This window comes from Arvicola amphibius, chromosome 12, assembly GCF_903992535.2.
Source record: "Arvicola amphibius chromosome 12, mArvAmp1.2, whole genome shotgun sequence".
NCBI classification, from domain to species: domain Eukaryota; kingdom Metazoa; phylum Chordata; class Mammalia; order Rodentia; family Cricetidae; genus Arvicola; species Arvicola amphibius.
Window position 1 is genome coordinate 67550021 of NC_052058.2, and position 112520 is coordinate 67662540.

A 112520-nucleotide genomic window follows, 5' to 3' on the forward strand; every position below is an offset into this window, starting at 1 on the left:
TTAAAAGGGTACAAAGGATGTGTGCATCTCTGAGAGCATCTCTCTCCATAGACTGGATCCTGGATTGTCATGTCTTCAAAGGGACCATAACTTTTACTTTGCTAAAATGTCCTCCACACCCTCCTTATAGGGACCTTAACATTGAGTTCCTGTGTGACTTAAATGGCTCTAGCCTGCTAGTCAGACACTAGGCTGTTATGTTGGGACAGGAAATGGGGCAAAGTCCAAAGATGGCATTTGCTTTGTTTATATTAAGCTTGATTGCTGTGTTGCACCGTGTACTTTCTAATTCATTTTTGCTTCTGTTGTCTCCCACCCCTTCCAGATGCTTCCCCACATTGTGGACAGAGGTTTTTCAATCAGAGTTTTTCCTCCAAGTCATTATGCATTCTGTTTATCTCCCATGGAGGACTTACCACAGTTAGTGGTTCTCTGCTGTCTCCATGTTGCTCCTCTCTGCCTTGTGTAGTTCTGTGCAGACAAGACTGCTCCTGTCTCATCGTATCCCACTGGCAGCAAGAGCCTGCATAAAGTAGGGGCTTGACACTTGGTGCTAATGAACGGAATGAACAACCATTCTCAGGCGGATGTGGGTCAGGTGATCCGTGAGGCACAGGTCCTCTGTGCCTGGGCAATAGGTGAACCTTTTCCAGAGCCTGTGTTCTCTGTTCTGGAAAAGAGAAAAGAGGATGAGGAAGGCCAGGGATGAGTCCGAAGTCAACCACGGTCTGTCCTTGCCATCACCAGTGCTCCTGTATAATGCTTTTACTCTGTGGTGATCCCGCAGCTGAGGAGTTTGTGTCCAGGCTGAGCGGCAGTCTGTGCATCCTTCCACACCAGACTCACTTCCTGCCTGAGCACAGTTGGTTCAGGCCCTTCCAACAAAATGCCATAGACTGTACAGCCTGGACAACAGACATTGGGAGGTGGGATGTCTGAGGTCTGAGCGCTGGCATGACATAGACTGTGTGGCCTACTACAGGGGACTTCCTGTGTTTTAGACTGTATCTCTTTCCCTTCCACTGTGTCTCATACTTTCTTCTTATGAAGACACCAACCTCATCACGGGTGCTCCACCCTCATTGACCTCTTTGAACCCAGTCGTCTCCCAGAAGTCCCGTCTTCTGATACCATCACCTTGGCAATAATGGCTTCAGTATATGAAGTTCAAAATGGGAGATAAAAAATACTTAGCCCATAGCTGGGACTCTCAAAAGAGCAGGCCTGGCTGGGCGATGGTGGTGCACACCTTTAATCCCAGCACTCGTGAGGCAGAGGCAGGCGGATCTCTGTGAGTTCGAGACCAGCCTGGTCTACAGAGCAAGTCCCAGGACAGTCAAGGCTACACAGAGAAACCCTGTCTCAAAAAACCAAAGAGAGAGAGATAGAGGATGAGAGGAGGAGAGAGAGAGAGAGATGGAGGAGAGAGAGAGAGAGAGGAGATGAGAGAGGGGGAGAGAGTCAGGGGCCCGGGGCAAAGCGGAACTGAATCAGAACCTTTCTGATCCTCAGCCAAAGGTGAGAAGGGGAAGAGGAACCAGGGAACGAGCAGGAAGCTGGAGAATTCCACTGGCCAGGAGGGTTCCCTGAGCTCAGAGGATTTGCCAGGCTGGCTGAGAAAGGGAGGCTCTCAGCTGGACCCCATTAGCAGGACTTGTTTTCATTCCAGTTTCTCTGCCGCCTGCGGCTGGGGAAAAGCAGGGCATCACCTTGGTGCTGAGTCACCCCACTCAGTGATGGGAAACTTACATAACAAGACAGATTCTGTGGGTTTGCACATGGGGCTCAGGCTACAGGACCAGGAAGGAAAGAGGTGAGGCTGGGATCACTGGAAGGGAATGACAGGTGGTGGCCGTAGGGTCCCGGGAGCAAAGTCTGTTTATGCCAGGAAGTCACTGTGGGCCCAGGAGACTGGGGAGGCTCACAACATGGCAGCGTGTCTAGAAATTATAGACACTGATGAAAGAGAACAACTTAAAGCTTGCTTTAAGTCGGGGCTTCACATCTTGATGCTTCATATCTGTGTGTCCAAGGTTTTGAGGAACGCTACACTCAGGGGGCATATGAGGAAGGACTGAGACCACCATGAACTCCTGAACGAAGGATGTCTACAAGGTATTGTCGCCTTCACTGGCTGGTTTTGTGTCAACTTGACACAAACTAGAGCCGTCAGAGAGGAAGGAGCCTCAACTGAGAAAATGCCTCCTTGAGATCCAGCTGTAAGGCATTTTCTCATCTACTGGATCAATAAGAGAGGGCCCAGCCCCAAGGTGGGTGGCCGCCATCCCCTGGGTAGTGGTCTTGGGTTCTATAAGAAAGCAGGCGAACAAACTGTAGGAGGCAAAGCAGCAAGCCAGTAAGCAGCACTCCTCCCAGGCCCTCATGCATCAGTTCCTGCCTTCAGGACCCTGCCTCCTGTTTGAGTTTCCCAGTCCTGACTCCTTTCCCATACGTGAACAGCATATGAAACATGTGAGCTTTTTGGGTCCTCGGTGTTTAGCTTGCAGCCATAGAAATCTGAGACTCCGCCATCTAAGAGACCGCACTGCAGTGAGTGACACACAGGATGTTTGCAAGGGGAACTGTCTCTGTGGGTGAGAAAAATGCAAGCGTTGGCTGCCTCTACGTCCCTGCTAAGCTCCTCCCTCTGCGATGAAACAAGGAGTGAGCGGGAAATCAGCTGTTCCTAGGTTGCTGCAAAGGGGGAATTCCCTTTGTGGAAACCCGTTCTCGGAGCGTTTTAGTGGCCGCCAAGGGGCTGGTGCCCAAAGAAAAAGTTGTTTGCAGATAGCCTGAGCTCTTCTTTCCTACCAACTTGAACAGTGTTTCAGCGTATTTTCCCCCCATCAATCTCCACTTTCATGGCATCTTGGTACAGAGTGACAGCATGCTGCGTTGGTTCTGCCCTGTGCAGAGAGAGAAAGAATGACTGTCAAGGGAAGAAGAAGGGAAACAGAGCCCTCACCTGCCTTGGTTTATCTCCTATTTGCCTTCTCTGAGACTCAGTTTCCCTTCTCTGAGAAATAGGATAATCAGCCAACCCCATCCTCAATTTTGCAATGATTTTTTTTTTTTTTTTTTTTTTTTTTTTTTTGGTTTTTTTTCGAGACAGGGTTTCTCTGTGGCTTTGGAGCCTGTCCTGGAACTAGCTCTTGTTAGACCAGGCTGGTCTCGAACTCACAGAGATCCGCCTGTCTCTGCCTCCCGAGTGCTGGGATAATTAAAGGCGGGCGGCCACCACCGCCCGGCTCAATTTGTCAATGAAAAGACTAGAAATAGTGCAAAGCAGAGGAAGGCTTTATTCAATGTGGCCATGTAGGAAGAAGAATAAGCAGAGAGGTTTGGCAACCCCAACCTCCTCTCAGGGTACTGACATGAGGTCTGGGTTTCTTTAAACAGAGGGCAAGAGGTATGCATAGGCAAGCAGTCCTGTCAAGTGTGGCCCTGATCATTGCTAACCCATCCTGTCTGGAATATAGTCTGTCCTACAAGGTGTTCTAACAAGCTGCCAGTTCTCTGGCTTCAGGCGGCTCCCTTCTCCAGATGAGCTCTTCTAGAGAAATTCCACATCCTCATAGTCCATGCTTCAACATTAGATGCTAGGGAGGAGGGGTGGGCACAAGTGTCCAGCGTTATCTTTGCTTCTGCCAGGACAGTTACTGTTCTAGGACAGTTGTTCCTAGACTCAGGGGGTCTGGTGAAAGCTGAAAGAGGTTGAAGGATTTGTTACTCTCAAGCCCTCGGCAAACATCTTCAACTTAGCGGTAATCTTTCTGTATGACTTTGCTCTGTTTTTTTGCCTGTTGTTTTGCAGTTATTAATCTGCTTTATGTGTCTTTGTGTATCAGTGTGCACATGCATGCCACGCACACGTATGGAGGTCAGGGCACAATTTTTGGAAGAGGGTTCTGCTCTTTCACCATAGGGTTCTGGGATCGTATTCAGTCAGGTCTACAGGCTTGGTAGTCCACCTTACCCACTGAGCCATCCTTGTTGATCCTGTTTTGGGTTTGGCTGAGAAGTTCTCTCCAAATAGCCCAGATCAGGCTGGAATGCATGATTCTCCTGCCTCAGCCTCCAATATGCTGAAATGGACAAAGATGCACTCAAATGTAAGGGAGGGGGGATTGTTTCTGCAGGTGTCACAACAGGCAAGACTAAACTCAAAGTTATATTTCTTCCAAGAACATGGGTTCTAGAGACAGGCTACCTGTACTAACTTAAGGGACTAGGAAAGGACCTGGCTTGGTCTCAGGCATACAGGTATTGGCACATACAGAGGAAATCTGGGCTATTTATTAGCTACCTCTGGTCCTGGGTTGTGGGAGTTTAGGGGAGCCCCTTGGCTATACAGATAATGTAAGGGCAATTTAGGACTATTAGCCACCCTCTGATCCTGGTTGTGGGAGTGGGAGTTAGGGGAGCCCCTGGCTATACAGATAATGTAAGGGTCATTTAGACTATTAGCCACTTCTGGTTCCTAGTTGTAGGAATGTGATATCGCCTAGCCCTTCAGATAATACAGATCACCAGGGCTGTTAATCACTCTCAGTTCCCAGTCTTCTGGACAGAGAAAAACAGGTTATACGTCCTTTCTCTGAGAGGGCAATCCTGCCTGCAACATTCCTGGTTTCCCTGGAGAGCTGTGGGTGCAAGGACCTTCACCTTTCAATATTTAGGCTTTGGGTTTTTTTGTTTTGCTTTTATTGTTGTTGTTGTTTTATGTTGGTAATTATACTTGGACAACTCTGAAAAAGAAAAAGTAGCAGAAAGTAAAAAGGGAAATATTGTCTCTTGTCAGGCTATAGAAGAGTGAGATGAAAGTTTCGGTGTTGTTTTATTAGTACTTCATGGGCGGCGCGCGCGCGCGCGCGCACACACACACACACACACACACACACGACACACACACACACACCCAGTGTAAAGATGTTGGTCGGGCTAGAGAGATTGCTCAATGGTTAAGAGCATTGGATGCTCTCCTCTGGAAGACTTGAATCCCAGCCACCCACAGCCAGCTCACAACCATCTGTACTCCCGCTCCAGAAGATCTGGATCTGGTTTGCATGGGCATCAAACACACGTATTGGGGCATGATTTTTCTCAAGTAAAAAAATCAAAAAGCTATTGGCAGCTCTCCAGAGAAAAAGGAATAAGAGCATGCTCACTAGCATGCTCACTGAATAGTGACCCAAAGATGACTCTCCAGAAGACTGAAAGTTGACTCTGTCTAGTGTGAGTTTAGAGGTGAAACAACAACTGTTCCACTCCTCCAAGCTCCAGGTTCACTGGATGGCTGACCTTCCTACGCATTAACAGGAGGGTCTGTCCAGACAGGCAGCTGAGCTCTGTTGTACAAGGTGCCGAAGAGCCCAGACTCAGTACCCCAAAGGGAGCAAAGCAGACCACAGGCAATACTTCCTTCACCAGCCGCCCCCTACTTCCCCTTCTCTAGGAATGATCTAGAAACTACAGGGGAATTCTAGTGAATTCTTCTTACATATATTTATGCCTTGGAGCCCAGCCCAGGCCCAGGAAAGAGTTATAAGACCTGATCCAAAATTCTAGCTGATCCAAATAAGAGTAGGAGCCTCTATCATAGAAAAACCATTCTAAAGTTGGGAGGACCCCTCCTCCTCCGGTTCTCTCTCGTGCTCAGTGGCTCACATGTGACTGATAGGAATCCGCTGTAGCCAAGTGATTGAGATGTGTGGGAATAACCATCCCACCACGGAGGAAATACCTCCATCACCAACAGAGCCGTCAGCCTGAGCTTATTCTTAAGCAAGACTGGAATCTCTGTTTGCCAGAGACTGAGCTTCCAGCACTAGAGCTGTGGTTTGACTGCTTCTGCTGAGTACCAGGGCTTTTTTGAATCCTTCTCCTAGTGCTAGTTAAAAAATATATGCAGTGGCCAGTGAGACGCATGGTAGACATATTACCACCCAAAGCCTGGTGACCTGAGTTCAAGCTACAGGACCTGCCTGGAGGGCGGGAGCCAGGTTCTCTAGGATGTCCTCCGACTCCCACATATCCACATATGCACATGGCAAGGGCATGCCTCATGCTCTGCACCCACAAGCACACTAAATGAACGAATGAAACTGTAATATTCTCAACTTTGATAAGCACGTTAAAAAGGCCAAGAAGGCCGTTGTCCAAGCAACTCCATGAATCCAACACGATCTGGCTTATATTATCTAAAGGATAGACTGCAGGTCCAGGCTGAGAAATGGGATGCAAGACAGGAAGTCAAGACTGAGAATAAAGCTGGACATCGAATGTAGCCTGAAAAGCCAAGTTGGGTAAGACTCCTGAACTCACACAGGCAGGACCCAAGATGTCTGCACTACACTGAGTAGGACCCCGGCATTATCACCCACTGGCACCTCTAAGTGGGAGCCCTATCTGGAAGTGTAATCTTTGCGAATTTAATTAGTTCCAGATGCGTTCATCGTGGCTCACTAGACCCCTACATCCAATGTGACCATGTGCCTTATGAGAAGGGCATGTGGACTAGGCATGGTGGCACACCACTTTTAACCTTTAATCCCAGGGTTCAGGAAGCAGGAAGGCCAGGCAGAGCATCTGTGACGCCTAGGTCAGTCTGGTTTATATAATGTGTTCCAGGTAAATCAGTAGTTACACATCTTCAAAAAATTTTGTTTAAGCCATAATAGACACACATAAACCCAGGGAAATGCTACCCAGCATTGGAGAGAGCACCCTGAGCTTCAGAAGAGCATCTACAAACCAAGTGGATTCCAAGAAACTAGGGAGAAACCTGGAGAAAAACCATGGAACAGATGGCTCTCGCGAGCTTCCAGAAGGAACTAATCTCAACAACACCTTGGTTTCAGACTTCTAATCCCCTAACTGTGAGAATGTTTGAAATAACCCGTCGTGCGGCACTCCCTTACAGCAGCCCTGGGAAGCCATCTGAAACCTCTGACGATGCCCTCATCGTGTTAAATCCGAAGGCACCAGGCTCCCCCTGAATGCTTGGTGACCTAGAGCCGGAAGATCTGAAGGCATCCTTGCCACATAGTGAGTTTGAGGCCAACCTGGGCTCCGTGAAACCTTATGTCTACACGAACAGAAAGATGGGCAAACAAACAAAAATTGTTCTCAAATAAGTATAATTTAAATTTTTAAAAAATATTCACTCATGGGCTGTGTGCGCAAGTGTACAGTCAGGACAACCTACAGGCATCAGCTCCCTCCTACTATGTGGGCTGGGGGATCAACTGAACTCAAGCTGTCAAGCTTAGTAGCAACTGCCTGGACTCTCTGAGCTACCTTGCTGACCTGAAAGGCTTAATGTTTTGAAAGGTGTTAAATACAAGTAAAGCATTTGTCTAGAATGTGAGGGCCGGTGGTTTCAGTCCCTCGGTTAATGCACACAATATACACAACTCCTCAGGAAAAGAAAGCAAGCATTGGGGCAGAGTCGATCGAGGAGGGCTGCAGATCCCCGTTTCCTCTCCTTCCGTGATGGCACGTAAGCACATGATTGAAGGGTTACCTTTAAAAAACGATGACGGTCTCCTCTTTTGCCAGAACACAAAACCCATGAAGATGGGAATATGCAAGTCTTCTTTGTTGCCATGTATCTCATGCAGACAGAATGGGATCTGAGCGACCGTAGCTGCTGAGTAACTGCATGAATGAGTGAATGCAGCAGCTAAGACAGCCCCTGGAAGTCCGTCAGTATGTCACTGTGTCCGTCTTCCCTGATCAGGCCTCTCCCATGCTATGGACTGGCAAACTTCTTGCTAAACGAGTACACCACCCGGCACTGTTGTCATGAGCCTCCCTGATTCCCAGAAAGTAGCAAGTGTCAGAGACACTTTTTCTAGGCCTCAGAGTTCGTGCCCCGAGCCATAAATAGCACCTGCCGTGTGCCTCCTAGCATCTCGGTGCATCTCCTCCTCATCCCCTAAAACTGAAAAGAAGAGCCCAAGAGCTGAAAACAGAGGCAACCTCAGGCCTTGGCAAAGGACTGATAGTGGGGTGAAGACAAGATGGGAGGCTGGGCTCCCCACCAATGTGCTGGGCTTTAAGGGAGCCCTGTTTGCTGCGTCCCCATCTCCAGCTCCCTTCCTGACTGTAGTTTGTTTGATTCCCAGCTTAGCCCCGGGGAACTGATGACCCTCTACCTGTCTTCTAGCAGCTAGAATCTAGCTGCTCTATCACAGACCATGAGGTCAGGATTGAGCACGCAAGTGTTGGGTTCCTCAGGAATAGGGTCCCTTCCTTACTTCCCTCAGGGCCCTGCACGGAGCATCGTCTCCTGAATTCTAGTTCACTTTGAAGAGTGTTCCCTGAGTTCACATGCCTATAGGACCACTGTCCAAACAGAACCCTGTGAGCCTGTTGCTGAGGCTGAGGAAACAGATAAAAGGCAAAAGTTCAGAACCTTTCCTGCTTTACACTTAGAATCTTCAGCTCTTTTCTTCAGTTCCTTTTTTAAAAAATGATTTATTTTTTGAAATTATAATTATATCATTGCCCCCTTCCCTTTCCTCTCTCTAAACAGCAATTCTCAATCTGTGGTCTTGATCCCTTTGGGGGGGTCAAATGACCGTTTCACAGGGATTGCCTAAGACCATCAAAAAACACAGATATTTATTTATTTTATACTTCATAACAGTAGCAAACTTACAGTTACAAAGTAGCAACGAAAATAATGTTATGGTTGGGGTCACCACAACATGAGGAACTGTATTAAAAGGTTGCAACATTAGGAAGATTGAGAACCACTGCTCTAAACCCTTCCATGTATCCTCCTTGTTCTTTTTCAAACTCGTGGTCTCTTTTTTCATTAATTGTTGTTACATACATACATGTGCATATGCATATGCTTAGAATATTATTTTAAGGTGTATTGCATTTGTTTATGCTGTGGAACATTCATTTAATGATGCAAAAAAATGTATTATATTCTTTTATGTTGCATTTGTTTAACTCTGTAAAGCTGTGATTTTTTGCTTGTCTAAAACATCTGTTGGTCTAATAAAGAGCTGAACGGCCAATAGCAGAACAGGAGAAAGATAGGTGGGGCTGGCAGAGAGAATAAATAGGAGAAAAGAAGGAGAGGAGGACATCAGGGGGCAGTCATCCAGTTAGCTACACAGCAAGCCATGGAGAAGTAAAGAAAAATATACAAAATAGAGAAAGCCCAGAGGCAACAGATAGATGGGATAATTTAAGAAAAGCTGGGTTGAAATAAGCCAAACTGAGATCCAGCATTTATAAGAAAATATCTGTGTATGATATTTTGACATACATACCTCTAAATACATAAATGTAACTGCTCCGTCTGTATTATATTACTTGCATGTATGTTTTCAGGGCTGACCATTTGGTACTGGATGAAAATTTGGTGTGCTTCTTTCTGGGGAAGACAATTTCTCCCACTCTCAGCATTCCTTAATTGACTGTAGCTCTTTGTGTAGGTCTGAGGTCTCAAGGGCTTTCCCCCATCCATGGTAGCATGTCTATTGTCGTCCTTGTTCCACTCATGTTTAGGAATTCATGTTGGTGAGCCTTATGGGTGTTACTTCTGACATTCCTAGGAGCCAGCAAACTCCCCATCCTCTGTGAGGATCTTTGTCTACCACGATGATCCCTGAACCTTGGGTATGGGACTTGGAGATGCATCCATTGGAGCTAGGTACCACAGCTCTGCATTTTGATTTGTTGTGGTTTTCTGTCATGTGTTTTCTATCGGTTGCAAAGAAAAGCATTCCTGAGATGGAATAAGGACTACTATAACCACAGCAAGCAAGATTAGCTCTTACTTGAAGGGTCTTAGATAGCCCTGTATTGGTGGATCCTCCCCACTATTTCCAAACCACCATGAGAAGCATGTCTCCCTCCACCCACTAGTCTTTGTACTAGAGACTGAACCTAGGACCATGCTCATGTAAGACAAATGCTCTACTACTAAATTACATTCCCAGCTGATTTCCCTCCCTTTTTTAAATTTTTTGAGACATGGTTGCTCTGTGTAACAGTACTAACCATCCTGGAACTCGTTTTGTAGACCAGGCTGGTCTCAAACTTACAGAGATCTGCCTACCTCTGCTAGGATTAAAAGTGTGTGCCACCACCACCTAATATTTTGCCTCCCTTCTTATTTTCAGGTGGTGAATGGGTATTCTTTGAGCAGTCAAAATGAGTGGGCACCATGTCTATCAACTAAGAGTCAAGGATCCCCAAACTTACTTTCAGGATATCTAGATGTCTAGAGTTTTCCTATACTTGGGCTAAATATTTAGTGCCTTCCCCCAACACCAGCCATCAGCATCCCCAGTCTAGCTGAAAAAGGAATACTATATAGGCCTGGTGATGTAGTTGGCTCTTGCCTAGCATGTACATACAAAACCTTGTTTTGATCCTTAGCAAAGCATAAATAGACATGGAGGTTCACACCTATAATTCCAACACTTGGGAAGCAGAGGTAAAGGGTTGGAAGTTCATCTTTAGTTATATACTGAATTTAAGGATATCTAGGATATAGGAGATCCTGCCATGAAAAAGAGAGGAAAGAAAGAGAGAGAGAAGGGAGGGAGGGAAATAAGGAGATGGGGGAAAGGAAAAGAAGAAATACAAAGAAAGGAATAAAGAAAAAGGAGGGAAAGAAGATGGGAAGAGGAAGAGAAGGGGTGGAAGAGATAGAGCAAAAGCAAAGAGCTAGCTGTGGTAGCTATGATATTTCTAGATGGTCTGTTGGAGCAGGGCCTGCTTGTTTATTCCTGCTACCCAGCTAGCTTACACCTGAAATAATCACACAGAAACTGTATTAATTAAATATTAATTAGATTACTGCTTAGCCCATTAGTTCTAACTTCTTATTGGCTAACTCTTACATCTTAATTTAACCCATTTTTAGTAATCTGTGTATCGCCATGTGGCAGTGGCTTACCGGCAAAGATTCAACATGTCTGACTCTGGCAGCTCCATGGTGTCTCTCTCCAACTCCGCCTTTCTTTCTCCCAGCATTCAGTTCCATCTTCCCCACCAACCTAAGCTCTGCCCTATCAACAGGCCAAAGCGGTTTCTTTATTCATTAATGGTAATTACAGCACATAGAGGGGATTCCCACATCAGTGGGCCACTGAAGCAAACACCATTTTTTTAGATGAGGGAACTGAGCTCAGTGAGGTTGAGTAATTATGTAAGGTTATCCAGTTTGGAAAAGGTATCCTCGGTTTTTACTACTTCAAGAAGCCTTTTTCCATCAGGGAGACTCCTCATCTCTGAGCTTCTGACAGGCTATGAATCAAGTCCTCAAATTAAATCATGCATCACTGTTTCCCCAGGAGAACTCCAGTTGCACCTTCCATGTCCATGTGACTTTTAATAGTGCCACATTCTTAAAATCATCCGAGAAAAAGTTGCTCAAGGGCCAGCTCAGAAAACCTGCTTATGGTTTTGATGCCGTCCAGGCTGTTTCCACCCCAGATGTCCCTGCTAGTTTGTCTCAGATGTTCCCTTCCAAATTGTGCCTTTCCTTGCACAAACGCCAGAGCCATGAGCACAGGACAGGAGGAAATGAGATTGGACAGTGCCAGAGGGTTCTTCCTACCCCAGATGACTCTTGTAGTAGGTCTCTGCTTTGCTGTAAACTAACCCAGAGCATCCTTCCAACTCTAGCAGTTCATGAACTCTGTGGCAGAGGAGAAATCTAGGAGCCAACCAACACCAGGGTTCCAGTGCCCTGTTAGGAAAGAAAGTGACAATGGCTAATGCTTTTTTTTTTTCATCTGTTTGGGTTTTATTGTACTGTATTATTTGCATTTTAATAAATAAAGCTTACCCAAAGATCAGTAGACAAAGCAGCCATACTAGTCAACTATACAGGCCAGGAAGTGATGGCACCCACCTTTAATTCCAGAAATGGGGAGACAGAGGTGGAAGGATCTCTGTGAGGTCAAGGCCACCCTGGGTTACACAAGACTAAATCTGTCTAAAAGAAAAATAGAGCTCACACAAAGGTGATCCCAGCATTTGGCATCACATGCTTTTAATCCCAGCACTACGGAGGTGGAGACATGAGCTGTATGGCTGGACAGAGAGAGGAACATAAGAAGGACTCTCAGTAGAATGTGGAGCCCTCAGGATACATAGAGATAGGATGATGTGGGATTCCCCGCTCTATGCTGTGAATATGTTTTATTATCTTTAGTTAATAAAGAAGCTGCTTTGGCCTGTGGCAGGGCAGAATAGAGCTAGGCAGGAAAACTAAACTGAATTCTGGGAGAAAGAAGACAAAGTCAGAGAAATGCCATGTAGCTGCCAAAAGAAACAGATGCCAGAGAACCTTACCAGTAAACCACAAGCCTTGTGGTAATACACAAAATAATGGAAATGGGTTAACTTAAGATATAAGAGCTAGCAAGCAATACATTTAAGTGATTAGCCAAGCAGTGTTCTAATTAAATAGTTTCTGTGTGATTGTTTTTGTGTCTGGGCAGCCAGCCAGGAACAAACAAGCAGCCTTTGCCTACAATAGGATTTCACCCATTTTTGGTCTGAGGTAGAGGTAAGAGTTAGTGACTGGCTGCTTTGCTTGTTTGATCTTTAGGTTGAACTCCAATATCTGTCTCTGGGATTTTTTTTTATTTGTGCTACAGGGTATAATTTAATTTGATTTAATTTTGTTAAGGCAGGGTCTCGTGAAGCCCAGTATGCCTCTAAGTAAGCAGCCAAAGCTGGCCTCCTGATCCTCCTGCCTCTGCCACCATGTGCCATATGCACCATCATGTCTTGCTATGACTGAAGCTTTTGTTTTATCTTGAAGTGTCCCCATGACTCTCCTGTATGTTGTAGTATAATTACACATTGGGGGGAAATATTTGAACTCAGAACACCAAGATGATATTTTAGTTTTCTTACTAGTTGTGTGAGTTTAGGTAAGGTTCTCAACCTATGTGAGCTTCCACTTTGTAGTTCTTGTTAGAAGTACATTTAAGAACGGAAATACTCGGCCGGGCGGTGGTGGCGCACGCCTTTAATCCCAGCACTCGGGAGGCAGAGGCAGGTGGATCTCTGTGAGTTCAAGGACAGCCTGGTCTACAAGAGCTAGTTCCAGGACAGGCTCTAAAAAAGCTGCAGAGAAACCCTGTATCGAAAAACCAAAAAAGAAAATAGAAAAAATAAAAAAAAAAAAAAGCTACAGAGAAACCCTGTCTCAAAAAATAAATAAATAAATAAATAAATAAATAAATAAATAAATAATAAAAAAAGAACAGAAACACTCACTCAGGAGCACTTAATGCTCTTGCAGAGTTCATTTCCCAGAATCCATGTCAGGTGGCACACACACACATTTAAAAGAATGCCTTGTTTAGGAACTAGGGATGAGCAGGCCTGTAAGCACAAAAACCGTGTTCTAGGTTGACACACTTCAGTTAACAAGAACAGTTAGCCAGAAGCAGAACTACAGAAGCCAGAAATCAAGGTTAGTACATTTAGACTTTCCCAGGACTCTGCAGCCTGATGGATTAGGCCTCTGCTTTAGTTCTGGCAAGTGAGCTTTATGACCTGAATGGTACTTTCATCATGGAGTCAATTGTGCTGAGATCTAGGGGCCTGTTACCACATCAGATTCACAACCACCTGTAACTCCAGCCCAAGGGATTCAACACACCAGTACACACACACACACACCACTAAAAAATAAACAAATCTCAAAAAAAAAGATTAAACCTCTCTTTTCTGATTAGTGAAATTATTATCTGGAATCAGATATGTCCAACCTTTAAAAAAATAGACAGAAGCCAGGGGGTGGTGGCGTACGCCTTTAATCCCAGCACTTGGGAGGCAGAGGCAGGCAGATCTCTGTGAGTTCGAGGCCAACCTGGGCTACAAGAGCTAGTTCCGGGACAGTCTCCAAATGCTACAGAAGAAACCCTGTCTCGAAAAAACAAACAAACAAAAAAAAAAGACAGGGCCTCACTATGTCACCTTAGCTAGTGTGGAACTCCCTATGTAGCTGGCCTTAAACTCAGAGATCTGCCTGCCTCTGCCTCCTGAGTGCTGGGGTTAAAGGTGGCACCACCCCCACCAGGGAATGTTCAACCTTGTCACATAGCAGCTTGTCACATTGTCGCATACAAAGCTCATGCTCAGAAACAACACGGTTGAGTTACAAAAGAAATTACAAAATTCTTAAGATGTTTTACTGAAATTTACTATTTTTCCTGGGCTCAATTCATGGCTATCATTGGCTGAATATATCCAAATATGGCCCACACTGCAAGTTGGACAAACCTGATAGATGCATACACACATAAAGCTATTCCCCATTATTAAAAATAATATAACCATGGAAATAACTTAATCACCCACCCACAGAACACTGGCCAAATAAATTATGATTCCAAACATGGTAGTGACTACCTGTAGTCTTAGTATTTGGAAGATAGAAGCAGGAGGATCAGGAGTTCAAGGCCAACCTAGGCTATGTGAGGCAATGTCTCAAAAGACAAACTAACCACTAGGCATGGTGGTGCACACCTTAATTCCAGCGCTCAGAAGGTAGGGACCAGCAGATCTCTATGAGTTCAAGCCTAGTCTAGTCTAAATAGCAGGCTCCAGGCCAGTCAGGGTTGCATAGTGAGAGCCTCTCTAAAAAACAAAAAAACAACAATCAACAGACACAAACAAAATAACACACAAATTAATGTGGTACATGTCTTTGCATAAGAAAATGTGTGACCGTTGGAAATGAGAGCTGAGTGTGGCGATAAAAGCCTGGGATCCCGCCTTTGGGAGGCTGAAGCCAAAGCCCACAAGTCTGAAACCAGCCTGGATACATGTACAAGGAAAGAAACAACTCAGACATGACATCCACCCCGGGGCTGTGGCATGCATGCACCACACACAAGCATAAATAAATAAGCAAATAAATGAATAAACACTTCAAACTAAAGCAACAAAAATAATGAAGAAAAATTAGTCATGCCTAGTGGTGCATGCCTGTAACCCCACTGACAGGACGATAATAGGGTGATCAGAGCTCAAGGTCAACCCTGGCTGCTCCTGGAGTTCAAGTTCTGATCAGGCTACATGAGACTTTCCGATCAACAAATAAGAAATGGGGATCGGCAGTGGGACTCAGTGAAAAGTCATCAAATGTGTAAACTGGTTCTTATAAGTAAAGCAATTCAAAGCTGGTTCAGGTAGTTCCCTGGGGCCTCGTAGAGGAGTCAGGATCAGAAAAAAATGAGAGCTGGGTAGTGGTGGTGCATGCCTTTAATCCCAGCACTGGGAGGCAGACTCAAACAGCTCTGTGTGAGTTCAAGGCCAGCCTGGTCTACAGAGGGAGTTCCAGGACAGGTTCCAAAGCTACACAGAGAAACTCTGTCTTGAAAAACAAAACAAAACAAAAAGTGAGAGGAAAGAATGGGCACAAGACTTTGCAGGGTCTACCTGCCTTAATGTTCAATTGCTGTGAAGAGACACCATGACCACAGCAACTCTTATGAAGAAAAGCATCTAGCCGGGCGGTGGTGGCGGCGCACGCCTTTAATCCCACACTCGGGAGGCAGAGGCAGGCAGATCTCTGAGTTCGAGGCCAGCCTGGTCTACAAGATCTAGTTCCAGGACAGGCTCTAGAAACTACAGGGAAACCCTGTCTCGAAAAAACCAAAAAAAAAAAAAAAAAAAAAAAAAAAAAGAAAAGAAAAAGAAAGAAAGAAAAGAAAAGAAAAAAGAAAAAAAAAGAAAAGCATCTAACTGGGGCTGGTTTATGGTTTCAGAGGGTTAGTCTATTATCATTTTTACAGGGAGCATGGTGGCATGCAGGCAGACATGGTGCTGAAGAAGTAGCTGAGAGTTCTACATCCAGATCTTCAGGCAGCAGGAAGAGAGCAAACCACACGGCCTGGCTTGGACTTCTGAAATTCCAAAGCTCACTCCCAGTGACATACTTACTATTCCAACAGGCCACACCTCCTAATCTCTTGGTGCGGCTAAGCATTCAAATATATGAGCCAATGGGGGCCATTCTTATTCAACTTCCACACTACCTACTTCTAATTTTCATTCTAATTTATTTAATTTAGTTTTTGAGACAGGCTCTCATATAGGCCAGGCTGGCTTCAAGTTTTCTATATAGCTGAGGATGATCACGAATGAACTTCAGATTCTGCAGCCTCTGCATCCCATAGGCTGGGATTACAGGTGTGTGCCCGCACTTTGGCTCTTGGTTTTGAGGGAGTTGTCCTATGTATTTGTTTATGAAACAGGATATTAATAATGGCACAGACTGAAACTCTACCTTTGTCCTGTGTGGAAGGTTTAAACAAGTATATGCTCCTGTGATCTAGATAATTAATGAACCTCTCTCTACGCTGACCTACATGACCATGACCCACGGTCATTGACATTCTCAGTGTTTCCCTAATGATTAGAGATGGTAAGCCTTTCTCTCATGTCTTGTTGGCTAGTAAATACATTTTTATATTGTATTATACTCATTCATTTAGTATGTGTGTGAGTTCACATAGATGCATATTCTATGTTTCATGTAACATGGAGGCCCAAGGACAGCCTGCAGGAGTCTCTTCTCCCCTTCTACCACCTGGGTCCAGGGAATTGAACGTGGGCCATCAGAACACTTTATAATCATCACAAACATAAAACTAAGCCAGATATTGTGGTTTAGACCTGTAATCCCGAGCACTTGAGAAGCAAAGGCAGGAGGATTGCTGTGAGATTCAGGCCAGCCTGAGCTATAGTATGAGACTTTGCCTCAGAAATGTCCAAATAAAAAGTAGCATGTCCTAGGTGGGAGGGGAGACGACTCCTTGTTCACGTGCCTACCCTGGGAACAAACTGTCGCTCTCCTTACATCCCAACCTTGAAAAGAACTTAAGCTGCTTTCACAGAAATTATCTCATTTATCTCCACACAAACACAGAACAATCAAACGAGGGCGGTGGGGGTGGAGGCAGGAATCTGAGCTCTTTATAGGGTTGGCACAGATTTGTTCTCTCTGGTCCTAAGGGTGGCGAAGGCACCCAGTACAAGGGTTAGGAGGAGAGCGCATTAGAGATAACAACAGAGGGAATTTCCAAAATCAGGAAATGGTGTTCGATGGGCCGGGTGGTGCAGGCCTGGAATCCTCGCTGTTAGGGAGGCTCACAGGCAGGAGGATCACAAGATCCGTTCCTTCGTGGGCTGTGGAGCGAGTTCACAACTCACCCGGCCAACTTAGTGAGCCCCTACCTCAAAAAGGAAAGAGAGGCCTGGGCAGCAGAGCATGGTGTCACATACGGTAATTCCAGCGCTTGGGAGGTGAAGGCAGAGTTTAAGGCTAGCCTCAGTTACCTGAGATTCTGTCTTGTTTGTTTGGTTGGTTGTTTTTTGAAACAGGGTTTCCCTGTGTAGCCTTGGCTGTTCTTAATTTTTTTTGTTTGTTTGTTTGTTTTCTGTTTTTCGAGACAGGGTTTCTCTGTGGCTTTGGAGCCTGTCCTGGAACTAGCTCTGTAGACCAGAGCTGGTCTCGAACTCACAGAGATCCGCCTGCCTGCCTCTGCCTCCCGAGTGCTGGGATTAAAGGTGTGCGCCACCATCGCCCGGCATAAACTTTTTTTTTCCCACAAGACGGTGTGGGAGAGACACCAGACACAGACACACGCAACACACAAGGGACACGGAACCGCTCCGTGACAGAATCACACACATCACGGACCTCACTCGCTCACGCCGACCAACATCGCGCTTGCCTTACACGCTGAGCCACTGCCCAGCTCGCTGCCTTGGCTGTTCTTAAACTCATTTGGTAGACCATGCTGGCTTTGAACTCAGAGATTTGCGTGCCTCCAAGTTCTGGAATTAAAGGCACGTACTACCACACCCAGCTAGAGATTATGTCTCAAAAAATAAAAATGAAAAATTAATTAATTAATTAATTAATTAATTTTAAAAAATGAATGACTGGGCTTGGTGGTGCATATCTTTAATTTCAGTACTCAGGAAGCAGAGACAGGAAGGACTCTGATTTTGACACTAGCCTAATCTGCATAGCAAGTTCCAACCCAAGCAGAGCTGCAAAAGGAGAGTTTGAAAAAAATCAAACCAATGTGGGTGTGGTGGTGCACAGCTGTAATTCCAGCACTGGTAGGTGGGGGTGGGGGTGGGGTCAGGAATTCAAGAGAAAAATGTAATCAAAGCCAGCCCCAGTGTTGAAGACCTGAAGTCTCAGCTACTCAGGAGCCTGGGGCAGAAGGATGCAAAGTTCATGGTCAGCCAGAGAATTCAAGCCCAGCTCGGATAACGTAGTAAGACCCTTTCAAAGTAAAAAGTAGAAAGGGAGGAGCTGAGAGACTGCTCAGTAGGTGAGAACACTGGCTGTTCTTCCATAGGGTTCGGTTCCCAGTCCCCTCATAGCAGCTCACAGCATCTGTACCTGCAGCTCCAGGGCATCTTTGTCTCTGGCCTTCAAGGGCACTGGCAGTCACTTACACATGCCATGTACGCATACCCACATGCACACACACACACATACACATATTTTAAAATTTTATTTATTTAATGTATACAAGTGTTTTGTCTGCATTTATGTCTGTATGTACCCTATACATACCTGGCACTGAGAGGGTGCTGGGTTTCCTGAGACTGTGGTTATAGATGGTTGTGAGCTGCCATGTGGGTGGTGGGAACTGAACCTGTGTCCTCTGGGGAAAAAAAAGTCAATGCTCTTAAGCACTGAGCCATCTCTCTAGCCCTACCTACACATAATTTTTAAAAATAATCTTTTTAAAATCAGCCAGGTGTGGTGGTGCATACCTTTAACATTAGCACTCCAGAGACAGAGGCAGACTGGCCTCTGAGTTTGAGGCCAGCCTGGTCTACAGAGCTAGAACTAGTTTCAGGATATCCATGGCCACACAGAGAAACCCTGTCTCAACAAAACAAGAAAAAGTTTTAATGTGTATATTTAATGTGATAAAGGGCTTGCCTAGCACCTGCAAGGTTCTGGATTCCAGTCCCTGTACGTATGAAAAAAAGAAAGACCAAGCTCATTTGAAGAAGGAATTCCAAATGACATTTTTAATACTTCATATGTTCTACACGTGTGTGCATATGGTATATAAAATATGTAAGGGAAGACCTGAGGGAAGAGAACAAACTGCTAAGGATTTTAACTTCCTGGGATGGTAAAGGATACGATTGTTAAAAGGGACCTTAGCCTCCTCTGTTATGTTTTAAATTTTTACAAGGCAAGTAGGTTTGCATATGACTGACAGTTAAAAATGGTTGCTTTCAATGTTTAAGTGCCACCAGGAGGAGAAGAGGTGGCATCCTTGCCCAGGGAGCTCCTGACTTTTCACAGATGTGCTCAAATATAGTTCAGTATGATCTGTGCAGCAACTGAACGTTTTTAATTACATCTATCATCTATCTATGTAACCGTCTCCTGTTCCTTCAAGAGACAAGTCCCACCCCACCCCCACATACTGAGACGGGCTTCCAGTCTGAGCTCTTCCCTTTCTGTCTTTCCATTTCTCCCCCAAAGAGGTAATTACGCCATGGCTCACCTCTTTCTCTCTCTCTTTCTCTTTCTCTCTCTCTTTCTCTTTCTCTTTCTCTTTCTCTTTCTCTCTCTCTCTCTGTCTCTCTCTCTCTTCCCTCCCCCTCTCTGCTCTTGCCCCATTTCCCCTTTCCCTTACCCCTCCATAACCCACTAAATAAATACCCACTTCCTCTGCATGGTGGTACCCATCCATCTCCATCTCTCACCCACCATGCAGCTCCCTGCCTGGGATTGGTTACCTTTCTGTGGTCTCGTGCCCACTGCCCACTGCTGCCTCTAGCTAGCTAGCTAGCTAGCTATCTACCTATGTGTATGCACATACCATTTTGTGTACGTGGAAATCAGAGAACAACTCTTGAGAGCTGGTTTCTTCTACCACCTCTAGGACCCTAGAGATCAAACTAGATCATTAAACTTGCTAGCAAGTATCTTTTACCAATGAGCTATGTTGCTGGCCTCAGCAATTTCATACTTTATCAACATTGGTTGAGGTTTTGCTTCTGTTTTTTCTGAGACAGGGTCTCTCTGTCACCGGACTGTCCTGGAACTCTCTACATAGGCGAATCTGGCCTCAGACTCACAGAGATACATCCACTTGCCTCTGTCTCCTGAGTGCTGGAATTAAAGACACATGCCACTGTGGCCTGGCTTGAGTTTTTACTATGTTCCATGGGGTATATATTTAAACTATTTAATTTCTTACCCTAAACCCTAGGAAGCAGAAATAACAATCACCCTTTGTAGGTAAGAAAATCCCAGGCCCTGAGTGACTCGTCTGTGTCTGTAGGTGTGGCATCGTAGATTTGAATGTTCATGTCTCTGACTCCAAAGTTTAGATTCTTGTGTTTAGGACTAAGCTGTGGCTTCACATATGCTAGAGAAGTCCCCTGCCAGTCAGTGTGGACTCTTTAACTGCTATGCTGTACCATGTAATAGATTTGTATCAACAGTCAGGACTTAGAAATGTTTGTGTACTTCACTGGGGATGCTCTGAGAAGTCTCTTTATGTGTAGAATGGGAAACTACCTTGAACAGAGCATGCAAACGCACCTTGGCTGAAGTACTGCCATTTTAACTTCAACTCCATTTTAGCTGTAGGAGTGAAATAAAGTTCAGGTTCCCAAGCCATAGGGGAGCTGAGATCTTTCTAATGGTTGACCATCTACTTACGTCAACCATAGAGATAGTTATTATGCACCTTTAGTTCTTTAGAAACATTACGGCTGTTCCTAACATCAGAAGAACAAACTGTGTTTGATCCGCCCCTTGGGAAGATCTTGCAGAATGAACCACCCCTGTCTCACACGCTTCCCCTTGCAAGGCAGGCAGTAATCCTGTCCCTTCAGACAGGAGAAAATCCAAGTTAGGCGGTGGTGGCACACACCATTAATCCAGCACTTGGGAGGCAGAAGCAGGCAGATGGATCTCTGTGAGTTCGAGACCAGCCTGGTCTACAAGAGCTAGTTCCAGGACTGGCTCCAAAGCTACAGAGAAACCCTGTCTTGAAACCCCCCCCCCAAAAAAGAGGATCTCTGCCTATTTCTATCTGTTCTTTCTTCTCTCTCTCTCTCTTCTCCTCTCTCTCTCTCCTCTCTCTCTCCCTCTCTCTCCGTCCTCGTTCATTCTCTCTATTCTTCTCTCTCTCTGTCTTTCTCTCTGCTAGCTTTATACTATACTCCTGTCCCCAGAGGTCAGTCTTCCTTTTCCATTCCCTTTCTCTTGATAAAACTTTCCACGTAAGCTCTTCTGCATGCCTATCTGCACGGTTTTCTCAACCTCTGTGTTTTGAACCCAGCGGTCAAGGAAGGCCATCTCTCTCCACAGGAATCATCACAAATGAATCTGATTGGTTGGACTAAGAGACTTGCACTGTATGTCAGTTGACAGTGATGGAACACACAAAGAAAGCACTTATCTTTGATTTCTGATTGGTGGGAATGTAACTGTAACTTGGCAACAAATGTTTGTTTATGAATTTATAGCTTATAAACCCCACTTCTGTCCCTGCGCAAAGCTGTCAGGAGAAACAGGCTCCTGAGTCCTTGTTCCTGCAGCCCTGATGGATCAGTGACCCGCTTATGTGGTGACTTAATAAATCTTTGGAACCCATAAGTTGTCATCTCTCTCCTTCCTTGTGGCACATAACGGGTTATATGGAACAACCTACAATGTAATTAATCTTCTGTTTCGTTTTCAGAGAGACAACCCTGACTTGTCTCCAAGTGGCAGAATCAAAGGTGAGACTTCTTGACCATCTCCTTCACAGGTAGCCAGGTGACAAGTTCCTGTTCAATGAACTTCTAGGGACGGCCCCCTTAAAGGGACAAGTAGCAGACTGGTTTTAAGTGAACTTGAGCCCCTGTCCTTCACTGTGATCCCTATGGTGGTGCCTAGAATCAGGAAGATGCCAGAAAATGTCAAAGTCTTTATTTTTATTTTCTGAGACAGAGTTTCTCTGTGAAACAGTCCTGGATATCCTGGAAGTCACTCAGTAGACCAGGCTGACCTTGAACTCAGAGATCCAGCTGCCTCTACCTCCTGAGTGCTGGGATTAAAGGTGTGCAGCCACCACTCCTAGGGCGAAGCTTCACTAAGAATGCTGGAGCAAACAAACAAGCAAGCAAACAAAAATTTGGCACATAAATGGCATCTGGATGCTATTGCTACCCTCCAGTTGATTCTGATGGGGGGGGGGTAGGAATCTGTTTTCTTAAGGCCAAGGTCAGATTCCAGGCATTTGGAGTTTAAGGAGCACCTTGGGGCTGGGCTATATAGCCTCACAGTTAGGCAAGAACAGAAGGGCCTTCTCCTCTAGCTAACTTTGAACAGAAAAAGAGTCTGCTAATTCACACCAAGTATCCCTAGGATCTCCATCTCAGAGCATGTATTAGTCCACATGACCCACAATACAGCTACAGCCTCTAACACCACAGGAAAGTATAGAATAGAGCTGGAGGGGAGGGTCTATGGGATTTTCAGATCTTCCTAAATTATAATATAGGGGAGCTAAGTGTGATGCCACACACATGTATCCCTGGTACTCAGGAGGCAGAGGCTGGAGCAGCAGGGATCGCAAGTCTACCTTGGCTATCAAGCAAATTCCAGGTCAGTTTATGTGAGACTAGTCTCAAAAAACAACAACAACAAACAAAACCCACCACCAGCAACAACAAAAACCCCGCAGAGCTGAGAGCTGCAGAGAGGGAGCTTGCGGTTGGGTAAGCATGGGTAATTTAACTCCAGTGTTTCGGGGCTATATATGCCAGTCTACTTATAGCACTGGCAATGGTGGGGTTGGCATAGGGAAGGGAGGGAATGCGCTCTTCACAGCTGTTTATTGAGCCTGCCTTGGCAGCTTCCCTGCACATTTGTTAACAGGCAAGCCCATTGGGCTTAGGCTCAGCTAGCTTTCTTACACAGTCCAGGATCACCTGCCTAGGACCACAGGATCCCTGCCCTGCATCAACTGAGCAATCACGAGACTCATGCCTATCAATACACCTACAGGGTCAATCGGAGGCAGTTCTTCCATTGAGGTTCCCTCTCCCAGGTGACTTTGTGTGTCAAAAAGTTTACAATTAAAAACTAACCAGGACAAAAGTCTAAGTGGGAGTGGTGGACAAAGTTAGAAGGAGAACCTACAAGAGTCATGAGCAACAGTTAAAGGTTAAAGGGGAAGAGCATTTGGGGAAGTGAGCCAGCCACATTGAGAGGGCAGGGAGGATTGGGATGAGTCGGCTTCCCAGATAGCTGTGTTTGTCCACCCTTTCTTTCTTCCTTTTTTTGTTTATGTCGGGGGGGGGTGGGAGTGTTTCTGAGACAGGGTTTCACTCTATAGCCCTGGTTGTCCTAGAACTCACTCTGTAGACCAGCCTGGCCTCGAACTCACAGAGATCCACCAGCTTCTGAAAGTGCTGGGATTAAAGGCGTGCACCAACACTACCTGGGCATCCACCTTTCCCGAAATCCTGCGGTGAACAGAGGGTAAATACACTAACAGTTTAACAATGGTGACATTAGGAGAAAAGGAAGGCGGGGCTTGTCTAAATGAAAGCAGCCTGTTTGACACCAGTTTACTGGGAATTTGGTGTTTGTGGCAGGCCACACCCTGTTCCTCTGCTGCTCCACCTTAAAGGTAGATGTTCTTGCTTCTCTTTTAGAGTCCATTCATCTTTTTTTATTTTATTTTATGGTCCCCCAAAAGATATGAACTTCAGTTGGATACCCTTTAAAAAGCTAAAGCCACCACAGAAAGGGGAAGATGTACACAAAGTCCTACTCCTAACCAAGAAGCGATATACAATTGCTGCCTGCGGGGACAGGAACAATCTATGTTCCCCAGTAGAGCGGCACTGGGTATATCAGCCACACTCCAGGAGTAGCGGTTTAGCTAGCACAAAACACCTCTCTGCTTTTGTGTGCTTTTTATTTTGTCTTGTTTTATTTATTTATTTTTTGAGTTAATAGTTGTTATTTGTTTGGATTTTTTGAGTGGGGCATTTTAGAGGAGTTGCGGCATGGGAAAATATGATAAATACATATAATATGATAAAAAATTAAAAACTTCTTAGTTAAAGAAAATGACTTAATAAAATATCATGTAATTTGTTTGTTTTAAACATTGATATTTGAAATAAAAAGTGACTTCAACAAACAGGAAAAAAAAAGCTGAAACATGTATAATGTCCAAAGACATAAACTCATAAGGGTAGATGCCAAGTGACCAGATTTCTGTGACCGTTTAAATTATACAAACCGACTGGGCTTCAATCTCCAGCAACTCGGAATAAATTAAATAAATATCATTGTACAGGCAACACTGTATAGCCAGACCTCTATAGAAACTTGAGTGTTTTTCCAATAAGAGGCCGGAAGCCTAGAACTTGAATGATGGAAAGAACTTGCATAGTAAGTTTTTTTGGATCACCAGTCCCCAAATCACTACAGAGACTCATAATAATTATGAAAGCTCAGCCTTAACTTAGACTTGTTTCTAACTAACTCTTATAACTATTTAATCCATTCTATTAATCTGCATGCTTCCATGTGGTTCATAGCTTTTACCTCTCTTCCTGCATATCCGGACTTCCTCTGCATCCAGCTGGAGACCTCACGTTTTTCTTCCCTAAGATTTTCTTTGTCCCCCAAAGTCCCGCTTAACTTCTTACTGCCTAACTATTGAACTTTCAATTCTTTATTAAACCACAGTGACACATCTTCACAAAGTGTAAAGGAATACTCCTCAACAAACTTGGGCCGTCCAATTCAACCCTCTTAAGTTTTATAAAACCGAAGGTCAGAGAGGAAGTGAGTGGCCAAAGACCCAGAGCTGGTGTGGAGTTGTAAAAGCAAACACAGGGTGTGTACACCAGAGCTGTACATGCCACGTCATAAGCTCCTAGGATGCACGTTCTCTAATAGGCTAAGAAATTCCCATAACTCGGGGCAGAACTGAGACTTGATGGTGAATAATCTGGCTTCAGAGCTTTGCTTGGGCACCTAATTACGATTTTTAATAATCCCTCTGTAGCTTTTTCTCCACTGTCAAGCAGCAGCAGGAGGGAGGAGTTCACAAGAGGGTGGAGTTAGCAAGAGAGGGTGGAGTTAGCAGAGAGGGTGGAGTTAGCAGAAGGTTAGCAAGGGGGTGGAGTTAGCAGGAGCTGTGCTTTCAGCTTTCTGCCAGACTCTGCCTCTTACACAGAGTTGCAGGAACAGGATAAAACCGGCTGTGAGTGACTCAAGTCAGGCTAGCGCCCAACCCTCCTTCAGAGATTCACTCACTGCAGAATCCAGGAAGACCATTACTTCTGCCTTAGGCCATGGTTTTGTATGCAAAAGCCACAAAATCTAGGTGATAGCAGCTGGTGGTAGGGAGGCCTCCAGCATTTGACTTGAAGCTAGGCTTACACAGCAAGCACACTTTGCCAGTGCTCTTTAATTTGCTTCGAATTATCCTTATTTAAAAGGAGTGGCAGCACACATCTTTTATCCAAACACTTAGGAGACAGGCCCTCTGAGTTCCAGGCCAGCCTGGTCTACAGGGTGAGTGCCAGGACAGCCAGGGTTATGTATAGAGGCCCTGTCTCAAAACCAAACCAGAAATCTTACCAGATGTGACAACCAGCATCTTGACAGGGCCTTTGGGGGAGATGAACTATCTTTGTCATTTGGTCCAGTTTGAGGGGTGTAGACAGCTCAGCTGGGGGGGGGGGGGGGGCTTTCCTCGCCTATGTTTGATCTTCAGGACTTGGGGGAAGAGAAGACTTTCTTTTCCCATAAAACTTCCTATTAAGAGCCAGGCGGTGGTAGAACACACCTTTAATCCCAGCACTTGGGAGGCACAGGCAGGTGAATCCCTGTGAGTTTGAGGCCAGCCTGGTCTACAGGAGCTAGTCCAAGACGCTAGGACTGTTACACAGGGAAACCCTCTCTTGAAAAACAAAACAAAACAAAAACAAAAAAATGCATTTTAAACCAGGTGTGGTGGCACACACCTTTAATCATAGCATTCAGGAGGCAGAGGCAGGTGGATCTCTGTAAGTTCCAGGCCAGCCTGGTGTATATAGGTAGTTCAAAGACACTAAGACCCTGTCTGGAAAAGAGAGGAGAGATTAATTTAAGTATTTCATTATAAAATAATGTTTTCAAACTTTAGAAAGTGATAAAATAAATTGTAGTTCTAGAATTTAATTTTAACATTTACTTTACTTTTTTTCTAGCTTTACCATACTTTTCTTTGTCTTAACTTTAGTGAGAGGTCCACTAAGCACACACACACACACACACACACACACACACACACACACATTTCTGGAGCTGGAAAGATGGCTCAGCCGCTGTCTTAGTCACTGTTCTATTGCTGTGAAGAGACAGCATGACCAAGGCATCTCTATAAATGAAAACATTTCACTGGGAGAAGACTTACAGTTTTTAGGGGTTAGTACATAATCATCAATGACAGGGAGCAGCCGACATGGAACTGGAATAGTAACTGAGAAGCACCCATCCACAGGCAAGCAGGTAGAATGGGAAACAGACCCTGTTGCAGAATTGGAAATCTCAAAACCCACCCCAGTAACACACCTCCAACAAGGACCACCCTGTTCCAAAAAGGTCAAAACTCTTAATTCTTCCCAAACACATTCCAGCACTAACCCCCCAATCATTGTGAGCCCATGTGTGGGCCCAGTCTCATTCAAAACCAGCACACTCTACTCTCGGGCTCCCATATACAAGCCATATCATTTGCAAAAGGCAGTCAGTATAACTTCAAAAGTCCCCATAGTTTTTTCAGTCTCAAGACTGTTTAAAAGTCCAAAATCTCTTCTGAGACTCAAGACAATCTCTAACTGTAACGATCTGTAGAACAAAAATCAAGTTACATACTTCCAACAGGCAATGGCATGGAATACCAATCAGTATTCTAAAAGGGGGAAGGGACAGAGTTAGGAAATACTGGACCTAATCCAGACCAAACCCAGCAGGGCAAACTTCAATCCTGTATCTCTATGTCTGATGGAAAGGACTTAGATGACCCCCCCCTCACCCAGCTTTGTTGACTGCAACACACTTCTCTCTCTCAGTCTGGTTCCCATGCCTAGTCTGCAGCTCTCCTTGCAGGTATCCCGCATCTCTGGCATCTCTAATAGTTTAGGTCCCTAACACAATCCAGGCTTCACCTTCACAGCTTGACATAGTGGCTCTCTGGCCCTCCTTGCAGAGACACCCCGGACACAGCCTGGCCATGGTGCTTTCCTTAACCGTGGAGGAAGATTCCACAACCCTTTTTCTTGGTGTCCTTCTTGACTTTCAATCCATCCAGAACCATGTAGCCAAAATTGCCAAGTTCTTCTGCTTGCTGGGGTTATTCTCATTCAAACCACTACCATCTAAGAACACTCTCTGCTCTTCCAAAAGACCTGAATATGTTTCCCAGCACTCACATGGTAGCTCACAACCATCTGTAAAACTCCAGTTCTAGGGGAACCAACAAGCCTTATCTGGCTTCACAGATATCAATATATATCCAAGCAGAGTATACACACATATAATCAAAACAAATCTATTTTTACTAGGGTTTGACATTTATGAAGTCTAGTCTACATAACAAATTCTAGGACAGCCAGAGCTACACAATGAGACCCCACCCTCAAAACAAATAAATGAATAAAAATAAAGTGGGGGTTGGAAAGATAACTCCTCAGTTAAGAGTAAGTTGTGCTCTTTCAGAGGATCCAAGTCTATTATAATTACCCACATTGGGCAGCTTACAACTGCCTGGAATCCAGTTCCAGGGATTTTGACATTCTTTTCTAGTCTCCAGAGGTACCCAAACACACATGGCATACATTCACGCAGATACACACACACAAAGATGAATAAAATAAAAGCAAAGCAAATCTTTAATTAAAAAGTAATGACTAAATTTTAAAAATTAAAAAAAAAATCAACTATACACTTTTAATCCCAGCACTTGGAGGCAGAGACAGGTGGATCTCTATGAGTTCAAGGACAAACCAGGACTGTTAAACAGAGAAACCCCTGTCTCAAAAAAAAAGAAAACAAAACAAAACAGAAAACAACAAATTTAACCAACATTTTTGTTTTTGTTGTTTTATTTATTTTTATTTTTTTCGAGACAAGGTTTCTCTGTAGCTTTTGGAGCCTGTCCTGAAACTAACTCTTGTAGACTAGGCTGGCCTCGAACTCACAGAGATCTGCCTGCCTCTGCCTCCCTAGTGCTGGGATTAAAATCGTGTCACCACCGCCCGGCCCTTTTTTGGTTTTTCAAGATAGGGTCTCTCTGTGTATCTCTAGCTGTCCTGGAACTAGCTCTGCTATACCACCAGGCTGGCCTTGATCTCACAGAGATCCGCCTGCCTCTGCCTCTGGAGTGTTGTTAACCAACCTTCTAACTACAAAATCCAAGCACAGTAGTGCACATCTGTAATCCTAGTATTCAAAGATGGAAGCAGGAAAAGAGTTTGTGCCTGGGTCTATACAGCAATGTGGGTGGCAGCAGGGGGAAGGGTAGTGAGGGGGAGGGACAGAATTTACATTTGGTCAGTTTTTTATTTAAATCACAGAATAGAATTTTAAGTGTGAATACTCGATGTATTCTTGGTTCTCTGAGAAGAGAAAATGAAATTGGTGCATGGAAATATACATATACATTTCTGACAAGAGAAAAGGGACACTTGTATTAAGAAACTGACAAGGGCTAGCTCTATGGTTCAGTAGTAGAGGTATTTGACAGCATGTGTGATGGTTTGAGCCCCATAAAAGAAAGCTGGGGGCGGGGGATGGGAGAAAAGAATGGGCTCGTGTATGTGTGGAGGCTGTGTGGATCCAGGCTCTGATGGGTAAACCACTTGGGCTGCAGACTCTGGGAAGAGGAGTGGTCATCTGGGTCTGAAGGTGGTCAGGTGACAGCATCCCTTCTCACTGTGAAGGTCAGGGTTTGGTTTGAGTTTTGTGTTTGTTATTTTTTTCGGGGGGGTTGGGGTTGGGGGAAGTTGTAATGGTCTGTCCTGTCCCTTTAAGAGACAAGCCTTATCAGTATTTGCATCCAGCTTTGGAGAAACCATCTGCAGTGTCGGGGGTTCCAGCTCGCTGAGGCATTTCCTGGCTGTTGTAGTGTATATAAGACGTGATTTTATTGTGTGGGGGGAAGCACATTGTCTGTGGGGCTTTTGTCACTGTTGCTGTTTCCAGTCTGCAGTACATGGAACTGAGCCTGGAGCCTTGGACAGAACTCTACTACTAAACTGTGTCTTTTCTTTACTGTGCAACTGGGAGTTGAAGGCAAGCCCTCTCCCACTGGATTATATCCCTAGCCACACACCTCCTTGTTTATTTTGTTTTGTTTTGGTGTTTTTGCTAGAATTTGCTTTGTAGCCAAAGATGACTTTGAATTTTGGATTCTCCTGTCTTCTCCTTGCATGATGAAATTACAGGTGTGTACCACCTTACCTTAGTTCAGGTGATGAGAGAGAGACACATAATATTCCCAGCCCTAACCATTTGCTCTTTTCTAAATTCTGTTTGGAGACAATCCTGCTACATTGCAGAGGCTGGCCTCCAACTCTCTTAATCATTTTGCCTCAGCCTCCCGGGTGACTGGGATTCCAGACACACACCGCTGTGTTTGGCTAAACACTGGATTTATTTAGAGTATTTGATACTGGTTCAGTGTGTCAAAGTGAGAACATGGTGAGGGTTACAGAACCCTGGATTTCCCAGGGATGCTAGCTAGCATTTGGGAGTAAGAGCAGAAGGTCTGAAGACCAAGGTCATTTTCAGATATGTAGCGTTTAAGGGCATTCTGCACTACATAAAACCATGCCCAAAGTAAACAGAATGCCAGCCCTTCTTCTGAGGGTATCCCTGAGTTTGCAGGATCCTGACAAGGAAATGGGCTCCTGACAGTGCCTCAGAAGGAAATGATAAAACAATTCTTTCAGATTCACGTCTTCTGGAATGCCTGTCTGCCAGCCCAAAGCTGCTTCTCTGACAAGTCTCCGTGACCCTTAGGAAAGGGCTCAAGACATCAGCAGGAAACCAAAGCTCTAGCTACACTGGACCAAAGGGAGGAGGGGGCCTGGAATCCCAAACTGCTATTTCTGTCTTCCCCAAGATTGCTGGCAGGCAGGCATCTCCAGCAGGAGAAATCTGCAGCGACCAGGAGCCAGGAGATCATATGGGTCTGACAAATAGAGAGCCCCACCCCTGCCCCACCTCCCGACACACCCCCAGGAACCTCTGTTGTAGGCCATCTTCGTCATCACCGGCCTAAGATAGAGGCTTCTGGAGCAGCTACAGGAAGATCAGTTGACTTAAAATAGCTGTTACTGAAGCGATGACTTTCCTGGCTGGAGGAAAGAAACCCAAGTCATGAAAGATGAGGTGCCGTGGGGCTCTACCCACCTCTGGAGTAGGGGAGCAGAGGACAGAAAAGGAGACTAACAAGATTTGTCAGACATCTGCTATGTTCCTGACACAGTACTTTGGCACGGCCACAGAGTGGCCTTACTTAGTCCTGAGTGAGGACTGCAGGTTGACATAGCCACTTCAGAGGTGATGAAACTGAAATCTCAGAGAGATTAATTAATGAAGTGACCTACCCCAAAGGTAACAGGATCAGATGCTCTTCCCTACCCCCGAGTGTCCCAGAATCTCAACGCTATTTTCTGAGACAGTCATAAATCCGTGATTTTAGAATCTCCCCCACTATAGAGAGAGATACAAACAATTCTTTTCCAGCCTCGTCTCCAGGTTCTCTCCTCAGAATGTCATGGCTATCAGTAATCATTATTTTACTTTTCGTTTTCTGGTGATTTAAGACAGGAGTTCGTGTAGCCCAGGCTCATCTGGAACTTCCTACATAGCTGGAAATGGCCTTAAACTGCTGATCCTCACTTCCCCAGTGTTGGGATTAGAAGCCTGTGTCTTGGTTTTTTGTTTTGTTTTGTCTACTTGACACACCTTAGAGTTATCTTGGAAAAGCAGCCCCAACTGAGAAAGGCTTCCATCAGACTGGCCTGTAGACAGGTCTGTAGGGCTTTTCTTAATCACATGGTTGTGGGAGGGTCCAACTCACTGATGGTTTTGGGAGGGTCCAGCTCACTGATGAGTGTGAGGCTATCCCCGGGCAGGTGGTCCTGATGGTATCAGAAAGGAGGTTGAGTCATGGTGGACAAATTAGTAGGCAGCATTACTCCATGGTCTCTGCTTTAGCTTCTGCCCCTGGGTTCCTGCCCTGACTTCCCTTCTCTTCATACAGAGCACGACTCTAAGCTGAAATAAACCATTTCCCCTGGAAGTCGCTTTTGGTTGTAGTGTTTGTCACAGCACTAGAAACCTAACAACAGCATGTGCTACTGTGTGCAGGTGTTGTGGTAACTGTACATCTCCCAGGGATAATCTATGAATAAAAGCATCCATTATGTGATTGATATCTGTACACGAGTGTGCATAGATATCTATATATTTGTATACTACAGAATATATTTATGTATAAATAGATGTTGTAACATGTCTAAATTCTTCCGTATGTAAATAAATACATGCCTATGCACCCTACCCCCACAGTTGCTCCCTTATTCAAAGTCTCAGTCAGTTCAGGGTGATGACCTACATCTGAAAAAAAACTCTAAGTGAAAAACCCCTGGCTGCGAAGGTAGACCAGAGGTAGGGTGCTTGCTTAGCATGAGCGAAGCCCAAGGTTTGGCCCTCTCCATCCAAAGACAAACAACTCCTAAGCTTTAAATCGTACACAAGGCATTCTGAGTAGTAAGAATAGCCCTCCTCCTCCGCCCTGCCTGGGTTGTGAATCATCCTTTGTTCAGTATTTACGCTGGCAATGCGAAGCAGAAGCAGCGACTGAGTAGCAGCCTCTGTCTTCAGATCACAGTGCTTGTGCTAAGTACCTGCGTTAATTACCCCGTCTTCCTTAGCGAGGGCAGGAGTGGTGGCTGGTAATTTGGATATATATAAGAGAAGCCTCAGACCTACGTGGCAAGATAAAAGTTCTCAAATAACTAATGACAAAGAAAAAAAAATACCAAGCACTGAAAATACTAAAAGGCATGGCTAAAAACAAGTCGCCTGGCTGTAAAATAGGACCGACAAAAGAATTGTGTGCTCTTCTTACTATGAGGCCTCAAGCCGTGAGCGTTCAGCCAGAGCAGGGAAGGCCATTACGAAAGGCAGCCTGGCCTAGGGGCTCACACCTGAAAGGCCCAGTTTTGACAGCGGACAGGGAGAGGGCCTCTGGTTTGAGTCCAGGGTGTGTGTGGGGGGTGAGTTTTATTTGCCAAGGATTTATTTTTAATTCTGGGGAGCGGGTGTTGTGTTCTTTTAAAAATGAACACAGAAGTCCCAGAGCAGTGGCCCGAGTGATGGTGGCCGGCCATGTGGCGGCAAGCAGCAGGCTCTGGGAGCAGCCAGTCCCAGGCAGAGATGGCTGCCAGTCCCGAGCAGTGGCTGGTCCCAGGCAGGGAGACACATGGCGGGCGGGCAGAAGACAGAGACATGGTGAGGTAGAATATTTATTCAAGGGGGTTATGAAGGGAGAAGGGAGAGGGGGGGGGAAGCAGAAAAGTGGGGAGAGAGGCAAAAGAGAAGCTGCCTCTCCAAGAGGAAGATGGAAAAGAGAGCAAGCTCAGGCTGGAAGCTGAAGATCAACCCGTCTCAGCGGATGGGGGAGGGAGTGGGCGTGGCTTGTCTCTTAAAGGGACAGGGACCCAAACCATAACAGCAGGTATGTGCACCTTCTGCACAAGCTAGAAGGAGTGGGTTCCCTGGAGCTAGAGTTACATACAGGTGGTTGTGAGCTGTCCCAGGTGGGTGCTAGGAACTGAATTTAGGGCTTCCTGCAAGAGCAGTGTGTGCGCTTAACCACTGAAACATCTTCTGCGTCCCTGAGCAATTAGTTGTATGAGACCTTATCAAGAGAGAGGAAAACAGAGACAAAGACAGAAACACAGAGAATGAATACACCTGTGTATGATTAAGAAAAAATGTGGTATTTATGGCATTCGTTCCTATCTGAATTTTCTTTTTCCTTTTCCCTCCCTCCCTCCCTCCCTCCCTTCCTTCCTTCCTTCCTTCCTTCCTTCCTTCCATCTCCCTCTCTCCCCCCCCCCCTCTTTCCCCCTCCCCCCTTCCTCCCTCCCTCCCTCCCCCTCTCTTTCTCCCTTTGGAGTTTCTCTGTGTAGCTGGTCCCAGAACTCACTTTGTAGGTTATTCTGGCCTCGAACTCACAGAAATCCTCCTACCTCAGCCTCCCAAGTGATAGGGTTAAAGGCGTGTGCTACCGAAACTGGCTCCTATCTGAAATTCTGAGAACCCTCCAGCTTCTCGGGATGTACCCTCTTTAGATAAGAGGCTCCTTAGCTGAACTGTCATTGCTCTCTAATAAGTTTATCTGTATTAGCAATCAAGAGTGGCCTTGTCCTTAACCTGGAGTGTCCCTGGACTCTAAGGACAGGTTCCGTCAGCTGGGGAGCAGATTCTACCTGGGAGTTCCTAGGCTGTCTAGCCCTGCCAGAGCTGGAACCAAATAGCTACCTGGGAAGGTGACAAGTGGCTTCTGCTGCAGGGGGCCCACCTCTCAAAAGCTGCTGCTGATCTGGCCTGCTCACTGCTCTCTCTGCTCCTGCCCCTTGAGTAAATCCTACAATCCTTCCCTTAGGAGGGTCCATTGTCTTCCTATCTTACCCGGCAAAACATGTCTACACCCTTTCTGCCTTGAAAAACTTCTTAGACACCCCTTCCCTAGTTCCTTCCCATTGTTTCCTTGTTTGTGCTTTCTCTAGGGATGGTTGGAGAGAGGTTTTGCAGTCTCCAGCATCCACCTAGCCACCTTAACTGCTAGCAGGGTTGAGGGTATGGGGCTGCTGATGTCTTTCTGGGGCCATCTTTAGTAAACTTGGTGGTGACACCAAGAACAGAATCTTGGCCAGGGTACAATGCACTGTGTGTGTGGTAATAACCCAATCATTACCAAACAGGCTGATGAAGGGGACACCGTGATAGCCTGGCCCTGTTTTCACTTTGTTATTTTTTGTTTGTTTCTCTTCTCCTTTTTTTCCCTCTCTTCTCCTTTTCCCCCCCATTTTTTGTTTTTGAGATAGGGTTTGCTTGTCTCTTATAACCCTGGCTGTTCTGAAACTCCCTCTGTAGACCAAATTGGCCTCAAATCCAGAGATAGGCCTGCCTCTGCCTTCTGAGTGTACCACCACCACTTCGTTTCATTTGTTTCTTTTTTATCTGGGTAACTTTAAACATTCACCTATTTACATATGCATTGTCTGTATGTGTCCTCCAAGGTCAGCAGAGAGCCTCAGATGGATTTCCAGTCAGTCTGAGAATGTGGGCAAACTGAAGGAAGGATGGTTGGAGGAGTAGGGAGCATTATTAACCACGGAGCCACCTCTCTAACTCCTTTATTTTGAAAGATCAATTTATTTTTATTTTATGTGCATGAGTGTTTTGCCTGCTTGTACGTTTGGGTACCACAGAGCGTCTAGTGCCCATGGATGACAAAAGAGGGTGCAGGATCGCCTGTAACCGAAGCTTTAGAAGGTCGCAAGCCATCATGTGGGTGAACAAATGTGTCCTTAGCTATGCTACACAGCCCACCACCAATAGACCAAAGGAACTCTTGCCCGTAAGTCTGGTCCAGAGAACCAGCGTGCTGAGTGGGCTTGCAGGAGCATGGGAAGCAGGACAGTGTCCCAGTAGTTGTCCAGATGGAACTCTGATAAGGGCTAATGGTTGTTATGCCAGGAGGACAGCATTCCACAACACCAGGCCTGTTTATGTCCTGCCAGAACCAGGCGTGATGTATTCTATCAGCCGGCCACTGCCTCCTATAAGGACAGTCATTGGAACAGACCCTGGGGAGATACCTGCAGGCTGCTGGCATGTGGTTCAGTCCTTCAGAGTGAGAGTTGGAAGATGACCAAATGTCTAGATAATACAGAGAGAGTGCTTTTCAGGATAATATGTGCTGTCCCTCGGGACCAAGAGCTATGAGCAGGCAGCAGATATTAAATAATCTCACCCATTTCCACGCTCACCTCTTTCCCCCCTCCCTTCTTACTCCCCTTCCTCATTTTCTCTCCACTTTCGTGACCATCCTCTTTCTCCCTTTCCCTCCTGATGTGACCTCTAGGTTGGCTCAGAGCCACTGTTCAAGATGTTTATGTAACATGGCTTATAAAAGCAAAATAACCTGCGGCCCGTCCTGCCAGGTTGTGAAGCCCAGTGCAGGGAGGGAGTGTGGGGCTTCTGTGGGGGTTGCTGAGGCTGGAGAGAGGACTTACAGGTTCTGCCTGTACTAGTCTCTCCCTCCCTCCCCCCTCCTTTTCCGTCCCCCCTTCCTCTCCTCCCTCCCTCCCCTTCTCTTCTTCCTCCCCCTTCCTCTCCTTCCTCTTCCTCCTTTCTTCCCTCCCTCCCCTTCCTTTCCTTCTCCCCCCCCCCTCCTTCCTTCACTTCTTCTCTGTCTCTCTCCCTCTCCCCAGGGTTTCAAGTATCCCAGGCTGGCCAGCTCACTTCTGATCCTCAGGTTTCCATCCCTGCCAAGTGCTGAAACCACAAGTGTGTGACACCAAACCTGATTTATGATGCAGTGCTGGGGATCAAACCCAGGGCCAAAGCAGTTCTAGGCCCAGTTCTCAGTCTCTTTTAAAAGGCACTCTGCCAGATCCGCAGAGAGGGAGCCTATCAGAGATAGGAGATGGTGGAGGTAAAGAGAAGCTGGGGACTCAGTAAGACAAGAACTTGGTAGAACCTTGGGCTCAGGCCGTCCGTCACAACCTGTGGAGTTCTCCTACCAACTTTGCGTGACTCACATAGTTCAGTAGCACCTAGAAGTTTCATGTGTACCCCTGCGTGTTTATATGTATGTTTTGTGTGTACCCCGTGTGTGTGTGTGTTTATATGTATGTTTAACTTTCTGTGTGCTAGGCAAGCACTTCACCACGAAGCTTTCCTTGTGGTGGTTGTTCTCTGAGCAAAAGGGCAGAACCTCAGAAATATTTACAGATTCCCAGGAGGGATTTTCAGTAACCTTGTCCCCTGGGGGATGTCCATGGCTCCTAGATCCTGGTTATTCAAACAGAAATATCTGCTTAAATAAACCCCAGTAAGAGTCACTCCTGAGAACATGTTAGTAAAACCACCACAACAAAATTTTTTGCAGCTTCTGGGTATATATATTTAATTATTTCTGTTGAGGATTTAACTGTCTTCTCTGAGGACCAGGAGAAAGACTGACCCATAGAGTCACTTGGTCCAGGGTACCAAAGGAATTAATGTGTATGTTTTTATAATTAAAAGGAAGTATTTTTTTGCATTTTTTGAGACAAGGTGAAACACCTCATCTGTCTACTTTTTGTTTGTTTGTTTTTTTGAGATAAGAATTTGCTCTGTGGGACATTCTGGAAATTGCTATAGAGCACAAGCTGGTGTCAAGCTTGCAGCAAACATCTTGTTTCGCTTCCTGGGTTCTGGATTATAGACATGAGCCCTGGCCCTCAGTCAATCCAAATATTTTAATAGGGGTAAACACTGATGACAGCTATTATCAAAGGAGTCTTCGAAGCTAGCTCCCGCAGGAAGGCGCAGTTGGGGGGTTGAGATCGGGCTAACTGGTGCAGACAGTGCGACTGGATTGTAAAGTACAAGGACCTAGTCTGCCAATCCTCTTCAGTGCACACATACTTTGGAGGGTTTGTGTGCCTGTGGATAGTGTCTCTTTATTCTTCCCCACTCCACGTGTGGTAAGAAGCTTCTAGTGGGCCCTCCTGCTGTCTGAGGGTGGAAAGGTAGACAGGAGTAATCGACATTCTCTGTGTAGACACGGACCTGGAAATGCTGTGTCTGTGTGTGGTGCTGGGGTCTGACAGAGTCTCGCAAGCACTCTATGACTGAGCAACATCGGAAGCCCTGAACTGGATATCCTTGATGCCATTCTCCGACAGACAAGACGGTATAATTAAATGAATTATGGGATTAAGGAATTAAAGACATCAAAAGAAACCAGACACCTTAAATAAAAGACTTTCTCTCCGGGTAACATTTTAACCTGGATTGTAGTCTCAGGGCCAATCTGCCTGTTGTAAATGGAAAGATAAGTTCACAAATTCTTTGATAGGCCTTCTGAATGAAAATGAGGCCATGGCTCACCGAGGTCTGGTTGAATAGAAGGGTTTTAACTGTAGATACGAGGGAGAGTTCAGACAGAGGCTTTTGGAAGGGTCCAGACTGAACCAGACCATGAGAGGAGAGATGGGGCATTGTGGGGAGGTGAGAGAGGAGGTGGAGAGAGAGGAGAGGAGAGGAGAGGAGAGGAGAGGAGAGGAGAGGAGAGGAGAGGAGAGGAGAGAGAGCAAGTGGACCGAGAGAGGAACTGAAGACCAAGGGAGTGAGTGCATGGCCAAAATGGAAGGTTTATGTAGGAAAGAAACTGGGGGAAGAGAATCCCAGCCTCTGGGCTAGAGAGGTTTAGGGTAGGGGTGGGGAGGGAAGTTCTGGGAGAAGCCATAGGTACTGAGTGAGATTTGTCCCAGGTTTCTTTGGGACCTGACACCTTCCATCTCAAGGTAGAGTTTTTCTTTCCGCTTCAGTGAACTGAATTTAGCCTTTCATCTTCTCTCTGATCACCAGTCTGGACAGAAACTTATCAGGGGATAGTACCATGGAGGGGCCCCTGTAGCAAGGAACTGAACCCGGTCTACCTACAGAGAGTGCATGCCCCACCCCAGATAACCTGCGGCCTCTTAGGAGACCCCAAGGCAGAGCCACTGAGCAAAGTACTTGCACCTTCCCAGTCCTCAGAAGCCTTTGCTGTAGTAAGCTCTTGGCATAGCTTGTTATGCAGTGATGGAGAACACATAATGATTCAATCAATGATGTAGATTCCTTGGGGATGGAAGGTGCCGGGCTAGCTCTCAAGCTAAGTGGAGATTTTTAGAGATAGCACTAGTACATAGAGGCAGAGTTCTCAGAGAAAAATGGACCCTACCCCCCGAAAGAAGTGGGTTAAAGTGCCCATGGTCACTCCTTTTCTGGCTAATGAAAGATACTGGCTCTTCCTCCCCACACCCCTGCCCCCAAAGAAATACAGTCTTAAGCCAGGCGGTGGTGGTGCAAGCCTTTAATCTTCACTCGGGAGGCAGAGGCAGGCAGATCTCTGTGAGTTCGAGGCCAGCCTGGTCTACAAGAGCTAATTCCAGGACAGGCTCCAAAGCCACAAAGAAACCCTGCCTCAAAAAAACAAAACAAAACAAAACAAAAAAATCAGTCTTATAAATTGGAAAAACACTCTTACCCTCCAAAACACAAATTTGACTCAACTGTTTTGTTTTTGTTTTTTCCCATGGGGGTGTGATGGCTCATGGAATGGAATTGTAAATCTAGAAGGAATTTGTACAGGCTTATCACAGTCGAATTCCAGAGGATGTTATCAGTTCCTGTGGAAGTTAATCATTTAATAGATCACTAGCCACGCTTGGAATCAGGGAAAAGAAAAGTGATTCTGGACAAGTTACCTGACATTAAGTGTGACAGCTCACACATAAGTCACTAATACCTGAGACTAAAGTTAACTCCCTCCCCCGCCCCCATGCACCCCTACCCTGCTTAGTAGATATACTTCCAAGAGTCCTGGCAATAACTTTCCTCTGACAATTTGTGTTCAAGTTACTAAAGATTTTCTTGGCTAAGTAGTTGGCCCCGAGTGTATTTATAGAAATGTTAATAGGTTGGTAGTTTCTAGACCTTAAATTTGCTTAGAAATGAGCTTGCTTGGGAAGGCGAGTTGTTTTACAAGGGAACTCTGATTGGATACTCCTACTGAATTGTGTCCTTAAAGTTAGCTCCTAATTGGATCACAAGTTCCTTCTCAGAAACGAGTTGTGTTGACTTCTATGTAAAATTCCCTCCCTTCCCCAACAAATTGCACTACTTTTTATAGTATTATTTGAGTAGTTACCAAAACAGCCCACACGATCATTCGAAGATTAGCTTGTTGGCTGGGCGGTGGTGGCACACACCTTTAATCCCAGCCCATGGGAGGCACCGGCAAGTGGATCTCTGTGAGTTCGAAGCCAGCCTGATCTAATAGAGCTAGTTCAGGACAGGCTCCAAAGCTACAGAGAAACCCTGTCTTGAAAAACAAAACAAAAACAAAAACAAAAGAAAAAAGAAAAAAGATTAGCTTGTATACATAGCAGAAAGTTCCAGAGCCCCCACACTGCTTGGTAGTCCCAATGAAACGTGCACACCCTAAGAACAGACCTAGGAGGAAGAGGAAGTAGAGAAGAGGAAGAGAGAGAAGCACCCTTCATTCGCCACCCCCACCCCTCAGTCACAAGCTTGTATCACAACATCAGCTGGCACTCATTTGTGCCCTAGTTTGCTCTCACATTCATCTGCTTGGTTCATGTAGCCCAGGCTGACGTAGCGGAAGATGGACTTGACTCTGCCCCTCTGTCTACATCCTGAGTGTCAGAATCGGGCATTTCACAGCGCTTAATTTCTTTTTAATGTGCTGTCCAGGGCCTCTTGCACGCTAGAGAAGTGTTATACCACATTTGTTTAACTCTGTGAAGCTCTGGTTCTTTGCCTGTCTGAAACACCTGATGGTCGAATAAAGAGCTGAACTGCCAATAGAGAGGCAGGAGCAAGGACAGGCAGGGCTGGCAGGCAGAGAGAATAAACAGGAGAAACCTGGGGAAAGGAGGAGGAAGGAGCAAGGAGAGAACAAGGGGAGGAGGACAACTAGGGGCCAGCCACAGCCAGCCTCGGAGTAAGAGTAAAAAGTAAGATCTACAGAAGTAAGACAGGAAAACGTCCAGAGGCAAAACGTAGTCAGGATAATTTAAGAAAAACTGGCTAGAAACAAGGTAAGGTAAGAATAAGTCTCCATGTGTATTTATTTGGCAGCTGGGTGGCAGGCCTCCCCGCAAAAACAAAAGAGCAAAACCAGCTAACAACAGGGTTAAATCCCCATCCCCATCCCCCCTCCCCCCGCCCCGGTTACTTATTAAATCTTCCACAGTATCTTGACTGCCTCTTTGGTTTAGCATCCGTAAGGCAGAGTGAGGGAGCCACAGGGAGGAGTTACCCTAAACTCTAACTGGAGAGCAGAGGCAGGGAGCCCTCAACAGTTAGATACAGTGTTGAGTGTCCACTGAGTTCAGGCACTGGATCTGCCTCAGCAAGCTGAGACATTGCAATCCCCAAACAACCCAAAGAATTTGCTGGGTGACAAGGCTCCCAGAAGAGCAAATCATAGAATGACAATAGGAAGTAGAACACTTCTGTCATGTGGGAGGAGCCACCATTCTCTTCCTTAGTGGGGAGCCACACTGCAGACAGGTCTGTTGATTGGACGTGAGGGAGGAGTTCAGAGCCTTGCTACAAGAATGATTAGAATGTTGTGCATGGTAATACAGTCTGTATATTCCCAGCACTCGGGAGGCCAAGGCAGGAGGATTACTACAGATTTGAGTTCAGCCTGGGTGATATAGCAAAATCTCAAAATAATTTTTTTGTTTGTTTGTTTTTTGAGACAGGGTTTCTCTGTAGCTTTGGAGCCTGTTTTGGAACTAGCTCTTGTAGACCAGTTTGGCCTTGAACTCACAGAGATCTACCAGCCTCTGCCTCCCGAGTGCTGGGATTAAAGGTGTGTGCCACCACCACCCGGCATAAAATAAATTTTAAAAATTCAGTTTGTCTTTCCAGTTTTTCAACTCAGCCAGTTTCTGAAAGATAAATTCCCAAGCCCATTGCCTCCTTTTAAAGACGTTGTCTTGGCCGGGCGGTGGTGGCGCACGCCTTTAATCCCAGCACTTGGGAGGCAGAGGCAGGCGGATCTCTGAGTTTGAGGCCAGCCTGGTCTACAAGAGCTAGCTCCAGGACAGGCTCTAGAAACTACAGGGAAACCCTGTCTCGAAAAACCAAAAAAAAAGAAAAAGAAAAAAAAAAAAAAGAAAAAGACATTGTCTTGCCGGGAGGTGGTAGTGCACACCTTTAATCACTCCGGGAGGCAGAGACAGGCTTATCTTTGTGAGCTCAAGGCCAGCCTGGTCTACAGAGCTAGTTCCAGGACAGGCTCCAAAACCCGAGAAACCCTGTCTCAAAAAAACCAAAAATAAAAATAAAAAGATGCTGTCTCTTGGCAGGAGGGCTCCTAGACAGGATCAGTACCGGATATATAATGTGTGTACATGTATGCTCTTACAAACTTGATGCTGTGCATATACTTCTGCATATGTGGACTGTGAGTTATCTTTATTCTTCACATATTTTCAGTACTTATACTTTTATGGCTGGTAATTAAGCCAAGGCTATAAAGTATAGGGGCTCTATCTGCTCACTTTGTTTACAGTAGCAATTTACTTCAAGACTTTGGGGGTTATATGAGGATCGCCTCTTTGTATTAGTTATAACCCTTAAAGTAGCATGGAGCTCACAATTTCATTCCAGCCAGAATGAAGAGCAGGCAGGCATTCTTTCTCTCCACACATGCTTACCCAGGCTGCATCGGGGTCATGACGTTCGAAGTGAAAAATAACATGTTCAATTCTTTATCCAGCCCTTGGACAACCAGGGCCTCATAGATTTGACAACCATCCAGGAGAGTTGTATGTAGGCTTAAAGCTCACAAAACTGACCCTTAAACAGAAATTACAAGAAGCAGTGCATGCCACGTGACTGGTCTGGGGACACTGGTGAGCTAGGAAAGCAAGTCCCTGTGTACATGATGTTTGCAATGGAAAAGTCCTGAGCAAAGCATCTGTTTTCTCCGGGTTAGCATGTTATTCTCTAGACTTTGCACCGTGCTGGAACGGGGGCAAGCGGCAGCTGGACTTGTGACACTTTGGGTGAGCTATTTGGAGCGCCAGCACCAAGCATCAGTTCAGATTCCTCATCCATCCGCGAGTGCTCCATCCTACCTAGACGGAAAGTCCTGACTTTCACATGGTAAGGAACTGCTGAAAACCCTGGTAACCTGACATGCCTTTCAGCCCTTACTAACTGACAGGATACTAATACATGGTTTGGTTTTTTTAATTTTTTTGCTTTTGTTTTCCGAGAGTGAATGTCTCAGGTAGCCCAGGCTGGCCTCAAGCTGGCTATGTAGTGGAGACTGACCCTAAAATGAACTTGTGATCCTCATCTGTTTCTGCTGGGCTTACAGGCATACACCACCATACCTGATTTCCATGGCTGCCTACTTGCTAGCAAGCATTCACCAGCTTGGCTCCAGCTCTGGCTTGGGAATTCAGGATTAGAGTTTGTGAAGCATTTTGATCCAACATCTCACAGTACTGAGAGAACTGGGGCCTCACACACTCCATGGAGCCAGAGCCATAGTCTGTCTCTTTAAAGGATGAAGGCTTGGCAAACATTGTTTAATATAGCCCCTCATTCTGTTTAATCTATCACCGATAAAGTTATCATGTAACTGAACCTGTTAAATGAGAAAAAAAAAAACAACCAAAAAACAAAAAACCTTAGAAATACAAGGGGATTGGACTATGACCTGGATGTCAAACCTAAGTCTAGCGTTCAGGGTGGAGGAAGGAAATCCTGATCCTATGAAGTTGGAATTCCTTTCCAAGTCATCTTGAGGACTGGTTACAATCAAACACGTCCTTCAGTCCACCTGGGGAGTGACCCAGTAAAGGGGAGCTGCAGATGGGATGGGGGAAGCAGAGGGAAGGGCTGTTACTTTTACCATGAAGATCAGGAAAATGCTACGGCAGAGAGGGTACTTAAAAAATTATGTGTGTGTTAGCACGCATATGTATGCAGCGTTTTACATGCCCAGCACCCAGGAAACCCTGAGAATGGGTACCAAATCTCCTGGGATTGGAGTTGAGTGGTGAGCTGTCTGATCTCTGAACTGGGTTCCCCACAAGAGCATCGGGTGCCTTTACCTGATGCGTCATCTCTCCAGCATCAGGGCACTCAATCATGCCAGGCTAACAGGTGGCAAACTGGGGCCATGCTCAGCAAAGGACTAGATTGTTATCTACTTTGTAACATGAACGAGAGAACATTTGTCTGAGAAAACAGTCAGTTTAGGAACCATTACAGCAGGCCTCTAACTCCTACGTTGTAGTATGTACCACCCTTAAATGAATACTGCCCATGACAGTAACAGTACAACTCAGTATTAGCCTGGCACAGTGTGGTGGACTTGGAAGAAAACTGGCAAATCTGAGACTAGCCTGGTCTACAAGAGCTCCAGGCCAGCCAGGCATACACAGCTGAGACCCTCAAAACCCAAACACACCAAGCTAATATGGACACACAGTGGAGCTCATATGCTAGCAGCCAGCCACCTTTTCCTATCTGGGCATGTGCCGAGCACCATGGTGAAGAGAGCTCCTTTTATTTTTAGCCTAGTGAGGAAAAGTGCTTAAATAGCAACAGGGCAGACAGTCTGAGGGATTAGCCGGGCTTGGTGCCACACTGTGGGGACAGGATCAAGGCTTTCTGACCCCTGGATTAATGAGTTCCAAACTGGAACCTTCAGAGGTGTAAACACGGGAGGTTGGAATCGAGGCTCAGTGGTACACATCTGTAGTCTCGGCTGCTCAAGGCTTGGAGCCCAGGATTTTCAAACCAGGCTGGGGACCTTGAGTCTCCATCTTACAGCAAAGCGGGACAAAATGTCAGAGAACTGCAAGTTCATTAGGCTAGTGATTGCCCAGTTAAAATCTAGGAAGAGCCTATATACCGTGAGCACACCAGCCTGCAGCAAGTTTACTGTGTAGGTGGCTCATGGCAGCTGGATCCAGGAAGTTCCCAACAACTGGGGCAGTAAGACAGTTTACTACACTTTTAAATAATCTGATAAAACTGGGACTGTCACCAAGCCCTGGTTCATGGACCAGGAAATCCTAGCATATCCAACCTGCAGGGTCACGTTGAGCTACGGACAGTTGTGCAAATGGCCAGGCCCAACACAGCCGTGTTTAAAATGTTCCTTAGGTTTTTGTGCAGCTTGCTTGCATTGATTCTGAAGCCTGTATTCTGCAGGTGACAACACTGTTTTCAAATGTAAAACGATGAAAACAGGGAACTAGGGATTGCCAAGACTAAATCTATATAAACCCTAGTTAAAAGCAGAATTGCAAGTCAGAAGCCAGCCTGGTCTACTATAGTGAGCTCCAGGTCAGCAATGGATATGCACTAAAATCCTGTCGCAAAAAAAACAAACAAACAAAAAAAACAACCAAAACTAAGAACTCTCACTTTACCCCAGATTATAGGTACAAGAAAAAAAGAAACTGGTCAACGTACAACTCCATTTTAAAAACTAAAAAGCAGATAAGCAAGCTTACTTTGCCTGTAAACAAGACAGAACCACCTCCTCCTCTTTCAGCAGGAAAGGAAGGACCAAAATATTGCACGCTGGTTTTTTTTTTTTCTTCCCCAACCACAAAGAAACAAGTCAGAGGAAATCTTATAAACGTTAGGTTGATTTATAAGTACTGCTCTGGCAGCAACAGCCTGTTTACAATGAGGAGTTATCTAACTGAACATACTGTACATGGCAATTAGAAGTCGTCACGGCAAGAGAAAACCACAGGCAGCCTGCTGCGGACGGCACACAAGCAACCAGAGCACAGCAGGGCAAGCTGGGGTGGAGGTGGGGTATGTTTATTATAAAAGGAAAAAACAAAACTCCGTAGGACTCCTAAGGAGGGAAGGAATATTCTGCTGGGAGACAGTAGGATACAACATGACAAATGTTTTAACTCCAGGCCTGGCCTCAGTTCCTCCCAGAACAAAGTGGCAGGAGACACTGGCACAAACAGGCAGTTCTGCAAAGTTAGAAACCCTACCCTACAGAGTTGATTAGAAGCTGAATTTGTTTTGCTTTACAAAATTTAATATATCAAAAGGCCTGCTTTAGTGACATGCTAGTCCCACCAAGAAATAATATCCCCCCCCCCCCCGTCAGTAACAATGTTCAAGTTGACCAGCCAACTCATACCTCTAACTCGTGTGTGGATACATAGGCATCTTAGCCTAAGCATGGGATCAGGTGGTGGCAAACACTGGCATCCCACCTGCTACCTGTCCAGCATCTGCTCCTGCAGAGCGGGCAGGGAAACCCTACATAGTCATGAAGAAGCTCAGCCCCCGATAACCAATATTCCTGTACTTCATCCCCATCCCTGCTCAAGAGATCCTTACTTCTAACCAAGCTCTTCACTTAAACTTGGCAAACCCAGGGATGAGGGTGGTTTTCTCAATTAGAAAAACACATATATCCACACATCCATATATATAACTTTTTTGTTTTTACATTTAAATATAAAAATACTACTTTGCTCTTTGTTATAAATGGAGGACCAAGAACTAAGAACCTTTTCTTCTGTTACAGCAGGGCTGTCCATCAGGCGACACACTGAGCTGTCTTCATGGAGGGCATAAACTCCCCCAAGGAAGGGAAACATGGTACAAGGGAGTAACTTCCAACTGCTCCTCACCTAACTTCCACTGGGAACAGAATGTCGGTTTTACCTGAAGAACTAACAGCTCTCTACCAACAGGGAATCGCCAATCCAAGCAGTGGACCCGTGCTTTCAACTATCCTGAAGGAAAATTCCTCCTCTCACAAATATACCCGCTGTGACAGCTATGCCTACTGGACATGCATCCTGATGAGATGAAGCAGTGGTTACCTTCCCTTCCCCTCCCCCCTCCCCCACTAAAAAGCTAGATAGAAAAAAAAATATGAGGGTTGGGTGTGTAGAGATTAAGAACTTGACCCCTCTATTCTGACCAATGAAAGCAAGATTAACTGGGCACGAGGAATAAAAAGACCTTGATATTCCATCCTTTGAGTTACAGTGGGGACAGAGCCGGGACAGGAAAGAGTTGGAGTGGGGTGATTAGGAAGGGCTCAGGATCACTCAAAGCCTAGTCCACTTAGTTCTTGTATTGGAACGGCTCATCGCCAGTCTCGTTGAGAAGGCAAGTGCGGACGATGGCCTCTGTCACAGCAAAGGGGTCACAATTGGCAGAAGGGCGACGGTCTTCAAAGTAGCCCCTCTTCTCCTGGCCGACAGTCCGGGGAATGCGGATGCTGGCACTGCGGTTGGCAACGCCAGCAGAAAAGTCGTTGATGTTGGAGGTTTCGTGGAATCCAGTCAGGCGCCGGGCATTGTCCAGGCCCCCCTTGGGATCGTAGGCGCGAATGTGGTACTGGTGCCGCTTGCTTAGTTTCTCAATGGCCTCCTCAATGTACCTAGTGGAAGAGGTAAAGATGAGGGTCTTGACTCTCACTAGAAACCTGACCTTCAAGGGCAGGGGTAGATATGAATCCCGAAAGAAATCAAGAAATACTCCCATGCAGGCTGCGTCTGCCTTGTGACTGAGTCTTGGTGTCTCAGGCCAGCCCTTAACATGCAGTACAAATCGTCTGCTGGATGGGAAGACCGCCATCACCTGCCTCTTCCCACCGGTAAGAATTAAGTTACCCACTTGCTTGTACTCAAGACTTTCAAATGCCTGAACCCACATGACAACTTTTCCATGTCATAGCTGTAATTCTATTCCTAGAGGAGTGTCACTTCTCCAACAGGTACAACGACAGACATACGACAAATAGGGAGAGCGACTCATACAGCCGTGTGAGAACCCAACTTTCCCAACCCTAACACAAAGCTCCTCCACTCCATGGGAATAAAGACAGCTCCAGAGGAAGGCACTCACTTCAGACCGTTCTCCTCCCGCATGGCCTTGGTGCTAAAGTTGGTATGGCAGCCGGCACCGTTCCAGTTCCCAGGAATGGGCTTGGGATCAAAGGTTGCTATCACCCCGAAGTCTTCACATACACGATGCAAGATGAAACGGGCCACCCAGAGATGATCTCCCATCCGGATTCCTTCACAGGGTCCTATTTGGAATTCCCACTAGAAAGAAAGCGTTGACCTTTAGAATAAGCCTGCGCAAGCTCTGAGCTTGTTCTACCACCTCTACCCTGAACCACTCTTAAGTTACCCTTGCTAGCCAAAGTTGCCACGTGCCAAGTCTTCATAGGGGAGAAAAGTGACAGAATAGTGTGCCATTTACCTGGGCAGGCATGACCTCGGCATTTGTTCCTGTAATTTTGACTCCAGCATACAAGCAGGCCCGGTAGTGAGCCTCCACGATGTCCCTGCCATAGGCTTTGTCTGCTCCCACACCACAGTAGTATGGACCTGAAGGAGAATAAAGACCCATACTCAGGGAAGAGTCAAGAGAATCCATAAACTCCCAAAGCCAGAAAATTCGAAGGTGCTAACCCTTGTTTCCAGAGTCACTTAGTCCTGCCTTCACCTGCAGAGGGGAGAAAGGCATTTCCTCTGCCATAGCCTCGGCAGAGCCGCTGCCCACTTGGAATTGTTTCTCACATTCTGTGCGTACACGCATGTGCAGTCTCGTCAGAGGATAAACTGAGGGGGTCATCCCTTGCCGTCTATCTAACCATAGTGAGTCTCAGGGATAAGACATGGGCTGTCAAACCTGGTGGCAAGCACCGTTACCCACTGAGGCATCTCCCCACTCTCCCGTCACTTTAGATTCTAACTACCCCTGGATGTGAGGGATGCAAGAGCAGTCTACCGTTAGTTTCCACAGCCCGTCTCCGTTTTCTGATTCGGGACTCGCTCCTGTCTCTGGAGAAGGGGTTTTTCCTGGACGTAAGAACTTAGGGGAGGAAGCTTTTCTTTCACCCAGGGGAACTTACCTTGGGGCCCAGGGAAGCCATTGGAAGGCCAGCCAAAAGGGTGTCCATCTGTTCCCATGAGAGTATATTCCTGTTCCATTCCAAACCAGGGGTGCTGGTTGCTCACCATGTCCATTATCCGTTTACAGGTGTGTCTTAGATTGGTCTCTAGAATAAAGCATTAGCGTGCTGTAAGGAGTAGTGCCCTTGTAACTCCTCACACAACTGAAGTTATCACAGGCTGGACTGACCCAGGCCCAGCCACTGTGTGCTATCACCAAGGGAGATGGAAGAAGTGGTAATTGTAAATTTGCAGGAAAAGGCTGAGACTCTTTATAATTAAAGTCAGCTATGAAATCTCATGGGAATGGAGCGAGAGCAAAAACAAGAGTTCGCCCTATCTGCATGCTGGCCACGTTCCAAGCACCACACGCCAGACACTAACACCCTCTGTTCACAAGACAGCTGCTTCTAGTTGTCAAATGGATTCCCTGGTTTCTCAGGCACTTAAGGCCAGATCTGTCATTTTATTGAGAATAATTTGTCCATTAGGCTTCCATTCCAGGTGAGTTTAAGTGCTCAGTTACACAGTATTGTCTGGTACAAAAAGAGAAAGACAGAGAGAGGTGAGTAACTGGAAACCATTCCCAAGCTAGAAAAATGTTAACCATTTAAGCGAGTCTGCAGGGAGTATTCCATTTTCACAGATGAGACCACGAAGCCCCAGAGGGTGTCGGGTGACACGCCCAGGTTAAAGGCAAGCGGCAGAGCCAGGAACCTCATGGCTACCACGCTCAGGGTGCACGCCCTTTACCAAGAATATTTCCTTTCAAAACAGAGGCCCTGAAGGTGCAGAGTAACCAAGGCAGTGCTGGAAGAGACTTTACAGAAGTAAAGTCTTTTTAAGAAATGATGTGAAAACTGAGCAGGGACAGCATGGCACAAACAAAATCCACGAGTGCAGGTGGAGTAAGCCTCGCGGGAAGACAACTTATCCGGGAACCCCAGTGCCCACAGTCATGGGTAGATAGCATCAATGTGCTGTCTGAGAACAGTACTCTAAATGATGTGCACGTAATCATTCATTTGATCTTGCAAATGGCTTTGAGATGGACTTTATCTTAAAAAGGATCAGCAGCTGCCACACAACCCTGGCAACCTGAGTTCCACCTCCAGAACCCAGATACAGGCAGGAGAGAACCAATTCCACGAGTTGTCAGTTGACTCCCACAACACACCCAGCACAGTGTGCCCTCCCCCCGAGCACAAAACCACGCACAATTCAGCAAAAACAGAAACACAGGGGAAAAGTATGTCAAGGGCACTGGCAATAAATAGCAGATCTGATATTTAAACCAAAACTCTTCCAAACTATTAAGTGTGGAATACAGGTTCTTAAATTTAAATATTCACGCAGGTCAATACTCACTGGGGACACCTATCAGCTAACGGATGGAAGAGGAGTTCCTACCGTTTATGCAGCCAATACAAGGGACCATGAAAGGGTGGACCACACTTTTTTTCAGCAGGAGAGTTCAGGGTAGGATGGACATCCAATTAGCCCTAGATTCTTAAAATACTTTCTAAAGGGCGGTCCCTGCCCTTTCAGAAATCACAAGACCGGACTAGGACAGCCACCCCCACCCCATACACACCTGCAGGCTTCCGGTTATACTTGAAAACTTCACAGAACACCAACTTGTTGGGCTCTTTGCGGAAGGGGTCCCGAAACATGGCGACTGGCCTGAGATACATGTCACTGTTGGAGCCCTCAGACTGAAAGGTGCTAGAGCCATCGAAATTCCACTCGGGTAATTCTGGGCCAAATAAAGAGGAGAAATTAATTTTTAAGGAGACATATTCATTTTTTATATGTATGGGTATTTTGCTTGCACGTATATCTGTGCAGGTGTGTGTGCGCCTGGAGCCTGCAGAAGTCAGAAGAGGGACAGGGGACAGGAACACACACACACACACACACACACACAACATTCATACACAAAGTATGTTTCTTTAGCGTACACACAAATGCATCCTCATTAGGGACAAACTGCCGCCTCTGCCCACCTATCCCTGTGTTCCTCCTTATCTGAGATTCCCAAGGGCAGCGCATCACCAGACCCTCCTGAATTCCTCTCCTCTCTCTAAGTCTACAGTGCACCAGGTATATGATACCACTTGCAGGGAGCGAGGCACTAAAGACACAGGACAAAAGCTGACTCCTTCACTAGGCCGCTTCATCTCCCTTCTCTCACCCCTCCCTGGGCTCGACTGTTGCAGCTCAGGCTGTGCTCTTACAGACAAGGCAAAGGTTGGGTCCCTACCACTCTTCCTTTTGCTACTGTTTTAATGGCCGGTGTGTCTCTCCAGTTCTTGAAGGCAGAGACCAAATTCTGTTAGTGCCAGGTACAAGATACATGCTGTCACCTAGTCACTAAGACAGCACCATCTCTAGAAGAACTCATCCTACAGTAGGTAGAAGGTGACAGCTGCCCAGCCCCTTCCCTGAAAAACAAAGTACTGGAACTTGCTTTGTAGACCAGGCTGGCCTTGAATTCACACAGGCCCACCTGCCTCTACATCCTGAGTGCTGTGATTAAAGGCGTGCACCACCACCACCAGGCCATTTAAAAGTTTTTAAAACACCCCCAACTAAAAACAAACGGCCAGGCCAAGAAAAACTACTTTGGAGTATGTGCTTTGCATCCGGATTCCACTGGATCAATACTATACACAGCACTCTAAAAGGGTCTATAACACTGGTTCTCAACCTGGGGCTCACAACCCTTTGAGAGTCGTCTAAACCTTTTCACAGGGGTCTCTTAAGACCATCTGAAACCACAGTCATTTATGTTATGATTCATAACAATAGCGAAATTACAGTTAAGAACTTAGCAATGGTTGGGGGGGTCACCAGAACACGAGGAATTATATTAAAATGTCGAGGTATTTATTAGAAAGGTTGAGAACCACAGCTCTATAAACTAGACAGCATATCCCAGTTATGACGGTTCCTTCACACTAGGTTCCTGGGTTTGGCCAGGTTAGCGGTACCCCAACCTCCCACCCCCTACAAACATGACCCAATATTTTCCTTCAGTGTACCAGCACACAAGCGATTTCCAGCTAAATAAAGGCCTCCACTGTTGCTATGACTCCAGACTGCTCAGCAGCTTACAGGTAACTGATTGAGGTCTCAAGAGCCCTGCTTTTGAAAGGCTTTGCAAACAAAAACAGAAGGAAGGCCAACTCTCAGGCTGCTCGTCCACCTGCTCGTCCACCTGCAGGTGCGCGTTCTGCTCTGGCCCGCGCTTACCTTCCACACACTTGGGCTCGCAGTCCAGGGTGCGGGTCTTGCAGCGCAGCCCTTCGCCGGTCCCATCAACCCAGATATACATGGCTTGGACTTTCTCACCCTGGGGCAGGGACATGTACATTTGCTTGATGCTTTTGTTCAGGTGAGAACTTGCTGAGGTGGCCATGGTGGAAGGTGTTCTGGGGAGACAAAGAGCATTTTATTAACATCTACCCTGAAGGGGTCTCCCGCAGGAATGGCTGAAGAGGCACAAGAATCAGAGCGTGTGGTTGATCTCTCCTTGGGAAAGTCTACACACCAAAGGATGCAGTGTTCACTCTGCTTTCAAAAATTAAAATTTATAATTAGACAAAGATCATCCCCCTCAGGGTTGGCTAGTTAAGGGATCTTAATATCCCTCGACTTTGAGAAAGGTGACCGGAGGGGACACTAAGATGACAAAAAGTTCATTAATAGAATGTCTTATTCCACTTAATAGCTTCCTGAATGCTAGGATCAAATAAAGGTGTGCTGCCCCTATGCCTTGACTCCATAGTTAGATTTAAAGATGAAACAAGGGGACTAAGATTTATTTAAAAGGCTAACATTCCTGGGAGGAAATCAACAGAAGATCCGTACTATTTGTCATCATCAGGGTGGTAAAGAGGAAAGCCATAGTCCAAGGACCACACTGCTGGTTTTACTTTTCTTTTTTTGGAGACAGGGAGTCTCTACCTTGCCCTGGCTGTCCTGGTACTATGTAGACCAGGGGTCTGCCTCCCTAGCTCTGGGATTAAAGGGGTGTTCTTCCACAACCATATTTGAAGATTTCACTAGATAGTATTTTCTAGTAAGTAGAAATTTCCCACTTCAAATGACAACGATGTGGGGATAAGGCTAACAGGGCCACAGAAGTGGGGGTAAATCTGCTCTAAGAATCTGAAGCTACAAAACCAGCTTCAACACAAGAGGAAATGTCCCTCCTCCCTAATCGCCCAGGATGGCTGGAAAGGGAACATATTGTTCTCCAATGACTTGGGCAACTTTCTGAAGTACAGTGGCAAAGTTTCTACGGGCAACTGTCCATGTTTGCCCAAGTGAAAACAACTGCTTCTCTCTCCAAAAGCCTCACCCTTCCCCTGGGGAACAGAAGAAGCTCCGTGGTCAAGTCCTATACAGAACTAAAACCTCTGCCTACACCCACCACCCTTAGAGACCAGGATTGCGATTCTACATGGCCTTGGGTTACACATCCAGCATTAATCAAATGTTAGGTGAACCTGGCTTCCTCCTCCAGTCCTCCTTCCTCGAGACCAGCTGGGTGCCAGCTACCTAGTGTATGTTGTACCAACTGGCGCCAAGTTCACATGGAATGGGTTCTGAAGCTCTGAGTAGTTTCTGCTGTCGCCAGATGTACCGGGGTCCTTCTCCCTGCCCTTTTACTCACCCCAGCCACAGAGTATTAAATGTACTGTTGGGGTTGCCCTCTCTAGCTCTCCTCTTTTTAGAGCTGTGTTCGTGCCTCTCCTCCGACTCGGTATCTCGCTGGTCCAAGCAACGGAGCTTTCTGGGCGAGGGCGATGGAGTGGGGGACCCAGAGCGTTCGGAGGGGGAGGTGTAGGAATAAGTAGGGTGGTGGGATTTAACCCGCGATCTCTCCCCGGAGTTCACAGAGTAGGCAACGAAACCAAAGCAATTGGCAGGGGACTCTGAGGACCGAGAATCTCCATCTTCTTCCTCTTCTACCGAGGGTTTCCTTAAGGATTTGCGGTTGGGGGAGGATCCCCGCTTCCCGCCCCCGGAGAAGTTGGGGTAATCCACTTTGAGAGCAGCCCTTTCCCACTGAAATGTCCGGAAAGTCGGCGCCCCGACCCTCGGGCCCGCGTTGACCTCAAGGCCTCTCCCAAGGGGCCATACCCCGAGAGGGCAGAGGCCGGGTGGAGAGAATGGGGCGACCGCGGGAGGCACCGCGCGCCGCTGCTGTCACCGCGCGCCGCTGCTGCCTCCGCCCGGCCCGATCTCTCCACAACGGAGCCCTCCGGCCACACCAGGGTCCTGGCTTTCCATTGTTCGGTCATACTGTAAAGCCGCCAGGACCCCCGCGTTGGGGAAGCCGGCAAGCGGCGCTACCACTCGAGACCACCGGCCTCAATCAGACCACCCACAGCGCGACGACGCCCCCCCCCCCCCCCAAAACGCGCCGCCCAGGAAGAGAGGATCGAGGCGCCAGAGCCCACCTAAGGCGTGAGTGCACTCCCGCAGGGACCACCCGGTCTCACGATCCGGAGCCTCCGCCAACCCCGGGACGCCCGCCTCCAGGGGCGGCGCCTCAGGCTGCAAGTGGAAAGCAGATCAAAACAACCCGCGACCCCGCCCTTCCCGGAGCCTGGCCCGGAGCTCGCCCCACAACAGCCCAGCAGAACCCGTCTGTCTGCACGCTACAAGCACGCGGGAAACACGAGCGCAGCATCCCGGGCCCCGTAGCTGCGGACTGGAGATGGGTGATAGAGTGCGGGCACTACAGCCCGGGCCACCGTGCAATGCACCCTCCGTGCGCTTACCTTAGTGGTGGCCGGCGGGATGATGAATGGGGTGGACAGGCCACGAGAGCGAGGCGATGAGAGCGGAGAGGAGACAGGTGTGGGGCTCAGAGGGTGCGCTCTACTCCCATTCTCGGCTCCGTAGGGACGCAGCCCGCTCAGTACTTTTTATTGGCGGCTCGGGCCCGCCCCCCGGCGCCCTGATTGGCTGGCGTCGGCCAGGAAACCCGCGCCCATCAGCTGCTGTGCGCCGGGGGATCGAGGCCATTGGCCGAGTAGCTTTGCGGGAATCGCGGGGTGGAGCGAGCGAGCCAGAGGAGAAAGAAAGAGAAAGGGAGTGGGGGGAGGGGAAACAGCAGCGATCGAGGAGGGCTGGGGGCCGAAGGTGCTGGAATCTTTTGCAGGCACCATTCTTTAGCGACCTCTGGACCCTCCGACCCGGGCTAAGGCTTTCTCAGAGTCACTCGGGCCTTGGCTCTTGCTGCCTAACGGTGCAAAGATTTTCGAAGAGAGTTGCTGGTGAAAATCCAGAAACGAATTTTTACCCTTTGTTGTGCGATAGCTGGGGGAGGTGGGTACGGGAGCTGGACCCTGATCAGGCCTGGAGAGAGACACGGTTCCAAAGCCCAGACGAGTCTATCCTCGTGGCTTGCTGAATGGGTTTGGGGAAGTGGTCAGAACTGTGATTTCATGGTTTAAATACGAGTGTGATGTTCCTATAATTCCATGGAGAGGATTCTGGAGATCCATAGACAGGAGACCTGTTTGATCGTCGCCTCGTTCCTACCATTGGCAAGTCTTAGCCTTTCAACGTCCGGGTTCCTAGGATCTGCGAAGTAAAGCAGATGGAAGGACTTTCAGAGCTGTTTACCAGACTTGAAGTTAGGGTGCACACTGTTCGCTGAAGGAAAGCTGTTCTTCCCAGGAGCCCTTTGAAAACTGTGATTCACCAAACATTTAAGGTTCCCTAAAGAAATATTAGCTGGCCGGTAGTGGCGCTGGTGGCAGAGGCCAGGACAACCAGGGTTACAAAGAGAAACCCTGCTTTGTTTTAAGACAGAAAAAACGAGTGTCTTTTCCCTCTTTTAACCCTGCCGTGATGGCTGAGATAATGTGTGGATACTGTAAAATGTTGATACTGATTATGTGCACAGAAACTACCTGTAAGAATAGGCATGGCCCAATACTGTTGTTAGTACTATGTCCTGAGCAGTCTGTTTCTAGTGCGTGAAATCCACCCGGGCTTTATTAATCTTTCTGGAGCCTGGGTATTTGAGATGCAGATTTCCTGCTTAAATACCAGAAGTCCATGCCCTCGGTGCCTTTTGGAAGAGAAAGGGAAGAAGTTTGTTCTGGTTATGTTTTGCGCCACAAATATGAAAAAGTAACGCTGCCTGTGACCACACACACATAACTTGGCTTCTTGGGTCAACCTCCGTCTATTTCCTTTAAGAGTGTCTAACACTGTGGCACACAGAAACAGCATTCATCTCAGTTTTGGGCTGGAAAGGCACCTTGCAAATTCCGGGGCGTGCTCAGTGCCGTGTGAAGGAGCTTCAGATCAGACAAACCCAGGACCAGATCTGAACCTCAGTTCCCAGACACCTTGTTTAATAGCCAACTCACTTAACCACACCAAGCCTCAGTTTTAGCATATATAGCAGGGGTTACAGAGGGACCAGGAACATGAGGAGTGCTTAGAAAACACCATTTTATAGGTCAGTATAATGTGAAGAGATTGGACCATTCCTTTCTCCATAAATACTGTGTGCATGTGTGTGGAGCCCAGAGGCGGGTGTCTTCCTCTACCACCTCCACTTTTTTTTTTTTTTTTTTTGAACAGGGTCTTTCACAGACTTAGCTAGACTTGCTAGCCAACAAATCCCAGTCTCTTTCTGTACGTACCTCCTCAGAGCTGGAATTAGTTACCTGCCATTGCACCTGACTGGTTACATGGCTGCTGGGGATTGAACTCGGGTCCTCCACCCGTTAAGCCATCTCACTCAACACCCCTGCATGACCGCTCCTGCAATGCAACTTGCTGTCTCCGTGCCATGTGGCCCCTTGCTTTAATAAAGGACGTTGTTAGATTTAGTCCCAGCTACAAAGTCAGCTGTCTTTCTGTCACTTTCTTTTAACTCTTCGGCTTAGGTGGTTGGAAAAGGGATCAGGCAAAGGGAGAGGTGATGTTCTCATTTTAGCAAATGGTGAACCCGAGATACCAGGTGCCAAAGTATAAACCAGCGCCTTCAGCACTCTTCAGCGATGCCCAAAGTGGGCACAGCGAACATAACAGAAAGTGCAACGTTCAGAGCAAATGTGTTGTTTTCCTTAGGTTTCCTGCAGTTCTGCCGTGTGAGTGCCCACTGCCCTTGCTAGGCGTATGAACCGCCTTTGCTGCTTACCCACTTTCATTGTCCCCAATAGTGTCAGACCGAGGGTTCAATAAACATGTATCGACCACACAGAAATGTCAGCGGCAGCATCAAGAGAGCATGTGCCCTGCTTCCAAGAATAGAAGTGGATTTGCTTTGATCTTTCATGTGACCAGGGCCATCTCACGTGACTACCCACTTTCAGGGGGTAAACAAGAGGCTTTGCCCCCTTGGTCAGCCCCACATATGTCTAAACCAACCAAAGTAGAACCCAGACAAGCCCAAGGACCAGCCTGAGGAACTTTGAGTGTACTGTGGGAGAAAAAAGCAGAACAGAGTCCCTCAATCAGTTTGCCCTCAGAAAAGCGACCTGTACGTTTAGAGAAGTTGAAAGAACAGCATGTTTCAGCTCCTTTGACTGTGCTGTGTCTCTGTCCTTTGTTCTTCCCTAAATTGCCACCACCCCCCGTTTTCTGCCCCCTCCACGAAAGCAGTAAGATGGTTGAACCCATGAACTTTTCAGTCTAGGCCCACACAGTATCGAAGCTAACAGGGAGGGGTGGGGTGTCTAATGGCAAGTGCTTTGAAGCTGAGGTGCTTGCTGAGCGGAGTTCCTCTGTCCCTGGGGTGGGTGGAGTGGGAGAGCAATGTTGCAGAGAGACTTTTGACCAAATTTGCAGAGATAACCCAGAACTAAACCCATCTCAGCAGTGGTGTTTGGCCGCCTACACTGATGGCTTTGTCTTGGGCAGATCTTTCCTGAGTTCTTACAGCGTCTTCCTCTGCATGTCTGAAGCGCTTGTTCTAGAGGCATGGGTACAGCCTGCCTGATTGCCTTGCCTTCACAATGCCAAATTTAGGATATGGCTCCAGTGAGCCCAAGCCCTCAACTATAACACGCATATGCAGTTGGGAAGTGGGGTTTGCTGCAAGTGTGGCTGTTGTGAAAACTTTAAACCAAGCTGAAGAAATACGGTTGGGACTCAGAGTTGCAGTCACTCTGAAAATGACCTGTTTTGTTTTTTTAGAAACCCAAATTGGTTCTGATCCCCCCTCACCCAATAGAGCCTAACAGATGTCAAGCCAAGCCCAAACAGAAGAGTGATCAGGAGAAGCACTGGAGGTAGATAGCATTCCCGGACCCTGTAAAGTGAGCTTTTCTGCAAAGTTGTGTTTAGTCCGCCTTTCAAATTCCACTCTATACAACGAAAGCAGGAAAGAGCCGATTACACTTGAACTCCGTCACCTAAGGCTGAGCAGGAGAAAGAGCTGGCCTTACCTAGCTTAGTTCCGTGATACTCGTTAGTTCCAGAGAAGAAATTCAGAGTTGGAGTATCAGTTGCCTTTTGCCTGCTTGGAGTTTTGCCGAATGCTCAGTGAAGACATTCACAGAGATGGAAGAAGCGGCCCGTTTCTCAACCTGTGCATTGGAGTGGAAGGTTTGCATCTGCTTCGGCTCCACCTCAAATCTTACCTCTGCTAGGAAGAACCAAGTTCATCTGTCTGACAGCGTGGGAAAGCAAGTCCTATTGAGACTAGGAAAACCATAAATACAATTCTAGAATTGTACCTTCAGGTCCTGCTAACCTACTTGGTTGGCTTTTTTTCCCGTTGTTATTTTGTTTTGTTTTGTTTATTGGATTTTTTTTTCAGTCTGAAGTGGATCCAGAGCCTTGGGCATGCTAGAGAAGTGCTCTGTTGTTGAGCTGTGTTCCCAGCCCATTGTTGTTGTTGTTGTTGTTTATTGTTATTTATTTTTATTCTTATGTGCATTGCTGTTTCCCTCATGTGTATGGGTGTCAGGTTCCCAGGAACTATAGTTACAGACAGTTGAGAACTGACTTGCAGGTGCTGGGAATGGAACCGGGTCCTTTGGAAGAGCTGTCAGTGTTCTTAACCTCTGAGCCACCTCTCCAACCCTGTTTGTTTGTTTGTTTGTTTGTTTGTTTGTTTTTGAGACAGGATTTCTGTGTAGCCCTGGCTGGCCTTGAACTCAGAGATCTGCCTGCTGCCTCTGCCTCCCAAGTGCTAGGTTTAAAGGTCTATGCCACCACCACCCAGCTTAGAGAAAGAATGGATTTTGAGCAAGTTTTCATTTACAACAACCTGTCACTAATTAAATCTAATTAATGTCACTAATTAATGATTTTCTCTCTCTCTCTCTCTCTCTCTCTCTCTCTCTCTCTCTCTCTGTGTGTGTGTGTGTGTGTGTGTGCGTATGTGTGTGTAATGAGGGGCGTACACGTGTGCATGTGTGGAAGACGGGGGACCTTTTGGGAGTCTGTTTTCTCCACCATAGGTTCTGGGCCTAAACTCAAGCTTCGTGTTTGCACAGTGAATGCTTTTATCTGTCTCCCTGGCCAAACATCCCCGGCCCCCAGGTAGACATAGCTCTTTCTTCTCTAGATAGCTTGGAACCTATTAAAGCTTACTTGAAAGTTTAGAAAAAGTTGTTCTGTGGTGGAAACATTACTTGGATCAAAATGTGTCTTTTAATTTCCTCACAGGACTCCTCAGCTGGATCTACACAGCCTTTTTATCCCTTACCTCTGGCCCCACTAGCTGTTTCGGATCCCGGTTTATTACATGTTTGTCAAATTTTAACAGAAAACACATGCCATCCCTATGGCATGGATTTTGGATTCTTGGTCAACATTTTGCCTGCTTCTGGACTTTTTCTATCCTCTTTTTTTCCTCCCTAATTTCTTTTTAAACTGATTCTTATGAGGCTTGTTTCTGGAGCTGCAGAACTAGGTGCTTGGTCAGGGTGATGGTGACCTAGCGCCCTCTGGTGGACTTTTGTGGTAATTTCAAACTTCTCCCCAGAATGCTTGCGTGTGAAGGTCTTTCTTAACTTGCTTCTTTTACATAGTATATATAATAAACTAACAATGCCCAATGCTTTCCCTACACTGACTGCTTGAGAGATACTGTATTCATATTCCGGCCCCATCACCAGAGGTTTATCATAAAATTAATCTTCAGATACCCAGCCAACTCTGCTTGCGCCTCACTCCACATCAGTGCGTGAGGAAGGGGAAGAAAAAAGGCCTCTGAAAAGGCAACTGAGAATAGTGTAGGGACCAAGAATAAACGGGAAATGGATTCAAAGACTTGGTCATAAGCCTAGAAACTTAAACCAAGCCAACAGTTGAAAGAGAGAGAGAGAGAGAGAGAGAGAGAGAGAGAGAGAGAGAGAGAGAGAGAGAGAGAGAGAGAGAATTCCAGGCTCTCTTCTCAGGGCAATCAGAGTTGGGTAGAAAGTCTAGCATAAACTAGGCCTTTAGGCCTTAGGGGTGTCTGGGGTATTTACACTGCCATTTCCTCTACCAGGACTCTGGTTGGTCCTACCTCTGCACCCCCCCCCCCCCCCCAGGCTTTGTTTAATCCCGGGATCACTTCCTTGTCCATTGCCATTAGAGAGGTCTCTGTAGCCTGGGTGACACTGTCACAGACTTGAGTCTGACACAGGGCTGAAATTGCTGGCTTTTCTCGTCTCCAGCAAGTGGACCCTCAACTGAGCCAGCATTCTAGCCTTTCCGTGCAGAAGCATGTATGACCATAGTGATGATAATGAGGGCTGGGACTTAGGACTAAACACAACCAAAGCGCCACCACTAACATCAGAAGACTAAACAATTTGGGAATGGATTTGGGGGTTTTACTCTCCCTGAGAACAAAGAGAGCAGGGCATGAGCAAGAAGATGACATCAGGCTTTAGGATGGTTGGAATTGCCCAGAGGCTGGCAGAGCCTCTTACCTGTTGAGCAACGTGTTTAGAAGGAAGGAGCGGTGGGGGTGGGCAGTGGGACCAGATGAGCCTTCGGTAACCATTAGCCGTCACACAGGAGGAATTGTGTAACTTGGATACCACAAAGTCCTTATTCTTCCGAAACCTACATATTAGCTGGTGAGGAAAAACTGCCCAAGGGAAATGATTTCAAAATCAGGACAAAGCCAGATGTGCCAGCTGCTTTTGGAAAATTAAGGCAGATTTTCTGTAAGTGCCCCCATTGCTCCAATAAGGAAGTCTATCTGAGCTCTCAGGAAAAAGCGCCTTGTGGGTGTTCACGGCCTTGGTGGCAGAAGGGGTTACAGTCTGCTTATCCAGTGAGAGGCAAAGTTGTGGCTGTGGAAAGTGAGCTGCGAGGGGGAAAAGTTGCAAAACCCAAGGGTTATGTGTAATAAGTTCCACATGTAAGGGGGTAACACAAGCTTTGGAGAAGTAGGCACGCTAAAACACAAGAGTTGGGAAAGTACCAAGCGTGGACACTCCATAAAACTCGGATTATGCAAATTTATGCTATTATTACATTTCTTTTTAAAAATGACTGTGTAAAATGTAAAATGAAGGTAATCAGCCAGGCATGCCTTTAATCCCAGCACTCAGGAAGCAGAGGCAGGCAGATCTCTGTGAGTTCGAGGCCAGCCTGGTCTCCAGGCTCCAAAGCTACAGAGAAACCCTGTCTCAAAAAACAAAACAAACAAACAAAAAACCAACAACAACAAAAACCATCTAAAATGAAGCCAATCATTAAAGATCAAGGATTTTTTTTAAAGATGAGATTTATTAATTTATCTCTGAAATAGGAATTACTCCAGCTGGTCTAAAATTCAATATGTAACCAAGTATGATCTGGAACTCTTGATCCTCCTGCCCCCACCTAAAGGACTAGGATTGCAAGTATGCCCCCACCATGCCTGGTTTTTGTGGTCCTGGGGTTTGAACCTAGGGCTGTGCGCATGCTAGGCAAGCGTTCTGTCAACAGCACTCCAATACCAGCCCAAAAGAATATGCTCTCAACCTGTGTCTTACCCACCTTTAATCCCAGAACTTTGGAAGCAGAGGCAGACAGACCTCTGAGTTTGAGGCCAGCCTGGTCTACATAAATATTGAGTTCCAGGCCAGCCAGGGCAATGACGTGAGATCCTGTCTGAAAAATAAAATAATCAAAAGAGTCAATCTCCTGTACAGAATGAGACAACTGATTAGTTTTGAGCTGTGAGGAATCTTTATTCCCTTGGGTAAAGGCAATCAGTGGTGCCCAGAGAAACAGCTCTGACCATAGAATTCTGTGCTATGGTGGAGACTCCTCCCCTTTAAGCCATTCTGTTGCATTCTCTTCCCAGGGCTTGGCTTCCTCCCTCCCTCTCTACAAGTCCCATCAGCATCTCTGCTATGCCATAGGGTCATTACCTTCGCCAAGGAAAAAAGTGTCCAAGAGAGCCCAAAGATGGAAGATGGAGTGACCTGTATGCTCAGATATTCTAGGCCCTGTCAGTGGGAGAGCTCTTTGAAGGGACAAGAGCTTGGTCATCTTTGTCCTGCTGCTCTGTATCCTGCAGCAGCCTGTAAAATGTTCCCGAAGAGCTGTCGTGATACAGTGCTTCCTTGGACCCCATCAGCCTCAGGCTGGGGCTGTAACAATGATGCCAAAAGGAAGAGATGCCATAGATTCCCAATAGGCATAGGGCGTTGATCATCACATGCCAGCAGAAGAAGGTGGTGACGAACATGATGTCACTGATGTCATCATCCTCCCATGGGAAGCCGGAGACCGGTCTAAATAGAATGAAGCCTGCCTGAATCAGCCACGAGCCCATCACCAGGAACAGGAAGGTCTCTATCATCCAGAGGTGAAACATCTCAGGAGCCCACAGCTCTGCCGTCAACACCAGCATCAGCAGGAACACCACCAAGACGAGGAGAGAGTGAACCTGTAGCTCCACCCCGGATGAATCCTTAACATGGGACACCAGCAGCAACAGCAGCACGTAGACGCCCAGGACTGTGGAACCTCTCTCTAGGGTCACCCACCTCTGCCGCAGCACGCTCTTGCTCACAGTTTCTACGCAACCGTCAAGGGTGAGGAGGGTGAACATGGTGAGGTGCTGCCACTCCTTGGGGTACATAAACTTTGGTGGCATCCCTTTGCTCATAAATTTCAGCCCTCCTTCAATACAGTTGATCTCATAAACTATCAAGAGGGAGCCAGTCACTGTCTTCAGCCAGCCTATATGGGCTAGTTGCCACAGTCTGGCCCATCTTCCCCTATTCTTAGGGTTGTGGGAAGGATGCAGAAGAGAGTCATTGAATATCACAGCCCTGGAGACGACTATTGCTCGATACAGTCCATATAAGACCAGAAACAAGCCTGGACATACATGACCGATAAAGTCTCCCATTGAAATTCTAATCTTACAAAATGCAAAACTCAGGTAGAGGCCCTTCAGGTTCTAGACTCTGGGAAGAACTGTTTCTCAGTTCGTTTTATCATCTCACGTCACCCACTGCTCCCCACAGAGAGGAAACATTTCTTGAGACAAGCCTACACATTTGGTGGGAAAATCGTGTCATTAGACCGTTCCACTCTGGCGCACCAGGGACTGAGTGGGCTTTCAGGGGTTCTTCACCATAGCTTCCAAGGGGCTTTGGCGCGTACTCTGCCCTGGCTCCAGTTTCCTTCCTCTCATCCAGCCTGGTACTCAAGTGGAAAGGCGGGGAGGGAAATGGGGTGGGCTGCAGTGGTGTTCAGAGAAAGCCTGTGCTCCCAACCATCCTTGGAGTAATTCTCAGGTCTGACTTCAGTATATTTACAAAGGCCTTCGTTCTGAGCACAGACGTTTTAACATTTAGACGGGAGACCATATAATAGCATCCACCTGACTTGTCTAGTCTTCTGTAGGAAACGTATCTTAAAGACCACAGAGAAGTTTCTACTCCTTCCCTCCTTCCACCTTCCTCCACCTCTCCCTGACTTCCACCAACCCATCGTTATCTTTGTGGGCTGTAGACAAACCTGCAGAGGTGCATTTTGAGATTTTTAAGGGACAGTGGTGGCGTACATGTGCCAGCAAAACTAAGTTTGAATGATGTTTCCCAGAATTCCTTTCCTCACATGGCTTCAAGCAAAGGTTGACAACAGGAAGAGATTCACAAGAGTCATTTATAGTGTATCAGGAAATAGTTCACCGGCTCCATTTCTCTCCGACGCTGGCTAGCAACCCAGTGAGCATGCGCAGAGGGCATCGTGGCGAGCAAGGTACAGGAAGTAGTAGAACGTATGTGCGCAGCACACAAATGGTTCTGGATTTATTGCTGTCTTCAGAACCCATGCAAAGTCCAGTTATGGTGGCACGGGCGTGCAATCCGGATACTGTGGAAGCGGAAGCAGACAGATCCCTGGGGCTCACTGGCCGGGCAGCCTATCCTGCTCAGTGAACTTCAGCTCAATAAGAGAGCCTGTCTCAACAAACAAGATGGATGGTGACTGAGGAGCAACACCCAATATGGCCGTCACATGCACATCCCCCCCCCCCACGCCCCACAGAACAATGGAGCAACAAAGTGCCCTGTAGGTACCATTGCTTGGCCTTGTGATCTCAAGCTGACTACAGCCGTAATCTGTTCTTTCTAGGGGTGGCTTAAGGCCAGAAAACTGAACCATCTCCCTCTGCCCTTAAAGATGGCAGTAATTCAGATTGCTTCTGGCTGCTGAGAAATTTGGTAGGCTGGGGAATGAGTGTGAAGACAAACTGGGAAAATAAAGCTTCGTTCTGCCTTCTGAATGAACCTCTCTTGCTTATTTGAATTTAAAATTGCGTAGTGTGCAATTGCTGTAGGAAAATCGGGGAAACTGTATAAGCAAAAAGAACATTGCCAATCGCCCATAGGCAACCTTTTTTCCCCCTCAGCTCCCCTCCTGGTTACAGGGAATTGTTTCTTATCAAAACACTTTTCTTGTTTTCTTTTCAAAAAAATAAAGATCACCAGCAATCTTACAACCTAGTTGTGACCATTCACCTAGTGGTGATTCAGACTTAAGAGCACAAGCAAGAGGAAAATACATTTATGTATTTGTCTGAAGTTGGAATTTGGATTCTACCACTAGCTCATGTCTGACAGGGTCCTACTGTGTAGCTCTGGCTAGCCTGGAACTCAATATGTAGGCCAGGGTAGCCTTGAACTCGCAGAGATCTGCCTGTCTCTGCCTTCCGAGGGCTAAGATGGAAGAGGAGGAGGTGGATGGGACTTAATTTCCTGTAAAGCAGAAGTAAGAAGGCACGGGTGCTGCTGTGTAGAGGTGAGCCTTTTCTCCCTTTTGGTGAATTAGTAAAATATCAAGCCTGGTAGAGCTGAATATTCCGCAGGAGGCCATTCAAAGGGGAAAATCTATAGTGACATTAACGGGGGTGGGGTGACTCTGGGGCTCTCTTCAGCTCTTGGATTCACCCTGGACGAAATATAGGACTCATTGGTCTACATGTCATGGGCCTGTGGGGTTAGAGTCCCATGTAGCCCAGGCTTGCCTCAAACTCCAAACATGATGAAGAGTGGCCTTGAACTTCTGGTCCCTCTGGCTCCCTCCTGTATGTATTGGGATTGCAGGCACGCACCACCATGCCAGGTTTATGTGGAGAGCAAACCCTGGGCTTCATGAATGTCAGGGAAGCATTTTCCTAACTGAGCTAGCCCAGCCCTGAATGTTGCTTCTCATCCGCTAGGGCTGTGGCATGGTGGGGGTGTCAGAGCTGGCCCCGTCCTGCCCTCATTTGTCTGACTATGCCTGGCAGCTCTGAGCTGAGCATCAGTGGTCAGAGGAGGACAAAGAGCAGCCCTCGCCTCACAGCAATGTGAAGCTCAAACTGACATGTTTGCAGGGCACGTCGCTCTCTGAGGCTCCCATCTGGGGTGATCAGATCCCCACCTTGGCCCAACATCGGAGGATACACACTGCTTATTAAGACATGAGCATCCTGATCTCAGGGCTTCAAAGAGAGGACTTGTCCATCCGAAACCAGAGCTGCCCACGGTCGTGCCGAAGGAAGCCAAAAATGGTGAATGATTAGCAGAACTTCCAGACAGCTCCGCAGTCTGGGAACACAGAGTAACCGAGAAGTTGTTTAGCTGGGGGAAACTCGGCTTAACCACGGAAACCCGTGAAGGTCTGCCATGGCCTGGTTGCTCCAGGCTCAGGCTCACCCGAGACCCAACTTTTCTACCAGCCGGGCTCCACTTCTGAGAGTCCCTCAAGAGCCTGGTGCCATTTGTACTAACTACATCATGCGATTCCAGAGTGAACAAGAGGGTGCTCAGGAATTGCTGACCGCTGGAATCCTGCTGTGTACGTGAGGGCATGTCAAGAACTGGGTGACAGAGTTCTTACCCCGGCGAGCTTACAGTTCACTTGAAAGCCCATGCATTTATACACCTGTGTGTACCCTAACACCGTCTAAACCACCTCTACACCGTAGTCTTAAAATTAACTTTCTAACTACCATATTAGATAAATATAAGAGGTATTGGGATATTGTAATTGTTTTACTTTATTTTTAAAAAATTTTAAAAAATTTATGTATTTTGATTATGTTTTCCCCATCCCCTAATTCCTCCCAGGTCCGATCCTTCCCACCTCCCTGTCCATTCAACCTCTCTCTCTCTCTCTCTCTCTCTCTCTCTCTCTCTCTCTCTCTCTCTCTCTCTCTCTTTCCCTAAAATCAAACAAAAAATGAAAATTAAACAAAAGACAGAAATTGCCAACACACACATACACACATACACAAAACCCATATAAAACACATGGAGTTCTGTTTGTGGTGCCCGGCTGTTCCTAGGAATGGGGCCAGCCCTGCATTATTGATATACCCAGTGATACGCTATTGGAGAAAACTGACTTTTCCTTTATCAGCAACTATCAATTGCAAATAGCTTCTTGGTTGGGGGGGTGGGACCTCCATATCTACTTCCCTTTCTGGGTGCAGGGACCCCATCTGGCGTAAACCTGTGGAGGTCCTGCGTGTGCTGCATCACTCTCTGTGAGTTCATATGTATATCAGTCCTGTGGTGTCTAGAAGACTTTGTTTCCCTGAAATTATCCATCGCCTCTGGCTCCTAACCTTCTAGTCTCCTCTTCTGCACAGATCCCTGAGCCTCGAGATGCGGGACTGATAAGGGCATCCGAAGTCTCTCTGCTCATTGTCCATTTGGGGGTCTCTGTTAATTCCCATCTTCTGTGATGAGGATCGGTCCACGCACGGATCTGTGGGTTTAGCAATATGCCATGGGATGTATTTATCATATATTTCATTACAAAACATTATTTCCACAAGTAATTTTTCTATGTAAATTAAGAACTGGTTAATGCTAAGCTTCTGAGCTCCAGAACTTCCATCTTCTACTCCTCCCATGTCTCTAGACAGGCTAGGTCACGGTATTCCAGTCACATGTGTCTATGTGACTATGCTCACCAATACGTATCCTTTGATGTCTGGCCAAAGTGGGGATCTGATCACTCCAGACAGCAGACTCAGAGTGTGACGTGCCCTGCATGCATGCCAGTCCCAGCCTCTCATTGATGTGAGCTCAGGGCTGCCCTTCCCCTGCTGACCCCTGATGCTCAGCTCGCAGATGCCAGGCCGAGCTCAGGGAAAAGAGGGTAGGACAGGGGTAAGCTCTGTCACCACCATTTCATGTGAACCATGGCCTGGAAGGCTAGAGGTGGTATTAAGAGTGGTTGCTATCATGGGCTGTACACATTAGACAGAATAGCATGTTATATGAAATGTGTGTTTTAAATTTTTAGTTAATGAGGCAGGGTATGGTGGTGCACGCCTTTAAACTCAGCACTAAGGAGGCAGAGGCAGGCAGTTCTCTGAGTTCAAGGCCAGCCTGGTCTACACTATGAGTTCCAAAACAGCCAGAGCTATATAGAAAGACCCTGTCTCAATAAACAAACCAAAATAAAACAACGACAAAAACAATAAGCAAAACCCGAAACTTTAGTTAGCAGGGCTGGGGGTGTAGCACAGTTGGCAGAGTGCTTGTCTAGCATGAAGGCCTGAGCTCTGTTCCTAGCATCTCATAAACTGGGCATTTGTAGTGCATGCCTGTAACCCTGCACTGGAGAAGCAGAAGCAAGAGGATCCCAAGTGTAAGGTCATCCTCTGCTCTACAGTGAGGTCTAGACAAGGATGTGCTGCATAAGACCCTGCCTCACAAAACAGCAATGACAAAAAACAACAGCCAAGATTTTAGTAAAAGGACCAGTCCATTGGAAAGGTAGAAGTTTGGTCAGAAATGGCATCTTGAGAACTGAACTATAAACTTAATGGCTGTAGGATTCTATTATGTTTTCTATAATAAATTATCATTTAACCCCTTTCTGATTAGGAGGCACATCTTTATTTTAAAAAAAAAAATGATTGCAATCCAACATGCTACAAGGCAGAAATACACCCCAGGAAAAAAGGCAAAAGATGCACGCTTGAGAGAGTCACAGGAAGGTGGAGTCCGTAGAAATCAGCAACGGTCTGATAAACTTATTTCGAGTGGGGGTTACTAGGCTGTGAGGTTCGTTACTGGCCTACCAGACCAAGGCTCACAGAGGCGGGAAACAGCGTTCTAACTTCCCAGTTCAACAGGATCTACAGCTTGGGTTCCCCATACACCAGCTCAAAACTCTCTCTTTTTTTTCTGTGCGAGCCTGTGAGGCCTTGCATAACCGTGACTTAGGCCTTTTGCCCACCTGCCATTGATCTCAGCTACCTTCCAACTATTACATTTCAGCAGCTGCAACTTCCTTCTTCTTCTGGAAATCAGGAGCTCATACTCCCCGGTGCCTCCCCCGTATGCCTGCTTTTCCCAATCCTGCATCATCCCCGTGCATACCAGGATATAGCAGGGTATACACCCTATGTTAGGAGTTAACCAGGCTACAGCAGGGTGTGCACCCTATGTTAGGAGTTAACCAGGATATGCACCCCATGTTAGGAGTTAACCAGGATACAGCAGGGTGTGCACACCTATGTTAGGAGTTAACCGTTGTTCCTTTAGTTTAGAATTCCTTTTGGTTTTGTTATATTTAGGTTCTTAAGAAAGAGTTTGATGTAGGCTAGCCTCTTTTTTTTTTTTTTTCTGCCTTGAGACAGGGTCTCTATTTAGTATCTCTCGCTGTCCTGGAACCCATTATGTAAACCATTATGTAAACCAGACTGGCCCCAAACTCACAGAAATTCACAGGCTTCCACTTCCCAAGTGCTGGGATTAAAGGCATGTGTCACCATACCCAGCTAGCCTCAAACTTCTTATCTTCTGCCTAGCATTGGAGTTACAAGCATGTGCCACGATGCCTGACTTTCCTTTCTTCCTTCCTTTCATTCTTTCTTTCTTTCTTTCTTTCTTTCTTTCTTTCTTTCTTTATTATATATACAATGTTCTGCCTGCATAAAAGAAGAGGGCTCCAGACCTCATGATAGATGGTTGTGAGCCATCATGTGGTTACTGGGAATTGAACTCAGGACTTCTGGAAGAACAGCCAGTGTCCTTAACCTCTGAGCCATCTCTCCAGCCTGACTTTCTTTTCCTATTCAATTTTTAAATTATTAAAAAAGCAACAAATAATTGGAAGAAAAATAGTTTTAAATCACAAAATAAATAGTAAACATGTATTCCATATCTTTTCAGTTTTTCAATCCTCCAGCTGAAACATGCTGTTCTAAAAAGTAGTCAATCACTCAAAAATGGTGTTAATAACAGGAATATGGATCAACAGCACAATCCCAACATAGCAAAGCCTACTCCTGTTACCATGGCAACACTACAGCATTCTTTTCTATCAGGTTTGGCATGTCTTTTGAACCAGCCAGATCTAGTCCCCTAAACTGCCAACATAGATTTGTTACTTATTTATGCTACCAGTCCTGATCCATGACTGCCTGCCCCAGCACCAATTCAGAGGCCAGGGCCCTTTATAGGAGCCTTAATTCTTCAACTGGGGAACCCTAAACTTTAAACTTCATGATGGAAATATATCCTCTGCCCACCAAAGATTCTCAGTCCTCCTACAAGGTGCTATTATTATTGGGAAGTAGGGACATAAACAGGGATGGTGTCTCCCAAACTCCCAGTGACAAAATTTGAGCCACTCAGGAATCTCTCACTAATCCAGAGTCATTTGACTAGTAACTACTTATAGGAGTGATGCCCCAGGCCATGGGGATGTAGATCAGTTGGCAAAGTGCTTGCACAAGTCTGGTTTGGTTACCAAAAACCATACAAACCTGGCATAATAAAGCATTCCTCCAGGCCCCAGCTCTTGGAGGGGTGGAGGCAAGAGAATTGAAATTCAGGGTCACCCTTGTCTGTTGTGGTAGCTTGAATTGGCCCCATAATCTCATAGAAGGTGGTACTATTAGGATGTATGATTTTGTTGGAGTGGGTATGGCCTTGTTGAAGGAAGTGTGTCATGGTGGAGGTGGGCTTTGAGATTTCCTATGCTCAGGATACTGCCCAGTGTCTCAGTCGGCTTCCTGTTTCCTTCAAGATGTAGGACTTTCAGGTACCTCTTCAGTACCATTTTTGCCTGCAGGCCGCCATGCTCTCCGTCATGATGATAATAAAGTGAACCTCTGAAACTATAAGAGAGTCACCCCAATTAAATGTTTTCTTTATAAGAGTTCCCATGGTCATGGTGTCTTTTCACAACAATAAAAACCCTAAGACAGAAGTTGGTACCAGAGACTGGAGTATGCTGTGACAGGCCTGGCCATGCTTTTGTTTGGAGTAATACGGACTTTGGGAGTTTGGGTTAGAAAAGCACTGGAATGATTTAAGTGCTGCTTACTGGACCATGGCAGACAGTGGTGCTGAATGTGGTTTGATGGACTGTGGGGATCAAGAGGTCTCAGAGGAGAAGAGTGTTGGTATGCTGCCTAGAGACTGATATTGTGATATTTTGGTAAAGAAAGTGGCTGCTTTTTTGCCCTTGTCAGAACTGTCTCCCTGAGGTTAAAGTGAAGAGTTTTGGATTAATTCCATTGGCAGAAGAAATCTCAAAACAGCCTAGTGTAGACTCTGTTGTGTGGTTATTAGTGGTAACTCAAATGACGATTTATAATGAAAAGGAGTAAATTGAGCAGGGTAAATTTAAAAATTAAATTTTGAGGTCAAAAAGAACACCAGGAAGTGGAATGGAGCTAAACCCCCTGCTCAAAGATATAAACAGATTAATAAATGGAATAAAGGGAGTGGTGACCTCAGGGCAAGATCCTACCCCCACCCCCATGTTTCCAATTTGTGGAAAGAGATGCAGAGTTTGGAGTTTGCCCAGCTGGGTTTTGGTCTTGCTTTAGTACAGCATTTCCTCATTGTGTTTTCTTCTCTACGTTTTGGAATGGGATGTATATCCTGTGTCATTATATGTTAGAAGCAGGAGATCTGTGTTTTGATTTTGATTTTATAGGAGATTACGGTTAAGAGATTGTGTGAATCTCAGAAGAGACTTTGAACTTTGGACTTTTAAACATTGTTGACACTGTGATAGATAGATGGGTTAAATGCATTTTGCATTATGATATTGTTATAAGCATATAGGGGCCAGGGAGTAGAATATGGTAGTTTGAATGTAATTGGCCTCCATAACTCATAGGGATTGGCACTATTAGGAGGTGTGACTTTTTTGGAGCGGATATAGCCTTGTTAGAGTAAGCATGCCACTGGGGGGCAGACTTTGAAGTTTCCTATGCTCAGGATACTGCCCAGTGTCTCAGTCAACTTCCTGTTGCTTGCAAGATGTAGGACCCTCAGCTGCCTCTCCAGTACCATGTTTGCCTGCATGCCGCCATGCTCCCCATCATGATGATGGACTGAACCTCTGAAACTGTAATCAAACCACTACAATGTTTTCATGATGAGTTGCTATGATCATGGTGTCTCTTCACAGCAATAAAAACCCTAACTTAGACAGCTACATAGCATGTTTGAGGCCCACCCAGATAGTTGAGACCAATGTTATGCCCTATCTCAGCAATCTCCCTACACTCAAGAGGGAAGGTTATATGGGGTGTGCATGCTAGGGAAGAACCTTGCAGCTTATCTTAGAACCACACTGGCTGCACCATCCAATTCTCTATCCATTGCCAAAACTTGCAATATAATTATATGTTTTGTTTCTCCAATATATTGTCAGTCTTTGCATACTACCCAGAAAATGGCTCTGTGGGGTTTTCTAATAGTTTAATTAGTCCCTTGGGTGTTTTGATAGGAAGTAGAAGATTTTCTTAATTTAGTAACCTTGTTTACAAATAAGCCTCCACCGTGGGGTCACTTCATGCAAAGCAGTTGTAAAAGGCAGTTTTTCTGAGAGCTGCTGGTGAATCTTGCTTAAGACTTTTAATTTCTCCACTGCTGTTTCAGGTAGGGGGCACAGTAGGACATATATGGAAACCCAATCGGTAGTGGAGAGAGTTTATGAATACTTCTTACACAGATATAGGAAGGGAGTAATGAGCCAAGGGATGGGCGAGTAGCAGATGGAGATGCTATTGTCTCTAGGCCCCCAAGGACTTGGGAGGCAGGGTGGGAGAAATTCCTGATATGTGTAAGGATGATGTAGTAGGTTGTTATCAAACAGATAAGTTCTAAAGTCCAGAAATCATACATGCAATTTTTAAAGCTCCCTTTCAGATCTAGTTAAGAATCTCAAAATGAGATCATCCTATATTTCATGTAAGTTTTGAGTCCGATGGTAGATGTCCTCAAAAAGTATAGAGGGAGATTTAAGGCATAAAGACACATTGACAGTAACACAAAGTAGAGACAGAGGCAGAAGCTGGAATGATGTGTCTATAAGCCAGGGTGTCAAAATTGTCAGCAGCCACCACTACTAGGACAATGTGCTGCAATGTCTACCTTAGAGCCTCCACATTGACTTCAGACTTTCAACATTCAGATCTGGGAGAGTTTGCTGCCTGTTATTTTCCCTGCCAGTATTGTAACAATGTGTGGTGTCCTATGAAAACAGCGTAGATGGCATCCTAGTGGCAGGACAAGGTAGCCATAGATTGAGAAACCCCCTCCTTAGTCTCCTACCTACTTCTAGGCTCCTGTTGGGGCTCACGACTGTCCAAGGCCTGCCATAGAGTAGAGGATGAGATAGCTCAATGATGTACTAGGGAGTCAGTCAGCCTCCGGGGAGAAAGACCAGGGTGGAAAAGGGTGGAAGGTGACTTTGCAGGACAAGCAGAAACTAATGTTCAGCTCATTTCTGATGAAGAAATGGGGCTTATGGAGAAGAACCATAAGCCCTGATTTGTTTGGGACAATCTGGCTTTTTTGTTTTCTTGGTTCCCCAACTAAAGAGTTATTTTTTTTTTTTTTACTCCAAGTGTCCAGGATTAAATGATAAATCATGTAGTCCCTTTAGTTTTGGGTTACAATCCAATTATATTATTATTTAAATAGAGGTAGAGCAGAGCTTTCAGTAGGATATGGTGAGTCACGTCACCACAATCATCAACATAAACACACAAACCCTCTCTTCTGACTGTCCTATAGTGCTCAACATTGCTTGATAGGTGTTATGTCTTGGAGGTAAAATTTTCCCTCTGTGCTCATTTGCTGAGACTTGATAACACTATTTTAGGATTTGCAGACTTTAGAAAGTGGTATCTAATGGAGTTGGTCACTAAAGGCACGGTACCTTTGTCCTTGGAAGGGCATCTTGTCCTGGGCTCCTCCTTTCTGTTCTCTACCTTCTGGGTGCCAGAGTGAACAGCTGTACTCTGCTTGCTGTATTTACGGTCTGCTTCACAATGGCTCAGATACAAGGGCGCCAGATGCTCATGGACTAAAACCATGAGCCACAAATAAAAATAAATCTCCCTCTCTTTAAGCTGTTTCTCCTCAGGTATTTGTCACAGAGGTGAAAAGTATGACTAACATATAAAATTGGTACCAGAAGTGGGGTCTTTTCTGCGACTGCCTTACCATATGGAATGAAGCCTTGGAATTGTTTTCTAAAAAGGACTTGGAAAATTTTAAAGATAAAGGCTAGATAATCTCAGAACACGTTTATCTCGACTTAATGGGTAATTCTAGTGGGATCTGAGAAGCCAAGAGTACAGATAGGAATATGAAGCACTCATGGATTACATACGGGCATGAGGACTCTACTGTAGACTGGACTAGAGGCCATTCATGCTACACCGTGGCAAGAAACCTGGATATTTTTTGTATGACATTTATTTGCCTTTTGAGATGGCTCTCATCTAGCCTAGGCTGACCTTGTCCTCACAATGTAGTCAAGGCTAGGATTAAAAGTGTGTGCCATCATACCTGGATCCTCTTCTTTTAAGAGAAAGCTGGTGGACAGATATCATTTAAACTTTCCTAAGGAAACTGTTTTAGTGACCATTCTGTTGCATGCCTTGGTGTGTAAGTGTATTTCTGGAGTAGTTATATTAAGGTTATCAGCTACAGACAACAAAAATCTATCCTGGCTACTGTAGGAGAAAAAGAGTTTATTAAACGAGTCATTAACAGAATCATTGTGAGGGCTGATAAGGGTTCCAGGTTAAGTTTGAAAGACTCATGTCTAGCACCTCTCTATTGAATGCACTTAAGATGACTCCTTTGCCGGCCCTATGGACCAGTATGCACAGTGGACAAGCCAGCTTGCTGAGAGAGAACCTCTGAAGGCTGCCGTCTTTGCTGCTTCTTGTGTGGCAGAATGGAAATTCCATGCCGATTCAGTTTCCTCATTGGAAGTCTTCAGTAGATTGTATGAGTGGATGGTCATATGTCTCTATGCTAGCTAAAAATAATTTTATTTTATTAAAAATAAAATTCTGTCATTGCATTCCTTTCCATTTTTCTGTCCAAATACCTGACAGAACAGCTTGAAGGAGAACAGCTTTTATTTTGGTATTAGAGGCTTCAGTCCATGGTTGCTTGGCCCTCATGCACATGGACAGAACATTGTGGTGGGAATTCACAGTCAAAGAAGGCTATTCGCATCATGATGGACAGAAAGGAGGCAGGAACCAAAGGTCAGATAAAACCTTCAGAAGCACACCACACTTACCTACTTTCTGCACTGAGGCTCCACTGCCTTAAAAATTTCCCAACTCCCAAAATAGAGTCACTTAAATACATGATCCTTGGCAGATAGATCATAGACAAACCATAGCATTGGAAAAGGGGACCTGACAGTGTGGAACTGGTAAGGAAATAAAATTGTTTGCTCAAAAGATATTTGTGCCTAACATTTTGACATGCTGTCACGCCGACTTCACAAAACGTGGACCACTTTCCATTGCTACCTACACTGTCTGAGTTCCTCCTCCTACATCTTCTCCCATGATAAATACAATTTCTCTGGTGTTTTGAAAATGTGGTAGGGAAAAAGAGATCTCAGTGTATTATAATCTGTTTTTCCCCCAAATGAATTAAGTTAAAATTATTCTTAGCCAGGCCTGGTGATTGATACAGGCCTGTGATATCAGTTGCTCCAGAGACTGAGGCAGAAAAATCACAAGACAAGCCCTGTAGGGTAAGGGCAAGGCCAATCTAGGCAACTTAGTGAGACCCTAACAACAACAACAACAGATTAAAAGTAATGCGGATGAGGGTAGCTGGGAGAGATGACTTAGTGGCTAATGCCTTGTTCTGATCTTACAGAAGATTCAGGTTTGCCTCTCAGCTTCCATGTCAGCCATAGGCTTCTGAACTCGTGTGTACATAACCCCATACAGATATATACACATCCATATTCTTAAGACAAATAAAACTTTAGAAAAGTAATGGAAAGAGCTGGGCATGTACCTCCATGGTGGAGTGCTTGCGAACCTGCAGTGCACCACGCACGTCTGTGCTCTATGCGCTACCATACAGTTTGCAAGCTTCAGGCAAGGGGCTGGAGATAGAAACAAAGACACACAGACAGAGAGACAGAAACACGGACCTCTAGTCACTGGTAAGAAGCCCTTATTCAATAGCACCACGGAGGCTTATATACCCAACACGGTCAGGTGGGCCAACAGGTGAAAACCTTATTCTCTGATCCTCAAGGCCAAGGCAACACGTGCTCGTGAAGCAGAGCTGGTAAACAACTTTGACACAGCTTTCAGTAACTCAAATCAGAAGGAAAGTAAAGATCTCTAGCAGGGAAGAGCAGCTGGAGGCTAGGACTCCAAACGGTCCCAACACAAACCTAACCTGCACAGAGTCCTGGGTTGATCTTCCCCATCCCCATAACAGAAGGAGCACTGAGATTATTGTTCCTGTGACACAGCGACTTACATCCTCTTCTTTCTTAGATTGCCTTTCTTATTGTTAATATTTGAACACGTACACACATACACACACACACACATACACACACACATGTATTCTGAAAATCTTGTTTTGCCTGCTGTGTCTGGTGAAAACACTTCTTCACAGTGCCCCTCTTTTCACTGTGAGACCAGATCATATTATATAGCACAGGTGTCCCACTCCCCATGTTATCCAGGCTGTCCTCAACTTGCAAGCTTTCTGCTCTGTGTCCCAAGTGTTATAATTGCAAACATGTGCTACCACAGCCAGCTCTGACCACAGGATATTTAAATAAAGTTTTTAAAATCATTTTTGTGATTATTATATATATATATATATTGTACAGTTACATATATTTACCAAATTCATACAATTTATCTTTAAAATATATTTATTCTTTGGCTGTTATACACATGTATGTAATGTGTTTTAATCATAGTTATACATCCTGATTGCCTTCTTTTATGCCCCTCCAACTGCCTTTTGGACCCTTCTTCTTTTCAATACATTCAGTATGTTTGCCTGGAGTATGGGGTAAAAATAAGAAATATGGTAGGGGGTTCATGAAAATTTGGTTCATGTAAACTTTAAAAAATGAGATATGAAAGTATTAATTCTTACTTTATTTGTATTTGAAACAATGCTAACCCACACACATTAAATTACGCATACATGGGATGCATATAATTCCATCCAAATGGAGTAGTGAATTTACTATATGTGTTATGCAGTTTCCACACAGTGCCACTTTAGTTGTCAGCAGGGGCACCCACACTGCCTTTTCCATTTGTGGGAAGTCTTTATTTCTTGGCTAACACTTAAAGAAGCATTTTCATGGTAGCATCCTTACTGAACTCTGCCCCTCCTCCGGAGGTTTCCCACTGTGCGTAGTTCTTGTGGCCCACTCTTCTCAGCTCTCTTAGTCCACTTTGTCTTCCCATTCCTCCTGACCAGCATAATCTAAGCTATGTCACTTTTCCAGGTTATCCTTTTCAACAGTATAGAGTCAATAGACTCTTTTCAACAGTATAGACTTTTCAACAGTATAGACCTTTTCAACAGTATAGACTCAACAGTATAGAGTCAATGACAGGCTTTATAGTTGGGACTAACTGCCATCCTCCAGGGCCATTACCTTCGCTGAGGAAGAAGGGATGCATTACAAGTACCCGAGAGCCTACAGGAGAAAGATGGCGTGGTGTGTATATTCTAGGCCCTGTCAATGGGAAAGCTCTTTGAAGGGAGAAGAGACTGGTCATCTTTGTCCTGCTACTCTGTATCCTGAAGCAGCCTGTAGAAAGTTCCTGAAGAGCTCTCGTGATACAGTGCTTCCTTGGAACCCACCAGCCTCAGGCTGGGGCTGTAGCGATGGTACCAAGATGAAGATAAACCGTAGACTCCCAACAGGCATAGGGCATCGATTATTATATGCCAACAGAAGAAGGTGGTGGCAAACATGATGTCTTCATCCTTCCATGGGTAGCCAGAGACCGGTCTAAACAGAATGAAGCCTGTGTGCATCAGCCACGAGCCCATCATCAGGAATAGAAAGTTCTTGATCAGCTGAAGGCGAAAGGACCCAGCAGCCCACAGCTCTGCCGTCAACACCAGCATCAGCAGGAACACCACCAGGATGAGGAGAGAGTGAACGTACAGTTCCACCTTGGATGAGACCTGAACATGGGACACCAGCAGCAGTAGCAGCACATAGATGCCCAGGGCCATGGAACCTCTTTCTAAGGCTGCACACCTCTGCCGCAGCACGTTCTTGCTTATGACGTCTACACAACCGTCAAGGGTGAGGAGGATGAACATGGTGAGGTGCTGCCACTCCTGAGGGTACATAAACCTTGGAGGCGTCTCTTTGTTGATCAGCACCATCCCATCATCAAGACAGAAGACCACATAAAATGTTAAGAGGGAGCCGGTCACTATCTTCAGCCAGCCACCAAAGGCTATTTTCCACAGCTTGGAACTTCTCTTTGGATTCTTGGGAAGGGATGAAAGATACACGGGAGAGTCATCAGCCATCATGGCCTTGAAGACAACTGTTGCCTGATACAGTCCATACAAGAAAATGTATAAGCCTGGGTAGAAATGGCCGCCGAACTTTCCATTCCCCATGAAATGATCAATCTATTTGTATAAAAAGTAAAGAACAGAACTGGAGACCTCTTGGCCTTCTTCTTCCTTGCATGCCCATCAAGTTTTTGCTGCATGCACAGAGATAATGTCTACCTATTTTTATCGTCTCCTTCTGCCCACTTCTCTCTCCCACAGAATGGAAAATTCTGGACAGGAGCCCTACACCTTGGGTGAGGGGCATCTCATTGTCTCATTCCCTTCTAGTGCAAAGCAAATTGACTGACTGCTGCCAAAGGAGGGGGCGTGAATGTTTCCGAAAGTGCGCCTGCAGGATTGTGTGCTCTCACCAGCTCTGCTTGGGGGCCCTGCTAGAGCCTCTCTGCTCAACCCCATCCCCTCTCTCGTGGCTTGATTTCTCCTGAGCCTGTCTAGTTCCTGGAATGAGGCGGTGCCTGAGCATATGGAGTATCTAGGAAAGAACTGGCTAACTCATAATTCTGTGTGCATCCCTCAACACTCCTGCTCACTTATCGGCTCATATACTGAGGGCAAATATTTGTGAGTTTGTTGATTGATGTAGGCCTTGCTGTGTACCCAGACTAGCCTCTAACTCACGAGTTTCCTGCCTTAGTCTCTCCAGTACTGGGGTTGTAGGTGTGCACTACCACAGCCCGGAAATATCTGGGTTTGTACTCACACATGTAAACCTTCCCCTGAGCTCCTACTTGACTTTGTTGCTCTTTTGCAACAGGATGCTTAAGGGCCACCAGGAAAGCCACTCACCTGCCCTTCAGCGGTTCTTAGTTGGATAATGGATGAACTCACAAAGCCAGCTTCTGAGATCAGTTTTGGAGCACCATGGTGAATATTTTAGTAAAATCAGATACCATTATCTTGAGACATGTAACTCTGATCAGCTGTTTATATTTTGATGAGAGTTATCACCTCAACTTCATTCTCTTTTTAACTATAATTGTTATGTGTCTGATAACATAATGGCAGAAAGAGCCCTGCGCTCTAGATGTCCGCTGGCTGCATGCATGGGATTTCAACCAAGCTGAGAGTCTTCATACTTTTGGTTTTAGTTTGTTCTTGAAATAGCCCCAGACTGGCCTCAGACTACTGATGCCCCTCACTACCTCCCCTCCTAAGTGCTGAAGTGACAGGCACACACCACCATGCATGTATGTATGTTTGTGTAAATTAAGGCATATAATCTATTGATTTGATGTACAGAGACCTTATGGCATGTTTACTAGCATTAAAATAATTAACTTGTCCATCATCTCACAGAGTGACATTTGTTTGTGGCCAAACCACAGGTTACACTCAGCCAGTTTCAAATGCATGCTATAATGTTAGGGGCTAGAATCACTATGCTGTATATTAGAACTCTAGAACTTACCCGTCCCACAATACTGAAGTTTACAGCTTGACCAATACCTCCCTGTTTCTGAACCCTCCCCACTGTTCCTGGGAACTGTCATTTTTTTCTCTGCTCCTATAAATTCAACTTCTTAAAAGATTCCACATATAATGAGATCATGCAGCCTTTGCCTTTGTCTTAACTATTTGATTTAACCTAGGGCATTCTGTGTTCATCTGTGTTGTGAGTGTATATAGAGTGTATGTGCCCACAGAACCCAGAGGCGTTGGGTCTATGGGCTGGAGTTACAGATGGTTGTGAGCTGTCTGACATAGGTGCCCACAGAACCCAGAGGCGTTGGGTCCCCTGGGCTGGAGTTACAGATGGCTGTGAGCCCCTGACATAGATCCTCGACTGGGACCCACACTTGGGTCCTCTAGAAAAGCTACAAGTGCGTTTAACCACTGAGTCATCTCTCTAGCTCCGTACTTAAAAAGCGTGTTGGGGGCAGTTCAGACACACTGTGATGTACGTGGGGACTCGGAGGGTAACTTGCAGTCTCCTCCCACCACATCGGTTTCAGGACTGAACTCAGAGGTGGCAGCAACCGTCTTTATGTAGTGGGCCATCTGGCAGACCCCCAGAGTTTTTTTCTCCCTTTGTATCTTGACCACATCCCCTCCCTTTTGCAGTGAGAAGTATTCTCTCACCACTGAGTTCCTGCCAACAGAATGGGAATGTGAGCGAATGGTACGTATCACTGTCTGGTGTCACCGTATAATCCTCCCTCACACTCCGTGGCACTTCCCTTTCTTTTAGCTTTAGACCAAGTGCCTCGTCTTACTTAAGAGTTAAATGCTGAGCTCAGCGTGGTGGTGCACATGTTTATTCCCAGCATTTGGGAGGCAGAAGCAGTGGATTCAAGGCCAGTTTGGTCGACATAGTAAGTTCAAGCCAAACTAGAACTACATAGTGAGACCCTGCCTCACATTCATAACAATAATATAGTGAATTCTGTGTTTCTGAGGGTGGGAACAGAAGCACTCATATTTGGGGTTATATATGATGTGACAGTTAATCTTGATTGTCAACTACATTGATCTGAGAGATGCTTAGGAGATCAGTGAAGTGTATCTGTAGTTCCTTTGTGGTAACATTTCTAATATTTAGCAGTTAGTGAGTGTGTGCACGTGTGTCCGTGTGCAGACACATGAGTGCCATGGCATGCGTGTGGAGGTCATAGGACAGCTTGAAGGAGTCAGTTCCTTCTTTTTATCCCGTGGGTCCTAGGGATTAAACTCAGGTATTCGTTGTAGGCACCATGGCCTTTACCTGCTGTGCCGTCTCACTGTGATGACCTTTCCAGTAACCATTAGGCCAGGAGAACTCTGACCTAGTCAATGATTTAGTCCACTGCTAGATTTTAAAATATGAATAGAATTGTCGGTCAGGGTGGGACCACCTTGAAGGAAGTGGGTCCCTGGGGCTGATCTTCTGGTGGCTCTCTTGTCTCTAGTCCCTTCCTTTTATTCCCCTTTCCTTCCTGAGGTATGAGGTGAACAACTTTTTCGACCATCCATTCCCATTGACACATACTCTGCCTCACCTCTGTCAAGTCAAACTTAAGCAGAAACCTCTGAAAACATGATCTACAATAAAATAAAATAATAAAATGTTTTCTCCTTTAAATTGTTTAACTTGGGTGTTTCCCATAACAATGAGTCTTATGAATGCATGTGAATGAGAGTTTTTGTGGGATTGTTAAGGAAATTACCACTTTGTTAGAGCCACTAGCTCACCAAAGCTAGTGTAAAACTAATACAGTCTTGTAGAAAAATCTGAACAGGCACACAAGCAAAATGGGATTAAAAGTAAGCATCTGTAATATTATAGCTGATGATAACCAGTGTTAGCCTTTTGTTGTAGGAATCTAATTTTAGGGTGGCAGGGCTGTGGAATGAAAAAAATAAAATAAATGACCAGAAATTAAGATCAAGATTTTAGTCCCAATTTCTCCTAGATTGCTTCTTTTTCTTATCTTTTTAAAGATTCTGTTTCTTTACCATATAAAGTTAAGAGTTTTGACAACTATGTTCTATAAGTGAGAAAGAGCGTAATTTTTGTTTTGTATTGTAGCAGGATCTAACTGTCCTGGATAGCCTAGAATTCACTGGGTAGCTCAACCTGCTGTCACTTTCCTGCTCACAGAGATTCGCCTGCCTTTGCCCTCTGAGTGCCAGAATTAAGGTGTATACCACCATGCCCAGCTATATAAGTATTCTTAAGTGTCGTTATATGCATACACACATACACACATATATATAAAGAGAGAGAGAGAGAGAGAGAGAGAGAGAGAGAGAGAGAGAGAGAGAGAGAGAGAGAGAGAAAAAAAAATGGACTGTTTACCACCCCCACAAGTTTTCTTTTCTTGGCCAATAAAAAAGACAGGAAGAAAACCTTATGATCATAATAGCTGAAAAGCTTCAACGGAAGTGCCAAGACAGAAGAGGTACAAGGGAAGCTGTGAAGATGATGGCAGAGGGGACCAGAGAGGAGCGTTCCCTGGCAGTCACCTTTGCTCTGGGAAATCCTGAACTACTCTGGGTAAACTTGGTCCTTTGTGGCCGAGTCTGGTCCCACTGAGTCTTTTCCATGAACAGAATGCTTCCGTGTATCCCACCTCTACCTGGGACAGATTGTAACATGAGGAATGGCAGTGTTTTCCATTAGCAATGGCCTCGGGGCCGTAGGGTCTAGGGACACAATGAATGTGGGGGCACAAGCAAATGCCATCCATCTCTTGACCACCACTTTTACCTCTTAACTTCCTGGAAATGGAGACGGGGGTGTCAGCAGTCAACGGAGGAGAACAGAACATTCGCCAGGACACCTGAAGTTCAAGGTTGATAGCGGCGCGGATGTAGAGCAAGTGAGCCCACATAATGTTCCGTTTGTGAAATTTAGCCTGTATACTGGCTTAACATCAAGGCTGGGTGCTGTTCATTAAAACATGAGCATTCTGATCTTAGGACTTTGAAGATAGGAATCACTCATCCCAAACCAGACACTACCCACAGAAGCTGAGGAGGAAGCCAAACATGGTGAATGATTAGCAGAACGGCCAGAGAGCTCCAAAATCTGGGGATGTAGAGTACATGGAAGGTTATCTTAAGAGGGAAATAGCCTCACCACAGAAACCCATGGAAGTCCTTCATTCCTCTCAGACCTTCCTCGCTCATCTGGGGGGTCCCCTATATTTCCGAGTACCCCAGGCATAGCTAACACCATTTGTCTGACTCCATTAGGTGACAAAAATAGGTGAAAGTTCCACAGAATTCATTTCAAATGAGTTTGTAACTGCGGTGACACACTCCTCACAGAGCTTAAAGATAGAGTGTATACACATATGCACACACACTCCTCACAGAGCTTAAAGATAGAGTGTATACACATATGCACACACACTCCTCACAGAGCTTAAAGATAGAGTGTATACACATATGCACACACACTCCTCACAGAGCTTAAAGATAGAGTGTATACACATATAAAGATAGAGTGTATGCACACACACTCCACAAATGTCCTTTAACAATGAATCTTTAGAATGAGAGACTAGCGAGCTCGGTGTGGGGACTTGTGTGTTTATCCCATCCCAGCACTTGAGAGGCTGAGGCAGCAAGAAAGTCCTAAGTCTGAAGACAAGTTGAGCTATGTAATGAGGCCTAGGCTAACATGGAGCAGGGAGGGGAGCGGGGGGGGGGGAGCAAAAACAAAACAAACAGGAAAAGGAGGGCAATCAAAAAATGCCCGGAGTGCTATCTAGAATGTATCTGAAGAGAATGTCACTGGCCAGAGTTAGCATGGGAGAGACACAGGGTAGAGTAGCTGCCCAATATGCACATGAAAGTGGCAATTACAGGGGGTGCTGAAGTGGAAGTTTCCGAATTGTCTTTTAATCTGTCTTTGGCCACTTGGGTTGCCATCATTATCATCCCCATCTCCATCGGTGTTTGTAACCCATTTTGTTTCTTCTTCCAATGGGAAGAAGACAGGTTGTGTGGCCAAGGCTTAGCTAGGGACCCACAGGTGGCATTTGGGTGAGGATTCTAAGCACAAAAGCATGAGGGCTGTCTTGTTTACTATTCTAGAACCCTCTTCACCCTATCTGTCTGCTTCTGTACTTCAGGAGTCGGGGCTTATGGGCAGTAGTGGAGACCTTCACTCTGCTGCTGCTTGGGTTTGCTAATGAGGGGAATGGCAGAACTCTGGTGAGCAGTCTTTCCCTGGAGCCCCTCATGGTAGGTTGGTTGTATCATTACAGAAGGCTATAGCTCCAACAGCGAGGCTGACTCCCATAGCTCAAGCTGCCCATCTCCCTGGACATCAGGGAGATGTAGTTAATAGCTCTTCACCATTGCTAACCCTTGAGTGCTGTTAGCATCCAGGCCAGCATGCCTTCAATGGTTCTTTAGTTATGTAGTTAATGCTTTTACCCCACTGAGCATGGGGTTCTGGATCAGTGGATGATACAGTAGTAGATATCAAGAATGGCTTCAGGAATGACCCTCAGGATGGAATTCTGGACAAGATCCTTGTCTTAGGGTTATGGTTGCTGTGATGAAGCACCGTGACCAGGCAACTTGGAGAGGAGAGGGGTTGTGTGGCTTGAACTGCCACATCATAGTTCATCATTGAAGGAAGTCAGAATAGGAACTCAAATAGGGGAGAAACCTGAAGGCAGGAGCTGATGCAGAGGCCCTGGAGAAATATTGCTTACTGCCTTTTGCCTCATGGCTTCTCCAGCCTGCTTTCTTAAAGAACCCAGGAATGGCCCCAACTGCAATAGACTGGGCCCTCCCCTTAATTAATCACTAACTAAGAAAATGTCCTACTTAGTTGCCTACAGCCAATCTTATGGAGCATTTTTTTCTCGATTGAGGCTCCCTTATCTCTGATGACTCTAATTTGAGTCAAGTTGACATAAAACTAGCCACTACAGTCCCTCGTGTATTTGAGAAACACACGTGTAATCAATCTTCACAGAGAGAAACAAGACATTTCAGTTTCAGCACAGAGTGACATCACAGCTCCCCCTTAGATGCATTGCTTGAGTTGCAAATGGGAGAACTGAGGGTTGAGAGGAAATAGCTCCAGCAATCTAATGCTGCGTCACCAATAGGGATTGTAACCATCTGGGACCAGGTGCTGGTGCTCAGCAGGTGTGTTGTCTAGTAGACACTGACTGTGACTATTTACATTCAAGTTGATTAAAATAAAAATATATATGAGGAAGGAGGATGAATTAGAACAAAGTGTAATGATGCTGATGTATAAAAATATCATAATGAAATCCATGACTTTGTGTGGTAACCTAAAATACTTATTTGGAGCTGGTGAGATGGCTCAGCAGGTGGATGCACTTGCTATGCAAACTCAGTGACCTGAGTTCCTTCCACAGAAGCCTCAGAGAAAGGCAGGAAGTAACTCTTGGAAGTTGTCCTCTAGCTTCCATATACAAGTAAATACGAAATTCTAAATTAACTTAAATGTGAAGTAAAGATAAAATCCAGTTACTTTAGTGACAGATGTCCGAGTGAGCAGCATGCTCACTTGACACAGAGAGCATCTTTTATTGCAAAGACTCACGCTGGAAAAGACAACCCAAGACAGTGCCTAGAGCAAGGAGACAAGGTGAGAGCCTCAAACATACAACTCGGAAGGTAAGCACAGGATCAAAATGAACGGCTCACTTCTTGGAGTTGGAGGGCAAATATGATAAAATATGGTGTCAAGATTTATGGGATCTATGCAGGAGATTCAGTTAGTGCTTGGCTCTGCTGCTCTAATGTCAAGGGTGCTGGTCTGGTTGAAGAGGAAAGAAATCCTAAAATACGTAAAAGGGGAGAACAGATGAGGTTAGAACTTTGTGTTTTTTATTTTCTGAGACAGGATTTTTCTGTAGCTTTGAAGCCTGCCTGGAACTAACTCTTGTAGACCAGGCTGGCCTCGAACTCACAGAGATCCACCTGCCTCTGCCTCCCAAGTGCTGGGATTAAAGGTGTGCGCCACCACTCCCCGGCTGAGGTTAGGACTTCGACTTTCCCTATTTTCCCGTGTCCTCTCTTTCTATTTGAGAACACTCTCCCCCAGAGAAAGAAAGCCCTCCCCCAGTTAAACCCCTCCCGGCAGCTGTAGATGGGAGAGTGACACCCAGAGGATGTAACCCAGAGGCAGGAGCCTCTGATGACCTCCAGGTCTGTAGCAATAGGTTCCAGCAAGGCCCAGGAGACGATGTACAAGGCCTGGCCTGCGGTAGGATAGGAAATCAATACATCAAAGTAATAATTAGGCCTCACTGGTCAGTGTTGGCCACTGTGGACAGCATGGATGCAAATAACTTCTACAATGTTTGACCAGGTACAGTGAAAAACTAAGGAGTTGGTGGGACCACAGCTGTCAACATGAGGCTGTTTTCCTGAAACTCTAGATTTCGTATATTTAGACATCTAAGAGTGATGTAAGTCATCTGTTGAGCGGACCAGTTAAAAACCAGGTACCGCTGGTTGGTGGTGGTGCACACTTCTAATCCACAGCACTCAGAAGGCAGAGGCAGGCGGATCTCTGTGAGTTCAAGGCCAGCCTGGTGTACAAATCGAGTTCCAGGACAACCAGGGCTGTTACGAAGAGAAATGCTGTCTCAGAAAACAAACAAAAGGAGGAGGAGGGAGAGGAGGAGGAGGTGGAGGAGGAGGGGGGGAGGAGGAGGAGGAGGGAGAGGAAAGAAGAACAACTAGGTATCTACATTTAGTGACACTGGCTTGTCAGAACTGCCTTGGTTACTCTTGTCAGATTAAATTTTCTGCAGAGATGGGAATTTTTCTAGTATTTATACAGTTCCAAATCTTGTAGCCATCGTGGGCATTGAACAAGTAAAAAGCAGTCATCACAACTAAGGGATAGAGTCTTACATCTTATTTCATCTTAATAAATTTGCTTAACACCAGTGTCTAGAAGCTACTTGCTGGAGAGTGACACTCTGGTCCAAGGACTGGGAAGGTTCAGGAGATGAAATAAGCCGCCTAGCCATCCCTCATCCCAATCATAGCGACGTGTAGTACTTTTTCCTCTGACCCCTCTCTGCCAGGTTGATTCTTGTTATTTTTGTTTTAATTTCTTATAAAGAGCTTGTGAACAAAAAAATATATTACACAGCAAAATTAATCAGACCTTAGGTATTACATCTCAATGAAGTACTATGCAGTCAGAATAGCCATTTTGTGGGCATGGAGGTTTTGATATATGGAGTTATTATCTTTCTTTGGGGAGGGGTAGTTTTTCCATTTCTGTTTGTATTTTCTCGTTAACCCCAAAACTATCTAGAAGAACATCTTTCCTTAAATTACAGTTCTTTAGTGTGTGTGTGTATGTATGTGTGTGTATGGTGTGTGCACATGCACACATGCATGCACATTCTACAGATCATATGTGGAGGTCAAAGGACATCTTGAGGGACTTGATTCTTTTTTAACCATGAGGGGGCACAGGGATCAAACTTAGATGGTCAGACTTGATAGCAAGTACCTTTACCCACTGAGGCTTCTCACTGGTCCTAGAAAGATATCTTTTAATTTCAAAATAAATTGCAGTTCTTTTTATATCGATGCCATTGCTTCATTTTTTTTGAAATATACATATTGCTTTTCATTATATCTGTTCCTTGAGTAATATTCAAATCATCTATATTCATACTGATATTAACCTGATATATTTAAGTCTAGGTGGGTACGTTCTGCTCTTTGACTATGGCTCTGGGTTATTCCCTTCTCTCTCTATTTTTACCATTTTTATTTTCTGCATATATATGCATTTGTACTTAAATATCACATCACATTGTCAATTTATTAAGGTTAATAATTGTTATACTTTCTTGGTGAGTGAACGTAATAGAAAAAGACAATGTCTTTGTCCCTCTTCGTTGTTAATATCCTGACTTTGCATTTTCTTTGGTCTTTTAGTAATACTACAGCAACATCTTTATTTTTCATTAAGGCCTACATTTCTCCTTTTTTGTATGTGTTTCTTTGTATTAAGCATGTGCCTCACATATAGTTTGACTTAGAATTTTACCTTATTCTAAACAATTGTGTTACTTTGGCAAAATTTAAGGTATTTAAATTTATTATGCTTATTGATGCATTTGGATTTACTGCTGAATTTTAAGCCCTAATTTTCCTTTAAAAACTGGTTGGAAACCAGATAGGGCATGGTAATTCATGCCTTTAATTCCAGCAATGGGAGGTAGGGACAGGCAGACCTCTGTGAGTTTTTAAGGTCAGCCTGATCTGATCTACATAGCAGTTCCAGGACAGCCAGAGTTACACACACACACACACACACACACACACACACGTACAGTAAGTTTAGACTAATTATATGTATTGCATTTTTATGTTCCTCACTTCTCATCTGTGTAAAACTATGTCATTCGAGATTATATGACATGTCACATAGGCAGAGCTATCCTTCACTTCTCAGAACATCATAATTTGTGTGACAGTCTCTGTTATTTTGCTCCTCAAATAAATGCAGTTTTAGAGACTTGAGAAATGTTTCAGCAGGCATAAGAGTTGATATGAAAGTGTTAGTTTAAATCTCAGCACCCCTGTGTAAAAGCCAGGACACTTTGGAGTCAGGGGAAGGGAGACAAGATCTCTGCTAGCTAGATATCAGCCTAGCTCCAGATTCAGACCCTGCCTCCAGGAAATAAGTTGGGAGTGAGAGAGCAGGACACTGGACATGCTTTCACACACCTAACAATTTTTAAAAGATTTTAAACAATGAAATTAAATAAAAGGTTATGTCACCTCCAAGCAACAGCATAAATACAGCCATGACTAGTTAGTGTCTTTCCTGTCACTAAAAAGACTAAAATGCTTTTAGACACCCTAAGAAGCAGTGGAATGAGGTAGTGAGTTACGTACACTCTGAGAGTCTGCCCAGACGCTGGAATCCCACTCCTATCATGGAAACTCTGTTAAAACAAAACAAAACAAAAACCGCTCATCAGAACCCTTGGCACATAGCAAGAACTCTGGAAATCGCGGCTGATATTACCACTAAGCGTAAACATAATCAGCCCAAGTCTAGGATGCTGGACACTACCATTTTCACAGAGGTCCCCCAAGAAGGACAGCTATGGGGCTCCTTGAAAACCAACATTATGTCTGTGAAGACACACGTATGTCCCTCAGTGTCCTCAGCATCCCTGAAGATGCAGTCTTTGAACAGAGAGCCTGGGATTAGCCAGGTGCTTGCTAAAGTGACTAGCCTTCTGCTTGCAACTTTTGCCCCATTTTTACCTGTTTTGTCTGCAGTGGCCAAATTAGGAAGACCTGGCCTTAATGAAATATTCAGCCCTGGATCTTTTCATGTCCCAAATTAACTTTAATGAGCAAACAAAGGAAGATCAAGAGGACCGCGGCTGGGACTTGGGGGACCTTTGAAGCAGAAGCCAGGATGGGGTAGATGCCCTCTGGCAACTGACCAGCGTTTGCTTTTGATGACAGCGAACCCTCAGATCTCGTCCATCTAAGATGAAAACAAGGGGCTGTAGTACCAGAATACTGAATTCCACCTTTTGCAATGTCTCTCTGTGCCACATTCAACAAACAAGAGCCAGACATCTGCTTCAAGCAAGAAACTTCATCTAATGCCCCTACTACATAATGCAGACAGTGCCTGATGAAGAAGCCACTGTCTCGGTTCTCAAGAATCCCATGCTCAGGAAAGACAGTAGGGTGTGCACAAATAGCACATAGTTCCCCCAAAAGAGGGGGCTGTGGTGTGCTTTAAGCAAGATTCGAGCTTCCATCCGGTAGAGGAATGCACAGTTGCACCCCCTTAAGGGGACTGGGGAAGTTCTATGCAGGAAATCAGATGGGAACTACCTCTTAAGAATGCAGAATCTGAGCCAGTGTGCTAGGTGAAGTACATTATATGAGCACTGCCTCAGGAGTCCAGAGGATGCCCTGTGCACGAGGAGTGGTACAGTGGTACCATGCCTCATTCTTTTAGCTTTGCTTCTTGGTGTTGGGTGTGCGTGTGCATGTGCGTGCGTGTGTGTGTGTGTGTCTGTGTGTGTGTGTGTGTGTGTGTGTGTGTGTGTTTGGAGTCAGGGTCTTGCTCCTTGGATCAGGTTGGCTACAAGCTCACCATTTTTCCTACTTTCAAATGCTGAGATTATAAGTGTGCACCACCATACCTTGATTTATGTGTGGTTTCAAAATACTTTTGGTATAGATATGAATATGTATGGTATATGTATGTGTGATATGTGTGCATATGCATACATGTACAGAGGTCAGAGAGGCTATTTTCTCTTCAAACCCACCATTCTCTTTAACTCCTGTGAAACAGGGTGTGTCACTGAACCTCCAGAGACCCTCGAGGGTCTCTCAGTGATCCTCAAGTTGGGTGACAACTAGCAAGGTCCAAAATCCTTCTGTCTCCTCTGCCACCACTGCTATAGCCTTGGGGTTGTAGATACTCGGGCAGCCGTGCTGAGTTTTTTAATGGGGTCAGGGGTTTGAACTCAGCTTCTCTCATTTAGACATCAAGTGCTCTTACGCACTGCGCAATTTCCCCAGATCCTTACTGATGTTTTTATAGGAAAATTTGCTCAGGGATGCTTATCTTTGGTTTCCTTATAAGTAAGGTGGGGCCAGGCCAGTCTTTACTATAAAGATCAAATGATCAATAGTGTGAAGGCAAGAGGGTGTTGGTAACAAAATGTAAGCAACCAGAGGCCCTCTTTTGGCCTTGTGGGCACCAGGCATGCAGGTGGTGTACAGACACCCGTGCAGACAGAACACTCACACACACAAGATAAAAAATAATTATGTCTAAAAAATTATATTTAGTGTTTTTAAAGTGAGCCAGGGAGGAAACAGGGAGACCAGTTAGGGATGGTTGGCAATTGTCTTGAAGGGGGCTGGGGGTAGCAAGAAGCAAGATGAGGGAAATGAGGAAAAGAAGTGCTCAAATTCTGTGTAGTTTTGAGGGCAGCGTCCAGAGGACATGAAGACGAATTGGGTGTTTGGTATGGGAGACAGAGCACATAAGGGAAATTTGGAAAGCCTTTAGGGCAAGAAATTGGAGAGATGAACCTACATTTGGTTGAAATGGACAAAGATAGAATGATAAGATTTGGGGGGTTACCAAATGGACCAGTTCACCTGAGATAAGACTGGTATTTAGGTTTTGATAGCAATCTGCTATAAATCCCTGGAATGTGGGAACAAATATACTAAGCTAGACTTCGGGGAATTAACTCTACTTCTGATGAGTCCTTTTTGTTTGTTCATTTGTTTATTGGGTTTTGACTTTTTGAGCAAGGTCTTGACATATAGGCCACGCTGGCCTCCACCTCTCATTGATCTGCCAGTTTGTGCCTCCTGGGTACTGGGATTGCAGGTGTGAGCCTCCACAGCTGGCTCTGCAGATGTTCAAGGGGACAGTTGTCAGAAACTGTAAAAGAATAAGGCAACTGTCTGTAAACTGAAAATTAGTCCTGCAGTCTTGGGTGTGGTTGTAGGCAGCAAGAGGCTCTTGGTTTACAAACTACAAGCTTACTTTATGTCAATAGAAGAAACCAGAGCACCCGTGCTTTCTGGCCCCTCTTCCCAGCCTCAGTTCTCAGGGGAAGTGGGAAGAACATCAGAAGACACTCAGCTACACAAGAGGCTGCACAGAGGAAGGAACTCCAAGCTTAGCAAGACTGGAGCCTTTGCAAGAGCAAGCAGCATGCTTCCTTTGGCTCTGAGGTCACTATCTCCAAACCCAAAGCTGTTTGCCTTTCAAACGTCTTTGAAAAAAGTCCAAGCTGAAGCCAATCAGTATGGATCAGAACAATTTAAAAAGTGTTTTCAGAGAAGCATGGTGATACACACCTTGATGTGGGATTTCCCTCTATATGCTATGATTACCATTGGTGAATAAAGAAACTGCCTTGGCCTGTTGATAGGGCAGAATTTAAGTAGGTCGGGAAAACTAAACAATGCTAGGAGAAAAGAGGCAGAGCCAGAGAGAAGCCATGGAGCCCTGCTGGAGAAAGATGCCAGAACTTTCCCTGGTAAGCCACTGCCATGTGGCGATACACAGATTAATAGAAATGGGTTAAATTAATATGTAAGAGTTAGCCAATAAGAAGCTAGAGCTAATGGGCCAAACAGTGATTTAAATAATATGGTTTCTGTGTGATTATTTTGGTTTCTGGGCAGCCGGGAAATAAACAAGTGGCCTCCTTCTACATTTGAACACATCACTTGGGCAACAGAGGCAGGCAGATCTTTATGAGTTCAAGACCAGCCTGGTCTACATATGACTTCTAAGCCAGCAAGGGCTACATAGTGAGCTCTTGTCTCAAAAAAAAAAAAAGTTTTAACTGAGTGTAGTGGTGCACACCTTTAATCCCAGAACTCAGGAAGTGGAGACAGGCAGATCTCGAGGTCAGAGATCTCTTTGAGGTCAGCCTGTTCTACAGACAAAGTTCCAGGACAGCCAGGGCTCCACAGAAAAACTCCGTCTTGAAAGTAAATAAACAAATGAGCAGAATGACAGTAAAAAGCTTCCGTACAGGAAAGGAGAGAATCACCTCATGAAAAGGTCACAGCCAGAGGGTAAAAGGAGGGAACCAACTCCCTTCAGTTGTCCTTTGACCCCCACATGCACACAACTCCCCACAAAACAAATAAATGTGATGACAAACATTTTTAAAAGAAAAATGAAATCATGATATTTGTAGGAAAATAGATAGAACTGGAAATGATTATATTAAGTAAAATAAGTCAAACACAGAGTGACAGTCTTTGATGGGTGGAACCTAATTTGCATATATATGTGTGTATAAACATTTATATATAAATATTTACATATATACATATATCATTTTGTTATACAGTGTGTGTGTGTGTGTGTTTAAAAAAATAAAGGCTCCATGGGGAATTGTCTCCCAACATTTTGATGGTAGCATTATCCTTGGGAACCCTCTGAAAGCTTTAAGGGACATTTTCAGTTTCATAATGATAGGAAATGTTATTGCTGTTACGTGGTCCAAGGCTAGAGATCTTGAACCTTCCATGATGTATGAGACAGTCACAAGGTTTGAATGTTCGGTCGGGCATTTGTTTAAATGAAAAGCAGAGGCAGAGCTCACGCGCCGTACAGCTATATACACAACAGCTATACAGCAATAGCAGTTGTCTGTCTCAGACATTGTCGTCATCACTAATGTATTAATGCACATGAGCAAAATAGAATGGAGTAGTTGTGAACCTGCCCGTCGTGGGGCCCGGGACTCAAGCTCCGGTCCTCTGCAAGAGCAGCAAGCATTCTTAACCTCTGAGTCTTCTCTACACCCACCCTGCTTAGTCCTTTTAATGTTAGATATCATGCCCCATTCACAGTATAGACCGGGAGCAGTGCAGCTGGAGTGTTTCTTTCTGTAAGTGCACAGCTCACAGAGGTACCAAGAGGTGAGCACGGCATCTTTACCATGCTTTTATAAGTTTTCACAACACCCTAGTGACTAAGTGTTAGCACTCTTTTTAAATAGTTGGTGACCATGACATTCAGATCAGCTATGTTGCTTTCTGAGTATGTAGTAAAAAAGATTAGGAATTGCGTTTGAAAGCCAATCTTATGATGTCAGTGTGATAGAGAAGGCATGGAGCTGTGTTAGGTGGAAGATGGGGTACACACAAAGGGGAAATGAAAAGGTTCCCCAAATGTGTACTCGTACACTTAGAATTATATGTTAAATAGTAGGACATTTGAGGAAAAGTGCTGTTGTCTGCTACTGTGAGCTGATAGGTCACTTATAGGAAACTATCTAGATTATTGAGGATGTTCATAAAGGGCAGAAGGTCACCCTTACAAATGTCAGTGTTCTTAAGCTATAAGTATGAAACTCACAAAGATAACCACATAACTTACAGTCAGTCCTGACTCCCTTTAGACAGTGTTAACCAGTTGGTCAACTAATTCCTTTCCCAGATTGGGGGGGGGGGGGGTGGTTGGAAGATGCATATTAATTGAAGAACAAAATCAAAATTGACAGCAGGAAGACCTAGATAATATACTGACCAAAGAATAAACTGAGAAGCAGAACAAAATCTAAGCATTACTGAAAGTCTCTGATTTTGTGTAGATAATCGTAGAACATCCCTATCCCGTTCCCCTCACTGCTGGTTCCCACAATCCATTCCAAAGAATGGAACAAGACAAGTAAGTGATCCAGAAGAAAGTGAAATTAAACTAGATCCAACATACTTTATTAAAGATGGCTACAGCATTTGGCTGGCATTACAGAAGTTCCCATATTGTCAAAGAAAAAAATACGGGCTGGAAAAATGGCTTAGCAATAAGAGCACTTTTATACTCCTTGAGAGGACCCTGCTTTAAATCCCAGCACCCACATCAGGTGATTCACAACTGCCTGTAATTCCAGTTCCCGGGAATTTGGTGCCCTTTTCTGGCCTCCACGTGCACCTACCTGCATAGACATGGAGCACAAACATACATTAGACACACGTGCATAAAATAAAATAAACCTTTTTAAAAATAGTGGCGGAGATGTCCAAATGCATTCAAGTTCACCTTGAAACTGGATTAAAATTAAAGAAAAAGAAAAGAGAAAATCCTTTATCTGTTATGCTACCCCATTCTAGTTTTCTGAGCAATTAGGTGGCAGTTAAGTTGGTTTTTTGATCTCTAAGAAGCGTGTGCTGAACATTTGTATTCTCAGAAGACTACAGAAAGATCAAGTCTCAAAGTCAAGACACAGCATTTTCTGTGTCGATGCAAGTGGAGGTTGCTCAAAACCTTTCTAGGGGAATTCAGATTCTTCTTAAGAAACAAGAGCAAGCACACACTTACCCTTCCCTTGCAGGAGAAGGCACTTGGAGGATTAGCTGAGGTCGGAGTGGTGCTCACAAGGGGAACGGGCCTCTTAACCATGGTCATTAGCAGATTACGGGGTTCACCTGGACAGTCAAGCTGGCTCTAATGCTGACTCCGTTAGCAGCTTGGACATTCTGGTCTTGGTTCCTTAGGCATTCCTCCCAAGGGAGGCGGTACAGAAATCCTCTTTAGGTGACCTGGAACTCAGTTGCTGGCATTGATGTTCTCTGACTCCCTGAGTACTGAAGGCCTGTGATGGAAGTGGGGGGGGACTTCTGCCCCCAAAGTAGCTCCTTCCAGACTGTGAAGCACCCACAGACTTTGCCCTGAGAAGGAAGAAGAGACCCATATAAACATGAAGCCCGCTCAACCCAACACTTCCATTCTCCCTAGGAAACAAGACCCTCTTTAAGTCCCATTCCAAGGACCTATGCTGACTGATCTAACCTGCCACCTCTCACTCCTTCAGGAAAAGACATGGTAGATTGAAAAAAAAAAGAAAAGAAAGAGTAGGAAAATTAGGCTTTAGTCAAAAATCAAAAGAAAACCCCAATCCTCGGGTGATAAAATATTAAATACTATTAATAATTAGATGTCAGTCTCATGGGTTGATTCTGAGGCAAAGGAGGTGGGAATAGACCCACATATGGGAATTTAATGCTGGTGGGAAGGAGGTAGCATCTCAGTGAATGGGAACACAAAGCCTGGATTTGGAAACTTAGAAGTATGGGCTGATCAGCATGAGAAAGACTAAACAAACCCACGTGCTCACAAAAGACCAGGAAGCTGCTCTCTTCTAGTTCAATATAGAAAATAAAACAAGGAACTGGGCATGTGGCTCAGTTGGTAGTTTGCTTACTCAGTAAGCATGAAGCCCTAGGTTCCATCCCCAGCACCACAGACAATATGGCACAGTGACACACACCTATAATTCCAGCACTGTGGAGGTGGAGGCAGGAGGACCAGAAATTCAAAGTCATCCATGGAAACACAGCAAGATCAAAGAGGGGGAAACAAGAAATAAACAAAGTAGGCTTCTGTGAGAATCCGGAACTTCCCCAAATTCATGCTATTCCAGTTTAGGCAGCACAAAAATCCCAACCAAAATATTGATCTAAAATCTGACACTATAAAAATCTAATCAGTGAGATTTTGGTGTGCCTTGCAGAAACAGAGGAGGCTCCCAAACAAAACATCCTCAGCTGCTGTGGATTCCTGATCAACTACATAACTCTGACTTCTGAGTCTTCTAGGGCTGCTGTAACAAAGTACGAAAGACAGAATGACCTAACAACAGGAAGTGACCGTTAGTTCTAGAGGCAAAGATAAAGTTCTCACAGGGCTGTGTGGCACATATCTTTAATTCCCCAAGAGACAAAATCAGGTGGATCTCTGAGTTTGAGGCCAATCAGAGTGAGTTCCAGGACAGCCAGGGCTATACAGAGGGACCCTGCTAAAAAGAAAATCTTCCAGCCAGTGAAATCAGGGTTTCCTATTATTTATAGCTCAAATCATCCAAAATGAGTTATCTCATGGATTTGTGTGGAACAAATAAAGTATTTGCTATAAAGTGTTTAGCTTTGCAAAATGTTAAAACTATTAATAAAACACTTTATTGTGGAACTATTGTGGACTCTAAGAGAGACTTACTTTACTAATAAGTATCAGACTCTCCAAAAAAAAAAAAAATGCCTCAGGACACTTGGCCATAACATACTTTCCAAACACGATGGTAGACTTTTTTTTTTAAATTTTATGAAGAAAAGTGATGGATTTGCTTACAAGATTGTAATACCAAACATATCATTAGCCAATAGACTCTTCCCCCAGAGGCAACCATGACGGACACCCAGCGCAAACACTGCCCCTGTGATGTGTATGGAGATCATGTCCCTGAGAAGAATGTTTTGATTTTGATGCTGGTAAAGGAACTTAAAGGAAATACAAGTACTTTGAAAAAAGAGATCGTTCTAAAATTGTCTAGATGATACCAGAGCTCTAGGCTCCCAGGCCTGGAAGGGACACAAAAGCCAGGCAAGCGTTCCTTTCCCGTAGTTTTTCGCTGCTTCCCCACTCTCTCGAGAGCCAGCCTCCCTTATGACCTTCTCCCCATCGGCTGTTTGGACTGCCAGGAATTCATGTGGATCCTGCACCCACATCTTTTTTTTTTTTTTAAAAAAAAAAGATTTATTTATTTATTACATATACAGTGTTCTGCTTGCATGTATACTTGCAGGCCAGAAGAGGGCACCAGATCTCATTACAGATGGTTGTGAGCCACCATGTGGTTACTGGGAATTGAACTCAGGACCTCTGGAAGAGCAGTCAGTGCTCTTAACCTCTGAGCCATCTCTCCAGCCAAACTTCTCTTTTTTTTTATTGATTCTATTGAGCTATACATTTTTTTATGCTCCCCTCCCTGATTCTCCCCTCCCCTTCAACCCTCTCTCATGGTCCCCATGCTCCCAATTTACTCGGGAGATCTTGTCTTTTTCTACTTCCCATGTAGATTAGATTCATGTATGTCTCTCTTAGGGTCCTTGTTGTCTAGGTTCTCTGGGAATGTGATTTGTAGGCTGTTTTTTTTTTCTTTATGTTTAAAAACCACTTATGAGTAAGTACATATGATAATTGTCTTTCTGGGTCTGGGTTACCTCATTCAATATGATGTTTTCTAGCTCCATCAATTTGCCCCACACCCATATCTTACCACATCTTTAGAGTTGCTGCCAGAGACCAGATGGCTTGGCATGAGATCTGAGACTTGGTACCCTTAACTGATTGTAAACATTAGCCCCTTATCCCTGAGGGGTCACTGAAGGTGAGGAGCTGGGAGGTTTCTCCTTGTCCACACACTAGTGGGAAACAAGAGAGGAAGTCGGGTGACAGGGGTCTGGAGTGACTTATCACATAGGTCAGTGCCCATGATATATGGGCAGGTTGGGCAAGGCTATCTATGCCAGAGAGTGATTTGGGAGCTCTTGAAAGACGTTTGTCCTATTCTGCCAATGTGACCTGTTGCCCCCGCGCCACCCAACAACTCTTGCTACCAGAACCCCCCCCTCAACTGCTCCCCACTTACCAGATAACCCATCTATTCAACTCCAACTTGAAAATAAATGTCAAATGCTTTGTAAGGATTGTCTTGAGTCCTCCCATCAGAATTAATCACAGTTATATGTTCTGACTATACCAGCAGCAGAAAATCTAAATCTAGACTAATTTAGTTAAATATAAACCAATGCTTTTCAAATTTATTATGCACCTGAATCAACTGGAGAGCTTGGTCAAATATGGGTTTCGATTCAGACATTTGTGATTCTGCATATGCCACACATCCTAGGTGAAATTGACACTGGGGGCCTGTGGACCACTTTGTGTGGTGAGGTCACAGCTTTTTGAGTTCTGATACAGGCAAGTGGAACATCATCTGTATCGACCACCACCTGCCATCACAGCGCTGGCTTATGACAGGTGACTCACATACCTTTGCGGAGTTGCAATAGAAGGGTCAATGATGCAGGGACGTTCCTTTTTAAAGAAAAGAATATTTTTTTGGACAGTATCAGTGTTCTTACAGCTGAGGTGGCAGAAAGACAGACCGAGGGCTAGATAGGGTTTACAAGAGCAAGGATAAATTTTAAGCAAAATCAGCACAGTTGCTTAACAGATCTAGAACCCTACTCCATTGCTCTATTTATGTTCCAAAGAGACTGGGTGATATTCGACTGTAAGCCACAAGGCCAGCTTATTAGTCAACATTCAAGGATGCTTTTCCAGAGGCTGTATACTTACGCTTAAGAGAATTCCTGTCTTCTGTACCCATACACTTTCCTGCTCCTCAAACCCTGGGTCAAGGCTACTACTGTTAAATATAATGTATAGAAGGCCATTGGTTTGGACTGACCTAGTATGAAAGGCCCAACAGTCCTAACCAAAATGGAGTCAACTCATACTGAAGTTCCATGCCACCAAGTCTGATATGCCAAGAGATCTAGAGAGATAGTTGCCAAGTGTTGCCAACTTAAGCCAACATCTTAATGAATGTCTGAAGTTGACAAAGTGACTATGCAGTGACTGATCCCATTTTTATTCTGTCTCTGCTGTCCTCAGGCCTTCTGTCTGCTCTGTTTACCCACATACTCATTTGGCGTTATAGAACAGGACATTCCGCTATTCTAGACTCACAAAAGCTGAATGAGACAGTTAAATTCATTTTAGCTTGGTCCTTTTGATTGTAGGGAATAACTTAAATAGTCCCATCCACCATCATTGCCTTGGAACGTAAATAAGTGGATGACCCTGTGGGAAGGCTACAGGAGATAAAGGGATAGCTTAATAATGTGAAAAGAGCTCACTTCTGTGGTACAGAATTTACTTCCTCCTGAATAAAGCATTTATTTCTGCTTAGGCAGCACTAAGTTCTTGCTTTTTAAGTATCAGTGTTTCTGGACCGCTGTTAGCCAACCTCACCACTTCCATGTCTGTGTGCCAGTATCTTTTTTTTTTTTTGTCTTTATAACTGCGTAATGAGGTACTTTGTGGTAGAGACCATGTGTTCACACCTGATGAACTTACATCATTCATGAGCACCTCCAGACTTAGATTAGATTCTAAAAAGCCCAAGAGGATAAATGCATACAGTCTCTAAAAATTTCCTAGTAAATAAACAGGTATGAAATGGTGAGACCAAGGCAATGATACAGACATCTATAATTTGCACAGAGAAGTACCCTGTCCATCTGGGAGGAGGTGGAGCTTAAGTTGAGCCTTGAAGGACAAATGAGAAAGAGGAACTTCACAGATGCAGAATGAATTGGGTACCGAAGTAAACAAGCCAACCAAGAACGTTAGAGACACATGAAAAGGGACTGGAAACGAGACCGGCCGAAGCCCCAGGTGCCTTGAAGGTTATTCAAGAGTGGATCTTACCTGTGAAGTCATAGGATGCCACTGGAGAATCCAAACCAGCCGCTGGCATGAGAGGCTTTCTTCCCTGCAAGCTCACCTGGTGGCAGTAGAGGTGGGAATAAAGGAGGCTTTGAATCTGACTGAGAGACATTTTAATAATACAGAATTGTTGATGCCGAAACAAGGGAAGTACATGAGGATGAAGCAGAAGAAAGTGACTAGAAAGTTATTTGGAAAGGAAAACATGTTGATTAATAAGCTGTGAGGAGCTGGGCAAGATGGCGCCTGCCGATAAATCCAGCACATAGGTATTGAAAACAGATCCATTAAGGGTTCAGGGCCAATCTGGGCTGAGCATCAAGACTGAAGTGGAAAAAGAAACATCGACAAAAGTGACTAGCAAGCTGCCAACACTTTCCTCATATTAATATTGGCTAAAGCGATCCCATTCAAGCAGCAGAAGGCATTGAATTCTTGGGCTGGGCGTGTAGCTCAGCGGTAGAGCATTTGCTTAGCATGTGGTAAGCAGTGGGATGAGGGGTGGGTAGGAAGAAAATTCTATTCATCACAGTTCTTTTTCCAATACACTATATGGATGAATAAAAGGGAAAAAGAGAGAGAGAAAGCCTACTGCCAATGACATAGGAACAGCTGGTGCCCGAGAACAAAACTTAATTTGATATTTGGAGGGAGAAGATTTCTCTCTCTCTCAGTTACTCTCAAGTAGATTGATTAGATATTAACTATTGTTTACACATATAATACTACTTAGTTTTCTTTCTAATTTTTTAAAAAAATATTGAGTAGATATAAAATAACACTCTTAGAATGTATATAAACTATCCAGTCGTGACCCGACCCAGACACTCACTTTCCCCACTACTCGTAGAACAGGAAAATATTCTCATTTTCAGTGGCTTTTGTGTCCCTCTCAAATCTCTCATTTTTCACCTTTCAGAGGCAACCATGTTCTTGAGTTTTGATTGTAAATGTTTTTATGTTTACTTATCTTCCTGCAGGTTTTGAATGTTACCTATGGAATCGCACAAGGTACAAAGGAAAGACAAAAATGCCTCTAAAACGAGATGCAGTTTATTCTTTGAAGATGATATTTTTATACTAAATCATTGAAAATTAGACCAGTGCCAATTCAACAAGAGACGTAAAATGAAGATCAATACAAAATTATAGTTTTCATATCAGTAATAATTACCAGATAGGATGTTCTCTCTCTGTCTATCATGTCTGTCTGCCTGTCTACCTATCTGACAGAGTTTCTCTGTGTAGCCCTGGCTGTCCTGGCACCTGTTTCAGCCTCCTGAGTGCTGGGATTAAAGGTGTGTGCCACCACTACCTAGCTAAAATGGAACATTCTTAATAGCAGCAAAATACAGTCTATCAACAGTTAAGTCAAAAGGGAATCTATGGGATCCTCATGAAACAAAACTTGAGACACACCCAGTATTTAGTTTTCTGATATGAAGGGTAACATGACCACCAAATTCTAAATGAATGTTAACTCTATGAAAACATTTCACAGTAAATTCGTACTAAGTTATTAGCTTGAAGGGTTTCATGCCGGCTAAGCAAGCACTGTGTCCACTGAGCGACAACCCCAGCCCTTCATAAGGAATATCAAGGAACATATACCATATTGCATGCTTTCTCTGAGTTCTTTATAGTCTGTGAGTTTAGAGATGTCAAGGGCAGAAGTTTGTGCCCTTTAAAATTTATGTGTCGCAAGAGTGAGCCTGTCAACAACTTGTCTCAGAAGAGGGAGACCTCATGAGGTTCCACCCCTCCCTGAAGGTTTATGTGGGTTATAGGTTAATGGTGGAGGAAGAGACCTTTTCTTCAGTGTTATAGCTACTGACAAGTGCCCATTCTCCTGTGGAGCAATCCCCACGTGCCTATAAACAATCTTAATGGAACTCATTGGATTGCACACACAAATAGATGAGAAATGAGGCTAGCTGGGACAAAGGAAGATTGGCTCAAGTGAGGGGAAACCAGAAGAGAATTATGGGGTTAACAGGATTGAAATGTTATGTGCATGTATGAAGATGTTGTAATGCAATACATTACTATGTACAATTATTTTGTGCTAATAAAACATTTTTTTAAATTCTTGTGTTACTATAATATGATGGTATCAGGAAGCAAGGCCTCTGTGGAGGTAATTAGGTCATGAGGGCAAAACCTTTATAAATGGTATAGGCACCCCAATTAAAGAGACCTCAGAGAGCAGGCTTGGTGCTTGGGAAATGAGAGAACACAATGAGAAAGTACCGTCTGTGGGAAAGCGTGCCTCACCAGAGAACCGATCTTCTAGCATCTTCAATCTGAGCATCCAGCCTCCAGAAATCAGATGCTTTCTGCTGTTTATAAGCCACATGGTCAATGAGTGGTGTTAGTCACAGTATTTGGCATCCTAAATGGACCAAGACAGGAAGAAAGTGAGAAAGGTAGCAAAGGGACCGAGGAACAGGTGGGCAGAGGGACAGGAGGCCCGGGTCATGATACCCAGTGTTGTGCTGGAGACATGTTGATTTCCTTGTTCGTCAGTGGTCAGCTGGTTATCAGTGAACCAGAGCAGAAGACTGTAACGGAAACCATGACACCCACCCCACCCTAAGTTTGGGTTTCCTCCAAAACCATTTCCCTCCTTCAAGTGGATGCAGTGGGATGGGTCGAGGTTAAAAGTGATCTTCAGCGGGCTCTCTCTGTGTCCCAGAGCCCAGAACGAATGTCCATTCGCTTTTGCTTCTGCCTTTGATCACACCTACTTTGGAACCCATGGGAGGGTTTGAGGGGCATCTGTACCCCGGCCTGTCCTTATTCCTCTATGGACTTTATCACGCAAGACTTCTCTCCAGGGCTGTGATATGCAACTCCCCTGTCCAATATCCACCACGCCCTCCTTGGAGCAAAGGAAGATGGGCAAGGTTCCGGCAAATGTATTATGTTGGCTTTCTGAAGATACTGAGTTCCTGCATTTTAGTAGTGCAAGAGTTGCATAGCATTCATTGGCAATTGATGCTCATCAGCAAGATGTATCACCAGAGAACCTTCATGTACCGCAAACAGTGGCAGCATCTCACGCTCTATGCGGCCTTCTTTCTGAGTGGGTGTGTGGACGTGGTCAGCCAGAACCTGCTGCCCAAGAGGTGCATAGTTCTGGAGCAAGGTGCCCAGGCGCTGAGCATGTGTCTCCTTTTGCCCCTGATGGTGTCTCATTTGCAGGACACAGAAGGAGTGGAGCTCCGCACGCACATGCTGCTCATCCAGGCCCTATTTCTGCTGACCCTGGTGCTGACGGTCGAGCTGTGGGCTCCCAATGTGCTGCTGATCTGGATGCTGAAGGCCTTTCTGTACCTTGTCACGGGCTCCTGGCTGATGCAGATAGGCTTCATGCTGTACAGACCAGTGTCTGGCTATAAGTGGATGGACGAGGACAAACATGACATAGCGTTTGCCACCACTTTCTTCTGCTGGCATGTGGCCTTCGGTGCCTTCTTGATGATCTGGATCCACGGCTGCTCCATTGTGTGGCATTGTTACCTCATTGCCGATGCCTGAACCTGGATGCACCCACATGCTTTGCTGTCCCTGCATGCTCCCAAGACATCTGAATGACAAGTGGTGAGAGGAAGGTGCTGGAAAGGAGGCTCAGGCACCCTTCAGAGGTGCCCCACCTTGAGACAGCAAACTGGTGGGATGGGTATACCTCTGGCTTCTCTTCATCTAATTTGCTGAGGGGTGCAAAGAAAGAGGAATAAAGCGAGAAAGGCCCTCTATGGCCTTCACTCTTTCCTGCATCTCTCTCCTGTTCCCACCTCCAACCTTAGCACCTGCTTGTCCTGCACCTCTCTGCACTCCCTTCCCCCTCATGCCCCACCCATGAGAACATAACAAATGTATGATATCCTGCCTTTGGGACCTTTGGTAAATATTTTTACTTCATCACATAGAACATTAATCAGAAGTCACACTTAGCACCTCCTTGCTCAGCCATCATAATAACCATCTCTTCATCGTTTCTTGTCCTGGACTTCTGTGAGGCTCATTTCGGATCCAGGCTGTCGTTTTGGCTGTATGAAGCTCAGAACCAGTCCTGGTTCTTTCCTCCGACCGCTTTGTGATTTGTCTAACTAGAAGTCAGACCCTTGTGAACAGTGCCTTCCTCTGCAGGGTCTGGTAGAAGGCAGAGACCCCCAACAGCCACATGGGACTCCCCAAGCATGGTTAGGTTCTCCTCCTCAGCATCTTCTCCCATTGCCTTAGATACATCTCCATCAGTTTCCAAATAGCAGACTTGCCCGACCCTAGCCCTCTCTGGTTCCCATGGATAATAAAATCTTGCTTGTTTGGCCTCACAGGAGTCCTGCTGGTGAATGCTATTTAAAGGGCTAAGGCAGCTACGTGCAGCATTCCATAATGTTGCAACTGGGTGCCAAGGGGGTGAGAGTCGAGCTTAGCTAAAGCTTTAGGAGCCTATGATGTAAAGAATGTCCTCCAGCCCAGATAGAGTAAATATCTAGTCAGGACAAAGTGGGCTTGGAGCAAGGCATTCAAGTCTTTCTCCTGATTAGTTATTTATATTAGTCTAGTTTCTAGGAAAACTAGATGAGTCTTCTGTTTCTGACCCATTCTTTCTTGTTAATTTTCCTGTTTGGAAGTCAAAGTGTGACTGTTATCAGATGGTCAGGAACCCCCTCCTCCTGTTTGGGTGTGTGTGTGTGAAGTCTGAACCATTGCCAAGAGGGGAGGTGACTTCCAGAACCACATAGACTTCTCACACATGGGCAGCACCCACAGTGGCTTTTCCTGCCTCGGTAGAACCAGTAGGCCGAAATGTTCCTCTCCACTGGAGGTGAGGGGGCCCTGGTGTGAATGTAAGGTATGCCTTAGGAAACTGGAGGTGAGGGGCCCTGGTGTGAATGTAAGGTATGCCTTAGGAAACTCAGTTCCCTAGCTTCCTCCTAACCCTGAGACTATTGAAACATTACAGGGTCCTAAGAAGGTTCTGCATTTTCCTGCCTGCCACAGCCAAGTCCCAGTTCCTTGTTGCTCCTCCACACCATGGATGTCTTTCCAAGCTTTGTCTCGGATTTGAGCCTCCTCTGGTGTCTTGAGGTTAAGGTGCTAGACTCAGGACCTGTAGTTGGGAGCCACATGATGTAGGTGCTGGGTACTGAATTTCGGTCCTTTAGAAGAACACTAAGTGCCCCTAAACATCGAGCCCTCTTCCCGTTCCTGACAAGGATCTTTCTGTACTCCCCTTGTCACGGTCACTAAGAGCACTAACGAATCCTAACCAATGCTGAAAGCAAAACTCTAAATTACAGGTTTCAAGATGACAGTGTAATGTTTCCCATTTTCCACCAGAGGGCACCATCTTCACGTGAGCCGGAAAGGCACTTGCTCTCCAATTGGTATTGGTGATGGGAAAGGGGCCTCTTGACTCTTTTGCCTGCTTTTGGAACTCTTTTCCTCCTACTGGGTTGTGTGGTCCAGCCCTAATATGAGGGGATGTGCCTAGTTTTATTATAACTTGACATGCCAAGTTTAGTTGATATCCCAGGGAGGCCTGGCCTTTTCTGAAAGGAAAAGAAGAGGAGTGGGAGAGGGGAAAAGGGAGGGGAAACTGCTGTCTGGGTAAAACATATTAGAGAAGAATAAATGAAAGAGGGGAGGGGAAGGGAGGAGGGAGGGAGGGAGGGAGGGAGGGAGGGACAGAGGAAGGAAGGAAAGGAGGGAGGGAGGGAGGGACAGAGGAAGGAAGGAAAGGAGGGAGCAGAGGGAGGGGAGGGAGGGGAGGGGGGGTATTTTCTAGTTATTTTTTTGAGGGGCGTTTTTCTTTCTTTTCGAGGGAAGGGAGGAAGGGAAGCCGTTCCGGAGGAGGTATGGACAGACAGTGAAGACACCAGAAAGACACACAGTCAAATGTGAACAAATACAGAGACCTGGTGTTGATCTGTTTCCTGATAGATGTGTGGACACAAATAAGCACAGAATTCAACAGATAAGGGGTGCTTGTGTGTGTGTGTGTGTGTGTGTGTGTGTGTGTGTGTGTGCATGAGTGTGTGTGTGTGTATGAAGTCAACAGATAAGGTGTGTGTGTGTATGTGTGAGTGTGTGTGTGAAGTCAACAGATAAGGGGTGTGTGTGTGTGTGTGTGTGTGTGTGAGAGAGAGAGAGAGAGAGAGAGAGAGAGAGAGAGAGAGAGAGAGAGAGAGAGAGAGAGAGACTCAGAAACCTCTTGGTCATTTAGTCTCTGAAAGTCCCTTCTAATTCATGTGAAAAGTCATTGGATGAGTTTTAAGGAACTGTTTCCTCTCCCAAGCAGTGAGGGTTTGGACAAGGATATCTATCCTGGACCCGGAAGCCATTGTCACAGTGGAGACCATGTGGTTGGTGCCATTAGCAATGAACACTCAATGGCAATGTGCTAGGAGCAGGAGCAGTCAGGGGACAGACTGGGAGAATATGCGGTAATTGAAAACTGACTTTGATGTCTATGGAAAGGTAGGGCAAACGGTGTATGATTATAGGAAGAAGGAGCTAAGCACTGCAGGCATGAGAATGGCCCAGCCAAGTAGTATTTTAGTGATGACTGCTCATGGCGTTTCCTTGGGGTGGAAATGGCATGATTGGTCCAATAAAATCATTATAGAGAATACAGCTCTGTGATGGGAGAACTCTTGACTTTGTTTTTTCATTGGTGCATCCAAACCTGTGAGAAAGCCTCTGTCAGATGGAGTGCTCGATAGCTACACGCTGAACAAGTGAACTGACAGGCTCAAAGCTAACAGGAGCCGCCCCAGAAGAGGGCCAGGGTCAAGGCCCTCATCCAGTGTGCAGCCTTGACTCAGACTTTAGATAAAGATATTATCCCCTTCTGCCCAAGGCTTGCGGTGTTTTGTCAAGCATCTGTTACGAATTTTCTTCTTAATATTTGGTGACGCCCTACTGTCATCTCCAGGGTCAGTGTGCGCTGGGTGAAGATGACACCCAGACTGCGGGGAAGCATAGTGTGTAGGACCTGGTACAAAGCGCACCCAGCAAACAGCAGAGCTGAGATGTGACCTCAGCTTTTTAATTTATACACCAGTGTTTCCCATATTTGTTGGATGGCAGTAATTATTCAGGGTATTTGTGAATAAATAATATAGACTCCTGGGTCTCATCCCAACCCTTACCATCAAAATTACCAGGGAAAAGTCCTGTGCTGATGAACGAGAACAGGCAGGAGAAACCACACAGGTAGGGCAGGGACCCTGAAGCAATAATTCTAGGAAAGTCCTTGCTTGGAGCTCAGGATTGCTGGAAAGGGCTCTGGCTCCACAGCCTTTGAGATCTCTTCCAGAAAGTAAGCATTTCCTGCCTAGAGGCTAAATGTGGGGGCTCTGGTGAACAGCTTTAGAATTGTGTCTCCATGGAGAAACTGGATTATATCCATTCCCTGATTTCAACCCTTCTTGTAAATGACTTCAGGGTTACCTCTTCAGAAGGGGCAATATTACCGTAGCCTTGATCAAGGCCCCCGTTGAGGCCATTAAAGCCATGTAAGCCGTTAAAGCCAGGGTCCAAAGGAACCCAAGTTTTATCTTTGGCCCTGGATAGAGTCCTAACACCCTAAGAGTTGATAAAGCTGCTCTTGTCAATCACCCAGCAGAGGCCACCCCTCAGGAAGGTCGATTCTCCTGAAGCCCTGCTAAGGAGACGGGAGGAATGACTACCCCGTCAGCAAGATGATGGACTTTCCTACCCAAAAAGCCAGCTCCCAGCGCAGTTACATGTTTTCTTTTTCTTCTTCTCCTCTGTCACTTTGCTTTAGACTCTAGCCAAAGCCCCAGAATGTGTTCTTTGGTCCTTTGGTCTTTCTCATTCTCTCTCTGGAGCTACCTCCCATTTGCTGTGTGCCGAAACTTCGTGCCTAACTGAAAAAGGTGTGGCTTTCTCTCCTCTTCCCCATCTCCCTCCTCCAGGCAGATGCTGAGATTTCTAGCTTGCCTGAACTGTGCTTTTTCTATTAATCACGAAAATCATTGTCCCTGGGCTTCCTTCTGTGTCTGTTTCTAAATTCTTTAATTGATGGAACTAAACATCTTGAGAGGGATCCTAATTCCCCTGGTAACATGTGGTATCCCAGTGGGCTCCATAAGTTTTCTACCAATAGTAATTTATGTTTTCAATTAAAAAATATGTATATTTCTTCCTGTGTCCCCAGGATGTGGGAGTCAGAAGTCATTCTTTGGTGTCCTTCCCCTGGAGTTTACTACTTCTGTTTAGATGGGGTCTTAAACTGTGTAGCTTCACCTGACCTGTAACTGTAGGCCAGGCTGACCTCAAACTCCCAACAATGCCAAATCTTTTTGTTCTTGAAATTTCTCTTAGATGTGATACCGAGCAATGCTGTTCTCAGGATTTCAGAAAGGCCTGAGGGTCTTTCATGTTAATATCCCATTTCTATCAGAAAAAGAAAGAGAAATAACTTAAAAGGACAGAGAAACAATTGACAATAAGAAGTAAGTAGCTGATGAGCTTTCAGAGATGGGAATTCAAGACATCAGATGCTTGATGCTTTAAGTCAGCGTTTCTCAACCTCCAGGTTGCAACCCCTTCACAGGGGTCTCATATCAGATATCCTGAATATCAGATATTGCCACTATGATTCACAACAGTAGCAAAATTAGAGTTATGAAGTATGAAAATAACTTATGCTTGTTGGTCACCACAACATAAAGACACTACAGCACACAGGCTCCAAGCACCAGAACCACTGCTCTAAGTGGACCGAAAGCTGAATGAAGGGTGCAGCCACGTTCAGCAATGTGACAGCTTAGCTGGCCGTAGGGGACCCTAGACAGGCCTGGAAGATGCTTTCAACACACAGAGAGTGGCTAAGTATAGCATGGGTCTGGTTTGTTCAAGGCGATCCAGACATGGAATAACGTAGATTTACTTTACACTGAGGGCTGCTGTGCCAGAGGAGTGGAGTAGAATGGGATCGAGACGGAACACCGCAGAGGCTCTGTGTGCTCACGTTCTGTTCCTGGAATCGAGATGGAACACCGCAGAGGGCTCACTGTGTGCTCACGTTCTGTTCCTGGCCAGTCCGTGGCAGGGAGGGCATGGCAACATGAGCAACGCTGGTGAGTCTCTGGGAGATGGCGGTGGGAGGATGAACCCAAGGCCTGAGCCCTCCTCTAGAGCAGACTGCTCACCCTCCCTCCTCTAGAGCAGACTGCTCGCCCTCCCTCCTCTAGAGCAGACTGCTCACCCTCCCTCCTCTAGAGCAGACTGCTCACCCTCCCTCCTCTAGAGAAGACTGCTCACCCTCCCTCCTCTAGAGAAGACTGCTCACCCTCCCTCCTCTAGAGCAGACTGCTCGCCCTCCCTCCTCTAGAGCAGACTGCTCGCCCTCCCTCCTCTAGAGCAGACTGCTCACCCTCCCTCCTCTAGAGAAGACTGCTCACCCTCCCTTCTCTAGAGCAGACTGCTCACCCTCCCTCCTCTAGAGCAGACTGCTCACCCTCCCTCCTCTAGAGAAGACTGCTCACCCTCCCTCCTCTAGAATAGACAGCTCGCCCTCCCTCCTCTAGAGAAGACCACTCGCCCTCCCTCTAAACATCAGTGAGTCATCAGGGACACCTTGTGCGACTGTGATGCCATCCTTGGGCTTTGTTTTCCTTTTCTCTTCCTTTCCCCACTCCTGCCATCACACCTTTAAGGATGGGACAGGAAAGCTTTGATCATAAGACTAAACAAGAGGGACAGAGGTCAAATGTAGGTCCAGCCACCATGTGCCTTACCTCCTCCAGGAAGAAGGCCCTCGTGGGTTCAGGGTTATCCTGGGATTTCTTCTGTTGTCAATTTTATATTGCTGGGGTGTGGGATGAGCACAGTTGGATGCAGACTGGGGTGGGGGTGTGAGAAAAGAGGAACGTGGAAATGTCAGCTCTAAGAAGGGGTGTCTTGCCTGCGGCAGGGAATGGGGGAGCTTTGCTGAGCCTCACTTTCCTGCACTCAGTCAATTTCCATGACATTCTCATCCAATAAACAGCTGCCTAATTAGTAAGAAATGATTAGTATAAACAACTGAAAAAACTGTATTAGTGTGTGTGTGAGCGTGTGCACGCACATGAGCATTCGTGCCAGGGCACATGTGTGCTAGTCAGAGGGACAACCTTTGGGAGCCTGTGTTAGCCTTTTATCTTGGGGCAGCATCTCTCTTCTTTCTGTGAATTTCAGGATCTCTGGGCGGATATTCTTGTCTCTTGCTTCCATTTCTCCCTAGATGCTCTGGGACCCAAGATGGATGTTTCCTTATCTAGTTTTTATGTGGGTTCTGGGGATCGAGCTTGGGTTTTCAGGCTTGTGAAGAAGCACTTTTACCAGAGGAGGCCTTTTCCCAGCCCAAAGCAGAAAATTAAGGACCATCTCTGGGGAAAAACAAAAACAAAAATCATTTATGGGACGGGAGAGATGTCTCTGAAGTTAAGAACATATCATGATCTTCCAGAGGATCTGAATTAAGTTCACAGCGCCCATATCAGGTAGCTCGCAGCTGTCTGTACCCCTAGTATCAGGGGATATGAATCCCTTGTCTAGTCTCCACGGATACGTACATATCATAGCATGTGTGTACCTATGTGCACACACACAATTTTTTTTAAAAAAAATCATACATCTGTGACAGATCTTAGATAAACAAGTACTGTTCTCACCTAGGGGTAGAGGATGAAAAGACCCAACCCCCTTACCCTGAAGCTCAACCCAGTGAAGAAACTATATACATCAATGGAGGAAAATAGGACCCGTTCCCTGTAATAACCGAAAGTATATTTGATAGTGCAGAGGAGGAGTGAGCCCCTGTACCACTGTGGTAGGTTCTGTGGGAAGATGAGCCAGTCCTTGATGTTAGCTAGTGATTTGTGATGCCCTTTGCATTGAGAGGCTATTTTGGGCAATGAGACTCTGTAGCAAAGTCAGGGTGTTTAAGTGAGTCTACAGCATGCTTGGAAAGCAACGGTGGCTTGCTTTGGACTAATAAAGGGGTGGGCATGGTGGAAAGCGGTGAAGCAAACAGCAGGCAAAACTCAGCCTGTGAGACCATGGGACACTGGGGATCTGTGAAGGGCTCGAGCCAATAACAACGCTAACACACTCTGGTGACCATGTGAGGGCACTTGCAGGGAAGACCCTGGAACTGGAGAGACCATTTGATGAGCCAGTGTCGTGGTCTGGAAGACAGATGGTGGGGCCTGAAATGAGAGAAAGGCTCTGTGTGGATGGAGAAGAGGGGGACCATGGCAGAAATATGGAAAGGGGGAGAAGCCATGTAGCATAGACGGCTAATGCCTATGGGAGGCAGAGTAGAGGGAGACACACGGGAACAGTCCGGGGGAGGGGAAAAGAGAAGGTTTTCTGAATTAGATGATTAATGTCCATTGGAGTATTTAAACTGGATAACTAGATTTAGGACTGGGAGTATAGTTCTATTGGTAGAGCACACATGAAGCCCTGAGTTCAAGTCTCAACAGCATATAGAGGGCACGCACACCCCACACTCATGCACATAGGGAAAGCACTGATTAGACTCGGGGGTTCTTAACAACAACAAAAAGGGAGACATGAAGTTGGGAGAGGGGGAGGGGAACTAGGGGATCTGGAGGGAGGTTGTAGGAGATAGAAGCAACCAAAATATGTTATATAAATGTATGATATCTCCAAAACATAAAAAGCATTATTTCAAAAATTAATTAATTTAAGCAATGAAGCAGGAATCCATGCCTATAATCCCAGCACTAGGGAGGTGGAGGCAGGAGGACCAGAACTTGAAGGTCATCCTCAGGCAACAATGTAAACTTTAAACTACCATGGGCTATGTGAGATTCTGCAGGAAAGGAGGAGGAGGAGGAGGAAGAAATAAAAATAAGTAAAATAAGACAAAACAAAGAAAGAGAGAAAGAAAAAATGGAAGAAAAGAGAAGAAAAAAGAAAAGGGAGATGCCTGGTCTGAAAACACAGATCTTGTGATGACCTGTGTGTCATTTATTTAACAAGTCAGGAGTTCTCAGGAAAAGCAGAGAGGGCCTCGTGGGTGATACAGGCAAACACTGGAGAAGTGTCCACTGCTCAGGAAAAGATGTGTCTGGAATAGAAGACAAGGGTCGGTAATGGCTCTGCTGCACATGGCCATGCTTGATGGGTTTCTAATTCTGTTACTCAAAGGCAAACATTTCCTGGTTTCAGTCATGAGAGAAAATGCCAGAGGCTATCGCTCAGTTGGTTATTTGTTTGTTTGTTTGTTTGTTTGTTTGTTTGTTTGTTTTGGTTTTTCGAGATAGGGTTTCTCTGTAGCTTTGGAGCCTGTCTTGAAACTACCTCTTGTAGACCAGGCTGGCATTGAACTCACAGAGATCCGCCTGCCTCTGCCTCCTGAGTGCTGAGATTAAAGGAGTAAGCCACCACTGTCCGGCCTATTTTCGCTTTTTTGAGACAGAGTTTCTCTACATTGCCCTGGCTGCTTTGAAAACTGCTCTGTACTCTCAGTTGGTCTCAGACGTAGAGATCTGCCTACCTCTGTCTCCTGAGTACTGGGATTAAAAACATGGGCTACCATGCCAAGTTACTTTATTTTTAAATCACATTATTATTATTTTATTTTTGGAGAAAGGATCACATGTAGTCTAAGCTGGCCTCAAACTTCCTCTGTAGATGAAGGTGACCTTGAACTTCTGATTCTCCTGCCTTCTCTACCAGTGTTGGGATTCCAGGCATATACCATCATGCATGGTTTAGCGGGGCTGGAGATTGAACCCAGGACCTCTCGACTATCAGGCGAGCACTCTACCAGCTGAGCTACATCTTTCGTTCTTAGCTTTCTTATGTTAACAAAACTGCATTTCGATAACATTAATTTTTTTCAGCAGATATTTAACTATACTGAGACAAAAGGCCTAGTTTGGGTTATTTAGATTATTCTTTGACCATCTTTCATTATAAATCCTGGGTGTGGAAGAAAACTGTTGGGCTGTTGATGTAGTCATTAGTTTGCTATTCACTAAACCTTAAGGTCTAAAAAAAGCATAGATAAGTCTCACACCCATAATCTGAGTACTTGAGAAGCTGAGGCAAAATTATTGTCTTATTCCTTTCTTTTTCTTTTCTTTCTTTCCTTTTTTTTTTTTTTTTTTTTTTTTTTTTTGAGATAATGTTTCTCTGAGTAGCCCTGGCCTTCCTGGAATTTAATCTATAAATCTGTAGTTCAGGCTGGCTTCAAACTCAGAAATCCACCTGCCTCTGACTCCCAACTACTGGGATTAAAGGTGTGTGCCACCACCACTTGGTTTATTATTATTATTTGAGGCTGCTCTGGGCTACATAGTGAGTTCTAGGCCAACCTGAGCTAGATAACAAAAATCAATCAAAAATCAGTCAATAGCTTAGTGAGTTGGAACAACCTTAAAGGGATCATCTAGCCTCATGCTAGGCTTTATGACATTTAGCATTTATTTTATTATTTTGTATTTTTTAGTTATTCTGTGTGTTGCACACACGTGTCAGTCAGAGGACAACTTGCAGGAGTTCTCTCTTCCCATCGACTCAGGTCATCAGGCTTGGTGGTAGGAGTCTTTACCACTGAACTACCTCTCACCAGCCCGCACTTAGCACCCATATCTTCTGATGCGTTTGAATTCATACCTACACCAAGGAACAAATGATTCACAATTGCAAGTCAGTGTCTAAGAAAGCTGGAATGCTCGACTTAAATTACCCAGGTGAAATTCTATTGGGATACACACAAATTCCTTCCCTTGTTTTCTGAAAAGCAACAGATTAAAGATGGTGGTGGTAATTAGTGTCACGTGAGAGCCCTCAAAGGGAACCCTGATTCAGGACACACTAATATCATAAGCTTACACATAGGCAGCTGTTGTAAACCCTGGGAAGCATTTACAGTGCGTGGGCTATTGGAGTAGCTCCAGCCAAAAAAAGAGGAAGTGGCTAAAAAAAAAAAAAAAAAAAAAAAAAAAAAAGAGGCCATCATGAGAGAGGAAGATGAGGGGAGGCTGGGGAAGGGAGAG

At 45.5% G+C, this 112520-nt stretch overlaps 4 protein-coding genes across 4 annotated transcripts; 1 reads left to right on the plus strand and 3 right to left on the minus strand.

The window, feature by feature from the left end:
* Positions 1 to 44541: 44541 nt before the first annotated feature.
* On the minus strand, positions 44542 to 53812 carry Glul (glutamate-ammonia ligase). The gene is made up of 7 exons (XM_038349532.2): positions 53655 to 53812; positions 51115 to 51293; positions 49454 to 49615; positions 47820 to 47966; positions 47165 to 47292; positions 46805 to 47004; positions 44542 to 46337 (listed from the first exon to the last, which is right to left on the minus strand). Exons 2-7 carry the CDS (start codon positions 51278 to 51280, stop codon positions 46019 to 46021), a joined length of 1122 nt encoding a protein of 373 aa, XP_038205460.1. The 5' UTR covers positions 51281 to 51293; positions 53655 to 53812; the 3' UTR covers positions 44542 to 46018.
* Positions 53813 to 61126: 7314 nt separating this feature from the next.
* LOC119827768 (transmembrane epididymal protein 1A) lies at positions 61127 to 62351 on the minus strand. Its single transcript, XM_038349636.1, has one exon. It carries the CDS (start codon positions 62192 to 62194, stop codon positions 61277 to 61279), a length of 918 nt encoding a protein of 305 aa, XP_038205564.1. The 5' UTR covers positions 62195 to 62351; the 3' UTR covers positions 61127 to 61276.
* A 13483-nt stretch (positions 62352 to 75834) lies between these two features.
* Positions 75835 to 81528, minus strand: LOC119827767 (transmembrane epididymal protein 1-like). Its single transcript, XM_038349635.1, has 2 exons — positions 81126 to 81528; positions 75835 to 77156 (listed from the first exon to the last, which is right to left on the minus strand). Exons 1-2 carry the CDS (start codon positions 81255 to 81257, stop codon positions 76371 to 76373), a joined length of 918 nt encoding a protein of 305 aa, XP_038205563.1. The 5' UTR covers positions 81258 to 81528; the 3' UTR covers positions 75835 to 76370.
* A 19692-nt stretch (positions 81529 to 101220) lies between these two features.
* On the plus strand, positions 101221 to 102003 carry LOC119827028 (transmembrane epididymal protein 1-like). The gene has a single exon (XM_038348467.1). It carries the CDS (start codon positions 101221 to 101223, stop codon positions 102001 to 102003), a length of 783 nt encoding a protein of 260 aa, XP_038204395.1.
* Positions 102004 to 112520: the final 10517 nt, after the last annotated feature.

Bases quoted from the DNA above. Each gene is read 5' to 3' on its own strand.
- LOC119827767 (XM_038349635.1), bottom strand. From the start codon at position 81,257: ATGTTACAATCTGTCCCAGGTAGAGGTGGGATACACGGAAGCATTCTG. The intron at 77,157-81,125 runs GTGACTGCCAGG...GGACTGTATCAG, and splicing joins CAGGATTTCCCAGAGCAAAG to GCAACAGTTGTCTTCAAGGC.
- LOC119827028 (XM_038348467.1), top strand. From the start codon at position 101,221: ATGGGAGGGTTTGAGGGGCATCTGTACCCCGGCCTGTCCTTATTCCTC.
- Glul (XM_038349532.2), bottom strand. From the start codon at position 51,280: ATGGCCACCTCAGCAAGTTCTCACCTGAACAAAAGCATCAAGCAAATG. The intron at 49,616-51,114 runs GTAAGCGCGGGC...TATTTGGCCCAG, and splicing joins CGAGCCCAAGTGTGTGGAAG to AATTACCCGAGTGGAATTTC. The intron at 47,967-49,453 runs GTGTGTATGGGG...GCTTTATTCTAG, and splicing joins GTATAACCGGAAGCCTGCAG to AGACCAATCTAAGACACACC.
- LOC119827768 (XM_038349636.1), bottom strand. From the start codon at position 62,194: ATGGGAGACTTTATCGGTCATGTATGTCCAGGCTTGTTTCTGGTCTTA.